We start from the raw sequence: 137,709 nt of genomic DNA on the forward strand, positions 1-137,709 counted from the left end.
TGTTTAGTTCCCAAAATTTTTTTTCAAAAACATCACGTCGAATTTTTGGACATCTAAATAAAACATTAAACATAGATGAACCAAAAAACTAATTGCATAGTTATGAAAGAAATCTTGAGACGAATCTTTTGAGCCTAATTAGCCCATGATTAACCATAAGTGCTACAGTAACCAACATGGGCTAATGATGGATTAATTAGTCTCAAAAGATTCGTCTCGCGGTTTCTAGGCTAGCCGTGAAATTTGTTTTTTCATTCGTATCCGAAAACCCAAATCGACATCCGGTCAATATTCGATGTGATGTTTCTCCCAAAAATTTTCTCCATCTAAACAACACCTAAATTACACCATGACACATATGCAACTTCTAAAAAAATGTTTTCAAGGGGTACCATTGTACCAAGTCAAAAGACCACGAACTGCGTATCACTTTCCAAACGACTGCATTATCAATTCCCATGCTGTAAGTCCACACAGTTAGGGCAGTAGGTAGCTTGGGATTTTTGCCGCATTAGGCAGCGGCGGAGGTGCACCAAGAAAGAAACGGAGGGAAATCGTCAACACAGAAACCCCATTATCTCTGCCAACTCCAGGCAACTCCCATCAGCCACCCACCCACGCACGCACGCACGCAACCAACCGGCGATGGCGTACGTACTGCGCGTAGTGCTACGGGCACCGCCTGTCCAGCTGCGCCGTTGGACTTCAGCCGGCTCGGTGTTGGTTCCGGTTCACATCGCATCGTGGCCACATGGCGCGGGGCCAATAGAAAATAATTTTGTATCATTAAAATCTAATACAGTAAATTTATACAATAGTTAGATATAAATATATACTATATTATACACTATTTTATAGCTTAGCGTAAATCTGTAGTCTTTTCTCTCTCATTCTCTATGTTTCACGTAAGCGTAAATACGACATTACAATTTTGAGAGTTCATTTACATACTCGCGCTAATGTCCTCGTCTTTTTCGCTTTTGATTATATTTTATTTATAAGTTAAGATTTAAATTTTTAATCTTCAATTTAAAGTTGATTTTAAGTTTTTCATAGTTTTGGCTTTTAGATCGCTAAAATATATAAATTTTTTATTTATAATTTATTTTTTTAATAAATATGCCTTTTATATAGCCCTTAAGCTATTTTCTCCACGCGACCGCGCGTCCGCGCGGCTGTGTTCCGATGACACCGCGGGCCAAGCGGGGTGCAGGTAGCGAAAGCGAGAGGCGTAGCCGTAGCGCAGTAGAGGTTGCTTTGGGCTTTTGCTTTGCTCGGCGCGACAGTGGCTGGCCTTTGCGGTGGGGTGCGGTTGCCTGCCGGGTCGGTGAGGGACATGCTACTGCCGCTGCCCTAGCGACGCATCCAATCCAAGCCCCTCTACCCCCCATGGCCCCCACCTGCCAGCGAGCCAGCGTCAGCGTGACTCCACGCGCTCTCACGGCGTCTCGTCACGACGGACGGACGGACGTCGCGGAGGGAGTGGAGTACCGTACGGAACCGGGCGAGGAGGACGACGCGTCGTCGGTAGCCCGTGTCGCCCCGCCCCGCCCGCTCACGGGCCATGTAGAAACAGCAGCAGCATGTACGAGTACTTGCGGTGGGTGCAGCAGCTAGGAGTACGTATGTGCTGGTCCGTACCACGGGCGGCAGCAAAAAGCCGCAAGGAGAGGAGAGGAGGAGGTCAGATCGCCAGAGCGAGCGCCCCCCATGTGGGCGTGGCCAGACGCGGTCGGACGTCGCGCGGCGCAGAAGATCCCCCGACGAGACATGTCGGATCCCGGCAGGGCCATCGGGACGCGACGGTGATAACACCACCGTCTCTCTCTCTCTCTCTCTCTCTCTCTCTCGTACGTGTACCCCCGCCACGGTACAGCGCACGCATCCACGCAGAAAAAAATAGATTCGCGCGGTCGCTCGCCTCGCCTCGCCTTGCGGCGGTACGGCGACGCGCCACCGCCACCGCGCGCGACCCAATCTCCTCCTCCGGTCCTCCCTCGCCGCTCCGACGCGACGAAATTATTACTACTAGGCCAGGAGACGCCGGGCACCAACCAACCAACAAACCAACCAACCGGAGCAATCGGCAAAGCATCCGTCTCTCTCTCTCCCCCTCCCATACCTCCACTGGGCGCTGCCTGCCTCCTCCGCCTCGTGCAGCTCCCCTCCTGCGACCGCGACCGCCGCTCGCTGTCAAAGCCAAGCGACCAGGGGGGCGGCAGGCTTACCTCCTCTTCCTCCTCCTCCTACCAGTGGCAGCCAAAAGCCAAAGCCACCACCACACCCACCAGGCCACCACCACCTCCAGTCCCGCCCGCAAGCTCCTTCCGCCAACCCGCGGCGCCCGGATCCGACCGCGCCTGGGCTATCCCTACCGCAATTCCGTCGTTGTTTGGAGGCGCGGCGGGATACTGGGAGGAGAGCAGCTGCTGCTGCTGCTGCTGCTACGGGGCGTTGTCGGCGGCGGCGGCGACGGGGCAGAGCAGATCCGTGGAGATGGAGCTGAGCTGGGAGAGGAGGAGCCAGCGGCAGTCGTAGATCGTGACTCGTGAGGCGTCCAGGTCCCGTCGGTTTCCCGGTGGTGCTCTTGGGAGGGAGGAGGGCCGGCATGGCCGCCGCGATGGAGATGGCGGCGAATCCTGGTGGCGGCTCAGGTTCGAGTTCGTGCCTCCCGTCGTTGCATTTTTTTTCCCGGTTAAATTCTTTGCCCCCTTCTTTTCCGGTTGCCGCCGAGCTGTCCTGGTTGAAATTTGGTGGTGTTTTTGGCGTGGAAAGTTTTGTTTGGGTTGGGACCGAGACAATAGTTGATTTAAGTGGACTCGAGTAGTTGACTCGCTTGTGTTGAAAAAGTACCGAAATTTCCCTAATTTGAGACGACGTTACCAAACGAGGAGGAACAAATTAGGCAATCCATGCCCATTTTGCTTGAATAGTTCTTGTCACGCTTGCTGATATGGGTAAACTACTCCATGTTCCCACGATTTGCTATGTCTGTATAATCTTAATTTGATTTATCTAGCTCCGCAATCTGATGCTTCTCAATTGTGATCCGTCAAATAAGAAAAAAAAAGCTGGTTGATGCTTTTGTTACCAATTTTGTTTGGTCATTTCAGTTTGTTTGTTAGGAAATGCATTTTTTGTGGCTGGTATAGCTAATGAATTGATCCATCGCTGCTGCTGATAAACGGTAGTAGTATTGGCTTTTGTGGATCTTTGTGCGCTTCTCCAATATGTTTAGGATTTCTCATGATTAAAGATCAAACTTTGGCACTTTATCAATGGCGAAAAAACACACATCGTCTTTCTGATGATTCTTTTTCGAATTAATTGCTTCTGTACAGGAAGCTGCAGCGACGCACTATTCCGGGAGCTATGGCATGCTTGTGCTGGTCCGTTGGTCACGGTCCCTAAGCGAGGCGAGCGCGTCTACTACTTCCCGCAGGGCCATATGGAGCAGGTGCTCGCTGCTCACCGATCGGAGATCTATGAGTTCTTCATGATAAGGGGGTGTTTGGATCCCGAGGGATTTCATTTCTTTTAGTCCCCGTCTGTTTGGACACTAATTATAAGAATTAAATATAGATTATTAACAAAACTCACCTCATACTCTGGACTATTTCACGAGATGAATCTATTGAAACTAATTAGTCCATGATTAGCGAATGTGATGCTACAGTAAACATTTTCTAATCGTGGATTAATTAGGCTTTAAAAATTTGTCTAATAAAATAGCATTTATTTATACGATTAGTTTTGTTATCAGTTTATATTTAATACTCTTAATTAACGTCCAAACATCCGATGTGATAAGGGACTACAAAAAAAGTCCCTGGATCCAAACAGCCACTAAATCTCGTCGGTTAATCATTCTGTTTGATTTTATTTTGTTTTCTCCTCAAACTGATCACGGTTTGTTCTATAGCTCGAGGCGTCTACAAACCAGCAGCTTGACCAGTACCTGCCGATGTTCAATCTACCATCCAAGATCCTATGCAGCGTGGTCAACGTAGAACTCCGGGTCAGTGTTTTTTTAATCTGTCTGGTGTAACCTCCCATGTGAGCATGCTGGAAATCGCTAGCCCGGTTACTGTAGCTAGAAATATTATTCAATGCTTATCGATTCAATTCTGCAATGCAGGCGGAGACTGATTCAGATGAAGTTTATGCTCAAATTATGCTGCATCCAGAAGCTGATGTGAGTATTTCTCTATGACCTCTGCCAATATGCAAGGATAGATGATTTTTGCAAAGCATGCTATTAGCCGATTATAGTACTCCTATCTCCTTGTTGCAGCGACCTTTACTAGTTATAAATCATGTCCTTTTGTCAATCACCTCTTTTGATTTGTATGCTTATATTTGCTTGATCAGCAAAGTGAACTCACCAGTCCAGATCCTGAGCCTCAAGAACTTGAGAAATGCACAGCTCATTCCTTTTGCAAGACATTAACAGCTTCAGATACAAGCACCCATGGAGGTTTCTCTGTTCTTAGGAGGCATGCTGAAGAGTGTCTTCCTCAGCTGGTTAGTATTAAAAGCATATTATGTCTCCACTGGTCTATATTTTGTTTATCTCCCAAGTCAGTTATCTTGTACTACTAAGTAGTACCTGTTTATGACATTATTAAATGGTGTGGTACCTTGGCAGGACATGTCTCAGAATCCACCATGTCAAGAACTGGTTGCCAAAGATCTCCATGGAACTGAGTGGCATTTTCGTCACATTTTTCGTGGTGAGCTTGCTATTCATGTGTGGCCTCATCATTTAGCCTGATTAGTGCTTCTGTTCCAATCTTGCTTTTACTATGTTGTCCTTGTTATTTTGGTGTAACACTTTATTTCACAACTAATAACATGCAATAATTACTAATGTTGTATCTCTTGGATTATTTACTTTTTTTCAGGATTGCAATCTCATATCTATCCATTTCTTTACAGGACAACCTAGGAGGCATCTGCTTACTACTGGTTGGAGTGTCTTTGTCAGCTCAAAAAGATTGGTTGCTGGCGATGCATTTATCTTCCTGAGGTAACTTGAAGGCATTAGGTGCAGTTGCATCTATCTCATGACTATCTGTTGAACCTAGTCTATAGTCATTACTTGTTTCTTGAGCTCAGTATCATTGGATAATTGGCAGGGACGAAAATGGTGAGCTACGGGTCGGAGTAAGGAGACTTATGAGACAAGTAAATAATATGCCATCATCTGTCATATCAAGCCACAGTATGCATCTTGGAGTGCTTGCAACAGCATCTCATGCTATCTCCACTAGAACACTCTTTTCTGTTTTCTACAAACCCAGGTTCAGCAAATTCTCATTCTGGTTGTGCCTTCTGTTTTTAGATATTCGTTTATCGTTCTTCATTGTATTGAGTTATGGTGCCAAATTTGGTACTAGTAATACTTGACGCTTAGTCCTATATCAAGCTGAAAACGAAATTATTGGCATGTTTCTCATTCTTCTCAGTGTTCAGTTTATGATAATTATCTAACAAACTAAACTTGTAGTTCATTATCCTAGTGAGTTTTGTTGTGTGCAAGTTCACATAATCTGCAGACTAAACTTAATGTACATCTTCTATTCTGTTCTCAGAACAAGCCGGTCTGAGTTTGTTGTGAGTGTTAACAAATACCTTGAAGCTAAGAAGCAGAACTTGTCTGTTGGAATGAGGTTCAAGATGAGATTTGAAGGCGATGAAGCTCCTGAAAGAAGGTAAAATCCCGGGTTTCTTTCTTCAAAATGATGCTAGCTTTACTCTTACTGTTCAGGTTGCATATCATAAACATTTCTGCGCTCACAGGTTCAGTGGAACAATTATTGGTATTGGGAGTGTGCCGGCGATGTCAACGTCTCCATGGGCAGATTCTGACTGGAAATCCCTGAAGGTAATTAAGATTTGAGTTTTTGATTTTGAATGTTCAATTGGAGGAGCTAATTTTTTAGGTGTTTGTTGTGGGTTTATGTCTTTATGACTTGGTTGCTCTCCAGATCTGATTCTGTCCTGTAATTGTTCGTAGGTCCAATGGGATGAACCTTCATCCATTGTCCGTCCTGATAGAATTTCACCATGGGAACTGGAACCATTGGATACAACTAATCCGCAACCCCCTCAACCTCCATTGAGGAACAAGCGTGCAAGGCCTCCAGCTTCACCTTCCGTGGTTTCAGAACTTCTTCCGAGTTTTGGTAAGAATGAAATGTTTTAGCAGTTGTGACAATTATGGCTCTGTTTCTTGAAAACAAGCCTGAAGTCATATGGCTGTGCACAGCAATTTTCATATAACTAAAGTGTATGGTCCAGCTTAATATTTCAATGCTGGTATAACTTCATCAGGACTATGGAAATCCCCATCTGAAGCAGCCCAAACTCTCTCATTTTCGGAACCACATCGGACTCGAGAGATATTTCCTTCAATACCTGCATCAATCTTCTCAGCATCATCAAATGCTGAATTCAATTCAAAGAAGGAACCATCCATGCTAAACAATCAGTTCTACTGGTCAGCGAGGGACTCAAGAGCTGACTCCTTTGCTGCTAGCACTAACAAAGTCAGAGTTGAAAGAAAGCAAGAACCAACTACTGTTGGTTGCAGATTATTTGGAATTGAAATAAGCTCAGCTGTAGAACTTCTGCCTGCGGCTACTGTCTCAGGTGTTGGTTATGATCAAACTGTTGTCTCTGGAGATGTGGACTCTGATCAGATCTCACAACCATCTAATGGCAATAAATCTGATGCCCCTGTAACAAGCAGCGAGCATTCTCCTCTTGAGTCACTAAGTCGTCAAGTGAGGAGCTGCACGAAGGTGAAGTCTGTCACATTATTTCCATTTTCGAGTTGCTGAGGTATAGAGAGTGTTTGATTACTCTTCCTCATGCAGGTAATTATGCAAGGAATGGCAGTTGGAAGGGCTGTGGACTTGACAAAACTAGGTAATTATGGTGATCTTCGCCGCAAGTGTGAGGAGATGTTTGATATACAAGGGGAGTTGTGTCCCTCTCTGAAGAGATGGCAAATTGTGTACACCGACGACGAGAATGATATGATGCTTGTTGGGGATGACCCTTGGGAGTAAGAATCCTTACCTCTTCATATATTTGTACAATTGATGTAATTATTTAGTATTGAAGTCTTAATCCGATTGTGATGCATGTTGTTGCAGTGAGTTTTGCAGCATGGTGAAACGGATTTATATTTACTCCTACGAGGAGGCCAATCTGCTGGCTCCAAAGTCTAAGCTGCCAAACATAGGCGACACCATCCAGTTCAGTGGCGTGAATTCATCACCTGAATCTGTTGGCCTGGACAGTCATGCCTCAGTTACTAACAAGGACTGCTAGCCACTGACTTTGACCTAATTCTATATATCGATCATTTGAGGTAATTCCAATGATTCTTCACTACTGCTTCCTGTGCTGAAGGCATGATGTGCTTGTCTTGAATTGTGGTGCTATTTGGACTGCCAGTGCCAGACAAGGTCTTATTCTGGCAAGGACGGCCTGGAGGCATTCTGGCAGTACGTCCCGCTGCCAGTTGTTTTATGTGTTTGGTAGGAGCCTTGGCGTTCTTGTCACTTGTCAGGTACCCAGGTTTAACAAGAACTGCTGAACAACAAGATTAATGACCCTTCGGTACTCTCATTGCTTAGGAGTAAATAGGATTTGCATATGTATATAGTATCATTAGGACACCTGATTGCCTGTTATTGAAATTCCAAGTAATTTGGATGCATTGATGCAATTCAGTAATTGCTATTTTAGCAACCAGCCTGTGAGTGGTGGTGGATGTGTTGATCTTGTAGCATTTTCTACATTTCTCCATTGTGGAAGCCATCCCCATCTGTACATAAACGAACCATGAAATAAGTAATGCCGTGCTTTCCAACCATCCATTGTGGTGTCCCTTTTTGTGGTGATTATTGTTCTATATAAGTTTGGAAGTGTAGAGATATTGAAATTTAGGGTCTGTTTGAAGAGCTAGCTTTAGATTTTAAGAAGTAGCTGCTTGGTAGATTTTGAGAAGCAGCAGCTTGATAGCCAGCTTCTAAGAATATGAAAAAGCTCTTAAAACCTAACTTCTCTAGCTTCTGGATTCTTATTTTATTTTCTAGAATCTGTAAATGACAGATTCTTAGAAGTTGTGGACCGTTTAGAATCACTTCTGACAAAAGCAGTTTTAAAAGCTGCAGCTAAAAAAAGCTCTCCAAACATGCTCTCGTCGGAGCAGCAGCACTCGGGGATGTTAGGAAGGAGAGGTCGGGGACGTCAGGGCCGAGCTCAGAGGTGGGGGGTGACGAGAAAGGCGTGGCGCAGTGGGTGGAGCAGGGAAGGGTGTGGCGACAGAGTTTTCTATTTTTTTTAAAGAAAACCATTTTAGTAAATAGTTTTAATACTAACCCTTTTGGTTAAATATTTTCATCCTATGAATTTTCTGACCATGCCACCCTATCTAGCGCAACAAAACAATGTTAGTCATGTTGATGCGCTTTCTACCACGGCAGTGATGGTGCTGAGACAAAAAAAATGTTTAGATTATGAATTTTTTTTTCAGGAGAGGTTTAGTAATAAAATTATTTATTAAAAAGATCTAAAAGATAAAAAGTAGTTTGGTGATGTAGAGGGAGTTATGTTGACTGGGCAGCGGAAGAGGTTCTAAATTAATCTGATATCATGTAGAGAGATTGAATACACTCATAAGACATGGGATATTTGAAATATAAAGCCAATAATAAGGTAGTTACAACATAGAGGATATACATGGTATATATAGAAGGTTGTACAAAAGAGATGTACTCTAATATTAAGCATTCACGTAAGATGGATTCTAATCGCCTCAAGGGCATGACCGTCTTTGTGCTTTTTTCTCCTATACATGCAGTGCAAAAGGTTATGCAAATTCTTGAGAGTAAATTGCACTTTAGACTTTTTTTTTGCATTAGTTGCATATTCTAGCCTAAAGAACACAGCCACAGTAGTCTCTCTGCAGGACATCAGGTAGGTAGAAGAACAACACTAAGTAAGAGAAATCAGGAGAATTAGAGCACTCGATATTGGTCGAGAAAGACCGTAGCTCGACTATGAAGCGTTCAAGGATTACTATAGATGATATGGATCAGACACCCTCACATAGAAGACCTAATTGGATATGGACAGGTGGTAATTGAGACCAGCAATATATGAGAGAGACTATTTGGGACATATTTTGCCTTGTATCATACGACAGTAAATAAAGTCTCAATAAAATAATACCATATACAGACAAGCAAACCAAAAGTGTATCCGGTTAGATTCCCTATCTCGTATGCCTGTCCTTCGGTATATAAGAGGAGACAAGTGATCTCTCGAGGACATATAAGATCTCATGATGAGATTTACGGTGATTTTAAACACCCCACCCATAAATACGGCTAAACCTTAGCTAACAGGAGTAGAGCATTACTTCGTAGGTCCGAACCTAGATAATCCTCCGTCGTACTTTCGGTCTCATGTACTATCCCCAATATTATTACTAATACAACACTTCACCAATGCAGTACCTAAATTATGTGTTGACGTGAGCACATAAGGTTTTCCACTTGTTTAAGGGATCTCAATCATATTTTCTACATGTTCTCTGTTGATAAATTTAATATTTAAAACTTGAGTGATTAGTCGTATTGTGTTTAATTTTAAATAATATTGGCTCTCTCCTTAAATGTTAGGTATTATAAGTTGTTTTGAAGAAATTAAGCATAGAGTAAAACGACTATCATGTTTCATTAATATAGAGTGGGGAGCGTGCTTCGGGGTAAAATGGGCAGAAATTTGAATAGTGGATGTTATTGACAAGACAAGTAGTAGTATAGGCTATGGTACATTTGGGTCTCATTTTTTTTTCTAATACTTATGTTTATAAGGTAAAATTTAAATTTCAGAACTTGAATATACAATCGATTTTGGGCATTTTTTATCGGAGTTTATTTTTCAACCTAGTCATTAGATCACTAAAAACACACATATAAAAAAATCATCCATAAATTATTCCTTCCTCCGTTTTATAATATAAGATGTTTAACTTTTTTAGTTATAATGCTTGACCATTTGTTTTTTCCAAAAATTATGAAAATATTATTTATTTTGCTTGTGACTTATTTTATTATAAAAAACTTTAAGCACGACTTGTTATTTTTATATTTGTACTAAATTTTTGAATAAGACGAATAGTCAAAAGTTGCAACCAAAAAAATTAAACATCTTACGTTATGAAATGGAGATAGTATTTTTTTTAAATAATCTGTTTCATTTTTTTCAAACAATGAATGCTTGAAATAAAATTCAAACATTAAAATCCCTTATACTTAGGGACGTGGTCACCTGGGAGTACTTTCGTAGTTGCTTAGGATCCGTTCCTAAGTAGGATTGCCCTGGAACCCGTGGGATCATATGTAATACACCGTTTCTAAATGTTCGACGATATTTATTTTTTTATACATGTTTGACTATTCGTTTTATTTAAAATTTTTTTATCAAATATGTAAAGCTATATATATGTGTGCATAAAAGTATATTTAACAATAAATCAAATAATATTAAAATAATTAATAATTATATAATTTTTTAAATAAAACTAATAGTTAAACGTGTATAAAAAATCACCAGCGTCAAATAACGAAGGGAGTATATGACACAGTACGTAGCACCGTTATTATGTCTGGTTAGAATAGTTGGTAGCATACGAATTGGGATCCGACGAAAACACGCTCAAGCAGTCCGAGTCGTTGCCCAGGCGAATCCGAATTCGACGACGGCAAGCAAGGGTAGGTGGTGGAGTACGTATTTTATATACGGCAGTGGCTCGGTGGCTCCCGCTTCCATGTCAAAATTAGCCTGCATGCGCCGCGCGCAGAGGCCCGTCCGGTCCACCGTTGGTACGTACGTAGCGCGCGCGCGCGCATGACGCGTTTGCTTCGCGACACGCAGCCGCCGGCGGCCACAGCAATGGGAGGCGGCATCAACCTTCTCCCCGACGACGTCCTCGCCGAGATCCTCGCGCGCCTCCGCGACCGCCGCTCCATCGCCCGGTGCCGGTCCGTCTGCGGCGAGTGGTGCGCCCTCGTCGACGACCGCGCCCTCCTCCTCCCGCACCCGCTCCTCCGCGCCTTCCCGGGCTTCTTCGCCACGGCGGCCAGCGCCTTCCGCCCTGTCTTCCTGTCGTCCCCGTCCGCCGCCGGCGGCGCCGTCGGCTGGCTCGAGCTCGACTTCCTGAGGGGGCAGGTCGGGCTCGACTGCGCCGCCGCGCTGCAGGACCACTGCAACGGCCTCCTGCTCTGCTTCCGGGTGGACTGCGCGGACCAGTCCGTCGCGGCGTACGTCTGCAACCCGGCGACGAGGCGCTGGGCGTGCCTGCCGCGGCCGGCGGCGCCGTGGCCCCCCGGGCGCGACGGCGCGTTCCTCGCCTTCGACCCGGAGGTCTCGCCGGAGCACAGGGTGTTCCTCCTCCCCGTGGGGCTTCCCCGGCCGAGGGCGTTCGTGGCCACTGATAGCAGCCGCTGCCCCTGGCCGGTGCCGCTGGATTTGTACATGCCGGAGTCGTCGCCCGGAGAAGATGAGCTGGCGCCGCCGGGGAAGAAGGCGTTCCCCGTGCGCGTGTTCTCGTCGGCGGACGGCAAGTGGAGACGCGGGGCTCTCGCGCCGGGGCGGTGCGCGCCGGAGCACCTCTACGACCGGGTGATGGCGCTGTGCAGGCTCCGCACGGAGGTCAAGGACGCGCGGGTGCGGAGGTGGCGGTCGGCCGAGTACTGCCGCGGCGCGCTGTACGCTCACAGCGAGAGCCACGTCCTGGTGGTGCTCCGGTGGGCGGAGGGGACGTACGACATGGTCGAGCTCCCGGACGGCGGCAAGGCCGGGTGGGTGAGATACCCATACATGCACGTCCTGGCCGCTCGTCCGCTGGAGCTCGTCTCCTCGAGCCCCGACGGTGGCGCGGTGCGGTACGCGAAGGTGACCATGTCCGGCCGGGTCAGGATCTGGGCGCTGGAGGAATCGTCATCCGACGACGGCGGCGGCGGCGGCAAGCTCGAGTGGACGCTGACGCACGACAAGGACCTCGCCGAGCACCCGCGCCTTCTCGAGCCACTGGACGACGATACGCTGGACAGCTTACGGATGATGGCGCTCTCTAGGAGTCCAGGCAACGACGACGACAGCGCGTCCGCCGCCGTCACCGCCGCCGACGACGACGAAGAAGAAGACGCCGTCGACGGATGGTCGAAGCGCTGGAGCTGGGACGAGGCCATGGTGAGCATGCCCGAGGTCGACACGGAGCCGAAGGACGAGGCGCAGGCCGCCGGCACGGCAACAGTGCGGCCGTTCCACATGGTGGGGTTCCACCCGAGCAAGGAGGTGCTCTTCCTCGCCGCCGGCGCGTTCCACGTCGTGGCGTACCACCTCGGGAGCGGCAAGGTGCAATACTTGGGCCGCGCGACGTCGAGGACGAAGGTCACGCGCGTCGACGGCATGTTCCCCTACCGCCCGTCCTTCGTCGACGCGCTCCCGTCTCCGCCATGGTCAGCCTAGCTTCTCTCTTCCTCAGCAAAGTGATCACCATACCTGTGCTGCTCATGTGCGAAACGCTACTGCTGCTAATTTTGTTTTATGCTTTTACCTTTTTCAGTTCGTTCCCGAGCTTAAATGCAGCAAAGAGTCGTCGTCGCTACTGATAGCGGTCACCCGAAGATTCATCCTATCGAGTGATATTTCGTTCATCATCAAATCCTTGCTCTGCTCACTATTGTAAATTTGTAATATACTTTATCCTACCTAAACTTATCTATATATATATATATATATATATGTGTGTGTGTGTGTGTGTGTGTTTGTTTGTGTGTATGTATATGTATGTATATATAGATTCATCGGTATTCATACACAGAACATCTTACAATGTATAACTAAGGTAACACTATTTATTAAGAATTACTCCGTATTACGTTTGAATTCTTTGCTTGAACATGGTTTATTAATAGGTTCAAGTTATTTTCAACAAAAAAAAATCTGGATGGTGTCTCATCATTACTCACTCGAAATGTTTGAACTATAAAAATGATGATACACAATTTAATCATACTTTGAACCATTTTCGTTGTGTAGTATGAAACATCAAGTTTTATCTATCGGTGAATAGTTCGATGAAAATAAATAAAATAACTTTATAATTTTCAATACTTTTGGTGATATTCTTTTATACATAGCCTAGCAACCAATCATTCAAAAGTCGATTTAACCCTGAAACCAACTACTGATATACTACTAGCTACTAGTTTTAGACGGCCAAACGGACTGCCCGGAAGAACAACGCGATTAGCAGAATGCTTTAATTATTGAATTACTGTTGTTTGTTGATTAATGTGTGGTTTAAGTTTCCACGTACGGAAGACTTAACACAGTATGAGGTGGTAGCCAGAGGTATCTATATGAATACCATTTTCTTTTTCTGTATAAAATCTACTTAGAGGTAAGATAGAGGCATCCCTGTGGGCAGTGGTTCATTCGTGGCCTGGAACTGAAAGACCAGGCATAATCTGACGCACAAGAGCTTGGTAAAACATAGAGTAAGTATCTAATCTAATGGAGTTTAGAAGTACATGCAATACATTAGTGGTTTCTCCTTATTTTGTTTTATAATTAAACTATGAAAATTGTAATTATGATTTTAAGATGGATTGCAACTTCATATTTGTTAATTCCAAAATTAGAATTGTTCATTTTATTTTGGCAAAACTAAAATTCACGTAGTAAAAACTATAGATTCATTTTATTATAACTTATATTATTTAATATAAATTCTTAAATGTGATCTACTATCGCAATTATGAGCACCACATGGAAAAAAAATCATATCAAACAAGTTACGTAGAAGCCGCATTAATCGAAACTGTTCCCAATACACCAGTTTATACGTTAGAGAATCCGGCCCTACTTGCGAGCCATCTGCCCCCTCCTCTTCCGTGTCTCCATCTCAGCCCAAGCTCCCGCTGCGCGCGAGAGGTCCGGCCTCCGGCTCTCCTCTCTCCGCGCGCGCCTGGCCCTGCCGCCCGCGCGCCGCCTCCCGTCACATCCGCGCCGCGCTCGACTCGTCACTCCATCAGCCTCGCTTTCTTCTCCGGCGGTCAGCTAGCCAACCGCCGCGCTGCTGATAATCCGAACCGTTTCCCCGCAATTTTGCCCACGGCCCACGGGAGAGGGCTCGTCTCGTCTCACATGCCACCGCCGCCCTGTCCGCGGCCGGTTCGACGGGCGATGCTATGCTCCTCCTCGTCCTCCTCCTTGCGAGGCAGCCGGGGCGCTGCTTCTCTCCCCGGATCCAACGCCGTCTCGTCCACGCCGCGGCCCCGCCCCGCGAGGGGAGGCTGCTCCAACCCCGCGTCCGCGCCGCGGCGGGCGACGGTGGTGCGCGCGACGTGTTCGACGACGTGCCTGCCCCGGACGGCGACCACAGGCTGTGCGGCGCGCTGCTCAGGGCGAGCGCGGCAGGCGGGGACCACTATGGGTGCGCCTCCCTCCTCCGGTATATGCTTGGCCGGGGGCTCCGCCCGGACGGCCTCGCGCTCGCCGCGGCCGTCAAGTCGGCGTCCGCGCTCCCCGGCGGCGGCGGAGGGGCGGCGCTCGGGAGGTGCCTCCACGGTCTCGCCGTCAGGACCGGGCACGCGGGTGGCGCCGCGGTGGCGAAGGCGGTCATGGACATGTACGGGAGGATCGGGGCTCTCGCGGACGCCCGCCTGGTGTTTGATGAGATGAGCTGCTCCGATGCGGTATGTTGGAACATCCTGATCACTGGCTCCTCCCGCGCTGGGCTTTTTAACGATGTGTTCCATTTGTTCCGAACGATGCTTGCAAGTGGTGTAGACGAGAGCATGCCAACTGCGGTCACGGTGGCTGTCGTCCTTCCGGTGTGTGCAAAGTTGAGGGTGCTGAGGACTGGACGGAGTATACACGGCTATGTCATCAAGACTGGGTTGAACTTTGACACTCCGTGTGGGAATGCGTTGATATCGATGTACTCAAAATGTGGTGGGAGCAGAGCTATGGACGATGCACATATAGCATTTTCTACAATTTGCTGTAAGGATGTTGTTTCATGGAACTCGATCATTGCGGGATACTCCGAGAATGGGTTGTATGAAGAAGCATTTGCACTGTTTGGTCAGATGATATCAGACGGATGCCTTCCAAACTATTCAACATTGGCTAATGTTCTTCCCTTCTGTTCACTCGTGGAGTACGGGAAGCACTACGGGAAAGAAGTTCATGGTTTTGCGGTCCGACATGGTTTAGAAATGGACATATCTGTTAGAAATGCACTGATGGCACATTATTCCAAGGTTTGTGAAATGAGGGCTGTAGAATCAATATTTAGAAGTTCGAAAACAAGAGATATTGTTACATGGAACACTATAATTGCGGGACATGTAATGAATGGGTATCCCTCAAGGGCGCTGGAACTATTTCGAAAGTTTTTGTTTACCGGAATGACTCCTGATCCTGTTTCTCTTATCAGCCTACTTACTGCTTGTGCCCAAATAGGCAATGTCAAAGTGGGCATGAGGGTTCATGGCTATATTTTTCGACATGTTGAGCTTCTTCAAGAAACATCCTTAATGAATGCTCTTGTCAGCTTTTACAGTCAGTGTGATAGGTTTGATGCTGCTTTTCGAGCTTTTATCACTATTCAAAACAAAGACTCAATATCCTGGAACGCAATTCTCTCTGCTTGTGCAACCAGTGAACAGCATATTGAACAGTTCTTCAGACTGATTGGTGAAATGTGGCATGATGTAACTCAGTGGGACTCTGTCACAATCTTGAATGTTATCCGTGTCAGTACGTTTTGTGGGATTAAGATGGTTCAAGAAGCTCATGGCTATTCCTTGCGAGTTGGTTATACCGGCGAAACTTCAGTTGCAAATGCTATTCTGGATGCATATGCAAAATGTGGCTGCCCACATGATGCAGAAACACTCTTCAGAAACCTTGCAGTGCGGAACATTGTAACAGACAATACAATGATTTCGTGCTACCTAAAAAATAACTGTGTGGAGGATGCTGAGATGACCTTCAGCCAGATGGCTGAGAAAGATGTAACTACATGGAATCTGATGATCCGGTTGTATGCTCAGAACGATATGTGTGATCAAGCTTTTAGCCTGTTCCATCAGTTGCAGTCTGAAGGACTGAACCCTGATACTATAAGCATTACAAATATTCTTCTGGCTTGCATCCACTTGAGTTCAGAACAACTTGTGAAACAATGCCATGGTTACATGCTCAGAGCATCTCTAGAAGACATTCATCTACAAGGAGCACTTCTTGATGCATACTCGAAATGTGGGAACATAACCAGTGCATACAACTTCTTTCAAGTTAGCCTGCATAAGGATCTTGTCATATTCACAGCCATGATAGGAGCTTATGCAATGCATGGAATGGCAGACAAGGCGGTAGAACTGTTCTCCAAAATGCTTACAGTTGGCATTAAGCCAGATCATGTAGTTCTGACCGCTCTACTGTCTGCCTGCAGTCATGCAGGGCTTGTAGATGCTGGAATTAAGATTTTCAAGTCCATAAGAGAAATCTACGGAGTTGAACCAACGGAAGAGCACTGTGCATGCATGGTTGACCTTCTTGCCCGAGGTGGACGTCTCCAAGATGCATACAGTTTTGCGTTGGATATGCCCTCTCATGTAGTCAATGCCAATGCTTGGGGCTCCTTGCTAGGAGCGTGCAAGATCCATGGAGAGGTAAAAATTGGTCAACTTGCAGCCGATCACTTGTTCTCTATGGACACTGAGGACATCGGGAACTATGTGATCATGTCAAACATCTTTGCAGCTGATGATAAATGGGACAATGTTGAGCATGTCAGAAAGCTGATGAAATCCAAGGATTTGAAAAAACCTGCTGGGTGCAGCTGGATTGAGGTTGACAAGTCACGGCATTTGTTCATAGCCGGTGATGTCCAGCACCAAGATAGGTCTTCTATCTACAATGTGTTAGGAAGTTTGTATCAGCAAATCAGAAGTACACAGGGACAAAACATTTAGTTACGACTTATGAGCTGTGACGTAAACCAGTAATTAAATTCCATGGTGCCGGCCTCGTCATTGTTTTGCACACATCTTCCCTGGGGTTGCCAAAGATCCCCATGGAACTGAGTGGCCTTACCATCACATCTTTCGTGGTGAGCTTGCATTCTCATCGTTCCGATTGATTCTCTTTGAACCTTCTTATCACTATGTTGTCCTTGTTTTGTCGTAACACTTTTATTTCAGATGCTTTGCGCAATAATATGGAACTACTGATGTTTCTGTTCTCTGAATATTTATCCAACATATAACTTGCAGCATTGCAATCTTATATCCTTCCATTATTTTTCAGGACAACCTGGGAAGCACCTAGGGGTGGCAATTCACCCGCGGGGGCGGGGGTTAATTTGGCCCCGTGGGGACTCGGGGGCGGGGCCCCAGTTTGGGGCGGGGACAGGGGGATGAGAGTTTATCCCCACGGGGACCGAGGACGTGAATTAGACTATAATTTGAAGGGCACCCTGGTTTCTCTTCCTCTCCCTCTCTCTCCAGTCAACTCTCATCTCTGTCTCTCGAACTCTCACCTCTCTCTCGGTTTCTCACTCTGGCGGCGGCTCGGCGGCGAGGTGGCGAGCTGGACCGGCGAGGCTGCTCAGACGGCAGGGCGGCAGATCTGCGTGTCCGGGGGCGACACACAAGACCGGCATGGCTGCTTGGGCTCGGATCTATCAGACTATTAAATTATGTGTTTTTCTAAAAGATATATAGAAAAGTTGCTTTAAAAAATATATTAATCTACTTTTACTTTTTTGCTAATATATAATTAAACATGCACGCTAATTCATTGTACCTTTTTGTGTGCTGCCAAAAATTTTCCCTCAAAAACATCACATCGAATCTTTCAACACCTAAATAGAGCATTAAACATAGCTGAAATAAAAAAAACTAATTGTACAGTTACGCGAGAAATCATGAGACGAATCTTTCAAGTCTAATTAGTCTATAATTAGTCATAAATGCTACCGTAACCCACATGTGATAATGACGGATTTATTAGGCTCAAAAAATTTGTCTCGCAGTTTCTAGGCGAGTCGTGAAAGGACCTATACGTAAGAAAAAATATTTACAACTAGGTTCTCAGTGACATTGGCGCGGCGGCCCTATCTGTAACAAAAAGTTCTGGAAAAATGATTAAACCTGTAAGAAAAAATTACAAATAAGTTCTCGGTGCCAATGACATTGTCGCCGTCCTTATCCAGAGGACGGCACCAATATCATTGGCGCTGTTCTATTCAACGACAGTGCCGCACTGATGTTGGTGCTGTAAAAAAGGATTTATTCGGTCGATAAGTTTTTTTAAGGTCTAGTTGTAAAATATATTTTTAAAAACAATCAAAATATCAAAAATTGCAGTTCGCAAGACGCACGCGTGGTCCACCAGAATCGGAGTCAGCCACCTGCCAAAGGAAGGCCCATCTCCGTAACCTCCCAACGCTCGGACTATCGGTGGTCGCTATATATCACGACGGCCGGCCCTCCTCCGCCCAGCGAAGCGAAATCCCCCCCGCCCCGCCTCCGCCTCCGCCTCCGCCTACCACGAACCGCGCGCAGAGGAGTCCTCCTTGTTTTTCGCTCGCCGGAATCCGCCGTGAGCAGTTGATGGACTTCAGGGGAACCGCCGTCCTCGCAGCGCAGACCTCCGAAGCTAGCCGCGGGTCCTCCTCCTCCCGCTCCCGCACGTCCGATCTGCCCCCCTCCACGCCGTGGTTCAGGGAGCTCTGGGTCAACGCCGACAGGTAGCAGCCGTCGACGGAGGTACGTAAAATTCGGGAGAGGGAGATTGGACTCCGTGGCCTGTGTGTACGATTGGTGCTTCTGGGGTTAGCTGTCTTCGTCTGAGGCGCCTCCTTGATTGCTGTTGGATTCTGTAGACGGGGGGTGGGTTTGGGGATGAGGGGGTCATACAGTCACGCTAGAAGAGCGAATTCTGTGTATCTTATACTGGGTCATTAATTCTTGTAAGCAAAAATAAAGTTATGTTAGCAATCAGTAGCTGAGCATATTGTTAGAGCACAGGAGTATAATGTTTATTCATTACATTGCTGGAAAAACAAACGTTAGCAGCAGCACCACCACCACCAAAACTAACTTCAAGGCTATATTTTGAACACTACTAAACGGTTGCAAGGAATAGTATCTTCATATGTTAATGATTTTAAGTTTCTTATTATGATACACTTGTATTTAATTAACCGACCTTTTTTTTTCCACATTATAGGACGCATTGGTGTATTTCTCATTTTGCTGATTGAGCCAATTAAAGCAAAGGGAGGGCATCCCTCTAGCAAGAGTTGGGGCCTTATTTATTTTAGGCTGGTGTAATAAAATAAGACCTTTTTAAGAAGGCTGTGCCAGCTGTAAATATGTATAGGCAGAAGACACCCAATTCTGGGTGGGCTGCTTTTGATCGCAAGTGGCGCAGCAAAGATGGAAGGGGAGATGACGCTGATGTCAATTCATTTCCAACTCTGTCAGATTATATAGCCCCAAGTGCTGCTAGTAGCTCAGTTGCAGAAAATAGTAGGCCAAAACCTAAGCCTTTCGCATCAGTACTTCGTCCTTCTCTTGATTTTGCAGCTGATAGTAATGGAAACGGAAACAAGCATTTCACTGTCATGGAGAATGCAAATTGTGGTGTAAAGTCTGCACCTGAAAATAAAATTAAGCTTCTGAGCAGTGCTCATAGTTGGGCGGACAATAATTTAATTGAGGATGTACTGGCCTCTGTGAATAATGATGTTGACCAAGCATCTGCTTTGTTGAAAACTATGGCCTCTCCTTGTTTTCCGAGAATGGATGATGAACTACCTGATCAGCTTTCTTCTGAGATTAATAACACACATGGTTTGTCATCAGCAAATGGTATAGAAGACAATAGTCATGTAAATGGCTCACAGTCCTTGCCTCTGCCAATGAATATGTCATCTGTGCCCATAGAGCCGGAATTGGAAGAGCTCGATGACGATTACTTGAACCACCGGAAAGATGCATTGAAGATGATGAGGTAATACTTGCAATCATTCTTTTTATATTAGGTTCCTGAATTCTCTGATATTATCATAATATTGGCTCAGTTATGTATAGCAGGCGCATACTGTGACTTTCTGTATTCTACATAGGATGCAAATGCCTAATTTCTCTGCATGCACTGTGTTGTGTTATAATGAACATGGTGAAAGTTTAAAACTAGTTTCTTATAGTAAATAGAAACCCAATCTCATACTGCATCAAAAAGTTGTTGGTTGAGCGTGAGCTTTGTGTACATTAAGGTTATATTTTGTTACTTACTATATAATACAAAAGGTTTCTTAGTTGCATGATTCTGATTATTGTTGCTGATGCCAACACACTGCAGTAGAATTTTTGAACCATGAATTACTGCTTACGATTGTACAAACATGTTATGTAAAAGCCATATCAATATTAAAAGATTGGTGTATAAACAAAATGGTCTTTTTTTTAAATAGCTGTTGTTCATGCACCTTATTTTTGTGAGGACAGGTCAGCCAAGTCCTTTCGGGTGAATAAATGAGACATTTTATTTATTTATTTATTTATTTTTCATAGGGCTGCCACAAAGCATTCTCAGGCTGCCAGTAATGCATTCTTGAGAGGTGATCATGCTGCTGCGAAGGAACTTTCTCTTAGAGCTCAAGAAGAGAGATCTGCTGCCGAGAAGCTGAACAAGAAAGCAGCAGAAGAAATATTTCGCCTCAGGAACAGCAATAATAGCATTTGGAAGTTAGACATGCATGGTCTGCATGCATCAGAGGCTGTAGAAGTATTGGAGCACCATCTCCACAGGATAGAATTCCAGCAACCAGGGAATAATGCAGCTTCGACTGGTGGATTAGCTAAGTCCGAACCTGCAATGGCTGGCTCAAGCATTGAGCCTGGCCCAGCGAAAGTGGTGTTTGTTCGCCCTAGACAGGTTGTCTTAGAAGTGATCACAGGTAATATATATCGTTTCTCTATGGGATATGCATAGAGTTTTCTTGTAATCTGTTGTTACTGCCTTTTCTTAAATTGTGAGCTGCCAATTTGGCATTTAGTGGATGTGAACGAATATATAATCTTCATTTCTGTTTGCACATTACAGGGATTGGCAAGCACAGCAAAGGACAGGCTTCGCTACCTGCTGCAATCAGGGGCTTCCTCATTGAAAATGGCTACCGGTTTGATGAGCTGCGGCCTGGTGTCTTCTCTGTTCTTCCTAAATTTCGTCGCAGGTGAACCTGTGAAAGCTGTACAATACTGCCGCGAGAGCAAAGTAACTTGGAGCCTGGCAAAGTTGATACGCGTTGAATGTAACAAATCTGTAAAATATACACGTTATTTATAATTCCAAAATTCATCAAAAACAGAAAAAACCAATTCAATTCTATTAGTATACACGCAATGTGCTGCATGATGCCGCCGTATGCGAAGTGGACGTCGTTAAGCTCGGGGCTAGGGTTAGTTTTGTTTTAGCCCTGATCTTGTATGTGGAAGACATCCAGCATCTCCTGTCCTTTTGTGCTCTTTAGAGAGATTGTGTTGCCCTTCATTCTCTCTTCCTTTATCCCGTGCATTCAAAATTCGTCCCGTGTTGCGCAGTGAAGCCTGTCTTTTGAGTATTGACAGCACGATTTGTGATTGTATATGTGGTGTCACTTGTGCTGCTAAATGCAGGGTAAGCTTTTCAAACTATAAAAGTATAAAACGGTATGTTTTTTTTATAAAAGAATTATTAATCTACTCTTCATATTTCAATAAAGGTTAAAACGAATACATTAATTTTTTGACACACATTTGATCATTTATTATATTTAAAATAATTATATAATTATCATTTATTTTGTTCTTGTATTTAAAACTTAAGTTTTCACATATTTACATAAAATTTTAAAATAAAATAAATGATTAAACAGGTATCAAAAGTTAACCTCGTTACTTATTAAAATACGTATAAAATATCTTTTAAAATTTTAAGGTCATATTTGATAAATCATGCACTATTTAGGGTCGTAGCGCAGTAAAAATCACAAAGGAATCGAGGCGGGCGAAGTCGCGAAGATAAACGAAGCAGCAGCGGGTTCTTCCGTTCTTCGTCGTTGGGGAGCTCGCCACGTGGCCGCGTTCTTTGCGGCATCTCCGGACTTGTGGCTGCCGCCGGCGCGCGCCTCTTTCCGCTTTTGGTCTGGCCTCCGGGGGCCCCAGGTGTCAGTCGCTTGCCCATCCCCGGTCCTCCTCCTCCTCCCGAGGAAAAAGGTGGGTATGCACGCGATGGCCTCGCCGGCGGTGGCGACGCGGCACCCTTCCCCCTCCTTCTTCGGCCCAGATCCTCGCCGCCGGCTCCTCCGCCACCGCGTGAGTGCCCCGTCCCCCCCCCCCCCCCTCACGGGCGTTCTGATAGGTGACCCTCCGCTGCTGTGTGGCCCGATTCGAGGTTGATCTGGCGTGCCGTGTGATTTCAACGTGTTTTTTTTTTTGCGGTTTATTTTCTGTACTAGGGGCGATAGAACTCTCTACGATGATGGTAGAATCGCTGTATTTTGATGGTGGAAACTTCCTACTGTGACGAAACGATCCAGCCACCGTGGGGAATGGGTGCTGCGCCTCGTTCTGAGATTGCTGCAACCCGTGCAAAAGTTAGTGGGTCATAATGGATCTGGAGGTCGTTAGGAAATGGCTTCGATCAGAGAATGCCTGGTGTAGCTTTGCATATAGCAGATGCCTATAATCTGATACATAGTGTTTTTGATTACTGATTCATAGTGTTCTGATACCGGGGCTTTCGTGGAATACGTTTTTCTGTTAAATACTAGAAGAGAAATAATGAATTAGTACACTGCAGTACTACCCGCTGCAATTGCCTTTAGTTTAACTCCCTTATCTGAATTGCTCTAGTGCTTCTTTTTTGAACAGGTTGTGCTCTATAATGATCATATTATATAAAGTTTTTTTTTCCTGTTGATAGTATCATGTTGCGTAGGATAAGATGATCGCAGGAGTTACTCCTATCCTGGCAGTAACTTCCATGTATTCCTATGCTGAATTCTTCTCCAAAACTCATGCTTCATTCCATGTGCGTTTTGCAGGGGAATTCGCCTTCCAAGCTAGGTTTCCGAAGATTGGGATTGCAGTTAAAGGTTACTGCAATTTTTGGGTGGATTAGGGGAGACACAACAACACGTGAATTGAACCCGTCTGCTGAATCATATCCGCTCACAGGGTCAGCCTCAGAGGTGTTTCTTGGGTGAACTCCTTTTTAAGTACACATGCACCTGATTCATGATGTTCCTAACCATTCATTGGTTTCAGGTAGACACCAAGCCACGTGAGGTTTCTGTCAATGTTGTTTCTTCTATTATGGACATTCCTTCAGCAGATTGGGATGCATGTGCAGTTGATTCAGTTGATCCTGACAAGTTTAATCCTTTCCTTACCCACGCATTTCTCTCCAGCTTAGAGGAATCTGGTTCTGCAGTGAAGGTGAGTGCATGAAGCGTCACTTGCTGATTCCTTAATATGAACAAATCCATGGATGTTTTACCATTACTTTATTTTTGTTGGGTACCCATTTGTATACACATAACAAGGGCATCAGTATACATATGTTTATTTGTTTTCAGCATGGTTACTTTTGCTTATTGAATCATATATGCATTTCAGTTTTGCTTACACGCACTTAAGCCCAATTCCAAGTATTAATATGCTTTACAGATTGTTGCTGAGCATTGACAATAAACTTTTCATGGTTAATTTACAACAGCATGTCACTAGATTTATTGTTCAACATGATTAGATTTGATGCTTCAAAACATAAGCATCTTCACAATATGTTCTAACCTTTATATTATCCCAACAGTCATATTGCTACACTTTATTATGTTCTAAACCTCCTAAGAACCTTAATGTCATTGACTTATTTCAGGAAACAGGGTGGTTACCTCTGCATGTTGTTGCACGGGATGAGAATGAAAGTATCGTAGGTGTTGTCCCGCTTTACCTGAAAAGGTCTAACATCATTAACAGACTATCATATCATGTTTTTGTGCTTGGTGTACACTCACCATTTCTTTATTAGCTGAACAACAACGTGAATTTGCAGCCATTCAAGAGGAGAGTTTGTATTTGATCAGTCATGGGCAGAAGCTTACTATAGCTATGGACTTGAGTACTACCCCAAGTTGCAGTCTTGTGTTCCTTTTACTCCAGTAACTGGTCAAAGAATATTAGTTCGTGATACACCATACAAGGATCAAGTTTTTGAAGCTTTAGTAAAAGCTTTGAAGAGTTTGACCACCAAGGTATTAAAATTAGAATTCTTGCAGTTATTGCTTCGAAGTATTGTTTTACTAACTTTCTTGATTGTTGGAGAATTATAATAAAATGCTATTGTTTGTTTAACTCTTTTCTTGATTGTTTGTTGATTCTTAGTGTAACTTGCCTTCTTACTTTCTTGGCATTTACAACAAATATTCTAGTCTTCTAGAAAGAAAGGTTCCTGTCATTGAATTAATAGGACTGTTTAGTTCACTTTGAGCTGGAATATGACCTATCAGGCTAACAGAAACAAACCAATGTGAAATAGAAAATAAAAGGAGAAGATTTAAAGTCGTGGACCTTGTTATACCTTGTGCTTCTTTATGGTCTTTTCTATTACCTCTGTTCACATTATAGGAATTTCAGGCACTCTCTAAATTCATATGGATGCTAATGAATCTGGACACATATATAAAATATATTCATTAGTCCATTGATGAATCTAGATAGAGCCAAAATATCTTATAATATGGAATGTGGGAGTAATAGATATTTTCAAATATGTGATGTTTGTAGTTTATTAAAGTAATCTATTTCTTCTTTGTTTTTAACTCCCTTCTATTATTTTGTGTATAATAAATTCTAAATAGGCCAACTTTTGGATATACTAAACTAAGCCACTCATTTTTCGCTTATATTAATCACAAACAAAATGGCTTAATGATTAAAAAATAATTTATGGATAAAAAATTTTATATATGTGTTCTTAGCAATCTAAAAGCAAAGACTAGAAAATAAAGTACAATAGAAAAACACCAAAATTAATTCCATGTTTAAGTTTAAAATTCAAATTTCGGCTTACAAGCATAAGTGAAAAGATGAGGGGCTTAGTGAGTGTCTTTTGGTTTCTGTTGCATTTCAGCTGAAGGCTTCATCATTACATATAACCTTTCCTTCAGAAGGTGAATTCAGTAAGTTGAAGGACAATGGTTTCATGCAGAGAATCGGAATGCAGTATCACTGGAGAAATCGAAATTACAAAAGGTGTGCTAGCATGCAATTTTTTTACTTCGAGTAGAGATTTTTCAGTGTGGACTTCATGACCGTATTAGATCAAAATCGTAGCCAACTGCTGGACATACCTTGAAACACTAATGTGGCAATACGCTCACAGCTTGGTTCCTAGGCAACTAAAGTTCTCATCACATGCAACACTAAATCCAACCTCGCCGAATAATTGTGAGGAGATCATATACTTGGTTTCATTTTTGCTGTTTGGTAAAATTGTAAGGAACAATATAGTGATATACCGATACCAATCTTTTGTTACTCATTCTTTTTTTTAACCAGAAAAGGGGAAACCCTCAGGTTCTATAATGGAAACCAGTTTGTGAGAACTTATTCTGTTTAATTATTCCTTTCTGGTCGAGCAACTATCTTATAGACTTTACAAGACATTACTCTCAGGTTTTTTATTCAAAAGTTTATAAGCTTGCATGCTTAACTGCCTATAGTACAGCAGTATTTACCAACCTCTTTCTGTTCATTCTTTTTTGCTTTCCAGTTTTGATGAGTTTTTAATGGATTTGAAGCAGCCCAAACGGAAGAATATCAGACAGGAACGCAAAAAGGTTTGCCTTGTTTTGGATTACTTGATATGAATATCAATCATGAATGCAAAAGGAAAAAGGAACCCAAAAATTATAGTTTGCTAAAAAGATGTATGTCTGTAAAGTGACTGTCTTTCCACCATTTCCCAGATTCCTGCACAAAATTTGAAAATGAAGCGACTTCGTGGAGATGAGATAAAGGTGCTTATTTATGATGGATGATTCTTTAGCTGAATTATATTTGTTTACCTTATATCATCGAATACTTCCACTCTTTGCTTTGCATTTTGACAAGTGCTTGCATTAACTTATCATGGTTTTTCATTGCAATGCAGAGCGGTCATTGGGACACCTTCTATAAGTTCTACCGTAACACAACAGATAATCAGTTTCGTCCTATACTGCATTTCCTTTGTGATTTTTTTTAAATGTATTATTCCCTATGTGCAAATTGAATGTTGTCATGTAATGTGGGAATTGTATTAGGCTAAAATGACTTTGCTAAACTAATAATATAGTTTCCCTAAATCCAACACACATGCTACTCAGCAATGAGAAGACAAACTAATTAAAGTGAGAAAATAAAATGTTGAAACATGTGTGTGTTGGATTGGCTGTAATTTCCAGTGTGTTTCTTGTCCTTGAATAGGAAACACAAAGTTTTCTTTTAAGAATTATCCTCGTGTTATCCCTATCTTCCGATAGAGCTTTCTCCTCTCGTTCATCGACGGAAGTGAGTGAGCCAGGTCACTTGACATGGGATTACCTTTTGTGTGTGCTTTCAGCTGGGGTAGGCCATACTTGACGAGGGAATTCTTTCACCGCTTGGGAGAAAAGATGGGTGACAAGGTGATGCTTATTGTTGCTGAACATGATGATAAACTTGTTGCTGGGGCTCTTAACCTTATTGGAGGTGACACGCTGTTTGGTCGCTTATGGGGATGTCTGCCAGATGCTTATTTCCCCAATTTGCATTTTGAAGCTTGCTATTATCAGGTAATTTGTGTAGAGCTTTCAGAATGTTTAACCTTGTACGGAAACTAATAATGTGTTGCAGTAGCACCTCAATTTGTTTTAAAACCATTTCAAATGCAAATAAGTAAATCCATATTTGTTTGATGTTTCTTGATTTACATATGATTTTGAATTTTCCTACCAGTTTAAACTCCAAATACATAGTATCTTGTATATGTAGGTGTACTAATTTTATTTATATGGGTGGTAGTATGAACAATGCGACAATCATATGGCTTACTTATAGAATATACATGCTTCTCAGGCAATTGAAGCAGCTATAGAATTGAACCTGAGTAAGGTGGAGGCAGGTGCTCAAGGAGAGCACAAGATCCAGCGTGGTTACCTCCCAGTGACAACATACAGCTGCCACTACTTCTTAAATCCTGGTTTTGGGACAGCTATAGGAGACTATCTTGCACATGAGACAGCTCAGGTATTTCATTTTAATATTTTCAGTAAGTATATTATGAGCTGTTAGTTCTTATATGCGGACCATCCTTTTATGCTCAGTCCTATGTATGTTGGATAAGGATCTTTTACAATTTATACCATCATAAATACAACACACCACATCCAGTTTTTACTCAACCATCTGAATGCATAGTATCTGCAGTTATTTAATGTACTATTCCAATCCAAAAGCTGAGCTCACTGCAGATTAGTACCAGATCTGGCACGCTTGAATGTGAAATCTTGTCCTGTTTTCTGTTAAATGGTTTCAGTGTGATGGTCTCATATTATGATGGCTGATATGCACCTGCTGTATAGATTTGGATGTTCTCCAGTTTTGCAATATATGCAGCATTCATCACCCTTAAACCCATATACTATTATTTTTTTACCGTCATTTTTTGTATTCTGTCCCTGTTGGCATTGTACAATACTGCTATGAATCCTCAAGAGTCAAGACGACTGATGTATTTGTTGTAGTCATCGTCCTTCATTAGCCTTAATCTTGGAGCTAAATGGTCTCTTTTTTGTTGTAAATGTCAGGTTAAGCACGTTATTAAGGTCCTGCATGATTCCGGCCCATACAAGGAAGACATACTGAACGATTTTTTACTTGAACAAGGCGATGGAGTGTAGAACACAGGAGCTTGCAGCTATGCATATGTTCATGATTCAAGATGATCCAGAAGGACCAGAAGTAGCACATATTATACGGGAGATCACATTCCTCCACAAGGAGATGATACTATGAAGATATAGAACCTTACAGCTGTACATTGCTAGGCGTGTAAATAGCTTTCATTTGGAAATCGAGTCATTAGCTTGAAATGTCACAACTGAAAAACATTCTATGGCGCAGTTTCGCCTGTCTGAATGCAACTACAAGTTTACAGCCGTTGTGGTGAAACCGTACTGTCTATCTGCATTTTTGTTTCATTTCCCAGCAGAAGAACCTGATGTTGCATTAGTCAACTTGTTTAAGTTCTTTTCTCATGGGATCTGAACTACAATACAGGTGACCAGTTGCCATCAGCGAAAGGAAAGGGGCAAGGAAAAAGTTCTCTGAATGTCACATCGGCATATCAGCCAAGATCCCAGCCAAAAAGGACATCAGATACTGCCTCATTATGCTTTTTGTACAAGGATACAAGGGTGGTTCTGCCTCCCTCCTCTGATCAACCAAAGGCAAGGAGAACCAAACTTCAGGTTAGAATCTCAAAGCAAACAATCTACCTAAAACTTCCATCATCATCATCATCATCATCATCATCATCTGTTGTAACATTAACCTCCTCTGCATGCTGCTCCTTCAGTGCATAAGCTATTGCAAAGAAGAGCTTGCCAGCTGCAGCCTTGCAGTCCCCTGCCTTTGCCTTGGACTGCACCAGGTGTCATTTGTCAAGCACACCACAGGTCGAGGAAGCATCCGTTTGACCATCTGTGCAGGAGCTCACCCAGGCACAGGATGGCGTACACCAGCAGGATGAACTTGAATAGGAAAGGGAAGTAATGCGACAGCTCGACGCTCGACGAGTGCAGGACCTGAAAGAGAAAACACAGCAGCAACAATTGAGTTATGGTTTTCTTTCCTTTTAACTCTCCGATGGCAACGGATGGGAAATGCAGGTGGTTGGGCAATGCAGGAGAGTGGGACTTGCCATGGCAACACCGGCGAAGCGCGCTCGTCGCCGGGAGGATGGCGTCGACGCTGCGGCGGCGGCGGAGGCATCGACGACGACGTGGTCCGATGGGAGCAGCAGCTTGCCATCGCTCCCGGCGTTGCAGCACTGCGCGTTCGCGGACGAGCAGTTCCTGAGCCGCTGTACGTCCTTGCTTTGAAGAGGCTTTACGATGAAATCTTCAGCACCAGCATTCAAGCATCTGTGTTTCAGAGAAAAAGGCTTTTAAAAAAATCATCTTATACTGCAGGATTCCGACAGTAGTACAGCACTACAGGATATGAGAGATCACGAGACAGCATTCAATGAACAACAAAAATGTCGTGGGTCTCTGTATCTGATACAGCATCTTCAGAGGTCGACGCCCATTCGGCCAAAGTTGTGTGTGCATCATAATGGGACAGTAAGGTACATGAACAGGCCAAGAAGAGTATTTACTGAAGCACCACTGCTACAAATCTAATGAAGCTTTATAAATGGATAGCCCTACGTATCTACAGCTGCTCAGTTGTACACTTGTACTCATACTGTGCAGCAGGCAGGCAGCCAGGCATTGGGACCAAATTAAGAAGCTCCTTTTTTTTTTCTTTATACTTTTTTTTAACCCCGTATAGCTGCATCAACTTTGCACAGAAATAGATGCTGCAGGAAAAAAAAAAGAAAAAAAGGATGAAAGCCTCCCCCACCTGCTGATCCTCTGGGGCTCGTTTTCCGACGACATGACGATCACCGGGATCGGCTTCAGAGGGCTCAGCGCCTGCAAACACCCAATGATGAAGCCACCACACATCAGGTAATTACTACACCTAAATCACTACTGCTAACTATACTGATTACGGACATCAAAACAGTAGGAGTACTAGCATAACCCTGAATTGCTGCAGTAACAGTGGCATTTATTTACCTTGATGGCTTTGAGAAGCTCATAGCCGGTCATCTCAGGCATGCAGTAGTCGGTGAGTACCATGTCGATGGCCTGCTCCTGCTCCTGCACATGTTAAAGGAGAGTTAGTATTAAGTAATCCAATCACACCCTAGTTAGTAGTACTAATCACTCTCAGTCCCGTGTTGAGCTCACAGGGCACCAAGAACCAAACCATGCCATTAACCAATCAATTAACCCAAAGTTTCCTGTCATCGAGTTGCCAGACAGCACTGTCAGCCGGCTGTAAGACGGCGAGGGTTTCTCTCTCTCTCACCCTATTTTTTTCCGTTTCTTTTTTGCCCTCCGCCTCAGTGCCTCTCACCTCCATGAAAAGCGGCCACCTTTTGCTCCCGAAAGGCGGAGGAGCGGAGGAACAGAAGCCCTCACGCGCGCACGCGGCGCGCAGAGGCCGCCGTACGCCGTACGGCCGGCGCGCCACCGGGCCACCAGCGACAGGCGGCCGCGGGTGGCGAGAACGGTGAGAAGGATTAAAAGAAAAAATGGCGCGTCCATGAGGTGGACGCGTTGGGTTCGTGAATTGACTGGTAGTGCTAAATTTGCTAATTTGATTCTCGTTGCAGGTGCATCGGCCGGTGGCGGATTAAAGGACGGTAATGGCGTGGGTAATTTTTTAGCTGATGAGACTGCTTTGTTTACCTTGCCTTCTTCCTTGAGGCCGAGGAACTCCATGGCCTTCTTCGCGCTGTCGACGGCGATAACTGCACGAAATTGAGCTCTGGTTTTTCAGATTCTGGCGGTAAAGTCTTGAACCGAAGTGATCAGAACGACAGTCTGAGCAGCAGGGTGTATATGTTTGTTGCACACAAAATCAAACACCAAGGGGAAACGGGAAAGAAAAAAAACAGAGACGACGAGTGTGCTTGCAAATATGCATGCTCATTATTAGTGGTAAAAAGAAAGCATCAATCTGTGATGAAAATTACAGCAATGGATGAAGCAAAAGAAAAGAAAAGAAAAGAAAAGAAAAGAAAAGGGAAAGAGCACGCACGCATTGGGACAAGAGGATGAAGGCAGGGCAGCCATGGAAAGAAGAAACAGCCGGTGACTTGAAAGAAGCAGAGGAGAGATTCAGGAAAAGGCGAATGGAAACAGAGAGGATGAGGAAGCAAGCCAAGCAAGAACCGAGACGAGGAATGAGCGAGTGAGTGAGGGGCGTAGAAGGAGGAGGAGGGCGGCGGCGAGCTGACCATGGAAGGAGCCGGCGCAGGCGCTGCTGCTGAGGAGGAGCTGCACCACCCTCCTGTCCACCGGCGAGTCGTCCACCAGAAGCACCCTCGTCACCCCCTCCTCCGCCCTTCCTCCTCCCGCCTCCATCTCAACCACCAGCAGCAGCCAACGCCGACGACGAGGACAGCCAGCCGGCGGCAACGCGAAGCAAAGAGAAGAAGACAGAGCTAGCGGCTGCCACTACGCCTACAAGCTCTACTGGACGACAGGTAGGCAAGGCAAGCAAGGTCACCGGCGACGCTGAGATGGCCCTTATAATAAGCGAGCTGGGTCTGCGCTGCTAGTGCCTCCTCTTCAGGGCAGGGCAGCGCGGTCGTGAGTCGTGGCGACTGCGTGAGCGAGGACGGACCGGCGGACGGCTCGTCGCAGGGAGGAAGAAGAGGAGAGGAGGGGGGGTGCGGGTGGGCCCCAGGGAGGGGGGTTGTGGGGGAGATGGTAGCTCGTGGGGCACGGGGAGGGGGCGAGGGAGGGAGAATGCTTTTCCTCTAGATTTTGCTGTCGGGGAATCTCTCCACAAATACTCACACTCGCACACACAAACACATCACTCTCTCCTCTCCTTTTCTCTCCTTCATTTTTCTTTTTTTCTATAATCTTCTTCTTATTCTTCTAGGAATTATTCAATTGTATGAATAGATGATTTAACTATTGTAAATATAAAAATAGATTAAGACAATGTTCGTATGTATAAAGGTTCACATCAGGTAACATAAGCAATAATCAGTTGTATTCTTAAAAGTGAAGCTAAAGCCAATTTAATTATCCAAAATAAAGGTTTTAGTAAACGAAGTTATTTGACGCGGGGAGAACTAAATTTGGTTCTATTGGTGTCAAATAAATTTGACTGAGCGTTGTATCTCTAGAAAACGACTGTGAAATTGAAGCTGGATTTAAAACAATATTCCCTCTATTTTCTTTTTATTTATGTGACGCCGTTACTTTCTGGATACCATTTGTTTATTTAGAAATTTTATCTAAATATATAAAATTATAAGGTATACTTAAAGTTTATAATAATAAATTAAATTATAACAAAATAATTAATAATTATATAATTTTTTAAACAAGACGAATGATCAAACGTAAACATAAAATTTAATAGCATTATATAAAAAATAGAAGGAGTATAATATTACGAGAAACTTATGTAAAGGAAACTTTACAATAAATATTCGTATGGTTTACGATCTCACAAAAAAGTGTGGTCCGTTAAGCAGGAAAAGAACAAAGGTAGTACACTTTTTTGTCCCGGAGAAAATATTTGGCGACGGCGATGCACTCGTGATCTCGCGTTCGGCCTCATCAAAACCGAATGCTCCACGCGGTTACAGTTTTTAGTTATCGGTGTTAAAATTAACCGCCGGGAGTTTTGGTTGGGCCGGGGAATTAAAAACCGTTTGACCTACGGAGCTGGTATTTAGTGGGCGTCGCGGTTTTTAATCGGCGGGGTCGTGGTGGAGGAATTAAAAAAAACTCTGCACGTGGATTCGGTCCTGATACGTTCTAACTGTCTCGTGGGATTAATCTGGATGGACTTCTGGAGAGGTAGGTCCGTCCCGATGCATGCATGCCATTTGGATTGCATCTCTTCGCAAGTGGACTGCTTAATTTCTATCCCGATGTATTGCCATGGTTTGAGAGCCATTTTGAATTCTTAGACTCTGGTCAATTTTGAATTTTAGGATTTAAGTTTCTTCCGTCGTCTTTGCCGTGTCTTGGATTTTGAAACGCTAGAACATAAATCTAAATGTTGCACTATTAAAATGTATTTGACTTATAATCTGCGTCAGACAAGATGTCTTTAAGCGCGTTGCACAAAATGCCTCTCATCATATTATACCTCAGTTGACTTTTTAAAAAATATATATATATCATGATACCTTTGCCATTTCCTTGTTTAATAAAACTTGAAGGGTGGTATTTCCCGTAAAGATACCCAAGATCACACTAATGGTGTAAAAATCCTCCCTATATTTATTTTTCCTTACATACTTGCATCGATCACATGTCTGACTTACAAGCCGCAATCTACAAAAGAATAATATATGCTTATCTAAGCAGGTCAAATATTTTCTTTGCTTTTTATTAATAGTACAACTCGAGACGTACACGAACGCACCACAATGCACACACACGCGCGTCCAGGTGAGACAAGTGAGTTGATCGAACTAACCAACCGAGCGCCGCTCGGTTCTCAATATTTTCTTTGCATAATAAAACTTAAAGAGCTTGAAGGGTGGTGGTATTTTCCTTCTAAAAAACCTACAACATCACATTGATTGCTGGAGATCATCTTCAGAGCAAGCATACGCTTCAGAAGTACCACGTACGTTTTTTTTTCATAGGATGCGTTTCTCCGTCGCTCCTGTAGCTTATCGGAGTTAGTTAATGAGAGTAAATCTAAACCATTTTGGTATGTGCTTGTTTTTCTTGCTTGTCCTGCAGTTGACAGCTACTGTTGCACCCGGCCGGCCTTTTTGTGGGAGGAGATATAGTGTACTCTGTACACTTGTTCTGTACGTTAAACGAAGATTTGAGATAAGCAGTACATATATACGTACTCTCACATAAAAAAAAAGGCGATGCGTCGTGTCTGTACCTAAAGCTTGATCTCTAGTATCTCAGTACAAATCTCATCAGGGTCGTCATGTCGCTTGAGCTGTGCAAATCTTTCATTAATTTGATAGCTCATGGGCTCATGGCTGTTCCACGAATGAGAATCGGACACAAATTATGTGGGGTTTTTATTTTCCGAAGTGATCGTTCCAACCGCAATTAAGCTTAAGGTAGGTACGACGTTCATTAAAAGACTACCTTTACAGCAAGTTCAATAGTATAGCCAACTATAGACTCCAATTTATCTATAGTCAATCTAATAGTCAACTCATATCATAGCTATCTACAAAACATCAATATATAGTCTTACACGTTATACACATATTTTGTCTTGGAGCTGGCTACAAATTAATAGTCCATATCTCTTCTCTCTCCTCTCTTATCTCTTTAAAATATGCTTATAGCTGGCTTATAGCCTGCTATTATACCTATTCTTATTTGTTTGTTCATACTATAGGCGATATTATCTATATGCATGGACAGGTCTATAGGTGTTCGTTTCATTTATATATTTACGTGCAACTCGTTTTAATTCATAGCAATTTGTTGCCGCATTTCCTTTAGATATATGGTATTTTCTGCTATTGTATATAGGTGTCAGATCTTTCTTTGACATCACTGAACCAATCATATGAGTGTGGTATTCATATGTTTTACACCGATAATTTTCATGTTTTGTTAAAAGTTAATTGTGACGATATGCAGTTACAAGAAGTCGCGTCAAAAAACTACAAATATCACCCAACACGATATTCGGAATGACATTTTTTTCCTTCATCCTCAAAAGAAATGATAAACGTAAAAGAAATTCTTACAAACCCTTTTAAAAAAACCGATGTGGCGTGCTGTGATTGGTATCTTTATTTTTCATCACCACCAATGTTTTTTTTTTTTTGCCTGCACTAGTACTCAAAGGGAAGATGAAGTGATCTCAAAACGTAGGACAGAAATGCAAGACCAACACAAACCAAACGCTCAGTAGAGAGAACATCAGTTCAATTCATCTAGGGCATATTTGAATTCAGGGACTTTTAGTAACTTTTAACCGGCCCTGCACTTTTTCCCAGTAGTCTCCAGGACTTTTTTTTGTAGTCTCCCATGTTTAGAAATAGAGACTAAAAGTGCCTTACTATATGGTATAAATACTATAGTACCCCTAAGAAGAGTGGGGAGAAGAGGGGATGGGTGGGCGGAGGCAGCGCTAGCCGGCGAGCGGACGACAGAGGGGAGAGAAGAGGGGGCGAGGGCGGCCCCGGCTGGCGAGCGAGGCGCGGGCAGCGCCGTCAGGCGGGCAGGCAGGCAGCAGAGAGGAGAAGAGTGGCAACGCGTGAAAAGAGAGAGAAAAAATCTCTAAAAGTCCTTCCGAAGAGATTACTGATTTTTGAGGGACTTCTAGAAAAATGTTTAAGAGAGACTTTTTTTCTTAAAGTCACGGCGATTTTGTTCAGGATAAGCTACAAGCCGCTCGCCCCTCCGTACGCGGGATACTGCCGCCCCTGGCCTGCCCGTCTTTTCGTTTTTTTTCTATACGTTTATAAACCAAATTTTAATTTAGAGTTAATTTAAATTTTTATCGTATTTTACTTTTTACGCTTTTAACTCACTAAGAAAAATATATATATATAATTTTTATTTATAAATTATTTTTAATTTACAATTATATCAATTTGACTTTTGTTCAGAACAAGCCAATCAATCGCCCCCATTTTTGCAGATTTGTCATGGAGATGAGAGATCCACCTGTCGGCCGGCCCACCGCCGCGAGATCATCGAGCGCTGTTGACGCCACCCTGCGTCTGCGTGCGGGCCTACCCGCTGCCGGCGAAAGTGCTCGCCTGTCTACGCTACGCAGCCGCAAGGACTCGGGAGTTTGTGCGACCACTCTTCTCATCACCAACCAACAGAAGTCCAACGTGGATATCTTGGATATCTTGCAGCCTTCGATTATGTTTATATTTGTTTATAAGCTATAATTTAAATTTAGAGTAGATTTTAGAATTCTTTTATCGTAGTTTATTTTTTTGACATTTTTATCAATAAAAACACATATCTAAAAGTTTTGTTTATAAATATGTCATTTTATTTTTTCTAAAAAAGAAAAACAAACAAACAATCACCCCTTTTCTCTCCATGAGTTGGGATAGAGTTCGACCTCCCAGTAAATTGCGTGAGAGGGGCAGGAGCACGGGCAGAAACAAGAATAGGGTAAGAGTATGGCTCAAATAATATAATTTATTGAATCAGTAATTTTTTACAAGCTTTTGAATTAATTTAAAGGGACTAAGAAGACAAACCTATGGCTTAAGCCCTAGTTACCTAGGCTTCCGCCACTGGGCAGGAGAGAGCAATATGCTGTGATTTTAGAGAAGTGGTCAAAGATGCATTATGTTTGATTATTTTTTGTTCAAATTTTTTAAACTTTGGATTTTTTTTTTCAAATATTTGAAACCAGTACTTATTTCAAAGCGTTAAATGCTGTGTGTATATATGTATTTTTTTAAAAAAAGAAAAAAATTTACATTCTCATAAGATTATTGCATTTTATAATTATTTCCAATAAAAGTATAGGTAGAGTTTTACTGTAACATAAGAGTTTTTTTTGTCATTATTGAGAAGTCACTTGAAGGTACCATATTTTATATAATAAAAAACTTGTTAACTACATGTAGGTATACGAAGATTTATCTGATACTTCTAGACAGTTTATAGACAATTATAAAATTTCTCAAAGATAATTATTACCGTGAACAATCGATAGCTTGAAACAAGTCTGAGCTACTGTACTTCAAAAATATGGCTTGTGAAATATCATATTCGAACCGCAAAGTCACGGTGGTATAATCATGGTTGTGATTTATCATACATCTAAGTTTAAATTCTGGTACCCATAACTATTACACACGGATGCACTTTTAAAATTGATGAGATCAAATATTTACCCTGTATTTTTTTCGTCGCGTTGAGGACATGAGGAGGACGCCAGGTGTGCATGAGCCTCTTCCATATAATTTGAGATTTTACATTCTTCAAGGGATATCATTTTCCGTACTTGCGTTATTGCGTATATATGCATTAAACTCATACCATACGGAGGTAAGATACATTAAAAAAGAATTATACACAATCAATAGCTTCTAGACATCTCCTAAAAATAGTAAAAGCTCTCGTTCTTTTCCAAGTTATTTCATTAATCAAACGTGCACGCCCAAGCTTTTCAAGTTGATACTGTATAAGCAGACAAACCATAGGTTGCCGGTGCACAGGTGAATCCGGACGAGCAATAACAAAATAATAATAATAAAAAAACCACGCACTCCCACCGACATTAACACACGAGTCGCGCCGTAGGCTGGCTGACTGGCCGATATAGAGTATCTCGCAACAGTGCTTTCGATTCGTCAACTGCGGCCTCGGTCGCACTGCTGCCACACGCCATAAACCCGCTACAGTGGCGCATCATATCTCTCTGCCTGTGCCTGTAACGGGACAAACTCGCAAGATCGCCTGAATTAAAAGAAACCGCAGCCCGGTAATTAAACGCGCACAGCGAAAAAAATGTACTCCTTTTATTACTATACATCGCGAATCTCGATCGGACCACGCAGAAATCGATCTAAAGGTGATAATAATGGAGGTCGATCGATATCACGCAAGATCACTCACACGTACGTTATGTAGTATTTTCTCCGGTTTTTTTAATGTCGCAATTGATTTTTGGATCATGACCGTTTGTTTTATTAATTTATTATAAATATTAAAATATTAAGTCTGTCTTCAAGTTTATTCACTAATAAATTAAATTAGAATAAAATAATTAATAACAATATAATTTTAAAATAATTTAAATAATCAAATGTGTATTTAAAAGTTAACGACACAAGAGAGAATATAATAAGCTCTTTGGGCGGGGGTGCCTGGGATCCCGGTTCAGAATTTTTTTTGGTAGCATTCATCTATTTTCACCATATTTTAGAGAAAAGTCTCAAGGCTCAGCTTTTCTAAAGCTAGGAGTATTTTCCCTATATATACACCCATTTAATTCAAATTTAAACACATGTAACAATCAAAACTTAATTCAAAACACTAAAACGTAATTAGGTGGCATCCTCTTATATTTCTTTTAGCCCCGCCCCTGGCAATAAGATCGTTGCCCTCCGGGGCAGCGGCGAAGCTGTACAGAAGAAGGGGTTCCTGGGAACCCCTTCTAAAAAATTTTTACCTAAAATTTATAAATTTTCATCATATATTTATTCCTCCGATTTAAATTCAGATACCCGTGACACCTCTCGCCCGTGCTCCGGGGAGATCTTGGGGTGGCAGTGTGGTGGTGGCGTGGCACGCATACGCCGCAGGGAGCGATCGCGTAGTACGTCGTCCCTGCCGCGCGAACTTCAGGAGACGAATTCAATGGATCCGGTTAGCCTCCAGGCGATTCATCAATTCGACAACCGGTGCATGCGTGCCCGGACACACATGCACGCAGCTAGCGCGCCTTGACCGCGCCCCGCCGTGGCCCCGCCTCGATCGATCACACACGGACGGACACGGCGCGCGAGTCGAGGGAGGAGATCGCGAGCGGCGAGTACCGTACGATCGAGATCGCGAGCGACGAGTAAAAAACTGGAGGGGGAGAGGGAGATCGATCAGGTTGGCGACTTGCGCGTGTTGCGTTGCGGGAGGCGGGAATCGCCCCCGGCACGGTTTCGCACAAAATCTCCGCGTCAGCTCATCAGCTGGGAGCGGCAGCGCAACTGCACTCCTGCTCCGTCTATTCCGAAGATTTAGATTGTATACCACAATTTTTAACTATTTCTTTAACGATTCTAATTATTTTAACCGTTCCAACGACTCTAGTGTCAACTAAGTTAAATTTAAAAATTGCTTACTAAAGTGACTAAAGAAATATTTTGATAACCTTTTGTATGTACTAAATAATCAGCATAATCATCTTTATGTTTCTGCTTATACTTATAAGACAAAATTTAAATTTTTAACATTAAGTTCGGAGCTGCTTTTGATTTTTTTTGCCAAAGTTTATTTTCCACCGTTGTCTATTAAATTACTAAAAATACATTTATAATTTTTTTATTAACAAGTTATTTTTTATTTATAAATATATCGTGCACTCTGTAGATGTTTATTTATTCGAATGGAGGTATTACAAGATGGGCGGCGCACCAGACAAAAATCTCTGCCCCTGACGGTTTGCCTTCAATTCGAGAGGTATGAGTATATTATAGCCAGCGAGCAGGAGGAGGAAGATAGCGTCATCCGTGCATGCATATGGCTACCGAGCCCTGCACGTCCTGCCTGCACGCTGATACGATCGCCCAGAGCCGCCGTCCCCATTGATCGATCGCCTTCGATCGGGTGAAAACAGTGAAAATAATATAAGAACGCCATCTTTTTCGGTCGTTTTTATTTATAAAATTAACTTTTATAGTTTCTATTATGATCGTACTAATGTTGTTGCTATATAATCGAATTTATAAATACGATCACAATTATATCAAGACACTTTTAATAAAAATAATATAAAAATAACATCGATAGTTTTTTAACCGTTTTCATTCCTTATAGTCTCTTTTGGAAAACATAAATGGTCTATTTGATGACTTCGAGGAGAATGGAAATTTAGAAGAGGGAAATGTAGGAGGATTGTTGATGGAAGTATTATTTTTATTCTTGTTGTATTGTAGAGATAACAATCAGGGAATCACATAGTAGCGTTTTGGTGGGAGAGTCAGATTTTAAGCGATAATGAATAGCCTAGAGATAAGAATCGATGAATCACATAAGGTATTAGTGGGTCAGATTTTATGTAATAATAAGCGGTCCATATTTTAACTCGTTATGCATCAACAAGGTGGATTTTTTTTTTCTCAAACACTCCATCCCAATCGATCGTAAAACCTTCCACGTCCACAACCGAAACAGAAGACATAATAACCCTACATTTTCTTGTAACTATCCTCCGACCATACACACCAAAAATGTTAAGAGTATTTTACGTTAGTTTTTCCTGTGTTGATTAGGTAAAAACTGCGCAAATATAAAACACTACATATGGACACCATATGCATATATAAATAAGGAGGAAGCTAGGTATTTTATCATCGATGGTAAAATTAATCGTAAAATTTGGGTACCTCCAGTTACTTGATATTTGAGGCATCAGAGTTTTATGTTAGAAAATATGATATTTCGAGATACCCTTTAAAGAATAGTAAAATTTCTCATAAATAAATGAGTTGATCTACACGTACTAAAAAGAAACAAATCTATGATAGTCTAAGTTTGTTTATTTTGGACCAGAGGAAATAGCAAATTTGTACTCGACATACATTCACAAATCTGCAATATTGTGTGCACTAGGATTTAAATTCTTGGTAGATAAATCATGCCACCACTATTTTACCATCGTATTTCTGTAGTGCTTCCCTATATTTATGTAAGTGGTAGTTTAATTTTCAAAATAAATATCTAAATTTCAACATTCTAAAGGTGACCGAACCAAGCACTGAAGCATACTAATCTGAATGTTCAGATGATACACGTTATAAAAAACTTGGAAGATCAGCATGCTCGCTTTTGTGGGGGGGGGGGGGGGGGGGGGGAGCGTCGGAGGTAACTAATGATGCTTGCAAAGGCGAGGAGCTCGCTTTAGACCTTTCCATTGATTCTGTTCCTCAAAAGGTCACTGATGGCACATGTCAAGCCTGCATCAGAGCAGAATAATGAACAGCCAGCCAGCCAGCTGAGAGAGAGAGAGAGGGAACGAACTAGCGAAAAAGCTGAGAAATAATGACACGACCCATGGCAAAGATGCGCCATCAAGCCACGCTTTAAAATCTCTCCTCTTCTCTCACCATTTGACCTAAGCATCACTTTAAAGATCTCCAACTGACCCTTCTTTTTGACCAATATTGATTGTGAATCTATTTGTCACAGTGTGCTATTACACTCAGATTATTATCCTCCCGCTTCTCTCTCTCTCTCATGTGTGTGTTGCTTGCAAATCACCCAAAATCTTGTGGCTTTATTAGAAAGGAAAGGCTACAATGGAGTTGAAAACTGGATACACATCAGTCCATGGCCTACCAAACTCTAATAAAAGGGGGATAAAAACACAGTGGTGGATTTGGAGTTAGGAGAGTGGCCGGCCCTGTCAAGATTTGAGACACCCCACAGGAGGGACACCCCCTCAGATTACACCAAGATTGGTGGTACAGATTCTCCAAACAAAAACGCATCGCCAAAACATGCGTGGCTCCTAGCTTAGCCATTACCTGGCCAATAATCATTTTTATCTGATCATCATCAAACCAGGCAGGGGCCAGGGCCGGCCATTTTCATCAGAAATCCCAAGAAAAATCGAGGAGCATCCAGCCACGCCCAGAAAGATTCTTTCAGTGCGAAAGGAGCACTCCAGAGAGAAGAAAATAAATAGTATATATAGATCAGAAAGATATGTGCATCTTCCCGTAGTACTACAAAGAAAAAATAGTTTATAAATACATTTTTTATGTACAAGTTAATCCAAATGTAAAATCTAAAAAATATATTACGTTAATAAAACTCTAAAACCACCTATAAATTTAAATTTTAAATTTTAACTTATAAGTATAAATAAAATTAAAAAGATACGTGGAAATAGTACTAGTAGCAGCCAGCAGCAATAATTATTCTCAGGACCAGGATCTAGTTGAATTGACCGCAGTATACTTCTTTTCTCTCTTTCGCTGTTCTTCAATTAATTTTTTTTCGGGGGAGGTAGCGCTACACTTGAGAAAATCCACATGAAAATGACATGGCTTGACGGGTGGTTCATCGTCAATCAATTCAATGTTTAATATTCCACGTTACTCCTTGGTTCTTGCTTACAGGTTTATAGTACTGGTTATTATTTTCCTAAGATAACCTAAAAGCATCCACTATGCAGGCTCTTTGGAGAAGTGATTCTAGAGAAAAAGCAAGTGCTACGTAGGATAAAGCCACTCCTCTCATAGAGGTGGATCCCACGAGATTTACTTTCTCTCTTTCCTCTCTCTCACCCATAGACTTTTCACTCAATCTCTCACCTCTCACCTCTCTGTGCTCTCTCTCACCGGCGGCCGCCGGCGGAGTTCGGCCGAGCATGGTCCCGGCGGCGACAAGGAAGGCTGGCGCTGCCGGAGGGAGGTCGGGGGCGCCAGATCGAGTGGGCGCCGCCAGATCGAGCAGGCGCCGTCGGAGGGAGGTCGGGGGCGCCGGATCGAGCAGACGCCGCCGGATCGAGGCCGGGGGGCGCCAGATCGAGCGGGGGGCGTTAGGGCGGCGCCGGAGGCGATGACCGACCTCGACGGCGCGGGCGGCGGCGACGGGGCGACGTCGGCGACCTTGATGGGCGACAGGGGACGTCGGCGGCGCCTGTCATCTTGCGGCGACGCTCGGCAGCGCGGCAGAGGCGGTTCAAGGTCACGGCGGCGTGGCGGAGGCGGCTCGAGGGCACGGCGACGCTCGGCAGCGCGGCGGGGAAGGCGGCCCCGTGGTGGAGCTCGGCGCGCGTTAGGCGCATCCTGGTGGCGGAGGAGCTCGACAGCCATGCACTCTCCCCTCACCTCGCTTCCCGTACTGTTTCTCTGACATAGTGACTGGCTTTTTGCAAAAAGTCTGACGAGGAACTCGTTCTTGCAGAAGAGGCGAGAAGCTCAGCTGGGGCACACCATGTCTGAGCTGAAGAGGAATCTAGGCTGGAGCTCCTTACCATGTCACTGCATTGTGCATGGCCTAAATGCACGATGTCGATCTTGATCCTGTAATGCGATTTCGGTCGCCAAAGCTTAAGCTGACAAGTAACTACTGTTAGCATGCTTCAACAGTAGTTTGACTTCGAGATCGTACGTGGTTGCAATTGTTTATACGCTTAAATTTAAATTTTTTAATTTAATTTTAGACTTGATTGTATGGGTTTTTTATCGTGGTTTGTTTTATTATCTTTTGTTTTTAAGTTGCTATAAATATTTACATAAAAAATATCTGAAAGTTATTTTTTATTTCCAAAATTTCTCTCAAAAAGTGAAACCATATTAACTGTTATATGAAAATAATAACCATACTAAATAAATAAAACCAGCGACAGGTCGTTTTTTTTCACTTTACTACTCCCTCTCTCCACAAAACTTTATTTTTAGCGTACCTCACATATACTATATGAAGTTTTAGTTTTAACCTACCTCACATATAACTATATAAAGCTACAAAGACTAAAATGTTCTTCACTTTTTAAAACTCCAATGCATTTGCTATCTACGTTTTCAAATTCTACTGTATCCATCCATATTTTATCAAACTCTATTATAATAATTGATCAAATAAAGTGTTTACGAGATAAACAAGATGAATTAACGAAGATAAAGTCTTTTTTGACATAGGTAGTATAAAGTTACAAAGACGGAAATATCCTTTAACTTTTTTAAACCCCATGCATTAGTCTCATAATTTTAAAATCATAATACAATTTTCTTCTCCTTTACAAAAGTTTAATAAAATAATTACTTCAAAATAAAGTATTTATACGATAAACAAAGGTTCTGTTTAGTTTCCAAAAATATCACATCGAATTTTTGGATACCTAAATGAAGCATTAAATATACATAAATATTATAACTAATTACACAGTTATGGGAAAATCGTGAGACGAATCTTTTGAACCTAGCACGTGATTAGCCATAGGTGCTACATTGACCTACATGTGCTAATGATGGATTAATTAGGCTCAAAAGATTTGTCTCGCAGTTTCTTGGCGAAATATGTAATTTATTTTGTAATTAGTCTGTATATTCGATGCGATGTTTTTGAAAAAAATTTACAAAATAATTTTGTAAACTGAACCAGGCCTAAGCAAAGACGAATTCTTTTGGGACTGACATAGCAGTTTCCACAAGATCAATGCTAGCTAGATTATCCTTGACAAGACGTATTATCTACGTTACATAATAACCTCATTTTTTATTTTTTTTCCAACGTTTGACTATTCGCCTTATTTGAAAAATTTATACAAGAACTTAAAAAATTAGTCACGCATAAAATAGTATTCATGTTTTATCATCTGGTAAGAATAAAAATATTAATTGTAAAAAAATTTTAAATAAGACGAAGAGCCAAAACATTGTATCAAAAATCTAAAAAATGATTTATTTTAGGGTATTACATCAAATTAGCTGCTTTACAGGTCAGAATCTGGCCCGGGGGGGACAGATTAAATGCTCCTCTGTTGCAACACCTCGCTACCCGGTCGGTTTGATGAGTTTGTAGTGGATCGATCGAGCTGGAAGTTTCAGCAGCGAGGGGCGAGGAGGAGGGGAAGGGGAAGGAGAAGGAAGAGAACAAAACCCAAATCCCTGGAGATGTGGTCATGTGCAGGATCTGCCATTAAGGTGGGGCTAATCTAAACCCTAAGGAGATCTGGGGGGAGATCCTCGGTGGGATCCACATGATCCATCGGAGTAGGAGGCTTGCCGTTTGCGCTGCGCGCTTGTGTGTGCTCAGTGCACGCGTCATGGGTGTCCGGACTTGTTCTCACCAACCAATCTACTGTATATATATGTAGACAGCCAGAGCCAGCTAGGTTGTCTGTCTTTGGGTGTCATGTGATGTGAGTGACAGCGTCAGTTTCAGGCTTAGTGCATGGTTTACAGGGAGAGGATTTGGATAACGTTGCTGTGTTCTTGTGGCTCATTGTAGTAGCAGTATTTTGGTGTGAGCTTATTTTCGTACTACTGTTATTGATACTTGGAGAGACTCTCAATCTTATTTTTTGGATTTTGTTTATACTTATCGATCAAAATTTAAATTTAGAAGCTGATGTTGAGGATTTTTTTAATTTAGTTTATATTCTATATTTAACTTTTAGATCGTTATAAATAACTATATAAAATTTTTATTCACAACATATTTTATGTTCGTAAATATGTCATTTGGTACTAGGGCCGCTTTGTTACTGCAATTCGGAAAGTCCCAACCCGAAAAAATGCGGACTCCTGTGACCTGTGGCCGATCGAGCTAGCGCCTATCGGTGGACGTCACGTATACGCTTAGCTTAAGCTGCCCCCGTGTGCGTCTCCTGCCGTGCGTCCGTCCCGGTCCCGGTCCCGGCGCAGAAGCGACGGCGCGCGCGACCCGGCGCTCTACGTGATCGATCCTCCTACATCCGCCTGCGCCACGCCACGCCCCAGGCTCTACTCGCCGCCGCGCAGCCCGAGCTGCGCCCTGGCCTGGGTGCGCGGATATATCCTCGACCGCTCGCGCGCGCGCGTCGGTGCGCGACTGCTCGCGGGGACAACGACCTGAGATCTGTCTGTCTCCCTCCTGTCACCGCCTTCTCTTCTCGGTGCTGCAGTGCAGCTGCACGGCGCGCGGCGCGTCACGGCAGATGAGCGCGGCGCGCGGGGTACGGCGTACGGGCACGGGGAGGTTTGACCCGCCCGTGCGTACGTGCGCCCCGCGCGGCCGTAGGAGTACTACTACGTACTACGTGCGTCCTGAAGCGATGCAATAGAGGCGCATCCGCCGCGCACGCAGCGACTGAAGCGATGCGACGTGACAGCACGCAGTACGTACGCAGCAGTACGCCCGCCCAGCTTTGTTCTTCCGGCCGGTCCGGTTCCACGGTCCACCGTGTGATCCTTGATTTTTTATATATGTTTAATTATTTATTTTATTTTAAAAATTTACATAATTATTGATTATTTTATATTATTTTATTTATTGATAAATATATATATATAGCTTTATATGTTTAGAAAAATTAAATAATATGAACAGTTAAATCTGTATTTAAAAAATCAGCTACGAGTAAGTCGTAACGTCCCTGCCGAGTTGCCAGAACTTTTTTTCTTCGTTCCCCCGCTCTTGTTCTCTTCCTTTGGAGGATGAGTTGCCGAGTCGCATGATTTGCCTTTTTGAGGATCTCTTGCTGGATCTCGCGGTGGATTTTGTGCTATCAATGGGGTCGACTAGTACATATGCTTGCTTGCTTGCTGACGCGATGGCGGTGCGCTATTGCTGAGGTAGGCCGCGCTGTTACTAGAGGAGTGAATGAACGTGTAATGAATGTGTAATAGCATCCTAACAGCTCATTCATTCCATTCTCCATTCTATTCTATAAATAGAGAATAAAAAGTAAAAGTTGAGCTCTAGTAGAACATGTCTCATCATCCATATTAGGAGAGAAACTCTATATTTAAACTTTGTTTAGATCCTCAAATTTTTTTGCCACAAACATCACATCGAATCTTTTAAAACCTAAATATAACATTAAATATAGATGAAACGAAAAACTAATTGCACAGTTATGAAATAAATCACGAGACGAATCTTTTGAGCCTAATTAAGCCGTCATTACCCATAAGTGCTACAGTAACCTACATGTGCTAATGATGGCTTAATTAGGCTTAAAAGATTCGTCCCGTGATTTATTTCATAACTATGTAATTAGTTTTTCGTTTCATCTATGTTTGATGCGCTATTTAGGTTACTAAAGATTCGATGTGATGTCTGTGGAAAAAAAATTTGAGGACCTAAACAAGGCCTTAGATGTTCTCTCTCCAATCCTTCAAATAGATATAGAATATGTCATATATAGATTATTACAAAGAGATAAGAGATATGAAGGATGAAAGTGTTTTAGATGATCATCCAAATAAAGATACGGATGATCAAATTTAGATGAGTTAAGAATGCTCTAAGGGTATGAACTAGTACCATAGAGAAAACAACCTACGGCAATTAATATATTAAGCAAATTGTGACTAGATAAATATATTTCAGGCTACGTCCAGTACTTTTGTATCCATAAAATTTTTGGAGCTATTATGTCAAAATCAGAAAATAAAAGTAGATTTCAAAACTTTTAGTAACCATGATGGGTAAATAATGCATAAACAGTATGATCTCACGGAATTAATAGTTTTCTTTTCTTTAGTTCTGGCATAATTCGGTATATAATCATGTTGTCTTGTTGAACTCTTATTCCACAATTCCACACCACAATAATCAAGAAACTTCCAACCTGATGGTAATACGGTTCTACAATTTCCTATTTGCTGCCTTAAGAAAGAAAGAGAATATATTTTTTTCTTAACTATCTCGTGTCACGTCATTGCTATGATAGCATCACACTAATATTGCACATGCATATTTAATCATGGTTTACATGCACCATAGTTACTGTACGGAAATAAACATTTTACAATTAGTTGCACTATTTTGTAGCCACTTAACAAGTTTGTGTATCATAAGTGTGGTTTACTTTTACTAGAGATTGGTTTTAGTTGACTAGTCACACCAAAAAATGCTAAATATGATTAATTCGAGTTACTGATTATTTAAAAGTGGGAAAATTGTTTTATTTGATTTTCAAGTAATTTATGTATAAAAAGTTTTTACACAAAATACACGGTCTAACTATTTGTAAAATGTGCTCACGAATATTTAGGAGTAGTTATCTAATGAGTATCTCCAAAAAAAATACTTTACTCCACAAAATCTTGTATTAGATCTATTTTTTTTAATATGGGGCATAAAAATTACACCATCATCCAAATGAACCCAATAGTGAATAATTTGTATGGGAACACATATGTCTATCCTAAACATAAGATACGAGATAACGGATTTTAGTCAGGTGTAAATATTAGAAATAGGCTTAATAATCTGTCAGAGAAATGGTTTCTAGCGTAGTTACCAAAAATCAGTTTTAAATGTCAATTTTAGATTCTTGGATATGCATCTTCAAACCTGCATGAAGATAACCGCATGAGCATCATGTTTGTAGGCCACAATGCTAAACATATAAACGATGTTTATAATAGAAATTTAACTCTAGACACACATTAGAGCAAGATCGATAGAAAAGCTAACTAATAGCTTTAAAATATTTTTATGTTATTAGAAGTTAACATAGAACCAATTTTTATAATAGTTACATATAAATATATACTTTATCATTTATGTATGATCCATATCTCATACACGTAATATCTTAGGGCTCATGTTATATCTCGCTATAAATATATAGCATATTTTTCTTCTCACTTCTTTTCTCCTTTATATAAACATAAATTTAACGTACCCATTTTTAAACCACTCTGGTATCTTTACTGTACTCGCTCTTTGTTGATGGTTTAGCGAGAAACATATATTGTCGAAGTGCTCTCACTGACGCACTGATTTCTTTACGATTTTCATGACCCGTGCCGTATGTCGGTGCGTTTCTTTTACCGCGCAAAATACTCGCCGTAAAGTTTTGTGTGTGTGTGTGGTACGTACGTTGGTGGACCGTGGATATGCAAGTACGTACGAACTGCTTCCGTTTCACAATAACATCTTAGCATGTTTGATTTTTTAGTTTTAACATTTGACCATTCGTCTTATTTAAAAATTTAGTATAAATATAAAAATAATAAGTCATGCTTAAAGTTCTTTTGATAATAAAGTAAGTCACAAGTAAAATAAATGATATTTCTATAATTTTTTAAATAAGACAAATGATCAAATATTATAAATAAAAAAATCAAGCATCATACGTTATGAAACGGAGAGAGCAGTATATATATGCATTGTTGCACGTTTTGCGCTGTCGGTGTTTGGCCCCGTCACCGTAAGTCGCCGCTTGTTAATCCATGTTTTCGTTTATATTTATGTTGATAAACTAAAAATTAAATTTTGTTATAAGTTAATTTTAAGATTTTTTATCAAAGTTTATTTATATTTTTAAATCACTAAAAATTATAAAAAAATTTACACATAAATTATTTTTCACTTTATCACTCTACACGTACGTGCCAATCGAAGTACAATTCGTCCGTCCGTCCGGTCGCTGGCTTCACCGCGCGGCCGGCCGGCCTGTGTGGTGCGCCCGGGCGCGCCAGGGATTTGCCGTGCGCCCGTACGTCGTGCGCGCGCGGCGTGAGGGGACCAGGCTAGCAGCAGTGCCGCTGCCGCGCCGCGGATTACTGACAGAGCGCGCGCAGCAGAGAGAGGATTCTCGGCTCCATTGTTTCGCTTTTTAGTTGAAAAAACGAAAACTTATTTTTGCAACCAAATAGAATCGCTGATAGATGGGGCCTATTGGCTACGAGGCCCACATATCAGTCAAGAGTACCGTAGGTAAAACTTTTATATACGTGTTCATAGCGACTTAAAAGCGAAAGTTATAAAAAACACGATAAAAAAACCATAAATTCAAGCCTAAAATTAAGTTTAAAAATTCAAATTTTATCTTATAAGCAGTGGTAACTACGAAACGATGGGAGCCCTCGTGTGATTTCGCTCGATTGCACGTCGCGCTATCTATATAAGTTATACTATACAATTTTTAATAGAAAAAAGATAAAACTATCTCTTAATCTTAATTAAGAGATAGTCTCTTGCATATATTTTAATATCAAGTGAGAATGAACTGTAGGGTGATTTATACTATGAGCTAGTTACTATTAAAGAAGTTGTCTTTTAAAATGCTTAGAGATAATATGCTATCTTGGTAGAGGTGGCCTGGTAGAGGTGGCCTTAGTTAACTTATCTCCCTCGTTTTTCTACGCGTACGCTTCTCTAACTGCTAAGCGTTGTATTTTTTGCAAAAAATTTCTATACAAGAGTTGTTTTAAAAAATCATATTAATCTATTTTATATTTTTTATAATTAATAATTAATTAATCATACATACATTTACATGTCAGCCCATAAGTTATCTTATACCCAATCAGCTAACGCGGCCTAATTCTCTTCTCTGCGCGGCCCGCGCAGGTGTACGGAACGGTGCCGGGAGGAAAGCGGAACTACGAGCCCCCCCGGGACGAGAGGGGAGAGAGAGGTAAGGTACGTGCAGGCGAGAGGCATCGATCGATGGAGGATGGCAACTGGCAAAGGAACGGAAAAGAGTACGTTACGTACGGTACGTGTGCCCCGGCGTAAATAGATCGAACGAACGTTTCCCAAATTTTTTTATCTGTTGTTGTTAGAGGAACGTTTGCCATTTGATGGATCGCTCAGGATTATCTGTTTTTTTTTTCCGAATAGCTAAAAATGAGTTTTTTTATTATTCTTGAAAAAGTACATCGAGGTGTCATATTTTTCAATGTAAAAATCGAGTATTATATCTTAAGATAGTACTTCTTAAAGATGGTAAAAAAACCTCTAAAAATTGACGAGCGAAAAACTTTCTAGTGCAGGTATATTATAGTTTCTCTAGTTTAATAATTCAAGTCGTTTTTGACAAGACATTGCCTCATAGATCTATGTTTAACTATAATTTTCTATTAAAATTATAAACACGTGTTTATCTTTATTAAATTATCCGTTATGATTATATGTGTGTATGTATATATATGTGTCTTGTCCCAATATGTTTAAACTAAATATTTAAAATTTATTAATACTCAAAATTTTAGAAGTTTGATATTAAAAAATGACAAGAATTATGTAACTGGAGGGAGTTGTTAAATTAGTAGTTTTCAATTCCTAGATCATTAGATATCATCGAGATTTGTGGCAACAAAAGAGAAAAAACCGTGTGACAGTCGACATGTGTTTTTGAATACTTAAGTATAAAGATATATAGAAATTAATTACAACATAGTTACACTATAATTATTCCATAGTTTCATTTGAGAGTTTTTCACCCAAAAAGGCTTGCGGTGGTTTTTAGGTAGACCCTATTTTTTTCTGAAATATGACAAGGTCATAAGAGTAGCTTAAATAATATGATGAATTACAAGCCTATTATTACTAGAAATAAAAACACATGTATCAAAGTAACACAAAGATGCTTCACTTCTTGAAATGTTGCAAGAGATGCAGGTAGATGAGCACAACCAGGACACTGACTAACACCTGAAATTTTGACATTTTGGTATCTTTAAAAACTTATTTTATAAATAGATCTCTGAAAAAACTTAGTGTGTAAATAGACTTTTTTGACCACGCCAACGTCATTGGCGTCGTTGCTGTATAGAACGGGCGTATTCCTCCAAGTGATGATGTTGTGTTCAAGTGGCAGGAGGACGACGTGAATGATATTGGCACCGTCCTATACAACGATGACGCCAATGATATTGGCGTGGTCAAAAAGATCTATTTATACAATAAGTTTTTTTAGAGGTCTATTTTTGAAATAAGTTTTTTAGAAGATAGAAATGTCAAAATTACATGACTAACACTGCTACATAAAAAATGATTAACAAATATCGGCCCATCTTTATTCTTTCAACATAACAACGACTTGACGTCATCGAGCAAGTCCATAAATATCGTAGAAGATAAAACTCTAGACAACCTAATCTCCAAATATTTTGTTGAGAGATCCAAAAACCTTATTGGAGGCAGAAATAGGCCCCTTCCCCCTCATCTCTAACTAGAACACCAGAGACGGTAAAAAAAAAAGGGATGCGAAAGAAGCAACGTGAAGTTTCAAAGACGAAATTGGTGGCGACAGGAGCACAGACATGGTTAGGTACTTTGGTTAATCATCTCTTTGCTCAAGAAGATACTCTTATTGCATCATGGGTGTGTTTAGATGGGTATTAACTAGATTAGGCCCCTTTTGGAATGTGGAGTAGAAAAAATATTTTTCTTACAGTAATACACGCAAGATTTCACTATTAATCAATTGCTTGATATATAGTGAGACCATCAATTATTTTTAGGACTTCTAGTTTGCTTCAAGAGTCTATACGCAAGCTATTCTGTCCCTCCTCCATATCTCCAATCTCGTTAGGCCAGTCTCAATGAAAGTTTCATAGGTAATAAATAGGATATTATTTAGATATTTTTGATGATGTGGCTACGTATTAATAAAGAGATAGATGAAATGAGTTTCATGCAGATGAAATCATATATGCACAGTTACGTAGACAGCTTGTGTCTTGTATGTAATTTAGAAAACAATAATAGATGAAACTATATATTGATAGAATGATGTTTTATCCTAGTTTTAAGTATTTTTTGATGACATGTCACTCTCGGTAACTTACCTTGAAAATGGCCTTACTGTATTCGTGCATGACGCATTGCTACATCCCCTTTACAATCTATACCTTTATCCTAGCAGGGTTGGCAACGGTGATCTCAATCATCTTTCTCCTCCGCCTCTATCACCATTATCTTGTATTCAATGACTTCGTTACTTACTTTTTTGTTACAAAAGTTTTTATGAAATATTTATATGACTCAATGTTATGAATTTAGAACTCAATTTCTTTCTGCCTCCATCCCATATTAAGTTTACTTTTCAGTTTTTTAATATAATATTTTGACTTTTTATCTTATTTAAAATATTATTGTGATTAATATTTTTATTATTACTAGATGGTAAAACATAAATAGTACTTTATACGTGACTAATTTTTTAAAGTTTTTTTTACATATTTTTCAAATAAGACGAATGGTCAAAGTGTTAGACACATAAATCGGAAAATAAAATTATTATGGGACAAATATAGTAGGAATTAAAACCTTGCTTTTTATATGACTTTCCTTCGATCTAAATTATAAACAAATAATGGACCTAAATTAACAAAGAGTGTCACCTCCAAGACAAAAACAGAAAAAAGGCAACGAATCTAGCTATATCGCTTGTTTGCCTTGCTTGTAAGGCAAGGTAAGCAATATTGCCAGCACCCCACATATCGCACCAAAAATCTTTCCTTTTTTTTTTCCCTTCAAACTACACTGTACCTGTACACGTGCTGCCTATGTACTATGTAGTAGTCGTCTTTGTGTTCTCTCCCAACATGATGGCTAGTTCCTTCCGTTGGCTCACATCACACATGGGTTGTTAACCTGATGCAACCAAATAACCAATCCTTCGTCCCACTGACACAAAAGGCAGAAGAACAAACCATTGGCGCCTAGAAAGGCTTGTAAAGACGAAAATCTAATTTATTTAGAGCAAGTTCAATAGTATAATCAACTACTAGCTCCAATTTATCTATAGCCAATCTAATAATTAATTCATACGATAGTTACCTATAAAACATTAGTACATGGTCACACATGTCATACACACACTGTCTTGGAGCCCGTGTGCAGCTGGCTGCAAATTAGTAGCTCACCCTCACCTCTCTTCTCTCTCCCTTCTTATGTATTTAAAATATGTTTATAGCTGACTTATAGCCTGCTATTGTATCTGCTCTTAGTACTGTGCCAACTTTGATGAGGAGTTTGTGCAGAAAGTTGTCCGTCGCAATTGTCATGCATGCCTCACACAGAAAATTGAAAAGGCTACGCTGCCTATGCTTGCAATTTTGGTCCTGACCTGAACTCCTGAAGGTTTCTAGTAGTATGATGATACTTAGATGTTTTTTTTTAATTACTCCATACGTTTTGTTTGAGAGATTGTACTAGGCTACTGCTAGCAGGCGATGACCACATGCTGGAATCTACAGAGGCAGAATCATGGTGTCTTGCCTGTCACTGTTCCCCCCTTTTGCGTTCATGTCTGTGGTGCCCTGTCACTGGTATATGGGCCCACCGGCGCACACGGTTGTTGGATCAGTGTTGTAGATGCCTCGTGCCGACGTCGGAGTCGCTGTAGAAGGATCCTGGCGAATTTTCTATGAATCTTTGCAATAACATCGGCATGTGACAGCAACAAATAGGATGTCTCTCCATCGACATGTGGACGGACAGGCGGTTTGTTTGCAAGCAATGCATTCACTGTCTGTATGCATTATCATCTACTACATTACGTCTAGTTTGCATCTGCTTGTCCAGAAACAATAAAGAGGTTAATCTCGACAAAAGTGTGACCATCGGAGATCCAAGCGAACAACGAGGTCACGAAGGCAAACGAGAACCACGTAGCAAAAGACAGCTGATAGAACAGAACACCCCAAGTGTATATACACCGCAAGATATATACTTTATTATTTTGCACAGAAGCACAAACTACAAAATTCCATTCTGTTGCTGATTGTGTTATTCGATGGATTTTCAAGTATCTCTTATGAATGTATAGACAACAAAAGGGCAAGATTCGATCGGAGCAGCAAATTTTGCACAAAGCCGCTTCCTTTAATACCTGTAGCCACAAGGCGACGGCAAACAAAAATAATTGATCTGTCGAATGCTGGTAATTTGGCCCTTGTTAGTGTGACTTGCTGAGATTTGGGAACAGCCCAAGAATATGCTCCGGCATGAAATCGTGCCTTGTGAGAATCCCAACAATTGGGGGCCTCTGCATTGCAGAGAGAAAAAATCGTTAGCAACGAAACCACAATTACAAATACTCTATGAACTTAAGTTTACGCAGAAAAGTACGAGGGGGCAAGTTTCTTTTTCTTTGAGAGATAGAGGGCCTACCCCTGGGGTCTTTGGCACTACCAGTAGGTGTCTTAATCCTAGTGCCCTGAAGAGCACTGCGGCCTTTGCAAGTGACATTGTTTCAACCACCGTGTAGGGTGAGGTGTTCGTAATTGGATGGAGATCGACATACATTTCGAGTTCCTCATCGGTGAAATCCAGGTCTTCGATCTTGAGACCCTTTCCCGAACCGGGCTTGGCGAAGTCGAAGGCACCAAATCTTCGCAGCACGAAGCTACCGCTGGTTTTCGCCTGTTCTTTCATGAATGTCTTGCCTTTCAGTAGAACCAGCAGATGGGACCTAAGCACCAACCCAACCAGCTCTGGAGCTTCTGATACAGGTGGCTCATCAACCACTGGGAACCCATTGTGGCCCGTGATTCTCAGCGCATGAACAATGTTCCCCACCTTCTCAACGCCAGAAAAGGAGATAAGTGGCCCCGACACAACGTCACCAGCAACCAAGTGCTTCATGTACGGTTCAGCATGTGCCTCCATGAATGGCAAACCTTTCATCACTACAATCTGATCATAGACCCCTTTGTTGAAGCAATCGGCTATGGTCTTCGATATCAAGAGGACGAGCATGACCAAAGGGAGCATATGGAGGTCATTTGTGAGCTCCAGAAGGATCACACACACTGATACGGTCATTCTCATTGTTCCACCGAGGAAAGAAGCCGCACCAAGTAGTGCAAAGAGGCCAGGGTCAAGATCAGATATGGGACCAAGAAGTGTCCCCACTATGCGGCCATACGCAGCCCCAGCAAGTATAACTGGGATGAAAAGACCAGATGGAACGGCGATACCATAAGTCACGAGGCCAAGGCAGTAGATAGCAATGAAGAAAACAAAAAGAGTGGACATGTGGAACTCTTTCTCAGTGCCACTGCTGAACAGATTGCGGATAGCATCATCGTTTGTGTTGAAGAAGAGTGATGCAAGACCATTGTAATGACCCGGCAGGCACTGAAAGTTCTTAAAATTTCCAGAGCGGCCAATGGTGGGGCATTCCTCTACAGCATCAACAGGACACGGCGTGCACGGAGCAAGCCATGGGAGCCCATAGGAGCATGCTGAGGTAATAATTGATATTGTCATGGTGAGAAGAATCTTGAATGGAGGACCTCTCCTGCGGGCAAGCATGGGAATGTAAATGAGATTAATATCGAAATAATAGATAAAACTGCCAGTGTAAGAAATCAGTGTATAATATTGGTCCGTACTCATTAATAAAACTGTAGGCGCGGAGAATCCTATCCAGGAGAAAATTGAAAAGGCCTCCAAAGACACCACCAATTATTCCAAGGACAACTATTGCCACAACATCTTGGGCAGTGTATGTCGGGATAGTTGAGCTTAGATCAAACATAATCAACCCTCCTTTCCCAAAGAGACCACATTTTCCACTACGACAGAACTCAATCAGAGCCCTCAACACAACAGCAACAACAGCAGTTGTAAAGAATGTTCTCCATAGAAGAGCACTTCGCCACCTGAAAAATCATATACAGAACCTCATGGGAACAGCTGAAAGCAGATGAAGTAAAATGCATACCATAGGAATGCAAAGATAGATATGTACACATTATTAAACTATCGTACTCCCTCCGGTAAAAGGTATTTGTAATTTAGGATAAGATCTGGTCAAACTTACAGAATTCCGACGAGCAATCTTTTGTTATAATAAATTTATAGTCTAATAATTTTATGATATCTATCTATCATAGTACTTTTTGAGGAGAATCTGTGTGTATAATTTGTTTTGTATTTAAACTAGAATTTAGGAAATTATTAATGGTCAAAATTTTAAAAGTTTGACCAAATCTTGTCCTAAGCAACAAATATTTTTGACCGGAGGGAGTATTCATTAGGAGATGATTTTAGAATTCCATCCAGTTAATTACTTCTCTCCCACTCAAATTAGCAATAAAAAAGGGTTTAGGTATTTCCATCTGAAATGTTGTTTTCTCTGAATGTTCACAAATTTATATATGATAAAGCAATACATGTATTTTTGTTGCCTCATCTCTGATAGTGGATATTTTTATTATTTTGACTTTTTTGAGTGAAATTGATATTTCATTAGGTTAACTAGAGTTCTACGATGATTAATTCTGCTGAATATGAGGGGACCAAGGTTGTACATATCTAACCAAACTGTATGCGTATGAATTCAACCATGGATATGATCATATGATTACTGTGACCACTACATGGTTGCTCTGCTCTTTCAAGTTTCAACCCTATGCCCAGTTATACACCTACTACACTTGCCATGAAATCTGCTCATTTCATTTTGTTAAGAGTGGTAATAGGCAGCGCAGTAATTTTAAAGCAATGGCAAGATCATCATATAATATATGAAGAAAAAAAAATGCTTGAGAAGGGAAAGAAGTGATACCATGATGCTGCTTCCTCAAGAGCAAAGAGCACGCCACCAACTGGTGCACGGAATGCTGCTGCCACTCCAGCTGCTGATCCACAAGTAATCAAATCTCGCCTATCCCTGTCGTTCTTAAAATATCTCAGCCAATTCCATGTAAGATGGTATTTGCGTGAACCCCCCTGACCAAGCAAGTTCGCTATGCATGCTCCTGTATGTACCATGGGGCCTTCCTTTCCAAGTACAAATCCAGCTGAGACTCCAAGTATAGATCCAAATATCTGCAAAGCACAAAGAAAACATTTCAGAACATGGTGATTCTGCTCTTACCAACAATCAGCAAAATTTGTCTGTCTCTGAGTTTATATGTGAACAACAAACAAGCTTGTCAATAATAGCATTGTGAAGTTATTAACCATATACAGTGTAAGATAAGTTTTCACAACTGATAAGTTTTCCAAAGTACGATGTTGCCCTTGGCATCACCAATCTGAAAAATATATAATAATGGCACTCTTTCTCAATACCGATTCCTGAAAAATATAAAAAGAGATGACTATCCTAATGTAACAGATGTATTTTTTTAGAAAGCAAAATAGATCCCACCAAAAGTTGACTCCATTCCTGTTTCTAAAAGTACTGTTCAAACAACCATTAGGCTTCCTTCACTTCTATTGTTGCTAAAAGATTCTACAACCCAAACTAGGCAGTTTAGCATCTGGCCAAACTGATTTAGATTGATCCTTGCTTACCAAGTTCGTTTCCATCTATATCAATTAGATTAATTTCTTGTTAGCCATATTTTATAATAGTTCAGTTATTGTAGATTGCAATCAACAGTTCGGGCAAATCACCATGGCTGGAAAGAAAACAGCAGTGGGGGTTAGGCCTTGAAATTTTTAGGAGGCTCTGTAACAAATACCAAGAGAATTTCATAACACAGAAGCAGATGTTGGAAATGTTCTAATAAATTCAACAATACAAGCTGGTGGAAAAAAACCGAATACAATGTAAATATATTTGAAACATAATAAACCTTACTCCACTATATATGTATGCTATTCTAAGTTAAACCTTACCTTCACAAATAATGTACTGGGAGCTAATATAGAATAAGCATCAACTCCATTAAGATATGCTTTAACTTCAGGAATACCAGATCCAGCAGCAGCGGGTGCTATGTAAGCACAGATTGCTGAGGCAGTAGCTGCCAAGACTAGATTACAACCGCCATATGCCAAAAATGCTGTGAAGTACCTGCACTGGAAGCAGCACACCATCAATAAATTTAAATTACTCCATCAAATTAAATCAAAACACGATATGGAGAATCAGGAGGAGGCATTAGTCTGCAACTTATGGAAGAATAGCAAAAGCACCAGAGTGAAGCTTTACCTCTGCTTGAGCATGAGATCACTCGTGAGCAATAGTTTGAGTCCTGCAATATTTTCGACTGCAAGGTTGTTAAAGAAGCCAACAATTCCAGTCGACATGCCAATAAGCAGAACTAAGGCCCATTTAAGAACAATATACTGAAATATCTGCTTCTTCTTTCTCGATCGCCAATCTTGCTTGAAAAGGTCATTTTCCACAATTCTGAAACACACGGTATAAAAGTTAAAGCGTGTGACTGATTAAATGGGCATAGTGAACAAACTGATGTATTTTTTCTCTTCAGAATTCAATCCCCAACTTCCTTACAAATCCATTGCAAGAGCTTTGCAGTTGGCTTATTCTCAGTTTGTCGATTCTTATATATATTGCTTTTGTATGTATCAGTCCATTACAGAAACGTCTTAATTCATCTAAAATTTTCGCAATAAAAATCAAAACACCGTAATTCATAAATATTTATGTTGTTCATTCGCACTAAAAGACGTGATTGACAAATTGCCAGAAGGGAGCCCAAAATTGTCCTGTTTCCTTTTCAATACCGACATCTTACAATCCATTACATAGTTATTATTTTACAGCAAGTGTTCGTTAAGAATTATATTATCTGATTCTTTACGAAGTCATTTCTCCTTTTATTTAAAATATCATAAAGACCATGTTTTCATATTTTAGATGCAGGTCAAGATCCTAACCTTCTTGTGCCCAAGTCAAACAACAAACTAGTAATAAGGATCACCCGTTAACAATCAAGATCGTTGCGGCCAAATAATAAAGATCAAAAATTTCCTCAACCGAGGAATTATCTGAATGGAGAGGTCACAGGCATTGGGGGACTTACTCGTAGTCGAGGCTTTCGATAGGGCAGACGTTGGCGCCGACTATAGCGATCTGGGAAGTGGTGTTGATGGTTCGCTTCCGCAGCAGCGGCTGGCGCGGGCCGCCGTCGCCCTCGTCGTCGTACTGTAGCAGCGCCTCCGACGACCCGTTCCGCCCAGTCGCGACTCCCCGCCACGCACTGCCGCCGCCGTCCATGCTCTCGATGTCGTAGCCGAAGCTGCCGTCCCGCTCCGCCGGAGGGAGCTGGTGATGGGAACGCGGCGAGGGGTGGCCGTCCATTTTTGTCGCTCGCGTGGGGTGGCCTCGCCGATCCTTTTCTTCGTCTGCCTGCACTTTATGTGGCGTGAGGAAGGAGAAATTACGACAAAGGAAATGGACAAAAAAAAATGGAACTTAAACCCGACATACAGTCATTTCCTTGGAATGACATGCAAATCTTTTACGTATTCGCCAAACTACTTTCAGCAGTATAGTTATAACATACAAATAAATAAACATGTTGCTTACACTCCTCCATTATTTTGAGTTTATCTTAAGTTAAATATATTTGAGTTTGATCAATTTTATAGAAAAATATAACAATATTCACAACACCAAATTAATTTTGTTAAACCCATTGTTAAAAGTATTTTTTATAATATATTATTTTGTGGTGGAAATGTTAATAGTTTTTATATAAATTTGGTCAATCCTAAAAGACCTTTAACTTGTATCAAAACTAAAGTACCTTATAATACGGAACGAAACGAAGATATCGTTGATCAAACTTTTGAGATATCATACTTTTTCCAATATTTTTTTAAAAAAATTAACATCTATTATTATACATGTTGATTGGCTATAAATTATTGTTAGAAAAATTATTTTTATAGAAAATCTGACTATTACTTGCTATAGGTTTGCTTACTTCTGCACAATCTAATAAAACAAACATTTCTTTTGGAAAAAGAAAAACAGAATGCCGAGCAATCGTCAAAATGGACGGGCTCCAAATCCAATGCTCCATCCATACATGATCTGCGGCGCAGCATGAGCGGTTCCCCCCGGCCTACTTGTCACTGCAACCAGCCTGGAATTTTGCTTCCAATACTCGCAAGAAGAAAATCCCAAGCCTCTTCACATGCTCCACATGATTTTTTAACAAATTTTGCAGCCTGTCTGTCCCTATCCCTCTAACTACTCACCACGATCACATTCTTCAGGTGCTCCACAGAAAAAGAAACAGTACTGTAGAGTTAATACCCTCGACAGATCAGTTTAAACTGCATTGGCACCATCTTTCCTCCAGTTTCGGAACAAGGATATGCAAGGAATTTAAGCAGGATATGCTTGAATCTGGTTGGGGGTTAGCGAGTCATGAACGTCACCTGTCCACATAGTAGAGCAGATGCGAGCGAGTCGACTGTGTCAGAGTAAGACAGACTGAAGAAACTTTAGATCACACCAGCAGAATCGTGGACCATGAAACTCGATATCATCGTTTGAAATCACGCATGCCCTGCAATTGAAGTTTTGCGTTGCCACGATTGCAGTAATTCCTATGAAGAATTCCAGATGGGATTCTCTTGATTTCCCTTTTGAAATGTTCTAGAGACGAGGAAACAGAAATTCATTCATTTGTTCATGCTCTTCTCCTAAGAAGAGGTACAATAGCAGGCTATAAGCCAGCTATAAATATATTTTAAAGAGATAAGGGAGAGAGAAGAGCAATGAACTACTAATTTATAACTAGCTCCACACAGATTTATGTGAATGACATGTAAGATCATGTACTAATGTTTTATAGATAACTATTTATATGAATTGATTATTAAATTGACTATAAATGAATTAGAGCTAGTAGTTGACTATACTATTGAACTTGCTCTAAAGTATCTCTAAGAAAAGAAAAAGGGTTCAACCGTTCAAACCAAGCAAGGGATAGATATCTGTCCTTCTTGAAGAGAAAAAGATCACCGCACTGACAAGTGGATAAAAACGGGTTATTGCACAAAGCATCACAGCTTCTTTTGATGCTGTAGCCCATGGATCACAAAATAAATGAGATGTTGCGAGTAACTCCGAGCAAAATTTGTAACCATTCCCTCCGGAAAAGACCACTACCACAAGAAATCGCCACGTGTAAAGGGTGGAGATGCCCGCTCCGACGGGGACAAAATTCCAGGTCAAATTGATCCTCCACATGGCGCAACAGCAGCATCACGGACAGCTAAAGCTTGCCATTCCCCCCACGTCTCATCATTGTTAACCTGATCCCTAATTAGCTTTCCCCACTAATTTAATCCATTAGTTTATTCATCAGTTCTCTCCTTCCCACAAGTGGACTAGAGGACAAGGAGTTGGTAGAACAAAAGTGGGGATCTCCCGGAGTGTTTGCAGTTAACACCAACCGGATTAGTCAGTTCTGGGAGTAGAATCTACTGGAAATAACTTGTTTGTTCCATTCTTCACATAATTTTATTTGCTACTGCCTACTGGTTGGATAGAACGGAAGTGACCTCTTGAACATGCAAATCATGGCGATCTCAATAGTTTCGAAAAGCTAAAAGGTATGGCACTAAACAGAAGTTAATCCACAATTTTAACTCATTTCCTTTTCCGTGTGATTCAACATCACATCACCTCAAAAAGGAAAAGGGCTTAGTGCTACAATCAGATCATGCTAGCGAAAAATTTCCGCATGCAGTTTTGCTAGTATTCCATTAGGTAGGCAATAATTGAGTTGAACTAGAGAGAGAGGAAGGGAACGGGGGCCACTTCACGGCTGCCAATAGGCTGTGGGCGTTGGATCCAGCTTGGCGTTTCTGGACTCTGCTCAGGTGACCCAATTCGCTAGAAGACTAGCAAGTGGTAACTGGTAAGAACACATTGTGAATGAACCAAAAGTCGCAGACCAATAACCGCCATGGATCATTCGTGGAGATCACACGACACACGCAGGAACGAGGAGGAATGCACGTACACGAACAACAGAGCAGCAAACAAACAATCGAAGCGGACGAGGACAAGGCAGGACGATCGAAGAGAGCCGCGCGGGGCCGCAGGGAGCTGCGGGAGGGGGAGAGAGAGGGACGCATACCTATCAATCCCGACGTGATCAGCGGCGGCGGGCCGACCCGCGCAAGAGCATAGAGGCCACCGCTCTCCCGCCGTCGATCGGGGAGGGGGGAGAGAGACCGCTGGTCCTTCGCCGATCGACCGACCCGCTGGACGCGACGCCCACCCACCTCCCTGCCGCTCGCTGGATGATCGCGAGACGAGGCCCGCGAGGCACGGGGGAGCGGGGTGCGTGGGGGGAGGAAGCTTGTGGAGGAAGCAGGGCGGGGCCGGCCGCGGGGGGACGAGGAGACGTAAGGAAGGGGACGAGATGCAGATGGATTTCAATCGATGGAAAGGTTTATATCCACGGGGGGCAAATGCCTTCCGTTGGGTGCACTCGATCGACGACGACCTCGACTCGTCTCTGCCCGCCCGTACTTTTTCCCTTTCCCATCATGACGCGGATAAATGTGGATCATGCTGCGTACGGCTCCAACAGTCCAAATTAATCCCGGAATAAAGCACATATCCTTAAACTTGTGAAGCAGTACCACTTAGATCCATAAACTTAGAAAGTGTATGTTTAGATCCATGAATTCGTTTTAATGTATAATATCATGGACCTGGATGGTACATTTAAAACAAGTTCATGGATCTAGATGGTACATTAAACAACATGGACCTAAACGTGTATTTTCTAAGTTCATGACCTAAGTGGTACTACGCCACAAGTTTAAAAACCGGTCATGTACTTTACTCTTAATCCTGCATAATAAGAGGTCTGTTTAGTCCACGAAAAGAAAATTTTTGAGTGTCACAGTAAATGTTTGATGTCGGAGAGGGATTTTCGGTTACGAAATTTCATATCTTGACTGAAAACCGCGAGATGAATCTTTATAGCTTAATTAATCGGTTATTACCACATGTGGGTTATGTAGCACTTCTAAGTAATTATGAACTAATTAGGCTCAAAAGATTCACCTTATGATTTCTCCCCTAACTGTGTAATTAGTTTTTTGTTTCATCTATGTTTAATGCTCTATTTAGGTGTATAAAGATTTGATGTGATATTTCTACGACTAAACAGGGCCAACAGTTAAGTTTTTCGCAATTTTGGTTGTGTTCCTTTACTGGATGAAGACAAAAGATAAAAAAAAAAATCTGATTTTCTAGTATATATTTTATGATATAAACAATAAGATTAATTGCTACAATGTTAAAAGGTTAATAGATATATTTTTAAAATAAATACATTATTTAGCGGTTAGAAAGCATGCGGGTTCAAACCAAGAAAAACACTGACAATAATATGAGAAGAAGAAGGCAGCCTTTATATGACACACTTTGTTAGCATAAATGACTAACCTAACGTAGGTGCTTTGCTAATGGTAAAAGAAAATATATTGCTCTATACATTTTAATAGCTGACGTAGTTCATTTTTATCAAACAGTTAACTATTTGTCTTATTCAAAGTTTTTGTGTAAATATACGAAAATATAAATTATAATTAAAATACAACTAGTAATAAATAATAACCATAAAATAAATGATAACTACATAAGTATTTTTTTAATAAGATGAATAGTAAATATGTGTAAAAAGTAAAGATGTTGTATATTATTAGAATACAGATTAAATATAATATTACCTGCCACAAATAAAAATATACCCCCTTATTCCATTTTTTTTTGTCATGTCTACGTCCATCCACACATTAATGAATATGATTCAATAGTATTAATATGAATTTAGGGATGATGGAAGTATTTTATTATATGAAACAAATATAATACTAATACATTTTATGAAATGTGGTACGAACTTTTTGTGTATACATGGAATATCTACCTAGATTTGGTTATTTCTTTATATTAAGACGTTTTTGGCGTTTCTTTTTGGCAAAAATAGGGAGCGAAAACAACAATTGTAATGTTGGTAGAGCATATCACCTCATGGCCTTGGGGTGGACATCTGGGCTTGCAGTATATGTGCGTCCCACCATTTGGTGTTCACCAACAAAATCCTTTTAGGGCACTTACAAAAGTTATTTATCGTCACGTAATCAAATATAATGATATGATATAGATGAGACCTAAGAGAGGAAAATGAAAGTCGTTACCATACAAATAATGGCTCGAAGTCAAATCTTAGCATTTATCGATAGGAATTCTATTTGCACGGGATGGATAAAAAGAAAATGACGATAAAAATATTTTAATGTATTAATTAAGAGACAATGTCCATAAAGAATTATTGAACCAAGGTAATCAGTGGCCTAGTATGGATTCACGACTGGCTAATTAAATAGAAACAAATAACCACACATTTATCTTTCAGATTTGAAGTATAAGCAAATTGTTACAACCTTACTCCCGTCTTAAATTTGGAGATGTATTATATATTTATACTTATAAGCCAAATTTTAATTTTTCATCTTAAATTTGGAGTTGATTTTGAGGTTTTTATTATCGTAGTTTATTTTTTCAGCTTTTACTTTTAGATCACTGAGCACACGTATATAAAAATTTTATTCGTAAATTATTTTTTATTTATAAATATGTGACAATCATCTCCTTAAAGTACGGGTTTATTACCAAATTTTCTTCACTATAGCAAGATTTCTTTTTTAACTGTTTGCGTTTTCCTTGTGAATTTTTTTGAACTATTTTTTTTCTTATGGATCTTATCTGTTGTTTTCCATAACATTATTTTCCAACTTTTGATCGAGAATAATTCTTTAGTTGGGTGTGGCTGGAATGGATCGGTGGGCTCCTGTGCTTGCCAACCGCTCGAGGCATCATGCTACGTGCATCATGTGATCCCGATGGTTGCATCGATCACGGGGAGGCCTCGTTATCTATCTCATAAAGCTTTGACAGGGATGGGCTATGAAATTAAAGCAAAAGAAACGATATATTTGCGGGTATATCGAATAATAATGCAAGGCAGCTAGGCAAGAAGAGGGGGTCCACCAGAATGATGCATGTTTGCCTCTGTTCCGAGGTAATCGTAAATACAACAATTATGATGGTAGCGATTATTGTCAGGTTTGATTAGATATTTTATTTGTGGATAGTTGGGATGGAATGTGTTCAAATGCTACGGTGTGAGCTTGAGCGTTATAGAAAAGAGTGATGATATTACGTAGTGAATATGTCATCACCCTGACTATTTTTTTAAAAGAAAAAATGACTGTAATATTCACATATCAATCATTATCATTAGTGATATAATTGTCAGATATATACAATAATTATAATTATAAGATAGTATACATAAAAAATAATATTAATAGCGTATTGGTAATAATTTTTAATAGATATCCATCGCAGCGCTAATGTCATGAAAATCAGCCGCTGTCGAACGAAACGAATCAGAGAGAGCCCAATGCAAAATGCACATGTGCATAGGTCGGTCTGCGGACGAGAGAGAGCTCTTGTTGGTGGGTCCCAATGCCATTCCCGCATGTGCATTGTCGCCCGCCAGGTGGGCAGGGCCCCCTCCATCGGCGCGCGCACATGGAGTCGTCGTGGAGGCTACCTCACCGCACATGTGGCAACGGGACGTACAGGCGGTTATTGCAACAAGCAACCGATGACAAGTGATCCCCACTTGTTGTGTTTCTCGGGTCACCGGGCCGGCTAGGTCAGCGAGCATCTGCAGTGCACTTATCGATCGCTGCCTCGCTGGGTTCATATTGTTATATGGGTTTTAAATGGTTAATAGTGTATTTTAATATATATATATACACACCTTAGTTTTTTATCTTTATATAGTAATACACACGATTAGTTTTCTAGTTTAACCAAAATGCAGTGATGTAAATGGATTACATGTAGAAATGCCCAATTTGACTCGCTCTAATGGAAAATCCAAACATGGGTAGGGAGGGGAGTGGTTACCTCTTTCTCTATCCCCTCTTCTCTCTCCTCTTTCTTCGGCTACCATGGTGTCACCTGGTCTACTCCACCACCGAGCCATGCCTTGTCAAGCTCGGCTCACAGTTGGAACAAGAGGAAAAAAAGAGGGGAGGACAGAGTGAGAAAGAACGAAGTAGAGGTGAATGGTATCTAAATGCAAGTGGCTCTACAATTTTGTGTGTGTGAATGACATTTGAATCCCATGTATTTTATGTATTTTTATTTTTATCATATTAGTGTCACGTCAGATGAAGACTATGTCCAATATGTCACATCAGAGAGTCGTTCTGCATGGTTTTAAAAGCTAGAGAAGGCGCTATAACTAGTTTTATGGTCGAGAGATGTGACTCAGATCCAACATATATACTCCTCCCGTTTCATAATGTAAGATGTTTGATCTTTTTGTTTGCAATGTTTGATCATTTGTCTTATTCAAAAAATTATGGAAATATCATTTATTTTGCTTGTGACTTATTTTATTATCAAAAGAACTTTAAGTACAACTTGCTATTTTTATATTTGTACTAAATTTTTAATAAAATAAATGTCAAACGTTGCAACTAAGAAAATTAAACATCTTATATTATAAAACTGAGGCAGCAGTATATAGAAGAGGGAGTCAAAATGGATTTACTCTCACAACATATACTTGTGGTTCGAGTGAGGAAATAATCAGCACGTACGTGGGCAACAACCATTTACAGATTGAACGGGTTACGGGACTACGTGGGCTCCAAATTGAAGAAGCAACAAATACTATGGAAACTGCACTTTTGACAAAAGCTCTTTTAAACAACATATAACTTTTAAGAATATGTAGTTCTATAATACTAAAAATAAAATAGAAGCTACGTGCTAGAAAAACAAAATTATCAGATTTTGAGGAGTTGGCTTCTCCTTAGTCGTTTCTACTCCCTCCATCTATAAACGTTTGACCTTTTATACATGTTTAACTATTTGTCTTATTTAAAAAATTTAAATAATTATTAATTATTCTATACTATTTTATTTATTATTAAATATATTCTTATATATATAATTTTACATATTTTTAAAAAATTAAATAATACGAATAGCTCCTGGCGGGCTAGGAGTTAGATGGAACTAGTGGGCCGGAAACGAGAGCCCACCCTACAGTTCTGCCCATGCTTTAGAAGTTTAGAACTCTCGATTCACACTAATCTCAATCGCCGGAACCCCACCGGCGACTCGCCGAGTCCTTCTCCGGCTACTACGGCGGCCGCCGGCGGTACGGCCCGTCAAGTTCATCCTCTCTCGCTTGCTCGTTCTCACTTTGGTCCTCGTCAAATCCTGAGTTGCCTCTTGTCGTTCGTCGGTGTGGCGGTGTCGCAGCCCAGAAAATCCAGATGCCAGGATGATGCCCGAGGAATCGCCATCGCTTCTCCTGGAGTGTTACGGCGTGGACCGTCTGGACCAGCGGCTGCCCTCCATGGAGGGTCTCAGCAGCGGGGAGGAAGGTGAGGAGGAGGAGGAGGAGGAAGGGGGCTCCGGATTCCACGACGACGGGACGGGGCTCTCGCCGGAGACGGCGGATGACCCCGTGCCGTACGTCGGGCAGAGGTTCCCGACGCACGACGCGGCGTACGAGTTCTACAGCGGGTTCGCGAAGCGGTGCGGGTTCTCGATCCGGCGGCACCGGACGGAGGGGAAGGACGGCGTGGGCAAGGGGCTGACCAGGAGGTACTTCGTGTGCCACCGCGCGGGGAACTCGCCGGCGAAGCCCTTCGCCGCCGACGCCGACGCCAGGCCGCAACGGAACCGGAGGTCCTCCCGCTGCGGGTGCCAGGCGTACATGCGCATCGGCCGGAGCGTCGTCGCCGCGGGGGACCCGGAGTGGCGGGTCACGGGGTTCTCCAACCACCACAACCACCAGCTCCTGGGCCAGGACCAGGTGCGGTTCCTCCCGGCGTACCGCGTCGTCTCCGGCGCCGACAGGGACCGGATCCTGACGTTTGCGAAGTCGGGGATCTCCGTGCAGCAGATGATGAGGATAATGGAGCTGGAGAAGCGCGTCGAGCCGGGCAATCTCCCCTTCACCGAGAAGGATGTGAGGAACCTCATCCAGTCGTTCAGGAAGTTTGATCAGGAAGAGAACGTCGATCTGATCAAAATGTGCAGAAAATTTAAGGAGAAGGATCCCGATTTCAAGTATGAATTCACCAAAGATGCGAACAACCGTCTTGAGAACATTGCCTGGTCGTTTGCATCGTCTGTTCAGTCCTATGAGATGTATGGTGATGCTGTTGTATTTGACACAACTCATCGGTTGACTGCTCTGGACATGCTGCTCGGGATTTGGGTTGGATTGAACAATTATGGGATGCCATGCTTCTTTGGTTGTGCCCTTCTAAGGGAGGAAAATGTGCAATCCTTTGTATGGGCATTGAAGGTACAACCCATTCAGGGTGAAAACTCACTATCTTGTTTTTAATGTTTCTCTTAGCTAATATTTCTTTTTGACAGGTATTTCTCAACTTCATGAACAGAAAAGCTCCACAAACAATACTGACAGATGAAAATATGTATCTCAACGAAGCAATTGAAAAGGTGCTTCCAGGCACAAAGCATGCCCTCTGCATATGGCTTATTTCAGCCAGGTTTCCATCTTGGTTTGATGCAGTTCTCGGTGAGCTTTACAATGACTGGAAAAATGAGTTCTATAGGCTGTATAAAATGGAAAGCACAATGGAGTTTGATCTTGGGTGGAATGACATGGCAAACTGCTATGGATTAAATGGAAATAGGCACATTGCTAGTCTGTTTGCATCACGAACTCGTTGGGCATTGCCATACTTGAGAGGGCAGTTTTCCGCAGGACTGCTTGCTTCTGGAGTAACCTCAAAGTCAATAAATGCCTTCATTCAGCGATTCTTGAGTGCTCAGACACGCCTAGCCCATTTTATTGAGCAGGTGAGCTCCTTAGCTTAACAAATGACATTTTTCTTTAATGTGTTTGACTTTGATCTTAGAATGTTCAAATACCTTTTTATTTACAATTCCGTCAACTTCCCCAAGTCAGTTCACCTATACTTGATGGTAGCATAAACCCCTTGTTTGTGCTTTCTTATTGTTACTTTGTATAAAGTAAAAGGAGTTTGCATTACATTGCTCATGTTTTTGCATAGGTCGCAGTATATGTTGAACATAACGACCAGTCTGAGGAGCAACAAATGATGCAACAAAATTTGCAAAGCATACCCTGCAAAGCATCAGCTCCAATGGAAGCGCATGCGGCTGCAGTGCTCACTTCCCATGCGTTCTCTAAGCTACAAGATGAGCTTGCTGCGGCTTCTCAGTATGCATCATTCCACTTGGAAGGGAATATCTTTCTTGTTCGTCATCATACCAAGACAGATGGTGGGTGCAGTGTGAGATGGAGCCAAAGAGAGGAGCTAATCTCTTGCAGCTGCCAGATGTTTGAGTCTGCTGGGATCCTCTGCCGGCATGCCCTCCGTGTGATCTCGACTTTAAACTACTTTCAGATCCCGGATCACTACCTCCCAGTGCGATGGCGCAGAACCCAGCCATCTCCTTCCAAGTCCTTGAATGGTCCTCACTGTGGCGAGTCACCTGAGAGAGTGAGAGCATTGCAGTCCATGTTGTCAGCTCTGGTGACCGAAGCTTCCAAATCCAATGAGCGGATGGACATCGCGACGCAGGAGGTCTCGGGCCTATTGTCGCGGATAAGGCAGCAACCTGTCGTCGTGCACGTTTCAGGTGATGGCGTCCACAAGCAGAGGTAGCTAAACCGTTCACTCCATGAGTGAGTGATAACTGACAACTTGAAACCTGTGTGAGGCTCGTGCAACATGTACATTTGGTAGATTTTTTAGGGCAACCATTTTCTTTAGCTGAGAACGCAATTCTGCTGGGCTTTGCAGTGACCATTTTTTTTTCTTTTTTTCACCTGCATTCTTTTGCTGTGCACACATGGCTATGCGCGCATTTTGACTGCATGCTAGTCACCGCAGTTGTGAAGCTGATTTCATGTCATTGGAAGTTGGAAGTGACTGTAGGCTGTTATTGAATTATATGGTTAAACTTTTGTGTCAGCTGTGACAGCCGTCTTAGCTCAGCCGGTAGAGCGCATGGCTTTTAACCATGTGGTCGTGGGTTCGATTCCCACAGACGGCGTTGTCTCTTTTTACTTTTTTCCTTAGTTGGTGAAATTGTTTTCTTTACGTTTTTTTTCCTTAGTTGGTGAAATTCTCTTATCAGAGTGTTCGTTTGGTTATCGGCTAAGCTTTGAACAGAGTATTCTTTTGGTTATCGGTTAAGCTTAGTTGGTGAAAATCTCTTATCAGTGTTCTTTTGGTTATCGGTTAAGCTTTGAACAGAGTATTCTTCTTTTGGTTATAGGTTAGGCTAGAACTGTAAAGTATCATCACATCATTCAAAAGGAACAAAGTTTGCAAAATTCCAAATCAGGGCTAGCATGACCCATCTTCCCTGGCACAGTGAAAAAAAAAGGATGTAGCCAACACTGGTTTAGTCTGTAAATCGTATGTGTAATCCTTATAAACAAGTGTTCTCCGCCAAAGCAACACATCAAGCCTGTCCTAGCAAATCGCAACGAACTAAAGTGCTCCAGAAAGAAATCGAGGCTAATCAAGAATCGGTTGCCGTCGCCGCTGCCGCACCGGCGATGCACCGGGGGCTGGACTTGAACCCGACGGCCGGGAACGACTTCTTGAGCGGGCCGATGCGGACGGTCACCTCCCCGCCGGCCGCCTCGACGCCGGTGACGGGCACCCAGGCGAACAGCACGCGGACGCGGACGCCCTCGAGCCCCGTGACCCGCCCGGGCGCCACCGCGCCGGAGAGCTTGATCCCGTAGCCGATGCGGTAGCCGCCGGCCTCGACCACGCAGCCGCCGCCGTCGAGGAAGAGCTGGAAGGAGCCGTCGTCGTGGAGGAGGTACCGCCGGACGGTGTCCGGGAGCAGCGCGCGCGGGAGGCCGAACCTGTCCATGAGCTCCGGCACGGTCGGCGGGTCGTAGGGGTCGGCGGCGGAGGCGGTAGGGACGGCGAGGCCGGCGACGAAGAGGAGGAAGGTGGAGGCGGCCGCCGCCGCGGCCGCGGCCGCGCTGACCATTGGGATTGGTGGTTGCTTTTGCTGGTTGGCTTGTTTTGGGCGTTGGTTCTTCTTTTTATTTGGGCTGGGTTTCACGGATTCGGATCGAAGGTGGAGGAATCTTGAGATATTCTGTTTTGGCGGAGTGCATAGTCCAAAAATGCATGAAATGAAAAAGGAAATTAAACCCCCGTTCCTGGTTCTAAACCAAAATTTAAATTTAAAATTTAAAATAGAGGTTGATTTTGGTTTTTTTATCGTAGTTTATTTTTAGGCATTTGATTTTAGATTGTAATTACATTTATATCAAAATTTTGTCTATAAGTTATTTTTTAGTAGCTAATATAATAAACAGTTTTACTGTGCTTATTAAAAATGAAACAATAAAATCGAAAATGGAGCAAAGAATAAGAAATGCCATATGAGCAAGGTTACTTAAAAATTTCTTATAAAATCCTTACAGACAAAGCTAACTGTTTAATTTAACTATATTAGTAAATTTCTAACTTTACTCACATCATATAACAACAGCGTTTATTAAAAAAATTGTACAAAAGATTGTATATAAGCCAGATGAATCATACCGACCAATTTCTCAATGCAGCCATGTGCGATCTTAGAAGTGATTGCTGCTTGGCATGCTGTAGAACTTTTAACCTGTTTTTATTTTTCCATTTCAATACACATATTAACTCAAACAGAGGACATCTCCACCGAGAACGTGACCACGTCAAGTTCACAAACTGAATCAGTGTTATAAGAAACAATAACACGTGCCTAGCCTCAGGGGCGGATTTGACATGGGGGCGACGGGGGCTCGAGCCCCCGCTACTCCCGTTTAAACCATTAGAGCCCCCACGAAGCTTCCCCTAAAATTTATGGTAGAGATCAATAGCAAGAGGAGACTGAAACTCTATCTAACTTGTTCAGACCCCCCTAATATCGCTGGCTAGATCCGTCACTGCCTAGCCTATCAACTTAATTACCAAGTGAATATGTTCTTAGAATTTTATAAGCATGATTGACTGATTGGGATACTACTAAATGCTTGTGATATTATTGTGCTTAAGAACAAAAGACAAGATGAAAAAATATTGTCTTTGCCTCCACCTCCTACATAACGGTGGATTCAAAGGAGGATAGTCGTTGGTCCAGAAGTCTATTTGGAGCGTATAGTCTTGATGGAAAGGTCTTAAAGTCTAATTCAAATGGATGCAGCATCATCTCTAGATTCCTCTCCAGTCGGCTGTAGCTGCCAAAACAGTACCGGGATATCAAAATCAACCGATGTTGTGCCACCGGTTTTTGGGCCGTAGCCCCATGTATCAAGTTGAGTTTGTTAGGGACACATCTTAGGGTTAGAGTACGACCCCAAATCATCCTCTCACCTATAAATTTCTCTTAGCCGCCATATCAGCTTAGGTTTTTTTAAGATGAAAGTTATGTAATCTTGTGATCGATTAGATCGCCAATCTGCTTGATCCAGAACCCTACCTTTTGATACTATTGATGTTTAATCCTATATCATTATTCCGCAATTTGAGTTGCTTGTTATCTTGTTGTTGCTAGTTTTTAATTGCTTGTAGAAATAAACACCCTTGTGGTTGGGCTGACCATGCATCCATTTAGATCATGTATGCCTCTAGAGTCAATATAATGATGGCTAAGACGAGACTTTCTGGATAATTATAATCGGATCACCAACGTTGCTCTATCACTCTAAAACTTCTCTAACCTTTGATACCCTTGTACATGTATTGTGGTAGATACCAATCCAACTAAGGTCACGCGCGTTTCGTAGTTGGTTAGAAACAACGCAGAAAAAGTAGTAATAGATTAATATAATATTAATTAATTAATATTTATTAAAAAAAGAAAAATAGATTAATACGATTTTTTAAAACAACTTCACTTATATAAAAATTTTAAAAAACACATCGTATTATCGTTTAGAAAATATGCGCGTAGAAAACGAGTGAATCTAGATATCCCACGTAAAAGTAGCCGATTTTGTGGAACACAACCGCAGAGTTCAGAACGTGCTGATCCCTTTGGTTGGTTGTTGAACATGACTAGTGTTCACCGTTGTTTCCTGAAACCACAGCAGATATTTACCGATCATTGATCAGGAGTTTATACACTTGTCATGATCCTATTTGCTTTATTTGCTAAACTTCCATATCCAAATTGACGCGCGAAATGAACAGCAATTCAGACGGATTTGCCACCTACTATTGCTTCCATTTCCTTCCAAGTGATTCTCTCAGCTCGACAGGTTCGAATGCTTGGTGCTACAACATCGATCGAAGTGTGTCGGATCACCAAGATCCTGAACAATCTAGTGGTAATTAAGATGAAAAATAAATTGCTACTGAGTTCTTCAGCTTCTAGAGCAGTAGGAATGCAGTAAGATACACCGATCATCGTTGTCGTCAGTGGATGATGGATAGTTGGAAATGGATGGCGTCAGCTCTTGTAGCTCTCGGCGAAGTAGGCGAGGCAGCCGACGAGGGCGGCGTTGGTGTACGTCGTCGGCTCCGACCGGTCGTAGTCGCCGCGTTCGTCCGGGAACGCGTCGTTCTTGTCCGGCCCGCCGATGACTGCGCCGGTGTGGACGTTGGGGTTGGCGCCGGCGGCGTTGAAGTAGCTGCTGAACCCCTCCTGGCATCCGATGCGCGCCGGGTGCGCCGCCACCGACGGCATGGACGCCGCCCTGTGGTGTATCCTCTGCGGGAACCGCGCGCCGTAGCCCACCATGTACGACATCCCCTGCGGGTTCGCGCCCAGTATGTAGTCCACCTGAGGAAAGACGGCCGGCGCCCGGCGGCGAGGCGAGCAAGTTCGTCATCGATTGGACGAGCCGCGGGAGGGAGGGAGGGAGGAAGAAGACGACGGCGTCGGTAGAGGCGGTAGGGTACCTGTTTCTTGGCGAGAGCTCGAAGGGTCTTGGCGGTGACCGGGAGGCTCAGGCAGGAGAAGGTGTGGTTGGAGACGGCCATGTACTTGGCGAAGGTGGCGAGGAGGAAGCTGGCGGAGGTGACGTACTGCAGGTTGGCGTGGCCGGACTTGTACATCAGCCCGCCGGGCGTGTACTGCGTCGTCGACGACGGCGACCCCGGCAGGATCCTGCAGAGGAAGTCCTCCGCCTGCCGCCGGAACGAGTCCAGCCTCCGGTCGCCGCTCACCAGAGCCCTCTGCTTGTGTACGTCCATGCATGCATGCATGCATATGCACGAACAGATCAGAGACAAAGATTCGCATGGAGGAGGAGGTGATCGATGCGAGCTTGCGCGTTACCCGTGACAGGAGGACGCGCGCTCCGGCGAGCTTGTTGTCCCAGCTGAACATGTCGACGCCGTCGTTGTCGCCGAGGGAGGTAAGGTAGTCGAGGTAGGAGGCGTCCTTCGTCGCCCAGAGAAGCCACGCCGATCCCCACAGGAGCTCGTCCTGGTAGCCGGAGTAGGAGGCGTAGTAGGCGCCCACGTCGCCGCCGACGTGGTCGCTGTACTTCCCCTGGTACCGCACGGCGAACGCCATCGTGTCCTTGGCCGCGGCGACCAGCCTCCTGGAGTAGGCCGGGTCGGCGGCCTTGAACGCCAGCGACGCGGCGGCGAGCGCCGCCGCGGTCTCCGCGGCGACGTCCGACCCGGGGCTCGACGCCGACACCGAGTACACGGTCCGCGGCGTGTCCATGTCCTCCGGCCGCTCCCAGCACCGGTGGTCGGCGTCGGGGTCGCCCACGCCGACGTAGAGCACCCCCGGGGTCGCCGTGGCCGCCCTGAGGAGGTAGTCCGTCGCCCACCGCACCGCGGCGCGCGCGTCGCGGACGCGCCCCTGCATCCGCCCGCCGTACTCCACGATTCCCCAAGACAGCATGGTCGCCGTGAACGCCATCGGGAAGCCGAACTTGACGTTGTCGCCGCCGTCGTAGTACCCGCCGGTGAGGTCGACCTGCCATGCCACCACCACCACGTTACGTCTGATTCCCCCCAAAGTCAAACCGCAGGTCAGCCCGTTGACCGAAGTCAACACACGGTCACACGCGATACTACAAACGCAGGGCTCACGTACGTTCGCCGCCGAGCCGTCGGAGAGGCCGGAGTTGGACCTCCACGCGACGGCCTGGTCCGGCGGCAGGCGGCCGGACCGCTGCCCCTGGAAGAAGAGTATCGACTTCGCGAGCGCGTCGGCGTAGTCAGGGTGTCCTGCTACTGCGGCGGCGGCGACATGGCCGGAGTAGGAGACGAGGTACGACAAGACGGCGGCGACAAGCACGAGAGCCTGCGATGACGACGACGGCGAGATTGTCGTCCTCGACCAGCTCAACATCATCATCTTCTTCCTCCTGCTGCTACGTACTACTACGATCGAGCTACATCCCCGGAGCAAAACGCAACGCATGCACGATGATTTATACCGCGGCGATCGATCGACGAGCCGATGCAATATGCATGTGGCGGTTTAGTTTATGCCATCTCTCTCTCGATCTTGCACCGAAAACCGCGACAGGTCAGAGATATCGATCATGGGTTGAAAGAAGCTTCGACAAGATCCAAGATTGCTCGCCAATTCGCCATATATAATGAGTGATCTTATCTTGATAGTTTAGCACCTGGGTTAGTACTGCTGCTCCGAATTAGCTAATCACACTGCAAGTGTTCTTGGTTGCTTCTGTTTCTTTAATTTGATCTGAAACTGAAAGAGTGCTACGAATTGGGATCTTAATTGAAGAATGGCGACGATTGTATCTCGTGCGCCCTCTCGGTTTGCGGTTCTTGAGAGATCGGGATATGATGCTGCCTCGGAGTGTGCGATTTTTCTGGAGGCTAGCTGGTGACTTGAGGGCCACTTAAAGCTAGAGTAGGCCATGGCGATCCATGGGGAAAAATAATGCAGGCTATTTCGAGGCCTCAAGCTTGGGGCAGCAGAATACCACCAGTGTGGCAGTGTTGCTTTTACTTCGCTCAGCTAGGAGAAATACATAGAAACACAGCCTACCAAGAGTGCTCACTCCGGTTTAATTTTTTTTCTCATTTTAGATGAAGATACACTTGCGATTTCTATTAAAAATATACAAAAAATGTAAAAAGACATTTACTTTTATTAAAGTGCTCTTTGTGATTTATCTGTATATGTTGTCCTATTGTTTACAAACTAAATATTTTAAAAATTATTAATAGTTAAAGTTTAAAGGTTTGATCATATACTTATCCAAAACAAAATCATATACTTATCCAAAACGACAAGGATATCAAACTTGCCCCCTTTATACTTACTAATGATTTTGGTCAGCCTTCTGCCCGACCCGGCAAAAAAGGATATCAAACTTGAGGATAAATTCACAACCGAAACAACACATACGTGTTGGGCCGGAACGGGAATTTTTGGATGCCGTTACTAGTTGGGCCACAATGGGGATTGGGACTATGTGAACCCCATGCTATTTATTTATATAGTATATCTTAAAAATATTTATAAAACTATATTTTCAGTTTTTGTAGAATATTTATAAAAGTATATATTTTAAAGTTTTGTAGATCTATACCCCAAACTCCATCGGCCTCCCATAGGACATTCTATGTGATGTGTTGCATATCACATATGGCCGTTGGGTCTGGGTGACTGAGGAAGAACAACGAGGTGATCATTTTGGAGGGTCTTTGCCCCTCTTACATAGAGCGAGCGTAGTATTTAGGTAGGCAAGTGGTGTTTGTAAAAAATACGATATATAGTTAGTACATCAATTATATTCTGCCACTAGAAAAAAATATTTCTTTTGTAGACAAAGAACACGCTTATGAAGGGCAGCAAGGGAATTGTGTGGTGGCAAGGGGACCGCCTAAATTAAAATTGTGCTGTCATTCTTTCATTCCTGTGGCCCAACTGCCATATGCCATGTCACACAGAACACCCTCTGTGATGGTGTTTTTAGGCATAGTATATGTTTGAATAGAAAAAAACAGAACCAGTCATCTTGACGGCTCGATTCCGATTAAAGATCATCCTTATAATCAAACTAGTAACAACTTGGTGAACTGAACGTTTTTTTAGGTGAACCAGTGACATTTTCGTAGAATTGATCCGGTTTTTAATTTGTCTTAAGGCATTATCATATTATGAATTTATTATATTACTGTATGATATTTATTTTTATGTTGTGATGACAATGTAATAATACATATACTGGATTATTTATGCATATTCTCACTAATTTATGATGAGTATATATTAAAATAATATAAATTAAATATAATATTAATAAATAAAAACCATGATTCGACCAGTGAACTGTTGAATCAACGAACGGAGCAGGTCAACCCTAGGTCCAAATGTTTTTAGGGCGTTAAGGGTACATATATATATAAAAAGCTTAAAAATATACTTTTGAAAATATTTAAACAAAAATATTTTGAAAATATATAAAAATAAAAAGATCATGAACCCCATTCATGTTAGGCCTAATACTGAGCTTTTGGCTATTTAGGTCACGAAACTAGTTGGTTTCGCTAAAATGGGCATATAACCGTGAGCTAAAATAATGTTGTAACTGGTGACACACATTTATAATAACCATGCTGGTTACAGTGGACTATTTTCTTTTCCTTTTTCATGTAAAAATATTGGAAAAGGACCAAACTAACATCACTCTCTCAAAATGTTATTTTCCTGCGGTCATAGAGCCTAGGCTCCCAATGCAATGCACCCGCTTCACTACAAGGGGTTGGGTTGCTTAGATCGAGAAAAATTTTTGGAGAAGTATCACGTCAAATATTTGACCGGATGTCAGAAGTGGTTTTCGGACACGAATGAAAAAACGAATTTCACGGCTAGCCTAGAAACCGCGAGACGAATCTTTTGAGCCTAATTAATCCGATATTAGTCCATGTTGGTTACTGCAGCACTTATAGTTAATTATGGACTAATTAGGCTCAAAAGATTTATCTCAAGATTTCTTCCGTAACTGTGCAATTAGTTTTTTGGTTCATCTATATTTAATACTTTATTTAGGTGTCCAAAAAATCGATGTGATGTTTTTGAAAAAAAAATTTAGAAACTAAACAAGGTCTAAAACAACACTGACACAAGTTAATGTGTAGTACAAACTATATTCAGAGCACAACAGGACACAAGTAATTATTTTTCTTCGTGAAGCGAGTCCGTTTGAGTGCCCTGGGAGATTTTTCAAGACAACATTGACACAAGTAAATATTCGGTAGATAAAATAGCAATAGAAACAACATACAAACTATATTGGGAGCCGAGTATAGTTTGTATATATGGGCCAGTTTAGTTCTAATATTTTTCAAAAAAACATCTTATCGAATGTTTAGACACATAAATGAAGTATTAAACATAGATAAAAATAAACTAATTGCATAGTTATGGAGAAAATTGTGAGACAAATCATTTAAACCTAGTTAGTCCATGATTAATCGTAAATGTTATAATAACCCACATGTGCTAATAATGGATTATTTAGGCTCAAAAGATCCATCTGGCGATTTCTAGACGAGCTATGAATTTTGTTTTTTATTCATGTCTAAAAATTCATTCCAACTTCTAATCGAACGTCTGATGTGTCATCCAATTTTTTTTCTACCCAACCAAACACCATCCTATGTACAATCATTTGTTACGCACGGAGCGTATATGGCACAAAAAATAAAAGCAAAGGAATAGGAAGGGCTTTACAAATGTCCCGTACACACAGGGTATGTTCCGTCCGTAGCAGACGGTCGAGTGAAAGTACGTATTCTCTCGAGGAAGACGTATGGCCGCTACACTACAAGCCGAAGCCGTCTTCGCCTCTTCTCCATTCCCATTCTCCTCACCACCTCCCTCGAGAAGTCGTCAAGTCGAGAGCTCGAGATCCTTCTCCCAAACACTTCCACGGTTCCACCGCCCGACCGCCGCGCGCCACCCTCCATGGAGCCCGCGCCCCTTGCGTCGCTGCAGGAGGAGGGCGAGGGGGAGCCCGACGAGTCGCCGTCCTCCTCCGCCTTCTCCGCCGACGCCGTGCCGCCCCGCCCCGCCACGCAGTAAGCCCGTCCACCCCCTCCCTTCGCGACTCCCCAGTCGCCCACCGCCATCCCCTGCGCGGCGGAACCCTAGTTTGATTCTGTGCTGTTGTCGGTGACCCCCCCTCCCCTACCCCGCAGCCACTCGCTCCACAAGTACGCGCCGCTGGACTGGTCAGCCTACTTCGACGAGGAGCGCCGCGTCGCCGTCCCCGACACCGAAGACGTACGTGCCTGCGTCCCAGCTGGGAGCATAAACTGCTTTTGATTTTATTTTCTCCGGATCAGTCCTGTTGGTGCGCTCTTGATATAGTGTTCCTTTATTTATTTATTTATTTTTGCGTGTGTAGGTTTTCAATGTGTACACTGCCGGATCCGAGGGGCCTGTCGTGTTCTGCCTGCATGGAGGCGGCTACTCCGGGTGCGTCTGTGCCACGATTTACATACAGAATTACCTGTTTCGCTGGTGAAATTGAGTAGATGTCCATGGCATTTCTGTTAACACTTGCTGGAAAGGAGTAGCATGACACCAAAATGATTCATTGTGTTGAGCACACCTACCTTGTTTATATGGGAATGTGTTTAGTGAGGATGGTCCAGTTGGCCATAGAAACCTGGAGATATAGGGAAGAATCAGAGCTTAATACACTGGCTGGGCTGTGCTGCAATGACACATTTTTGAGAATTAAATATCTGCGGTGCAAACTTTGGAGGTGAATTCTAATAAGGCCTTCTAGAGCTTTGCTTCGCACATATGGAAAATATACCAACCCAACAAGTGTACAACTGACAACGTTTTGGTGAATTTTAGTTTTGATAACTGATTGACAAATAAGGGAGGAACTTGACATGTTGAAAGCCTAGTTTTATCGTGAAAACTGAAAAGCGAGAGCATTGCTGTTTAATCTTGATTCTGTTTTGCGTTAAGGAGTATACGGATCTATCATTTCCGAAATTCAAAATAATCATATGTGGAAATTACTTGAATTAATTTGATTAGTCCATATGAAATGCTGCAATAAGTCTTATTCAATATGTGTGATTACATTGTGTTAATTATTTCTCATTCTGCCTTAGGCTTTCCTTTGCTCTAGCAGCAAGTCGAATGAAGGAAAAGGCCCGTGTTGTTTCTATGGATCTTCGAGGGCATGGAAAATCAACCACAAGTGATGATTCGGATTTGTCCATTGAAGTATGTCGTCCAGTTTGTACATAATTTATTTTTCTTGATAAACGTTTGCTCTTCCGTGTATAATAACATATAGTATTAATGCCACACTTCAATAACTTATTAACTTTTACTGAAGACATGAGTACAGTATTATACTATTTCCCTCTTTGCAACTGCAGACTCTTAGCGGTGATGTCATAGCTGTTTTACACACATTGTATGGAGACTCCCCACCAGCCATTATGCTTGTTGGGCATAGGTGAGTTGGCACCATGGACTTTGGCCACCACTGTGCTTGCACTCTTTATCTGAATTTTGGAATAAGCTATCAAGATTGAATGAAAATTGTACTTCCTTATGCAATTGCTCTCCAAATGATAATATGATGGAAAAAATCCTTTGGATGGTGTACAGATACCATAATCTGGAAATGGACCATCTAAATAACCCTTGGAGAATTAATTACAATACTTTTTAGAACAACCTCTGAAAAAGCATGCCACTGATCCGTTGACTTTTAGTTTCATTTTTGTTGTTACCTTGGTGGTTTATAGCTTATACAATGCTATCTTTTCTTTTACAGATTCAACCGATTTTTTTTTAACTACTAGCATTGTCGATAGCTTCTAGTCGTCGGAATTTGATTAAACAATTATTGGTCCTTTTTTTAGCATGGGCGGTTCTGTGGCTGTACATGTGGCCGCGAGGAAAGTTATTTGCAATCTTCACGGTCTTGTTGTTGTTGATGTAGTTGAGGTTAGTTTATTCCTTACTTAACCACTATATTACACTTATAGAATTTTGATAGCTGATTTCAAATGCCTTTTTCCAAAACAGGGAACGGCAATGGCTTCATTGGTTCATATGCAGAAGATCTTAACAAATCGAGCACAACACTTCCCTAGTATTGAAAAAGCAGTATGTTGATGTACTCCTACTCCTACATGACAATTTGAATATTGCAGCAGTCATCATTATTTAGTAAACAAATCTGGTGTAGCTTATTAGTCATAACTTATTTGAGGTATATTCCCACAAAGAAAAAAAACTGATGGAAAAATGGTAGCATTTGATGCTTTGGCTTGTAATAGGTGGAAATCATACAAACATGCAAATATTGTCAAGATCTTAATTTTTTAAAAATAGGCATGCTGGTGAAGTTGACTTATTGTGGTCATGCTTACTATTGCAGCAGTAAACCTTATTCCAATAATATACTTCCATCTAATTTTTGTTATTGAAACTATGCAGATTGAATGGAGTGTCAAAGGTGGGCCACTCAGGAACATTGATTCTGCTCGTGTTTCGATCCCATCTACCTTGAAATATGATGAATCAAGGAACTGGTAAACACTAACTTCCATAGTGCATGCTTGTATTTTGCAGTTCAGTATGCATATATATATAACTGCGCAACAAAACTTTACTCATCCTTTGAAAACCTAAATGAACTTTTTTACTCTGTTTCAGCTATACATATCGCACTCCTCTTGAGGAAACAGAAAAATACTGGAAAGGATGGTACACTTTCAATTTAATGATGTCCTTGATGTTATTTTTTTACCACTTTTATTTAAGCTCTGCTAGTTTTGAATGCCTTTTTTGTGATTATTACAATTGACAAGCATGTTAATTACATACAGTGTTTTGTTTGATTATATGTCCTATAGAAGTTTCAGTCACTTTTTAGTTACAAGGATTGACATCTTCATTTCCTCTTTAACAATATTGATTACTGTATTATCTTATTCCTTTCATGATTTGATTTAACAAGGATCTACCTTTTCAGTTCCTATACACAACAATATTGATTCTACTGTATTCTCTTATGTGTCTGGAAGTATGAGTACCTTGAATTGACCAAACAAAACAAAAAATAGGGTCAACGAGTTGTTTCAGAAGTAAACATAGGGTAACTAGGCCAGACTTCAATTTCAAACAACATTTTATTTTAGGAATACTTGAGTTATTTGCTTTTCTCCTTTTTGGTTGATACTGAAGTGCGAAATGCTTCTGTTTAAGGTATGAAGGTCTTTCCGAAAAGTTCTTGTCTTGTCCAGTGCAAAAGATCCTATTATTAGCTGGCACCGATAGGTTGGACAGGTTTGTTATGTATCCTTCTAGTGCAATAAGTTATCAATTTTCTCATTCATGATTATCGCCTTGTCAGCCTGTGAGCCTGGCCCTCTATTGTTCTTAACTTAATTTAATTTGTGCCGAATTTTGATTACAATTTTTTTTGCCTCCTGTTAGAAGCAGCAACATGCTTTCTCTCTCTCTCTCTCTCTCTCTCTCTATATATATATATATATATATCCTTGAGTTTTCTAAGGCTTAAGTTTTGATTCATCTGCTGTTACACCAAATTGCACTAGTGATCAGGCTATCAAAGTTTGAGCATTTTTCCTATCCTTGAGGATATATCATGATGTATCACTGTTTTTTATGTAAAATTTAATACCTTCTAGTATCTAAGGTACCAAAAGATATTAAATTTTACGTAGAAAATAATGGTACCTCCTGGTACCTTCTCAAGGATGGTAAAATTGCTCTCAAAGTTTAGTGAATTTTGTGCCAACCTAGTTGAACTGCAAACTCAAATTGATTAGACTTCATCCGTCCCTAATACCTGTCTTTCTAGGTTGTTTAGCATATGCTCCTTCCATTCCAAAATAAACAAACTAGTACTATGAATCTGGAGGATAGAGGGAGTATTAAGGTTTGGGAAGAAATTACTATAGTACCCCTTATTAAATATTTTATTGTTGAGAGTGAGTGGGTGGTTGGTGGTATAATAGGGAGAAATTTGAATGGGAGGTGATTGGATGGGACAACTAGTACTTTATTGCGATAACTATTTTGGACCAAATTTTGATTTTCTGGTAAGACAAGTATTTTGGGGCAGGTGTAGTCTATTGTTTTCAAGGAACATCTGAGTATGTAATCAACCAGCTGGTGCATCCTTAGATTGACGCCACAAGATGTGCTCCAACAAAACAGAGAACATGCTTTACTTTCTCAACCTATGTATAGGTCCTGCCATAACAGAACTACTTAGGTCACACTTAGGGGCTGTTTAGTTCCAAAAAATTTCACCCAAAAACATCACATCGAAACTTTGGACACCTAAATAGAGTATTAAATATAGATAAAACGAAAAACTAATTGCACAGTTATGTGAGAAATCGTGAGACAAATCTTTTGAGCCTAATTAGTACGTGATTAGCCATAAGTGCTACAGTAACCCATATGCGCTAATGACGGACTAATTAGGCTCAAAAGATTCGTCTCGCGGTTTCCACGCCAGCCGTGAAATTCATTTTTTCATTCGTGTCTAAAAACCCCTTCTGACATCCGGTCAAACGTCTGATGTGACATGCAAAAATTTTCATTTCATCGACTAAACACCCCCTTAACCAAGTTACCCATAAGGAGGCTACCCCAAGGCTACAATCTACCTTTAAACCATATCTATGCTATTCGATTAGATCAGGAAATGAGAAATGACTCAAATGCTACTTCTATTTAAGCCATTCATCTTATTAGAACTCTTTGTGTAACACATATTTTCTTATCAGCTTATTGCTCTTTCTTAGTGTTTAGAACTTTTGATATGTGAAAATTGCATCACATTTTAACACTTTTACGAACCATTATTGAGGACATATTGTAATGCATTGTTAATATGTTTTGCAGAGCTTTAACAATTGGTCAAATGCAAGGGAAGTTTCAAATGGTGGTGGTTCGACACACTGGACATGCCATACAGGTTAGCTGCTCGCTTCCTACAGTTCTACCATACTGCTTTCAGCCTTGTTATTATTGTAATGATATTGAGGGACCTTTTTCTCTCTCTCTATCAGCATTCTGATTTCTGAGTAGAGTGATAAGTATGTTGCTTCTCTTCTGCTACTAGGGCACCCTGCCTAGCAGCTTTAGGGCTTACGTTAAAAGGTCAGAAGAACCAATAATATGTAGAAGAGCACAGGAATGAACAGCCAATTTACTGAGTGTTGTTAGTTATGTTCTGGAAGCATAATTGCTAACAAAATGAACTGATGAATTGTTTTTTAACCATCTGTTAACATACTATCACAATTTCTCCTGAAAATTTTTTCTTTCAGGAAGATGTACCTGAAGAATTTGCATCGTACATACTGAATTTCATAGCTCGCAACAAAATAGGTCCAAATGGTGTTGAGGTCAGTAATCAGCTTAGCCTTAGCATTACACTTCGCTAATATTTGCTCTTTCACTCATTTGCTTATCAACCTAATGCCTGCTCATTTTCTTTTCTCAGATTCCGGGACTGATTAAAAAATGGCAGCATTAGACAGAACGTACCCTGCGTTCCATTGTAGACAGCTTTTAGAAAAAAAAAGACGAGGCTTCTATCTCTACCGTATTACCATATTTTTCCACGAGAAAAGAACTTCTTCAGAAAGGTTCAGGATGTCATAGGCACGAGCGATCTTAGGCTTTAGCACTTTGTTGCCACTCGCCTTGATGCATGGCATGATTGATTTTTTTGTGACATGGTTTGCGAGTTCCTTCTATGGCAGGTTGTTCTGTGAATAAAATCGAGTCATTGGGTGCTTTCAAATGCTTGTAGAAGTGTTGGATTGTGAATGTGATGAATATACTCCATATTACTACAAGGAAGATGAGGGCGTCCCAGTCGAATGCCAGGAGGCACGGGTTTATAATTTTCTCCTTTCCCGTGGAGCATCGGTTATTTTCATGCTATTTATTTCGTAAGGTTGTGAGGCAAAATCAATCAAGTGCCAAGTGCATACTCCCTTCAGGGCTCCTTTGAATCACATGAATGAATTTTGAATCACATGAATGAAAAAAATGGAGGAATAAGAAAAACGAATGAACTTTGAATCACACGAATGAAAAAAATGGAGGAATAAGAAAAACATAGGATTTTGACAAAAATAGAGGAATAAGAAAAACATAGGATTTTGACAGAAATGTAAGTGTAAAATAGATGATTGCAAAACACATGAAAAACGTAGGAATAACCGTTTGATTGGATAAAAAAAACATAGGAATTCACAAAGAATTTTTTCAAGAGGTTCTACCTCTTGCTAAATTTCCTCCAAAACTTATATAAGAAGAGGTATTCCATACGATTTCATAAGATTTATTCCTTTGATTTAAAAGGCTTTGTAGAAAAAATTTCTATAGGAATGAAATCCTCTAAAATTTCTATAAATTTTCCTTTAAATCAAAGGGGCCTCAAAGATTGAACCAAGCTACACGAGCTATACCAGAATTCAATGTGCAATGCTATTTGTCAACCACTAGAGCACGGATTAGAGATGACAACAGGAATTCACCGTTGTGGATCATCACCACGTCCACGTCCCCCTCCCCGTGGTGAAAAAAATTTCCCGTCCCCACCCTTGCGAACCACAACCACCCCTGTGAACCGCGACGGGGCTTACATCGTACCCATCCCCGATCACCACGGTGATTTTTCTCGCCCTTTTAATCAATGAGTCTATTGTTGTTCGTCACAGGCGGGTGCAGGAGGTGGCGTGCCGATGGTCAGCAACCCGATGCAGGGGCGTGGCGTCGGCGGCACGCCGCAGGGGACACCCCTGCACCCCGTCGACGTGAAGGCGGAGAGGGGCGACGCTCCGACTTAAAGGTAGGCAAAAGGCGACGTGCAGACGGCTATCGAGCGGAGGAGGGGGTACCGCCGCCATGGAGGACGGCGCGCCGACGGGAGGGAGGGTCAAGCGGAGCCACGGAGAGGGGGTGGCGCCGCGGCGGTGGGAGGCCGACGTGTCAGGAGTGGGGACGGGGGACGACGCTCGGGCGGAGGTCGGAGAGACCATGGGCGACCGATGCGGTGGGGGAAGGGGGCGTCAGGGGAGCAGTCGTTGGGCGGAGAGGCAACGTGCTGCCGGCACGGCGAGGCTGGAGGGGGCGGCCGTCGGTCTTGGGCAGATCTGACGGGGAGAGAATGATGTACCGGTGTGTTGATTTTGTTGAGCAACATTGACTAGGGTTAGGGACTTAGTGTTGAACTTATATACATGTCTTGTCCTTTTGGGCCAAACCATATCTAAAGTCTATATTAGGTCTCAATAGTATAAACGGGTCACTGTGGAGAACGGGGACGAGGAGTGGTGCACCATCCCCATCCCCGTCCCCGCCATTCCTGACGGGGATAAAGTTAATACCATTTGCATCCCCATAAATAGTGTATCTCAATCATCCCCGTTCCCTAATAGGTGAATTCATCGTGGGGAATCGGGTATCGGGTTCCCGTTGCCATCTCTAGCACGGATAGTATTAGGATTCAGCGGATCTGCTACCAAAAAAAAATTGTAAGCAACGCACCATTTCACCTTGTTCAAATGTAGCTCATTTTCTGAGACAAACTTAAAATGAATGTAAAACAATGAATGACGAATAAACATATCAATCCACGACGTATACAAGCTTGAAACCAAGCTAGGTAAATTATGTGATGTTTTGTAACCGACGACATGCCAAGTATACTTAACAAGGAGTTCATTCGAAAAATGACATATTAGCAAACGAAAAATAATTTATAAATAAAATTTATATATGTGTTTTTAGTGATCTAAAGACAAAGGCTAAAAAACAAATTATGATGAAAAAGTCTAAATTTGAGTTTAAAGCTTAACTTTTGGCTTTAAAATATAAGCATAAGCGAAAAGATAAAACCGGCTCTCGTTATTATGGTGGATTATGATGAACTCGTTTGATGCAATTGTCTTTAGACATTTCAGAGTTTGACATATTGCTTTACTTGATGTTGTAAACGTTGTATTAACCAATTTACTGGGAGAGATGTGATACTTGTACAACATTGTTCGTCTAATCTTTTTTTTCCTTAACAAGGAACTTTCATTTTCATGATGGCTTAAAAGATAATCGCATCACAACCACCACAAACTATGCCATAAAGTTTTTCCTCGATGTACAACACATAAAAGGTAAGATTTGCTTCATCATTTCACTAACCTATAGAAACTACTATCCTATGGAAACTACTATACAGGGTATACTTGTCTTCATGGCAACACGCTGACATGCATGAAGAAAAAAGAGGCAAAAAAAGACAGAGAAATATACCTAATCTAAGTTTGTTCTATGTTTACAAAATTGGGGAGAACTCTCAACAGCCACATGAATAAATATGAAGCCATCAAAGCATCTCCCAACAGTTTGCCCTTTGACATATATATGTCAGATCACAATGCTAACAGTCGTCAAACGGCATTGGGTGACTTGTTTGCAGCTCAACATGCTCTTGGTCTCTTACTTCAAAGGTTTCCGCAACTGGGAAATACACCAGAATAACAATACCAAGCATAGCAGCAAGCATCAGCACAAGGAAGGAGATAAATACGAGAGATTCATGGACTATTTCGCCTGGCCATGGAAGAACCGAGAATCCAAGAAACATAGCTCGAGGAAGTAATATTCCGGTGGCAAAAATTAGCATGTATATCCTCCGACGAAGCCCCTTGTTGATCGCTAAAGATAATATCTGACCACCAACAAATATGACATAAATGGTTAACACGGTGTAGAACGCCCCAAGAAATATGCTGCTCAACAACGGGTATGTGCACGCAACATCGCCATTGTGGACTGTAGAGGCTGAATACCAGTATTTTGAAGCCTTTGTCTGGCTATCATCTGAAGCAACATGAGGACCAATAAAAACTACACAAGCTTCCCATATGAGTGAGGGCGAGCAGAGCATAAACACTGCACATATAGTCTTCTGGTTCCATTTACGATTTAAGGCACCAAATTCTTGATTTTGCAAAGCTGCGCTTAGCAGGAAAGCTAGCAACAGGAACAATCCTGGTTCTGCAAACCCCAAATTTGAGACGATGTAAAACTTGCATACATTGGCTTGCCATGTCTGATCAGAAATGAACCTCCCCTCTCCATTAACAAATGTGAGCCGCAACACCTCTCCAACACCCCACCATAATGCAACCAGTATTAATGTTATGCGAGTCAGCCATGGACCATTGAAGTAGCTAAGCTGCTCGTTGTTTGCTCGATAGTAATTTCTCCTTCGCCGTTTGATCAACAGTTGGAAGTTCACCGAGTGGCACAGGCAGATAATGCCCAAGATGGAGACTATGGAGATTAGAACAATAGTCACCACACCAATGATATTGGTGAAAAATGTTAATGGGTGCATCACATAAAGCACACCAACTGGAGAATTCCAGGCATCCTCACTTCTATCAAAACAAAGGCTTCTCCAACTCCCTGCAAGCAAGATAAACATTAAGAGAGCATTACTACAAGGAGAGAAGAGGCACAAATTATTTGCAGATGGAGAATCTGTATAGGGTAATGGGCCAACAAACATTAACCAATGAAGAATTTGATTCATCAACTGTAGGATTTAAATGCTTGATAGATGAAGATTCAAATCTATTCACATGTATAAGTTGGGGGTTTCAATTCAATTTTCCAGGCTATATATATACATACGGATGAGCTAGGGCTAAGGCAGGGGGAGGACTGAGGTTTGGGCAGGCCCCTTGGTGGCCCACGGTGTATTGGGTCAATTAGAAAAAAATGGTAATAATACATTGGTTTTACTAAATCTTTGTCTACAAATTTATTGTTGGAAATAACTTGATTTTTCCACCATCCAAATGTGCACGAGATCTGTGCTCATTCCAAGGGGAAAAAAGTGTGTTCACGGGACATGAATTGATCCCATGACCCTTTCCTACCACGTGTTGACGTGCAGCGCTTTCAGGGTAATCGTTTGACATTGACCTGGAAAAGGGCAAATGGCATATTTACAAACAAAAAATAATTTGCCAATAAAACTTTTATATACATGGTCTTGGTGATCTAACAGAGTCGGAAAATAAACTAAAATGAAACCCCCCAAAATCAACTCTAAATTTAAGGTCAAAAATTTAAATTTTAGCTTATAAGTATAAACAAAAGCGAAAAGATAAGACCCTTTGCCAACTGAGCAAGGAGGAGGCATTGGTTGCATAGGCAAAATAATATTTACATTGTAGTTATACTGTAATCTTTAGTACACATGTTTGCAATTATACAATACATGGGAGTGTTAATAATGTGATTAAAAAATCTGTTATGCAATATATGGGAGCGAGTTAAAAATTATGGCACATGATGCAACACCAATAGGTCCCTCTATCGGTTTATCCTTTGTGTTGGTTCCTCCCATCTGAGAGCTGAAAATTTAAGTGATTCCTGTATGTTTGTTCTCTCATATGAGTGCTGAAAATTCGAGTGATTCATGTGTATTGGTTCTTTCATCTGAGGGCTGAAAATTCGAGTGATCCGGGTTAAAAAAATCTGTCAGGTATGGTTAGGTAATCCAAAAAATACATGCCTCTAGAATGTCATTGATACCTAGGCCTTGCAACTGTTATAATTTTAAATTTTAATTTAATATTGAAAAATAAAAAAAACATGGCGAAATAGTTTCCTATTGGGTTGTTTTAGGGGTGGGGTGGAGGGAGGGGGTCAGAAATTTCATTTCCGAAATTTTGGACCCTGGGTCAGAAATTTCATTTCTGAAGTTCGGCTCCGGTGTGTGTTAGTATTCTCTAGGAAAAAATACAATGAATACAGGGCTCGAACATACATATGCCACTCTATTGCTCTATTGTTGAGCAAAACTACAAAGAGGGAATTGATCATACAACCCCTTTAGATTAAAAATTGAGGATTTAACCATACGTGCTACTGACACGGGGGATCATTTCAAGTTTATTAACAGGTGGGCCAGAATGATATATAAATTCTTAATTTCAATCTAGGTTATGATTGAATTTCAATCACAATTCGGAAATTCATACGCACAAAAAGGAAAACAGAGCGAACGAGCCTAAAAACCAACAATCCTACGCACAGACGTACATCAACTACACCAATACCTAAAATCAAGAAAAAAACCGTTTACTCTAATCGAACAGATTGAATGACTATTAGATGATGAATAGATTCAGAAACAGCGCAACCCCAGGTCCTCACCTACCTCACGCCTGCGCCGCTGTGCCCCCCAGGGCGGGGGCCGGCCAGCCGGAGCCCCAGAGGCGCCGCTGCACGTACGCCCCCGCTCCACTGCCCGCGCGATCGCCCGCCCCCCCGAAACCGAGCTGGTCAGCCCACCCACCCGGAGACCGGCACGCACGTCAGATGATGAGTCGGCGCGCGCCGTCGCCCCCCCCCTCCCCCCCTCGTCCAGGGCCGGAGGAGCACGGTCTGGCGCGGCGCACCGTCGCCCACTCACTCCTCCGCCGCGCGTGATCACCGTATCGCCGGCTCCGTCCGCCCGACGCGCAACGCCCCCGGCCGCTCCGCTCGTCGCGCGTGAGAACGTGAGAGAGAGGAGAGAGAGAGAGAGAGGACGATGGTTGGGAGAGGACGGTTGCTTACAGCTGTATTTTTAAAACTTTTTTCTCTCTTTGGATTTTCTTCCTACTTTTATCGTCTTCGCGTATTTAGAACTGCTTTACACACACAATTTATTTCTGAAAGCGAAAAATACACATAAAGTGATTCCTGGTTTGTGTTGGGAGGACAACAGTAACGGGGGCAGAGAGTTCAAGGAAACTCCAGTGCCTTAAAAGTGATGTCCGCTCTATTCTTGGGTGCGATTTAAAAAAATAGCAAATGATATATTTATATGCGTGTTGTTAGCGATTTAAAAAACTAAGGAAAATAAATTATGATTAAAAATTCTAAATTTAATTTAAAATTTAAGACAAATGGAAAGGAGGTCAAGGAATATGACATGATTGCTAGGTGGCTATTTAATGTTGAGGGGATTACAGTAGCAACGTGTATAATTCATGTGTAGGATTAGCAGAGCAACCCAGATTGATATGTGGCTTTGGGAGAGGAACCCAAATCAGAGAGGTGGCCAAGGGATGATCAGAACTGTTTGTTTAACGTAGATAATATGGGACACCGGTTTTCGATGAAAGATGATGAGTAAAATAAGTTGGTATTTGCAATGCGTTGGAGATCCAAACTACAATATCGGTACTGTATTGTGCTCTCATTAATTAATCAGCATAATTAGCCTAACATAGGTGGATGATACAATTGAAAACCCCCAAGCCAAGCATGATTCAAAAGGAAACAAAGCCACACAAGTGACAGCTGATTAATAATAAGCCCCAAAGCTATATATATAGGAGCAGTTAGCAGGCATCCCACAAGGACCCGTGGGACCAGCAGTGCGGGGCCTCCATCTCGCTGACATCCATGGCCCACACGGGTGGGTCCAGGAGCATGGCCTCCGCCATCTCGGCCCACAGCCTGGGCGAATCCACGTCGAACTCCTCGTCGCTCCCGCCCCCGCGGAGCTGCTCGACCTCGACGGCGCCCCCGCACCCGCCGCGGGGCTGCGCCGCGGCCCCGGAGGCGGCCCACCGCGCCGGGTCGACGCGCGCCGCCAGCGCCGGCTCGCGGCGCACCCTGTCCGCGGCCTCCGCGGCGGCGGCGCGGATGTCGCCCGGGCGCGAGCTGGCCGGGCGCGGCAGCCGGTCCACCGAGCCCGGGAAGTTGAGCCGCGCGTCGCGGCCGCGCAGGCGCAGCGCCGCGACGTCGTGCGCCACCGCCGCCATCTCCGCCGACTCGAAGCTCCCCAGCCAGATGCGCGTCTTGGTCCCGGGCTGCCTGATCTCCGACACCCACTTGCCCCATTTCCTCCTCCTCACGCCCCTGTACTGGCACCCCGCCGCCGCCATCGTCGGCGACGACGACGACGACCTCCCCATCCCCATGGCCGCCATTTCCTCCATCCGTTCTGCCGCGTCGCGATGGACAGAGCCAAGAACGATCCAAGAACAAATCGAGAGCGCGTACGTGCGTGCGAGACGAGATCGATATGATTCAGATGTAATCTTGGCGAGCGAGCGAGCTTTTTTATAGGCGACGCACTCGTACGTACTGCTTGCAGCACGGCACGGCGCGCGCGAGATAGATGTCCACTTCGTCGTGTGCTAGTTACTATGTTAAGCTAATGATTTGGTTCATGATTGGACGCAGCAATAATGGGTGCATGCATGCATGCCGTCCTAGCGATAGTGTACTACAGACGCGTCGTTGGCACGGACACTGTCACGGTCACGGCTGTTGGTTCATTTCTTTTTCTTCTTCTTCTTCTTCTCCTTGGCATTGCACTGTTGCAAGACCAGGGCAGCAAAGGACACGGAAAGTTAGTGGCATCTACAAGTAGGCTAGTCTTGTCAACCGGAATAATAATGCAAAAAAAGCATGGACTGATCGGTGCACACTCGAATTGGCGACTACAGCGACAGATTAAAGGTATAACGGGCCAGATTAATTAGTCTTTTTAAGATGGTCTCGATAATAGTGAGTCGGATTTGGACTGACCTTTTAACCCACTATAGTCCGTACTCGATTCTATTACAAAATATAGCTAACTAGGAGTATTACTGAATTAAATACCATTTAATATTATGAGTCTGAACACGGTTTAAAATATACAACCTAGGATCTTATCTTCGAGATTTTCACGGAGAAAACCAAACAATATATTTGTAGACAAAAAATAATTTGTAAATAAAATTTTTATATACATGTTCTTAAAGATCAAAAAGCAAATGTTGAAAAATAAAATATAATAAAAAACTCTCAAATCAACTCAAAAATTAAGGTTGAAAATTTAAATTTTGGCTTATAAGTATAAGCAAAACTGAATTGTGAGGCTGCTAGTACTAGATAGATTAGACGCCGTTTGGTACTACAAATATAGACATGGTACAAAATATAATAACCTAGTACTGCATTAGATACTAACTATTACTATGAATCTACTAGTCATATATTTTGGAATAAATGGAGTATAATTTCATTTGCATCCAAATATCACAACTACACATATTCAAAATATTTCACCAGTTAATTAACATGATCAGATGGTGTAAATCAATAAATAGGCCGACCCAAATCCATCCCAAGTTTGTCCAAATTGCACTTACGGAAGACTACAGGTATATGGATCGATTTGCTATTTGCACAAATCTTGAAGTGATCCAATAGATATTGGAGAGGAGGGGTTTATTTCCGAAGTGGATTTTTATTCCTCGAGTGGACATCCCATCGTTTCATACATGTTAACTAAATACTAATAACAAATCTAAAAACAATTAACAAGATGTATTGACATGGAAGATATCACTCCATAAACATGTAAGTTCAAATTTAACTGCTACAAGATGTAAAAAAAAAGCTGAAATTAGCACAGCCACAATGACAGTTTATTTTTTTAATGCTATAACTTGCAAAAGTCGAATTTAAACTTTATATATTTATGGAGTGACACATCTCATATTAATCTATTTTATTAATTTTTAAACATTCTTTAATAAATATATAGGTAGCATACAAGAAACACTTTCCTGTTCCTCCAAATAAACAATAGTCTGTCCCATATACTGATATACATATGCCCATCAAGGTGCAAAAAGACCAGCGCCCCCTCTCTGGATTCCTCTCATGGCGAGGTCCGCTAGCTTGTCACTCAGCCACAGTCACACATGCATTCGAGCTTGACCTAGTCATCACGCTGATCGATCCTCCATGGATTTCATTTTCAAGTTTGGTTAAAAGCTGCTCTCTTCCCCAGACTAAAAGTGTGAGTGCAGGAAGGGCTTTGGTTTGGTCGATCCAGTGACCAGTACTCTGGCATGCAGTACATGGGGCCTATATATATACACAACAGCCTGGATTTGGACTGTTCCCTTGACTCCTGAGAGAGACACATGAGCACTGGCCAATTAACGAGAGCATTGATCAGACGAAGCACACGCGGTTGGAGCAGCAGCACATAAATTAGGCTACATGGCTAGGGCCGCGCTAGTCGCTCTCTCTCGGTTAACTTATCCTTCTGGTTTTATACGTGCACGTTTTCTGTACTGCTAAATCTGTATTTTTTCTAGAAATTTTCTTGAAAAAATTATTTTAAAAATAACATTAATGTATTTTATATTTTTTAATAATTAATTAATCATATGTAAAATCTATTAATATATTTTCTACCTTAGGATAGAACCCTTCCAGCGAACGCGGCGCAGATGGATGGATCGCTTGGCCAGCAATGGCCTCCGAGTCCGAATCGGGGAAGGGGGCGTGCACATGCACCCCGTGTGGGGCCCCAGTCAGAGGCGAGGGCCACGTGTCCGATCCTGGCCGTACGGAGGATCCCGTTTGGTACCGTACCTCCAATCATGCATGGTACGGGTGAACTCATCATCATCGTTGGGGGGAAATTAAAAATCTGTATCTAATAATGTTAATCCAATTAACCTGAACGGTACGGTGTAGCTACATGCATGCATGCATGAGATCGACCAACAGTATGTGTGATCGATCGATCGATCGATCGATCTCAGGGGAGATGAATACGTACAAGAACGTAATGGACCATGCGTCCCCATGCCTTGCTAGATAGCCTTGTCCGGAGTCAATTGGCATTACATGTGCACGGGCACAAATGATCAGGTAATCATTTGCGTGGTAGAGTAGGAACAGTAGCCCGGGCCCTGGGGGTGTATTATAGTTAGCTGCAGCAATATATATTGCAGCAAGCATGCGTATGGTTGGTGGAAATATCTGGACTAGGGGATCGAGCTAGCTACATAGCTAGCCAGCTCCAAGTCTCCAACTGTGTACGTACCCTGCTCGATCGTTTAAGGAGGAAAAAGTGTTGGTGGTCAAGCCAATTAAGCCCCTCATCTCACTTGATCGATCTCTCATCCACTTAGAGCGTGGAGTGTACATATGAATTGACTTGCGTTGCCAGTGCGTGACGCCATCCTGTGGAGACACCGACGACCGGGGGCCGTACGTACGTTATTTCGCCGCAAAGGCCGACCAAACGATCCGTGCGTGCGCCGCCGCTTGTACATATGTATGTCGGCCAAACGAGAGCCACAAGTTAACGGGGCAGAATCAAGTTAACACGGGTGCTAGAGCTTGTGGCGGAGCACGGCCGGGCCGCGTGAGCGGCCCCTCTCGACCGACCGATCGATCGATCCGATTTGACACCAGGAAGAAACTGGTACTCGATCGAGCAAGCAGTTACTAGTTCCAGTGTTCCACGTACCGCGCGGTCTGATGATCACGGCGCATGAAACCTCGCTATATATATACATGTGTGATGTGTGTGTCCGCAGGGCCGGGGAGAACGTCACGTCCGCGACCGCACGCACGTACTCGATCGCACGGAAGCATGCATACATATGTGGAGAGAGCTGGCCGGCCGGCATGAGAGATCGAGGTACGTACGTACGCGCGCGCGCGGTGGCCGCTCCGTGCAATCAGAGATAGAGCTAGTTACTGCATGCTACGTGCTCCAGATGATCGAGCTGTTGCCTGTTGGGCCAATCAGTCGCTATGGGGTTGCCGCACGGCACGACGTGGACGGCCGGCCGATCGATCGATCGCCCCTGGAGGCTGGAGCCCCGGGTCCGGGACGGACGGCCGGCCGGACCGGTCAAAGAAAGGGACCCGTCCGCCTCGCTTCGCCACTCGATTCCTCGTGCCGTTTGATAGGGTCACGTACGACTCACGACTCGCACGCGCGCGCGTGTTTCCGCCGGCCGGGGCGCCCCGCGATCCCCCGAGGCTGGTGACAGTAGCGCGCGCACGTACTGCTGTTCGTCAGGCGCAGGCGCACCGGAGCCCGCCGCGCGATCACCCCCTGTAGGCTGTGCGGCTAATTAACGTAAAGCATGTGTGCCATATGGCTTTTGCGATCGCGTACGTCGTCGTCGACAGCGGCGACACCGCAAGTCCGTACGTGGGCGAGCTAGTAGCAGCGCCGGGCGCCTGCAGGCTACCAGGGGATCCCCAATGCGTGATCCTAGCTAGAGATCGTACGTGATTTCAGCTGCTAATTAACCAGGTTCAGATGCCAAGGTGAGGACCGTGCGGTTTAGGAATGGCCTTAGAGGGTGTTAGAGTGGTTGTCTCAAGCCACGCGCGCCTAGCCCCGAGAGAAGGCAGAGATATATATAGTGTAGAGTGCAGCGGCCCCCGCGCGGCAGTGACGGCATGGGGGCGAATGGAGACAGACGTGACAATGTAACCGCTCCAGGCACACCCGGCGAACCACAGGATGAGAAGCCACCAGGAGGCTTGACCACGCCGCATCTAGCGAGCACCGGGGGAGCTGTCGCCGCTAAGGACTTGACCACGCTGGATTTGACTAGTTCTTAGGGGGAGTTGCCGCTGCCCAGTGGCGGATGCAGGCATAAGCTGTGAGGTCAGCCAACCCCATTGCTTTTTCTTTTAAAAAAATTACCATGTAAATCATGATTTTTCATGTATAGATCTAAAAAAAATAGAAAAATCACACATCACTTAAATACAAAAACAAGAGTAATTTGCCACATGGTTGAATTCATGGCTTTATCAGTGTCGCTGCCATGGACCTAGCCGCGTTGGATCTAACAAGAATATGGCCAGATAGCTCAACCACCAGCCCTCTTTTAGACTTAACTGTTTTAGATCTACAACACTGTGAGGTTTGACAGCTAGATCCACCACCTTGGAGCAGCGCGAGGCTATCCTAGCTGAGACGAAGAGGTCGAAAGAGTGTAGAGGTGTTGACGCTCGGAGATGGTTGAGGCAAGGGTGAGGAGCTGGTGGTGATGAGTTGGGGCATCATGTAAAAATATTAATAGAGGATGGACAAGCAGAGACAGAGACATAGATGGGACAAACAGTAGTGACGAGCTATGATGGTTGGTGGCGGTGAAGGGCTATATGATCGGTGGCGATAACTCGAGGAGGGTGGTGGATGACATAATGAGAATAGAAAAATGAAGAGGGAGGAAGTGTTTTGTAGTTATTTATAGTTTTCCTTCATTGATAGGCTAGCTAAGTAATTTTGGACCTATGTGTAGATAAAAAACCTGATAGGCCGAACTACAAATAAACATATTTTTTTATTCGTGTACCCATCTAGGCCACCCATGCATTTACGAGGAGAGTGGTTTTAACATGGTTTTAGCTGTTTTGCCCACATGGAGGTAGACCACTGGATAAGACGACACCATGCATTATTCATAGTCATAGGGTCAATGTGAATCAAAGAATTCGTGTAGAATTCATATTTTATAGAATTTTTTCTATATAACCAAGAGCGAAACTAGGAATTTTCCAATTCTAGAGCTCAATAATAGAGCATAAATTTTTTGGATAAATTTTAACTAAAACATAGCACTTTTCTAATGTAATTTTTCGGCCAGCGCATGGGGCTCAAGCTCAAACTATCCTAGGCTTGGCTCCGCCTATGTATATATCCATTTGAAACAAAAGATTATAGATCCCAAATCCTACAAAATTACTAAGGGAATGCCAAAATTTGAAAGAAAGTTAGCAATAGCTCTAATCTCCCAGAAAAGTTCATTTATGCCTCACATTTTCCCTTCAATGTAACGATCAATATTGTATTCCTCGAGTGTCTTGCAATTTCTATCAAAATCCCGTGTATTTTTCTATCACCTCGTCCCCCCCCCCCCTCCCCCCGAATCGTGCGTTTTAAGTAGCCCTTGTGCCCGGCCGCATCAGGTCCCTCAGCAAGATCCCTGATCTGTAGCTGTGTGTACACGCATGCTTTCGACCGAGAGCAACTGGCGCATATGCATGCGAGCAACAAGCAGCTGTGCTCGCCCGATGGTTCTTCCATCCCATCACGGGCTCACGGCGCCACCACCACAGCATGGCAGCTGGCTGGCCGTGGCGCCGATCGGAGCTCCTTTTTACTGCTGTGCTGCTGTTTTGCCGACAGTCGCCATCAGTCCCCCCGTCGTAAGCACGCCCGATCGAGAGATCGACGACCATGGTATGGTCGTAGAGCTAGCTAGAGGTCGGTCGATAAATTAATCAGAGTTAACAGCGATATAATCCGGCCATGGTCGCAATGGCAGTGACAGCTACTCCCTCTCTCTCATATTATATGAGATTTTGACTTTCTGTTTATAATGTTTGATCACTCGTTTTATTTAAAAAATTTTAAAAATTTTAATTTTTGTTTATTATTAAAAGTAGTTTAAGTATTACTTATAAATTTTTATATTTACGAATAAGATGAATGGTTAAAAATTACAAGTGAAGTGAGAATCTCATATAACGTGGGACTAAGGGAGTAGCTAGCAAGCACATGTCTTTTCGATTTTGCATATGTTTATAAGCTAAATTTTAAACTTAAACTTAAACTTTATTTTAGGATTTTTTTATCCTGGTTTATTTTTAGCCTTAACTTTTGGATCACTAAAAACATATAGAAAAAATTATTCATAAATTACTTTTTATTTACAAATATACCAGATGATCCTAGAGCGTGATCACGAACCGTGCGTATACACATATGTTTACTGCACGCCGCGTACAGCGAACCGGGGGGCTGCAGTTGAACTGAGCGCGATTGATGCGCACGTATCGTTGTCGATGATTAGATGGTCCCATGCATAATGGCATATATAATCTCTATCTCCATATATGCATGACAGTACGGACGATGGATAATAATGCAGGGATTGATGCGGCTGTTCATCCGGCGATTTGAAAGAGCTAGCTAGCTAGCTCAGCGGGCCGCCCGCCCCTGGATATGATATCGATTGACGAAGAAAGCAGCCACGAACCTACGCATTGTGTATGTACGATCTGTCAATGGATGCGTGTCAGTTTTTTTTTGTTGAAAAGGGATGCGTGTCAGGTTGATAGTTTTTTTTTTAACTGAAGTTTATTTTTCAGTCTTCGGTTTTTCTATTATTAAGAACACACATATAAAAAAATTTATTAGTAAATAATTATTTATTTATAGATATATTGTTTGACTTTTTTAATTAAAAAACAAACAATTACCCCTGATCTCCCTCAATCGAGATGCATGTCCTGTTTAGATGGAGTCCGACCGTATACGGTGAACTTAGTACATCTGTCTTAATTGGGAGCGGGTCGACAGCTAGCATGGCCGGAATTGCATCCCGCTACAATGTGATCGAAGTTTCATTAAATGCAATTAACGTTCACTTGTTATCAGACAAACCACGACATACATGAGGAAGAAAAACGGGGCTAGCGGTTGTTTTTTTTAAAAAAAACGTTGACTCCCAACAAAATCCAATTAAATTTTATCAAAAATTTAAAACTCTTCCAAATTCATTGCACTTGATAGTAAAAATGTGGGGTTTGTATTCTCAATATTGTTCGGAAAGGCGGTTGAGCTTGCCTATGACTGCATTGGTAGTATTTTCCTAGAGCGTGGGTGGGACTTCAACTAGGAGAATAAACTAGTCATTGATGGTGGCTTAAATGCTAAACTCCGTGTGCCAATATCCTCCTTGACGAAACACGAGAGCTATTCTTCTGTCTTGCTTTGGTTTTGGAAAATGTGGCAATTTCATTCTAGCTAAATGTTCCATGGGACGGGACAGTGAGATAATAGCCGTCTATACATATATATCCACGTCAGATTAATCATCCTACGTGACATCATCAACTCAAGAAAAACTTAGAAGTTGTCTCTTTGTTCGTCTACTGCTTGGACACGTGCTCCGAAGCTACATGCAATTCTTTTAGGAAAAAAAAAACTTCATACATTGGTTGCATGCAATAAATATAAACCTAGAAAATGATGTATTAAATTTATATAGACAGCTAAGTAGAGAACCTATTATACAAGTTATCTGTTTCCTTGTCTATATATAACTTATAGTAAACAACAATTGTTACACTATTGTATATGCCCTGTGAAGCATTGATATTATCTTGACTTAAACTTTTGGGGGATTCATTGGTATTCCTTTGCCATCAGTCCTATAGAGCACAATTGTTTGGCAGAGGTTGAGCGGGCGCTAACCAAGAAGAGAGTAAGTTCCACATGTTCTAGGTGAAGGGACATTCTTTGAACATGTGGTTTCAAGCCTCAGAAGCTTAATTCAGTGCAAAGACTGAATCTAGTTGCATGGCTAGTGCCTCACTAGAAGATTTTCCGCCGTTAGAGTAAGTTGCTGAAGGATTAGCCATCCTAAGATGATGTGTTTTGGTTTGACATTTGGCTTCCATTGTGCTTTGAATTCCGGTACAACATATGAGCCATTGAATTATACTAGATAAACACTTCTTGTCGCGTGTTCACCCGTTGATAGACCAAACCCAAATTATATCATCTTTTGAGTTTGACATTGCCACCTATTGCAACATTTGCCTAAGAATTAGGAACTCATTTATTTCCTCTATGTTTGTCATCGTTCTAAAATAATTTTCCAATTATTTTTGTTAGTTATTCTCGGACTGATCTTTCTTTCTGGCTCGCTAAACAGTAAAACCGTGGTGCTATATCCTTGGGGCACCTCTTCTCCAGCCAGAAACTCGACATTTCACCGTTTTCAATGAGAATTTATGTTGCTTCCTAGAATAGAGACTTGTCTCCTGAATCATATGGCATATTCGGGACTTGTCTCCTGAATCACATGGCATATCCATGTCCACCCATGGACAGCCATCTTGTTTCCACCTTAGCCATAACCATCTTAATATCAAGGCTCTTCGAAATCTTTGTAGGTCTTGAATGCCAAATCTTCCCATGTCTTTTGGTCGGTAAATAGTTTGCCAGTTGTCCAAACTGCTCCCGGCGTTTATCTTTTCAACATTTTCGCATTTTATAGGAAAGTCCTACAAATTTTATCTATCTGTTGAAACCCCATCCAGTGCTTGCAAGGCCATGCTCGGGCTTAAGCATTTTCCTACTAGGCGAAAGGGGCCGCCTTTAAAATAGTCAAGCCCCTCCAACCCTCCATCTCACCCAATTTGTACATTTATAGACGGGCTCCTGCTAGGGGATAAAACACCCAGCTATAGGGTGACAAAAGGGGCTGACTATAAAGGTGTCACTCTCCGTCCAATGTTCGTTGCCCCTCCCTCCCTAGTAGCTGTTTGTCACATCAGATTTCACGCCCCACTACTGGCCGCTAGGGTATATATTTGTTATTTTTAAAAATCTATTTTTAAATTTTTTAATAAAAGATAAAAAAAATTCGCTTGCCCGGTGCCCCCGCCAGGCCGCCACGACGACGAGCCCACGATGATCGGTGAATCGTGCACGCGCGCGACCGCCTGATCGCATCGCCAAAGCAAGCCCATCTCGCGTCCGTCCCCGCGTCGCCCCCGGCCCAACGCGCGCCGAGCGGAGCCCGTCCTCTTCGCTTCCATTTCCCCGCGACGAGACGAGACGAGCCAACGCCCCACCACCACACGCCACGCCGGCGACGTTTCCCTCCCTCCTCCTCCTCAGGCCACCGGAGCTCCCCCACCCATCTCCAGCTACCGCGGCCCGGCCACGGCATGCTGCCCGTCACGCGCCCTGCCCACCACCATCCCCGCCTCCTCTGCACTACCGCCCCTGCGGCCCCAGCTCCGCAGGGGCGCTCTCGTCCTCCTCGTGCCCGAGCCCGCCCCCGGACGGTAAGCCTCGTTGGCCGGGCGCGCCGCCCTCCAAGCAGCGCCGGAGCGGGAGAAACGGAAACGGAAGCGGCCGCGGACGCTACGAGCTCCACCGCCAGCGGCAACGTCCTGTCCTTCCTGTGCCCGCTCCTCAAGTTCCTCGGGGTAATTGGTTGTTGCCGGATTTGCTGCCAATTCGCCAAGCTTTGGGCTTGTTTGCTCACGGAGTGTGAATGTCTAAACAGGGAGGTGACCCTTCGCAGGAGAGGAATGACATCGTGGAGGTAATATCTGGGCTAGTTTGGCCCCGGGATGGATTAGCAGGCGCAGATATCCTAAACCAACCTTGTTTTAGATGAAAAATCCTAAGCCAGCTTGAATTTTCAATGTAGAGTTTAGTGAAAATTTCGATATTATTGGTTGGATATCCTTTGAAGCGAATTTCTCTGGGCTGAAGGAAACTTTTGATGTATATAATTGATTGCTGGTGATAGTGTAATGCGAGCTTTGTCGTTTATTATCTAAAAAAGGAAAGTGTGATTTGAGCAAAATCTCATCGTGATGCTAAAATTTCTGAGTATTTACTGCGAATGTCATGGTAGAAAGATTAAATGCAAATGCAATCATTTCTGTTTGTTTACCTTTTTCTTGACCCTTCATGATTTGTTACATTTATTTTCAGGTTGCTACATCTTCACTCTCAAGTTTAGCTAGACTACCATGGGGTTCAAGTGTATCTACTAGCAGTGAGAATGATGTTATCCCAACAAGTACTCCGACTCTGCAATTGTATGAGTTTGGTAAAAATATTGGTTCATTGGTTCGGATTTATTGGCATGCAAATTTTAGTTTTTTTCAGAATGTACTGAACAATTCCTTCCCAATAGAGGCATGCCCCTTCTGTAGGAGAGTTCGGGAGGCCATGACTGAGCTTGACCTTTCTGCAGAGGTGTGCTTACAGTGCATCCCCAAATACAGCAATTATGAGATAATGCAGCGATGATTAGGAATATGTTGCATTCAACATAGCTTTGCTCAATATTGTTTCCTTATAGAATTTCAATATAGCTAGCTGTGAAGCAATGTACATCAAGGAACTACATATAGTCTTATAACATATTCCAATTAGCTAACAACTTCCTCTCCAAATATGAACAAACTACAGGTATATCCTTGCCCAAAAGGGTCACTAAGACATAGAGACGTGGTCAAGAAAATTGGAGGGAAAGAACAGTATGTCTTTGTTAATTATGCATTTCCTTATTATAGCTGCAGTAATGCTTCAGTTGAACAGAAACACAGATACCTGAACCTGAACTTTCATTAAACTGGTATTGTTCTTATACACAGGTTTCCACTTCTTGTTGATGCAAGTAATGGTGTCACCATGTATGAAAGTGGTAATGTCCAACTAAACCTTATATATATATATTTTTATAAGTTTCCACACATGGAATTTTTTAATACTATTTTGTTCTTGGCATAAAAAAAAATCAGATTCCATAAGAATATTTAAGATGAGTAGCTTACTATTTGGATAGCAAATAAACCACAAAATGGATATGGATACTAATGTGTCTTGAATGTGCAGGTGATATTGTAAAATACCTGTTCGGACAGTATGGACAAGGAAAGAATCCTTCAATTGGACTCCTTGAGAGGTCTCGTTTGGGTGTTTTGATAATCTTATATGCGTTGTACCTTTTGTAGGCTAGAGATAATACACATGTCTATGATGTAGATCCGAAATACTTTCCAAGAAACTACTCTGATGCTAGACGGGTTTCCTGTAATCTTTTGGTTGTTCTCAGGTCATATCTGTATCTTTTTGCAGTACAATTCTTACAGGATGGGTGCCTACTCTTCTTCGAGCTGGAAGAGGAATGACATTGTGGAACAAAGCTGGTGTGGTACCTGAAGATAAACTAGAACTCTTTTCATTTGAGAACAATACTGTAAGAACACTGCCTATATTTTCTATCATTGTGTAGAAGTTGGCTCTATTTTATTCTCATATGTGGTGGTTTTTAGAAGTTAATCCATTTTATTTCTCATGTATGATTGGTGATTCAGTATGCAAGGATTGTCCGTGAGGCTCTCTGTGAATTGGAGGTTCCTTATATCCTCCAGAATTGTGGAGAGGGGTCCTCAAAGATAGATTTGCTTCAAAGGATAGCAGGTTCCAAGCAGGTAAAGCGTGCCATATGATGCATTGTGAATAGTATTAAGTCAGAAGGAACAACAATTAAATTATTTGAGAAATTTGACGATAGACTCTGATGCTCATGTTACCTCATAATTCATTTATATTGCCGGAATGCCAGTGTTTTTGGTTACCCATAGTTGACTTGCAGTATTAGCATCTTACATTGAAGATAATTTTTTAGTACTTGTTACCTTTTGTGTTACAGGTGCCATATCTGATTGATCCTAATACCGGGTTCCAATCGGGCGACCATAAGAAGATACTGTCCTACTTATTTCAACAATACTCGACTAGTGGGTAGCTTCTTTCTGAAGGTCAGAAAATCACACACATCCTCTGAAAGACTTGCCTTCTCCAGTAGAAAGCAGACATGAGAAACGTATGTATAGCTTCAGTGTCCATTTTGCACAGAGAAACCAGTAGCTTTTCATGGCTCTCGCCTGGTAGATTATGCCAATCTTATGTAATATACACATGCTCTATGTACAAAGTACCGCAGCTTTTGGTCGCACAAGCAAACAAGAGGAGTAGCACATGAAACTGCCGGCAGCTGTCCAATGTATCTTGGATTCTGCTACAATTTTCTGTGCTATCTTCATGGCGTCTCCATCCCAAAGTAATATTTCTTTGTACTTTTAGACTATTCAGTATGCACAGGGAGAGGTACGCGACAGGATCGTGTATCATCGGGCAAGGCATGCGACGCACCCGTGAATCTTGTCATGAATTTTTTACACCAGTCTTATTGTTTATTGTTTATGTAAATATAAGTTAAAATTTAAATTTTCAACTTTTAATTTGAAGTTGATTTTGTTTTTTTTTCTAAACTTTATTTTTTTAGCCTTGGATTTAGATCACTAAGAATATACATATAAAATTCTATTTTTAAATTATTTTTTATTTATAAATAGGTCGTTTGATTTTCCATGAAACAACAAAGGAACCTGCCTGCAGGGAGAGGGAACACTCCAACGTCGTGATGCTGCAAAGTTTGATATATAAAAAAAAATGATGCACAGGCTGATGAATTGTTTAGTTTATAGTACTACTCTCGTGAGACGTCGAGCTGGGTTTGGAAATCGGAGTCGAGGTTGCCGGTTTCAGCTAGGTCGTCGTCTCCCATATTCTCACCACCTTCTTGTTCCTGGAGCCTCCTCCTCACCAGCTCTGTCCAAGCGTTGATCCTGTGCAGAAGCAGCTGCAGGTGCAGCCGCGAAGAGCTATGGGCAACGAATTGTAATCCTCTTTCCTTTTCCAATCTCGCATTCTTCTTTTCTTCGTTTTTGCAGAATTACATGCAGCTACTGTGGTTTCTGTTCGTTCGTTCGTTCGTTCTTGATTTCCGCGTACTGAAAATGCTGCGTTGCTGCTTGCTCCTGATGAGATGCTGCCAGCGACTACCTGTTCAAGCTGCTCCTGATCGGCGACTCCTCCGTCGGCAAGTCCTGCTTCCTCCTCCGATTCGCGGTGCGTTCTTGCTCTTGAGCCCCCCAGCCCCCTCGCAACATGGCGATGCTTTGTTCTTCCCAAGATCGAGAGATTCATATATATATATATATATATATCGTTGATGCATTGGATTTTGATGCGCTCGTGTCGTGTTCGTCCAGGACGACTCCTATGTCGACAGCTACATCAGCACGATCGGCGTCGACTTCGTGAGTCCCCCCCTCCCTCCTCTTTGTCGCTCGCCGTCGCCGCGTTGTGTTCTTGGGCTGTTCCTGACTTACGATTTCGCCCGTATCCGCAGAAGATTCGCACGATCGAGATGGACGGGAAGACCATCAAGCTGCAGATTGTAAGTGGCTCGCCTCGCCCGCCGATCCCTCCCTGCACCTCCTCCTCCGCGATTTAGCTATCGGAACGGCAGGCGAGAGAGAGAGAGCGGTGAAACGGCGACGTCGATTCGAGACGTCGCCGCCGGTAAGCCCGCGATGGCTGGCTGGATGGCCAGCAGCTCGTCGCGCGCGTGGCGCCGCCGTATCTTTCGCGGACTCCGGCCTGCGACATCGGCGTGGAGGTGAAATCCTCGCTGCACCGATTTTGGGGCTTGATCTAGTCGCCCCCCTTCCCTGCCGATTTTTAAGGAACTTGGGGCTGGCTCGAATTGTTGGATCCGTCCTCTGGTGATTTGGCCAATTCGATCTCCGTTTGGTTATAATGGCGACTTGGGATTGCAGTTTCTGAATCTCAATGTGCCAGTTCTAATTCCTGTGATTGATTTTCTTTTTTGCTTGGATATATAAATCGGGCGGCTTGTATAAAGAGATTTGATCCGGTCCAATAAAAAATATCTTAAAGTATCGGTATCTTATGGCATTACATCGGTAATCTCTAGTATAAATTAGAGTTAGTGTGATTTGAGCTTGTGCGATCACACTTGGAGGTATTGTTGCTTGGAGTTGTGCTACCAAGTACATTTTTTTAATTTAATATCGTCGACTTTAATCATTTGTTTTATTAAAAAATAATTATTATTTATTTTGTTATAATTTGATTTATTACTAAAATAACTTTAAGTATGATTTGTAATTTTGCATATTTGCATAAACAATTTGAGAAAAGTCAACGGTGTTAAATAAAAAAATGAAGGTGGGTATATGATCTAATTTGAAGGGACTAAGTCTGCGATATTTTCCACTAGAAGATTTTTAATTTAAGATAGTTAATTTCATCGTTTAGACTATTAAATAGCTATAAAAATCCTAAAAACTACCTTTTTTAGTTCTCAGACAAAAACAAATTATATATTTATTCAGCATCTGATTGTTTGTAGCAACAAAGGATCTCTGGTGATTCCTATATAATCATCAGATCGAACTATAGAATGGAATAGGTTGCAAAAATAAGATGTAAGGGGTGGAACCAGACCTAGGACAGTTGGGCTCAAGTCCTAGTCTTAGGATCCAAACTCTATTTAAATTCTGTATAAATACCAGTAAAAATTTAAATTTGTAAATAGTTAGGACAATATAACAGATTTGAGCCCTAGGCACAGCTCTTTGCTGGTTCCGCTCTTGGCGCTGCAAGCCCCAAATGTTGTCTGACATTGGTACTTGCATTGCAAACAGTGGGACACAGCAGGACAGGAGAGATTCAGAACCATCACCAGCAGCTACTACCGGGGAGCTCATGGGATAATTGTAAGTTTTTCAACCTGTGAACAAAGTTTTGCCATTTACAAGTGTGTTTTCAGTATAAAATTTGTTTCCGTTGAACGCATCCAGATCGTCTATGACATTACGGATATGGAGAGCTTCAACAATGTGAAGGAGTGGATGAGCGAGATCGACAAGTATGCCAATGACAGCGTATGCAAGCTTCTTGTTGGTAACAAGTGTGATCTGGCAGAGAGCAGGGTTGTTGAAACTGCAGTAGCACAGGTCGCATTGCAAACTACTACCACCTTATTACACACATTATGGATGACTTATCGATTCAAAAACAAAGTTCTACTTTTTTAAGCTCAACGAAAAGGTACAAATCACTGCAGGCTTATGCTGATGAGATGGGCATTCCGTTCCTCGAAACAAGTGCTAAGGACTCGATCAATGTTGAAGAGGCTTTCTTAGCAATGTGTGCCGCAATCAAGAAGCAGTAGGATAATGAATTAAGTTTCAGAGTTTCTTGTAAACAAGTTGTGCTGCTGCTGAAACTTTTGTGTCTAATCTGCAGAAAATCTGGGAGCCAGGCAGGCCTGGAGAGAAAGGCATCCAATCTAGTTCAGATGAAAGGCCAGCCAATTCAGCAGCAGCAGCAGATGCAGAAGAGCAGCTGCTGTTCATCATGATGGTGCAATGATCTGGGGGGATCTTCCACGACTTGGGATGAACATGGCATATTTGCTAAATGTGTGCCTCTGCCTTCTTAGATTTGTAACACTTCAGTTACTGTCTTGCAACGTCTGTTGAAATGGAGTCAAGAACCTAATTTCCTAGTTTGGATGATCCTCTAATCAAACACTGCATCTGGAAAGTTGTACCATATTAAACAGATACATGTAATGTAGTAAGATTTCAGTCTGAGAGGTTGATTTACATATTCAGAATAATCCAGACTCAAATTCAAGACATTCTTTTTTTCTACAACATGAACATGCACAAAGCTTATAAGAGGTCCTTTCACTGTAGCCTTGTGCAACTCAAAACAGAACTGGTGAGATAACTTGGCAGGCAGTTCAGCCTTCCACGCTAGAAATAGTAGTTACTTTCCGTGGTTAGCTGGAATGGCACTTGTGGTATCATTATGTTGCCGCCCACATCCAGAATACTAGTCTGCTCGATTATCTGTAGACACAAGATCAAGAAAGTAAGAAAGGTGCTAATGTAAAACCGAAACATGATAGTGTTCTGCTCGATTTTCTGTACACAAAAGATCAAAAAGGTAAGAAGATGCTAATCTGTAACTGAAACATGATAGTACTCTGCTCGATCATCTGTAGACACAAGATAGTAAGAAAGGCACTAATCTAAAACTGAAACATGATGGGCCAAGAATGAATTTAAGAGATGATACAAGATACAATGTTATTCTCCATTAATTGCAGAATAGCAGAGATATTTGATGTTGCAAGATTATAGGCTCCCATCGTTTTGCCTTTGGGGAAATGGCTTATTTGCAAATGAAAAGTAATTTACAGGTAAAACTTTAATGTACACATCCATAGGAATTCAAAAGCAAATATTGTAAAATAAATCACAATGAAAAAACACAAAATTAACTTTTAAAATTTAAATATTAGCTTATAAGCACTAACAACAGCAAAATGATGGGAGCCTATCAGCTTACCTGTTTTATAAACCTTGTTTTGTTAGATTAATTCCTAGGCTGTTGTATTTGATTATTCTGAGTTCCTTAGAAAATTAATAGCACAAACATTCTTGTATAGGAGCTTCCTAAATGTATATGTCGACACCAGAATATATAGGAGTCGCCTTATTACGAACAAAAATATATGTGCTTCTACAGAAAAATGGATGGCAAATAATACCTCTTTTAATCAACTGTAGCCTATTTTAAAATTCTAATTCTAATCCTGAACAAATTCCTACAAGAGCAAAATAAGATTTTGAACAGTGCTGTTTCTCTGAAAAAATTAATTGCCAGAAGTATCCTTTCTTGAAGTATGACATTGGCAGCCTTCAGTATGCCTTCCTGCAATTGAAACACATAAAACTATGTGGTGAAGAGTATTCTACTTGCATCTCTTCTATATGTGAGGCAAGCTCAAATATTAAGTTGGTTAGAGGAATGAAATGAAGCAGGCTGATCTAACCTTGTTCTTGAGCATCTCGATCTCCTTGGACATGATCTGCATCTGTTCAACAGAAGAAAAAAAAAAAAGCAATAACATTATTCAAGTACCAACGTTTTGGAAGTCCTCCTTACTGCACAGTGATGAATGGCCTACCTTTGTAGTGCGAATGTTATGCACCCATGCTTCAAGTTTACTTTCGAGGGATTGCAGCTCACCAAGATTCATTTGGTTTATATATTTATCACCGTACATGTACCTGCAGTACGTGCTTAGTTGCTTATCTTTTTTGAGCTTTTTTACTATCCTTAAAAAAATACCTCTAAAAAATGTAGTATCTTGAGATACATTATGTCTTGAGGTATCAAAAATTTGTACTAAAATTCTTATTACCTTGAGATACTTTTTAAGGATGATAAAAAAAACCTATCTTTTTTCCATTAGTTTCGATATCAGTATTAGGCTCTAGTTTCCTACATACTTGAAAAGTGTTTTTCATGATCTTTTGAAACTTCTTATGGATTCGCTGTGGCCTTAGCCCACTATTGCATATCATTAGCTTGTTGCACTTTCCCTTTCCCTTTCCTTTTTCATTTCTTATATTCTAATTTAATACTCTCCTGAATACATTATTTAAAGAAATATCATGAATAGAGTTTTGTGATGTTCATAGAATTACCATGTTCCCTGTCCTTCATGTTGCACCTTTTACACATTATTGCTTGCAAGATACAAAAAATGCAAAATAATTTAGAGTATCAACTGAACTACTAGGGTCATTTTCTCATAAAATGAAATAAATGCTGTCTCATTGTATACAAGTAATGCCAGTGATTACCTCAAACTGTTCTGAAGCAGGTCAACTTCTTGCCTTAGAAATAGTACCTCTTGTTGCACCACCTGCAATAGCACAATACTTAATTCTAGAGGCACTACTGTCCAAAACAATAAATTTCTGATCTTATGTACACAGAAATATTCATGCATTGTGCCATTTTTTTTCAGCATCACCGATGAGCAAATGCAAAGCACAAGCTGAAGTTCCCTCATCAGTCGTCTTAAAAGATTTCCATAAGACAAATGTCATTTCTATGCATACATAGTTCTTTGTTATCTTATGCATATACAGTTTTGTAATGCTACCTGCGAAATATCTTGTGATCTATCAGTGTGGATGCTGACCTGAGACACCTGAGATATGTTCTGCTCGCTACTTTCAATTTGTGCTTCTTGGAGGTTACTCTTGTACCTCTCAATCAAGCCTGCCATGTTCCTGTCATCACCAACCATGCATACATAGAACACATCAACAACTTTCCTAAGATGAAAGAAAGAGAAAAAAGAGAAAGATGTTCTCAGTCTTCTAGACAGATGCTTTTGGACCACTAATGAAGATAAATCCTTTTGGACCACAAGTGAGCAATGAAGAGAAGCACACATTGACACACATATATATATATATAGTTTACCCATTGGTGGCTAGCTCGTAGATCTTGCCATGAGGGGAGAAGACAATGACACCAATATCAGCATCACACAGGACAGAGAGCTCCTTGGCCTTCTTGAGCAACCCCATCCTCCTCTTGCAGAAGGTGACCTGCCTGTGCACCGGGTTCTCTATCCTCCTCATCTGAACCTTCCCACGAGCCATCACCACACCGGTCGATGATTCTTCAGTGCTCCTGTGTTTTCCTCTCTCTCTCTCTTTCTTTCTTTCTTTCTGCACACAAGCCCTCCACTAGTTTGAACTAGCTTCTGAGGCAGTGGCAGTGGCAGTGGCAGCGGCAGCGGCAGCGGCAGCTAGGCCTTGGATCTTTGAGGCTAATGGCGGCTTGGTTTTGCCGCAGAAGTGGGGCATTTTTATTGTGGCCTTGGGGAGGGACAAGGAATAATTTGGTAGGCCAGCCATTGCACATCACAGAAGGTGCAGTATGTGCATTGCCTGAATGTCTCTTACATTTGGTCATGTTTACTGAATGCTGATGTTTCTGGGTCCCCTGCATAGCCTTCATGGTGCTCACTTCTGTAGTTCCTGCTACTGCTAGTCTGCTTCTGCTAGACCTGAATCGTATATCTCCAGCCTGTACACATACTGCACCTAGCCAAAAATGTGTGCTGTTACCTAAAAAAAAAAGGTTCAATGGAACATGCAATTTTCATCTCCAAGGCCCAAAGATCCTGTGTAGCTGATGATGGAACATGCAATTTCTCATGTCAGCCACTGCCTGCAACATGGTCAGTTAATCCATCCTCCATGGGGATTGAAGGGGATCACTTACAACCCCAAGGCAACATGGTAAACGGGTGCAAGTTACTTTATAAGTGTATAAAAGTTGTTCCAATGAGTTAAATTCATATTGTCTCGTGCTAGCTCATCCTAGATAGTCAAGTGGTCCATGAATAATGAATATTTAGTGAGGAATATGTCTCATACAAAGTCATTTGCACTTTACATTGTTAAGAATTTGTTCTACTTTGAAAGGTCAGATTAACATTATATAATCTACCATTCCTTTCTCCTAATTCATCTTCTCATTGCCGCCATAATATGCCTAACAATTGTATAAAATAGGATTGCCACAATATATATTCCACAAATCCTTCTGAAGAGTTAAACAAAGGGGGAATGAACAATACTTAGAGATCAAGCCACCACTAGAATGCTACTCCCTCTATTTCAGTGGTGGATTTAGCCAACGAGATTAGGGAATGCTACTCCCTCTGTTTCAGTGGCGGATCTAGCCAACGAGATTAGGGAGGTCTGAACAAATTAGATAGAGTTTCAGCCCCTGTTTATTTTTGCCATAAAATTTTAGGAGGGTAATCATGGGAGCTCCAATAAATTTGACGGGGTAGTGGGGGCTCGAGACCCGCCGTCCCATGTTGGATCCGCCACTGCTCTGTTTTACGATGCAGTACTTTTTAGCCATGTCTAGATTTATCTTTGATCGATGTATATATTTTAAAAGTCTTAATAGTGAAATGGGTGTAGTATTTGGTTTTCAGGCCAACACCTTTATACAATCTAGTTTTTTCAACGAACAAAAGAAAATGGTGCTCCATTGGCACCATCCATAGTTATTGTCAAGCTTCATTCGGAATAATCAAAGAAGAAACACGATTGTGAAGAAAAAATGTATCTGCTGATCAGCATATCTCAGCCCAGTGATTAGTACCATAGTTTATTTAAAGCGAGTTGCACTAAAAACTAATTCATCCAATAGACCAAAACCTCCCATGCCCTCGTTCCGGAATTGGCAAGTACCAGAAGAATAAAGCTTGCACTGGTGTGGAATATTACAGGTGGTCATCTTTCGTCGGTTCGGAGGAAAAGCGAAATGATATATTTATAAATAAAAAAATTATATATATATGTTATTAGTGATTTAAAAGCAAAGGCTGGAAAATAAACTCTGATAAAAAATCTCAAAATCGACTACAAATTTAAGGCTAAAATATTAAATTTTGGTTTATAAGCATAAACAAAATTAAAAAGATGGGACTGTATAAATACACACAAATCAAGCGGTTAATTAATTACTCACAGGAGTCCAGGACCACTCTTCGTGCCTATTTTTCAATAATAAGCTTGTGTAAGCATACACTTTAGCTCTTAATCAATTTGTGCATGAATATCTGACTAAGACTAAGAAAAATGCAGGCATAATTCAAGAATCTTAACTGATCACAACCAAAGAAAAACAGTATGCCATATGGGCCCATGATTGAAGCTTACCAGGACCACCCCTTTAATGATCCCTTTGCTTTAGACCTAGATTCCAAACAAGTTGTTTCCAAGTTTAATTAATTATTATGGAAGCAATCACATTACAGGGGTACATCAGTGCAATCATCTCAGTCATTAATCAAATCTTGGGACCGCCAATGAAACCTTAGAATCAACGAATCTAGTTAACATAGGACATGCATTTATGTAAGATTTTAAAATAACACAATTGTTCCTCTATTATCAACTCTTTTGTTGATAGGAATCCATCCTTTGTGCACCACCACCCTTATATGTGAATGCCTTGCTTGCCTTTTGTATTCGTATAGTTCTACAACTTCCTAAGTTTCAAAGCATGCTATTTTTCCTTTTCTTTTTAGATAAAAGATTGTTCTTAATAACCTGTTGCAACACAAGTATATTTAGTGCGCGCGTGTGTATACACACACACACACAGTTGGTCACTACAGAGCAGCAGAAAGAATTCCCAAAAATATTTTTTCAATTCAATAAAGATGCACCACTTAAGCATAAACATAACTATGATAAAAACTTCAAAATAAACTCCAAATTTAAGATTAAAAATTTAAATCTTTCTTATAAATTTAAGCAAAAACGAAAAGATAAGGGTGTATATCTCCTTTAAGCTACAGGAGAATGGTGTGACAGCATGTTGTATTCTTCTAAGTCATAATTATCTCATTATAGTAATTATTGCTGGTTGGTGCCCGTTGTTTTTTTATCGGCAAGGGTTTCCAAGTAAAACCCCATGTCTCCACCTTACGTCTATTTTCCTAAAAAAGGGTGACTCTGCTTATTCATCGTAATAATGCCTTACCTAACAAAGGGTGACTCTGTTTATTCATCATAATAATGCCTTAGCATTGCTCTAGTGAGTTGGACCAAAAACAAACAAAGATAATAATAATGGACAATAGAAAAAACTCTAAGTAATTTCTTTTGTCTCCCTTTTCTAACCCTATCCAATGATGCTATAAGTTCACTTAAGAAGACTAGCCTATGTTGCCTGATATCAGGGGGAAAATCAAATGACATATTTACAAATAAAAAATAATTTATGAATAAAATTTTTAAATACGTGTTTTTAGCGATCTTAAAGCCAATATAAAAAAACTACGATAAAACCCCAAAGTCTACTCATAACTTAAGGTTATAAGTTTAAATTTTAGCTTATAAGCATAAACAGAAACCAAAAGACAAGGCCACAGGTAAAAGAAACAACAAAGGCTACCAACCAACCACTATCCTTCATGTTGAAGTACCGACCACCGAGGAAAAATGTCAGCAGGCTCACCAATATTAATTCAACATAATAAGAAAAGTATTTTTATAATCTTTGAGTAGGTATAGGGAGATACCAAAATTTTAATGTAAAATTTGGTATCTTAGAAAAAATTTTGGTATATCTTGGTGCCTTCTCAAGGGCTATAAAATTGCTCTAATAAGAATTTCAAGTAAGCACAGAATGCCAACCAATTACTATCTTTCCTCTTGAGGTACCAAGGAAGAACTGTGGCTACCAATAGTAAGTCATCTTTTGAAACATGCGGATTTTTGCTGATTCCTGGTAGCATTGAACTAGTTTACCTATAACGAAAAGTTCCTATGAAGTTCTTACATTCCAGAGAAACTTTACAGGCTTACTCATTAAATACAATAACTAAAAAGGAACAGGGATGGATATATAAGGGTATTGTGACTTGTGAGAAGAACGTGCTAAGTCTGCTATGAAATATGAAACACACCCTGCATTTGTGAACAAGATCATTAAAAAAAATTATTCCTAACCTATTCATGCTTCCTGAAATCTATGTAAAGCACATTCTGTCTGAAAATCATTATTTACTTATTCTAAATAGCAGGCTAAGGTGTTTAGTGATTGATCTGCTCAAATAGCTAATAGTGCGCTAAATGAAGCTATAGTGGCTAAATTATACTCCCTCCATCTCTAAATATTTGATGCCGTTGACTTTTTTTATATAGGTTTGACTATGTCTTATTCAAAAAATTTACATAATTATTAATTATTTTTATATCATTTTATTTATTGTTAAATATACTTTTATACATATATATAGTTTTACATATTTTTTTAAAATTCTTAAATAAGACGAATAGTTAAATATATATAAAAAAGTAAACGGCGTAAACCTTTAGAGACGGAGGGAGTATATGATAGCAAATAGCTACAACCTTTTTAAAAAGCTACAGCCAGAGATAGTGGCAGCTAGAGCCCGAGATTTAAAACCCTAATCTCTACTGAACGAGATTAAGGGCTGATGAGCACACCACGAGTACGAATTTATCCCCATTCACCGAAAGACGGGGGCACTCCCGCTCTATCAACAGCTACGCATAGTACCAAAATTATTTCCATTTCTGGAAGCAGAAAATTTGTTTAGCCTCGCCAAAATCATTCTGGTTACCCTGCGATAGTACGCCAGTTTTCACCGTTCTGGAAATTTAGCATACTGCAGTATCTTTTATTCTTCATACAGTTAAATCCAGAACTAGACACTAGAAAATTTCAGAAATCACGACTAACGTGCCAAACAAATTCTTTCAAGGGCTTTGCCCAACCATAATTAAGCAAACAGAGGCAGACATGACAGTTTGTTGGTTCATTGAATGATCCCATGTTTTAGTTACACTAAAAATTCCATGTATGCAGATGCTGTAGGAGAATAATTGTTGGAAAACTGCAGGTATGTGAAAGAATATATTAACATAAAGCAGATTTTCGATGAGATACATATCTTTGTTGACCAGTAAACAAGCGGCCAAGACGACAGTGTGATTGTAGCTGTGCAGTGTGGATTCATTATGATACAAACGGTCACTGTATATCTTCCTTGAAAATGGTACTTTGTCAACAAAAGAAAAAGCAGAGAAAGAGAGAGGAATGTGACAGCTATTGTGCTATAAAATTACATAATACTCTCCATGTTCCATATTATAAGACTTTTTTAGATGTATCTAGATTCATCTATATATCAGGATATATGTTTTGTATATGTGTCTAGATTCATTAGCACATAAATAAATCTAGATAAGACTAAAAAGTGGGAACGGTTAGGAAAACTAAGACAAACAACACTTTAAATTCCAAAGTAAGCTCTCTAACACCTCCAAGATGCTAAAGGCACCACATGCATTGCTTAGTAGCTTTCATTTTTATATTAGGACCTGTAATGCTTCTCATTTACTTTATCCTGGCACCCTCCCAGTGGTGATATCTACGAAACCACTATTAAAGCTAAGCATGATATTCTCTTAATCCACAAACCTGGCTTCTACCAGCAACAAGTTCTAATAACTTACTTACTAGATGGCTCTATCGAGTAGTACAGGGAATTATGGTTCAAAACATGCTTAAGCTATTACTTTCATGATAAGATCGAGTGTCTAGTGGATGATGAATCATTTCGTAAAGGACTGAAAATTAGGCCTTTGAGATTTTCATAACACAACAAAAGTTTGTGGGCAGTATGACCCGCCAATCAGTAACTATCAGGAAAGCAGTTCAGAATTTCAGGACAAAAGGAATTCTGAAACATGAAACATGCTAAGCTAGTAATGGCAGTCTGCTTACATGCAACCAACATGTTCCACTTGTTATTTCAACCATACTATCATATCCCAGTCAGTGAAATATATTTCACGATACTCAAAAAAGTTTTGCAGTCACTGACAAATTTTATCACCCACAGTTAACCATCTGAATAACTGTGAGAACACATTTGGGAGCAAAAGGAGACAGGCAAGCCCCAAGAGATTATATGGCTCACTATAGTTGCATGTAAACTAAATTGAATTCTCAACAGATGAACAACTGCTTCACTTATCTTTATTTTTCCCTTTTATTCACACGCAGTGCTGAAATTGCTGTAGTGACATTATTTTATCAATGCTTTGCCACTACACATGATAGCTAAGCATCCAGATCAATGGCCGTATTCCTTTCATCCTACCAATACAGTACCGAAAGGCACATTCAGACATCTGATGGAAGAAAAGGATAGTCAGTGTACCCAATAACTGGATCAGAGATGTAGAAAGTCTCTCTGTTGTACTTGTTGAGAGGAGCATCTATCTCAAACCTCCGAGGCAAATCAGGATTGGACAAAAACAAGCGCCCGTAAGCAACCAAATCTGCATAGCCAGTGGACACTGCTTTATTTCCATCCTCCTGAGTGTATCCACCAGCGGCTATGAATGTTCCCTTGAAAGCATTCCTGATCGGACCAAGACTGTAGGGGGTTTCAAACTTTTCACCAAGTTTTGCCATCCGAGGCTCCACCATGTGACAGTAGAGAATTCCTAACTTGTTTAGTGCATTTGCCATGTACAGACCTAGAGCTTCTGGATTTGAGTCTGATGCCTCTGAATAGCTGGCAAAGGGTGACAGCCTTATCCCAACCTTGTCAGCTCCAATTTCATCAACTACGGCTTGCGCCACTTCTAGCGCAAACCGGCAGCGATTTTCTAAGCTTCCACCGTATTTGTCAATGCGATCATTGACCTGATCTTTTAGAAACTGATCGATCAAATAACCATGAGCTCCATGGATTTCAACACCATCAAATCCTGCACACCACATGAAACATGAAGGTTAGATTGCCCTTTTCCTCAGGAGTCAAAACTAAGGATCTTGGTTTAAAGTTTAAACTACTAGATATTCATCAAATATTTAATGCAACAACTAAGATAATTTAAAATGATCCTAATCTAGATATGCAGTGTGCAACACATACTAGGAAGGTGCTTACCAGCGTCAATTGCATTTCTAGCTGCGACCCTGAAATCATTGACGATGGAAGGGATCTCATCAGTCTCTAATTGCCTAGGAGTTGAGAAAGTAGCCACATCTATGCCATTGGCTCTTACTGCAGGTTTCATTGACTTATTGGTGCTCGAAATTGGAGCCTGCCCATTAGGCTGAAAAGCTGCATAGTGATGTTGAACATATATTCGTAGGTTACATGGTTGGATACCATATAAAAAGGTGTACAGAAAATGAGCAAGCATTTGTCTACACAACTTCATTTAAAACAAATATGGCATAATTTACTCTGCAATGAGGGATCAGTGAAATGTGAATAATTATACAGTGTTTTACAAAGCATAGTCTCAAAATTTGGAAATCCAATTTAAAGGCTTTCCTGCTTGCAATTGCAATACCACAGTCAATTATATAGCTAGAGAACATGCTTATATCAGATGTAGTAGACGTACTGTTATTAGAGACTCTTCCTACGTGCCAAATCTGACAGAAAAATATTCCCCCTTTGGCATGAACACCATCTACGATTGGCTTCCATGCTTCAACTTGCTCCTTTGTCCAAATGCCAGGAGTATCTTTGTACCTTGAATGCATACGGCAACGTTCGATCTTTAAAGATTTCTGAATTTTCAAAAAGATAATTGAGCATGGCTTCTGGGATTTCAAGAAGCCATGGCCTAACAACCTAGGATAATCACCCTTGAGCAGTGTCGGAAATTCCAGTGGCTTCAGCAATTAAAAGGCCTCCTTTGGTTGTTCTCTGTTGATAGTAGAGAATGGCATGAGGCTGGGGAACATTACCATAGGATCGCTGCCTTGTCAGTGGTGCAAGAACTACCCTAGACAGACAAGTAACACTTTAGTAAAATATGAATGATTGCATAAACAAGAGCGACAGGTTTCTAGTTAGAGTGCAGGATTGCTGGATACACATCTTACCATTTTTTTGGAAAAAAAAACTCAAACGGAAGGTTTAAGATGGCCCAAGGCATTCGATTAAGGCAGCATCCTTTTGTTAGATGAAAATGAAAGATAAAAGATTATCTGATTTTTATGGTAGCTATTTCGTGGTATAAACAATAGAATTAATTACTAGAAGTTGAAAATCTACTTTAGAAATATGAGATAATCAACTTCTATATAAATAACTATTTCGTGGTATAAACAATATAATTAATTACTAAAAAGTTAAAAAATCTACTTTAAAAATATGAGATGGTCAACTTCTATATAGAAACTTTTTTCTAAAAAGTACATCATTTAGCAGTTTGGGAAACACGTATAACTTCTACTAGAATCTGCGAGGAGGGATTTTTTTTTGGTGGGAACCCAGGTCAGTGTCCCCTATAAGTGGGAGAATTTAGATTAGGCTCTACAACTGTGCTACAAGCGCGTTTGCTCATCTTACCATATGTTTTGAGAGAAATCATTGAATTTGTTGGGACTTAGTAGGGGGCATAAACCGACTATAAGAGAACTTGCAATTCTTCAGAAAACATCACATTTGTAATTTCCATTATTTGAGTCACCCATAATCGAGCCTTTCTGCTCAAAACCCGACCGATTACGTCATCGTTTCAGTACATATGTCTGTTCTTTTCACAGTAGAATAAGATACAAAATACGAATTCCAACTTGCCAAGAGCCAAAAGTGAAAAAGGTGAGGAAAAAAAATGAACGGGGGAGAATCTAGTGTCCTATGAACAACTATACAACAGTAGTGCTAATAACACAACATTCAGTAAACAAACACGACGAAACCACGATCCATCGTCCATGGATTTCCTCTCCCCTAAATGGTAAAAGGCAAGCTTACTATATTCTCTCCTCTCCAGAACGAGAATCAGCACCCGAACCCTGATGCCGCAGAGATGGATTTCAGACCTAACGAATCGACGCCAGTTGCAAATTTTTCATGTACTTATCATCTAACACAGGCTGGTCGGCAAATTGGGGATTGGAAAATTGGGGAAGAGAGGGAGAGAGAGAGAGGCTGAACCTGTGGGAAAGATCAAATCTTCCCATCTTGTAGGGGGTGAGGAGTGGTGCTGCGCTACCGCCGCCGCTGCTCATCTTCCTCCTCCCTCCTTGACCTGGCCCCCTCTCCCTCCCTCCCTCTCTCCCTTGTCTCCCCCCTTTGCAGGGCACCGGCACCTCTCTTTATGCTCTGCCAAGTTGAAAGATTAGAAATTTAGAGCTGTAAACTAATCTACAGCAGCAGCAGCAGGAGCTAGGTTCAAATTCAATGAACCTGGCGCCCGGCTTGTTCTTCTTCGTCCTCCGTCGCCTCGCTCGCCAGCGCCAGAAAAAAAGGAGGGAATAAATCCAGCAGCCCAGTTGAGTGAGATATACTACTAAACTAAAAAAGTTAGAACCCTGATGAACAAGCAGAGGATGCAGAGAGCGATTGGTGGAGGCTGTGGGTTCGTTCAATGAACCTGGTGGCCGCCTCGCGCTCGCGAAGTCGCGGGGGAGGACGAAAAGCTTTCGGAGTTGTCGTAGTTCTCGCTTAATGGTGACAGCGATGGTGAAGAACCAGAACCGTTTAATCCATGTCACCCACTTGTGAAAGACAAGTGATAAATCTATTCACACTCATACGTAAAAGTGACGAATAGTTATTTTTTTCCCCTCAGCTTCATCGTTACTCCATTTCTCTCGTATTACAGATCGATTTAAATTTATGGCATACTCTCTCCTTTCTTTTTTCGTTTGAATGATTATCCTTTTGCATCTACGTCAAACCATTTATTTTATTCAAATATATATAATTATTAGTTAGTTTGTTATGACTTGATTTACTGCTAGCTTTTATCCAAAATCAGGGCATCAAATAAAAAATAAAATATATATGGTTTTTTATATGGGTTAATTGGGAAAAAATATATTCGGGTCAGGCGATGGTTACCGGCGGGTAAAAATTAAAACCCGACCGCCACTATTAGGTAGTCGGGTAGCGGCCGGGTATGCCTACGGGTAAAATTTACGCCCACGCCCCTACCCATGGAGAAATTTAACTTTTTGCCACTCTTACGAGTGGTCAAAACAGATTTGTCAGTCGTTGTCTATGACACATGGGCTTTTCTGAGTCTACGACATGTGGATCCAGTGACAAATCTGTTATAAATATTGTAACAGTGACAAAAAGTTAAATGCCCCTACACCCATACCCATTAGGTCGGGTATCCGTGGGTAACCATACCCAGATGTAAAATTGTCATCCCTAACGACGACGACGGTCGAGGGGTGGTGGCCGGCTAGGGAGGCCGAGCTAGTTGGATTAGAGCGAGGGAGGTGAGGGGTGATGTGGGAGTGGAGGGAAGGGGGCAGGGTACCAGCTAGTTGGATTAGAGCGAGGGAGGTGAGGGGTGATGTGGGAGTGGAGGGAAGGGGGCAGGGTACCGACCTAACAGTGGTGGCCCACAGATTCATCATTGTAAACTTTTATAGGAGTAAAGATATTTTTTTATGATATGGGAGATGAGCAACTTATAAAAAGGATAATAGTGAAAAATATTACACGTAGCATAGGAAAGGTGATTTACATAATAATGGCAACACATAAATATTCGGGTATTTGCGTTTTGACCCTGTTTTGTAGCATAACTTCCAATTTGACCCTGTTTTGCCAACTTTTTGTTTATTTGACCCTATTCCGGAAGCACAAGCAATGGTGTTACCGTAAGTCAAAAAGTCACTTTTGTCCTTGCTAATTTGACCCAACTTTTAAAAGGTTTTTGTTAGTTTAGCCTAACGTTCATGGAAAATTAGTTTAATTTGTATATGGTTTGAAACATTTGCAACAAATTTGACTTAATTTATTTGGTTTGTAACAAATTTGATTTTGATTTGATAAATTTTCTAGAACAAAGACGAATTTGAAATATGAGCAAAATTTCAAAAATATTTAAATTCGTCAAATTTAAAAATTGTCCTAAAAATGGAATAAATTTGAAATTTTAAAAAAAATTGTCAACTTTGAAATAGCTCTAAAAGGCTCATTCTTTTTAAAATTCATTAAAGTTTTATCAAATTTGTCAAATTTCTGAAAAATGAAATAAAATTGTCAAATTTGAAGTATCATTCCATTTTGACTGAACTTTTAAGAATTTGATTTTTCAATAAACTTTATAAAAGTATTTCAAATAAAATATTTTTAGTAAGTTTATATTTCAAATTCATCAAAGTTTTGTCAAATTTGTCCAAAGAAATAAATTAAATCAATTTGACACAAATCTGTCAGACCATACACAAAGTGCACTAATCTATCATGAACATGGAGCCAATGGAGCAAAAGCTTTTAGATAGTAGGTCAAATAAGCAAGAGCAGAATAGTCATTTTTTTACACGAGTTAAAAGGCATGCCCCTCTTCATTGTAACACAAGAAATGAAAAACACATGAACCAAATGCTATGATATCCTATAAGTATTAAAAACTTAGAATTTGTCAAATTGGTTATTTAAATATTCCACAAAAGACTAATATAAATGTTAGACAGAAAAATACCATTAGGCCGTGGGATTAAAAATGTGAGAGATCGATCAAGAAAGGGTGCCTTGAACTTATCGAAGAAATTCAAAAGCTGCAAGCCACGTCGGCGGGTCACGTATAGAAAATAACAAATACTACTTAAATGAGGTTATCACTTTGGCCATACAAGTACAACACGTTACGGCAGTTCTAAAAGGGTCATTAATTCAGAGTAGCCAAATCTTATAGTGGCAATAGTTAAATTCCACTCCGCTGGAACACTGGAGAAAAAACGAAATAGAAGAAAACACAGCAACTAAATGTCGTGCCATATGAAATACTAGAGGAAATAAAAAATGCAAGAATTTATATATCTAACTGGTCATTTAAATACTCTACAGAAAATTCATGGGATTTTAGAGGAAAAATACCATTAAAATCAGGGTTAAGAGGTGAATACATATATGGTGAAAATACTAGGATATATTATTAGTAATTTTACTATCATTTGAAAAGTATCATGATGTACGATATTTTCTAGCGTAAAATTTAATAACTCCGTCTCAAGATCTCAATGTATCAAAATTTTAAGCGTAAATTTTGCATTCAGAGATATTGTTTAAAAATGATAAAATTGCATGATAAACTCTGGCTCAAAAGTTTTGTAAAGCGGGTTTCTGGACACTCCCTTAATTATGTCTATTTAGCTCCGCCCGTGCCCGTGGCGATCTTAATTTCATATGGGCCGTGACAGGTGCGTTCTGCCGCTGCCAGCAGTGCATGCTGCTAAACCTCGATGGGTCGCTGCCTCCATCGTTGGCGCAGCCGTGGTGTGATGCACATGGAGAATCGGAGCTTCGTCCAGCGTAGCAGATGCATGCGTGACATGTGTGGCTGCAGATATATGCACGTACAGCTAGCGTGAGTGAGTAGTACGTGTACCGCGCTGGCGTACGTGTGGCTGCTGCTACCTCACGTACGATCGAGTCACGACCACTGGCTCCGTCGTCATGACTCGTGCTCCATCTGTATGCATCATCGTCTTGAGCGGTCAGGTTGCTTTCAGATCGGAGTAGAGATCACGCTACACCATTGTTTGATCATCGATCACACTCTCGTCTCGTACATGCTACCATGTTAGGGATAAAATGGGTACACGATTCTCTCTCGTAGTGTTGCTGTCAGAACAAGGACGAGCAACCTGTTAGTATCTCTATTGTTACTCTCATTGGTGAGAGGATGACACTCAAACTTGGGGCAATTTTCTGTTTACTTATCACCAAATGTCATGAACTTCCCGGGGAGGGTTGGATACATATTTATAGCTGCCTACTAGTCTAAAAGATGCTGTCCTAGAGCATCTCAACAACTTGTCCTAGAGCATCCTAACCACCTGTCCTAGAGCATCCTAACAACTTGTCCTAGATGCTGTCCTAGCAACTAAAAGCTGAAAAATAAGGGTAGGACACCACAAGACCAAGACCAAACAGCCCAAGACTTATTCCTTCATTCTCCCCCTAAGTCTTGTGCGTCGTCTTGTGAGAAAGTTGAGCCATCCCGATCCGAGAGCAAAGCTCAAGGAACTTGATCCTACCAAGGGGCTTGGTAAGCAGATCCGCAAGCTGGTCCTTGGTGTTGATGTAGCTTGCCTTGATGCTCCCTTCCTCCAAGCAGTCGCGAATGAAGTGGTACCTCACCCGGATGTGCTTGCTCCGTTCATGAAAAACAGGATTCCTTGCCAGAGCCAGAGCGGACTTGCTGTCCACCCTAAGCTCCACCACTCCAGTGTCTCGGCCAAGGAGATCACCGAGCAGTCGAGCAAGCCAGAGTGCCTGGGTCGAAGCAGTGGAAGCCGCTATGTACTCGGCCTCGCAGCTGGATAGGGCCACCACCTGCTGCTTGATCGACTGCCAGCTAACGAGGCACTTGCCGAGGAAGAAGAGAATCCCGCTCGTGCTCTTGCTAGTGTCGATATCGCCGGCGTGGTCGCTGTCGGTGTACCCAATGAACTGTGCCTTTCCAGGGCACCTCGGGTAGTAGAGGCCGTGGTCGAGAGTCCTCGCAACGTAGCGGATGATCCTCTTCACAGCCTGCTGGTGCTCCGTCGTCGGTCGCTGCATGAACCGACTAACGTAGCCGACGGAGAATGCCAAGTCCGGCCGTGTGTGGGTGAGATAGCGAAGACTCCCCACAAGACGCCGGTACTGCGTAGCGTCCACCTCCTCCGCCGTGCTGGCCCGGCTCAGCTTCAGCCTCTCCTCCATCGGGGTGAGGGCTGGGTTGCAATCGTTGAGCCCAGCGAGCCCAACTACGCGCTTGGCGTAGGCAGTCTGGCGAAGTGTGATCCCGGAGTCATCTTGGTGCACCTCGATCCCCAGATAGAAGGAGAGGGGCCCCAAGTCACTCATCTGGAAAGTGGCCTTCATGTCTTCCTTGAACGCTGCCACCTCCGTATCCTTGGTGCCGGTGATCACCAAGTCATCAACATAAACACCCACCAGCAGGGTATTTCCTCCATTTCCCCGCCGGTAGATAGCAGCCTCGTGCGGGCTTGGCTCGAAGCCCATCCTCTTGAGCGTGGAATCCAACTTGGCATTCCACGCCCTCGGTGCCTGTCGCAGGCCGTACAAGGCCTTGTGCAGACGTAGCACCTTGCCCTCCTTGCCGGGGATCGCAAAACCCGGCGGCTGGTGCACGTAAACCTCCTCCTTCAAGTCGCCGTTGAGGAACGCCGACTTGATGTCCATGTGATGGATGCGTCAGCCTTCCTGAGCTGCCAGCGCAAGAAGGAGTCGCACGGATTCCATCCGTGCCACTGGGGCGAAGGCATCGTCGAAGTCGATCCCCTCCTGCTGCACGAAACCACGTGCCACCAAGCGAGCCTTGTGCTTGACGATGACTCCGGCTTCATCCCTCTTCAGCTTGAACACCCACTTAAGAGAGATCGCACGATGACCATGAGGGAGGTCAGCAAGCTCCCAGGTGCGGTTCTCCGTAACCGCGTCCAATTCCGCCTTCATCGCGGCGCGCCATGCCGCGTGTCTCTCGGCCTCTGCGAAGGACCGAGGCTCGCCGTCGTCGCACGCAAGGTGCAACTGTTCCTCCAGGTCATGAGGCACCAGTCCCGGCACTGGCTGGTCGCCGAGGAGGTCCTCCATCGTACGGTACCGCAGGGGCTCTCCATCATGGTAGGCGTCGATGCGCTCCTCATCGTGTGAGAGCGGAGTAGCGAACTGCACCGGGCTGCGCTCGACGTGAGCTGGTGTTGGTGTGGACGTGCCCGGAGGGGTGGCTGGTGGTGTCGGAGTGCGTGGGGTCGCCAACTGTGGTGGTGTCAGCGTAGAGCGCGGCGCAGCCAAAGTCATGGCTCGAGAGCGTGGCGCTGCCGAAGTGGTGGGTGCTGGAGTTGGTGGAGAATCGGAGACTGGGGTAGGCACGCTCGGTGAAGGGGAGCTGCCCACTCCCCCAGCTTCCCTGAAGTGGATGTACTTGACAGTGAAGTCGTCATACGTCGGAGTAGAGCCGTTGTCCACCGTCTTGTCCCATGTCCATCCGCGCCCTTCGTCAAACACCACGTCGCGCGCCGTGCGCACACGCTGTGTCGCCGGGTCGAGGATGCGGTAGGCCTTCGAGCCTTCCGTGTAGCCGATGAACACCCCTGGGATGCTCCTGTCGTTGAGCTTGCCGATGTGGCCAAGCTCCTTGGTGAACGCGAGGCAGCCAAAGACTCGCAGGTGGGAGACCGATGGCTTGCGCCCATGCCAAGCCTCGTACGGCGTCTTGCCATCGAGAGCCTTGGTAGGTGAGCGGTTGAGGATGTAGACGGCCGTTACCACCGCCTCCCCCCAGAAGAGAGCCGGCATTCCTCTCTGCTTGAGGAGGGCTCGAGCCATCCCCACAACCGTCTGGTTGCGCCGCTCAACGACGCCGTTCTGCTGTGGGCTGTACGGCGCGGAGTAGTGGCGATGAATACCTTCATCGGCACAGTACGACGCGAATTCAGCCGCCGTGAATTCGCCGCCGTTGTCGGTGCGCAGGATGCGCAACTTGCGGCCGCACTCCGCCTCCGCAGCAGCCTGCGTGCGCCTAATGGCGTCCGCAGCCTCTCCCTTGCTACCGAGGACCGTCACCCACATGTAGCGAGAGAGGTCGTCGACGAGCAGCAAGAAGAAGCGTCGTCCTCCTGGTGTGGCCGGAGTCACCGGGCCACACAAATCCCCGTGCACGAGCTCGAGCCGCTCCTTGGCTCGGAAGCTCATCTGATGGGGAAAGGGGAGCCGCCTCTGCTTCGTCAACACACAGACGTCGCAGAACTGCTCCACGTGGTCAAGGCATGGCATGCCTCGCACCATCTCCTTGGTACTGAGCCGCTTCAGGGCCTCGAAGTGGAGATGGCCGAAGCGCTCGTGCCACTGCCACGCCTCGTCGTCCCGGCGGGCGACGAGGCACACGGGTTGTGCTACCTGCACGTTGAGGATGTAGAGTCGGTTGTTGCCTCTGGTTACCTTGACAAGGAGGCGACCACGGCGCTCCCCGATCTTGCGCCGATCCCAAATCCTCATGACTCCGTTCTTGATCACCACGCATGAGCCTTTCTCTTCTTCCAACTGTCCAATACTGATGATGGAGTTCCTCAGCGCGGGGATGTAGTAGACTCCGGTGAGCAGCCTGTGCTCGCCGGACTTGGTGGTGAAGATGACGGAGCCGGTGCCCTTGATATCCACGCCAGAGGCATCCCCAAACTTGACGAAGCCTCGGACGCTGGGATCAAGCTCGGTGAAGAACTCCCGTCGACCGGTCATGTGATGGGTGGCCCCGGTGTCGAGGACCCATCCATCAGTCTTGTCGTTGGAGTCGTCGCCAAGAAGGGCTCGTGCCTTTGGCTCTTCTAGGTGGAGGAAAGCCGATGCGGCCGGTGCCGCTGGAGATAGCTCGATGCTTGCGTGTGCCAGGAGCAGGGCTGGTTCTTCCTCCACTTGTGCGGCGTTGGCTTGGCCTTGTCGTGGTTGTCGGCAGTCCTTGGCCCAGTGGCCAGACTTGCCACAGTTGCGGCAGGCGTCGTCTCGCGTCGGCCTGCGGTTGCCGGTGGTGCCGCCCTGGACGCCTCCGCGGGCTCCACCCCGGATGCGTCCTCGCAACCTGACCCGGACGCCTCCGCGCCCCTTGTGCAGATTGCCGCGCTTGCGACCGCCTACCGAGGAGGACTCCCCCTTTTTCCCATCACCCTGGCAGGCCTCCCACTGCTCCCGAGTGAGATGGAGCTTCCCGCCAATGGTGATGGGCCCGGAGAGGGGCTGTGGCTCATCGCCGTCGACGACCTTGAGGCGACCAATCGCCTCCTCGATCGTCATCGTGGAGAGGTCCAGCAGAGACTCGATGGAGCGGGCAATCTGCTTATACTTCTCTGGGATGCAGCGGAAGAGCTTCTCGACAGCTCTCTCCTCATTGTAGGTGTCGTCGCCGTACTGCACCATCTTCTGCAACAGAGTGTTGAGACGGAGGGCAAAATCATCGATGTCCTCACCTGGCTTGAAGGCCAGGTTCTCTCACTCCTTGCGGAGTGCTTGCAGCGTGCTCTTGCGGGCGCGATCGCTGCCGATGCGTGCCGCAGCGATGGCATCCCAGGCCTCCTTGGCAGTCCGCTTTTGCGAAAGGGAAAACTGCATCTCGGATGGAACTGCAGCGATGAGGGCATCTAGCGCCCGTCGGTCTTCATCGTAGTCGACGTCGCCATACCGAACTGCCTCCCACATGTGCCGCACCTGGAGCCTCACCCTCATCACCGCGGCCCACTCGATGTAGTTGGTCTTGGTGAGGGTAGGCCACCCACCACCGGGACCAAAGTCCCTGACCACCGCTTGGATGCCGTGGTAGCCATGGCGCCGGTCAGGGGAGGGAGAGTCGCGCTGCCTGTGAGGGCCGCGCTCTCCGTAGATCCGACCGCCATCACCGGGAGGGTAGCCGCTGCGGCGTGTGTTCTCTGGGTTGCCGCCGGCATGCCTGCGCCCATCTGGGCTACCGTTGCCGCACGCGCCCTCGCTTGGGGCGCCGTCGGCGGATGCGTGGTCCCCTGGACTGCCGCCGCCATGGGGGTGGGCTGCTGCCCACCATATTGTCCGCTCCCGCACCCTTCCTCTCGCCAGCTCCTCAAGGTCCCTGTCGGCGGTGATGTCGCCGACGATGGAGCCGTTGATGCTGCTACGCAAGGTCTCAACCTCAGCCTCCGCCGCACGTGCTGCATCTTCCGCCTCCTCTGCTTCTGCCTCCGCCCTGATCGCCGCCAACTCCGCTGCTGCCAGCCTTGCTGCCCTTGCTGCTGCTGCTGCGGTCTGTGCCGCTGCTCGCCTGCGCTCTTGCGCTGCAGCGAGCTCGGCGTCCTGCTGACGTCGTGTGCTCGAGGCGCCCGAACGCCGAGACTGTCCGTCGGACATGGCGCGCCTCCGGGGGGCTGCTACATGGAGAAGGGAAGGGGAAAGGGGAAGGAGGAGCAGCCGGTGGTGCTGCTGTTGATGGTGGCTGAGTGCTCACTCGAGCTTGGGAAGGGGAGGAGCAAGAGATGTTCAACCTACAGGAAAGTGTGGCTCTGATACCAGATGTTAGTATCTCTATTGTTACTCTCATTGGTGAGAGGATGACACTCAAACTTGGGGCAATTTTCTGTTTACTTATCACCAAATGTCATGAACTTCCCGGGGAGGGTTGGATACATATTTATAGCTGCCTACTAGTCTAAAAGATGCTGTCCTAGAGCATCTCAACAACTTGTCCTAGAGCATCCTAACCACCTGTCCTAGAGCATCCTAACAACTTGTCCTAGATGCTGTCCTAGCAACTAAAAGCTGAAAAATAAGGGTAGGACACCACAAGACCAAGACCAAACAGCCCAAGACTTATTCCTTCACAACCGTAGCACCAAGGGATATGAACTTCTTATTTTTGCAAAATCGCGCGTTGAGGGTTTAAATCGTTATGGTAAAATTATCATTAAAAAATTATAAATGCTATGAACTTATTTTTGCAAAATTATCAAGGGTTTAAACTGTTATGGTAAAATTACCACTAAAAATTATAAATGCTACCAAAATGATTATCCAAATAACGTTGTTGTGATATAGAAAAATAAAAGTAGTAAATTTGCAAATGCTCCAGAAAAAAAAACCACCTTGCATCACGGTGGCATACGCAGCAGACAGAATCCACGCTGAATCAACGAAGAACACCCAAGTCTCAATTGTCAACATTATTAATTAAGCAGCAAAACAAGCTAAAAATTATTCTGGTGCAGTGCAGGGCCTCGTACACGGATCGAGGCGATCGATGGTTGATGTCTCCGAGCGAGCTAAATGCCGTCGTCGCTGTCGCCGTCGCCGTCGAGGAACGGGTAGTCGGTGTAGCCGACGACGGGGTCGGCGGTGTAGAACGTCGCCCTGTCGTACCCGTTGAGCGGCGCGCCGAGCCGGAACCTCCTGGGGAGGTCCGGGTTGGCGAGGAACAGGCGGCCGTAGACGACGAGGTCGGCGTAGCCGTCGGCGACGGCCCAGTCGCCCTCCGCCCTGTCGTACCCTCCGCCGACCATCAGCGTGCCGTCGAACGCCTCCCGCACGCCGCGCAGCCGGTGCGGGACCCGCGTCCCCGCGCCGCCGCCGTTCGCCGCCGCCGCCGCCAACTCGGGCTCCACCACGTTGCAGTAGAGGACGTCGCGCGCGTTCAGCTCGCGCGCCATGTGGACGGCCAGCGCGTCCGGGTCGGAGTCGGCGCAGTCGAGGCAGCGGGAGAACGGGGAGAGGCGGACGCCGGTGTGGTCCGGCCCGACCTCGGCCACCACGGCGTCGACCACCTCCAGCGCGAAGCGGCAGCGGTTCTCCAGGCTGCCGCCGTACTCGTCGGCGCGGCCGTTGACGCCGTCCTTCATGAACTGGTCCAGGAGGAAGCCATTTGCAGCGTGGACCTCAACCCCATCAAAACCTGAACAAAAAAAAAAAATCATGGCGACTCAGCCGAGTTTAAGCTGAATTCAAATAAAATTGTGAATAAACTCAAAAGAATCAAGAAATTTAACGAGCTGTTTAATTTCTGTTCCTTATTGGAAAAGTCTATTTACTACGCAAGTATATGTACACCTATAACCATGATGTTGATTACTCTCGAGATTTGTCCGTATAACACAAATTTTAATAAAACACAGCACTGCACAATATGGCTCTCAAATCTCAATAAATCTTCCTGTATAGAAGATGAAAAAACAGTTTGCATTCCGAAGGATATAATGTCACTTTTATTTCCTCCGTCGTAAAATATAGCCACACAGTATGGGATATGATACATTTTATGATTACAAATCTAGATATATAGGGGTCACTTTTTAAAGAAAAAAACTCAACGACATATTTACAAATATAAAATAAAATTTACGAATAAAACTTTTATGTACGTGTTCATTGCGATATAAAAGTAAAAGCTGCAAAATATACTACGATGAGAAATATCAAAATTAACCCCAAATTCAAAAATTTAACTTTTAGTTTATAAGATTAATCAAAAGCCAAAAGATATAGATGATATATGTTTAGATAGATTCGAATTCTTAGAATATATCCAATCTTATATTAGGTATGTATATTTCAGGACTAACTATTTGACTCTCGCTCCAACTTAAATGCAGTGAACTTACCTGCATCCAATGCATTTTTGGCAGCAAGTGTGAAATGCTTGATGACATCAGGGATCTCTTCAACAGGTAAGCTCCTTGGGTTGGAGAAATCCAGGAAGTAGTTCTCCGCAGTCTTCTCAATAGGGTTATATGTGCTTGAGATGGGCCGTTCCTCTAGCAACATGTAGAGGAGATGTGCATTAGTTTAAAATTCTCTTTGCTCAAAAAACATACCGACATTGATGTTCGTCCTGATCTTCAGTACTCAAGTAAATAATGAATGGAACAAATCTACAATTAACATAGATAACTAATTTTTCATCCGGTGTTGTAAGTAACCGCGGCCGCGTTCGGCTAGCTATCATCTAACAACATATTCTCTCGTTTTTCATGTACATGCTCTTCGAATGGCTAAACGGTGTATATTTTATAATATATATATATAAGTTATTTTAAAAAATAATATTAATCTATTTTATATTTTTATAATTAATAATTAATTAATTATGTAGTAATCTATTGCTATATTTTTCGCGCGGGATAACTAAATGTGGCCTGCTTCGGTGTGTTTCTACTTAAGGCCTCTTTGGTTTGAAAGACTTTTAAAGAAAATTAGATGAATTGAACAGTTTTCTCGGAAAATCATATAAAATTGTTGTGTTCCAAAGAGACCCTTATCAAACTTAAATGTTTAAAATTAAAAGGTACAGTATCCTTCAGGAAGCACTGAATCCCAAAAACTCTAGCTATATGTCATCACCTCCGTCTATCATCTTGTCATATTAGAGAAAAAAAACAAATAGTATCTTTGTGTCTCTGTATCTGCTATTTTCTCCATTACAAAATATAAGTATTTTTAATATTTAAATCTTGCATCAAATATAAGTATTTAAGACTATTTATAGTACTATTTGCTCTATGAATCACTTCTCAACCATATACCCTTTCATTGTTATCAATTCCTAGCTCGTTAATTAAAAGATATCATAGTTTCTTTTTCTTTTTAATCTTAATCATTGCTAAATAATCTAGAAATACGTATATTTTAAGACAGACGTAGTAGTATACTATATGGTTGAAAGGCCACGAGGTGACAGGAAGCCAACATCACTTTGAAGAACCAGAAATTAAAATTGATTCAACTGCATGTTTGAAAAGCAACTCTATTCTAGCACTAGGCCCCTAGCAATGGTACCATAGATTCAACTAAATCCTCATTTTTTTTTTAAGATGGGGCGCAAATATAGATAAGAGAAGCTCTCTAGTTCCACATCTTCACTGAGAGGTTAGTTTAATCACTATTATTATTTCACAGTAACATTTTACTATGGAAATAACACAAATCAGTTTTGAAGAACGAACTTACCCATGTCAGATGCTCTTCCAACATGCCAGATTTGACAAAAGAATATGCCACCTTTGGCATGCACTGCATCTACAATAGGTTTCCAAGCCTCCACTTGTTCCTTGGTCCATATCCCTGGGGTGTGAGGGATTACACTCATCCCTTGTGCATCAGATGACACACCTGTGGCTTCTGCAATCAAAAGGCCTCCCTTGGTTGCCCTTTGTGAGTAGTACTCCATCGCATGCGGTTGTGGGAGATTACCATATGACCTAGATCTTGTTAATGGTGCTAACACAATTCTGTAAGAAAAAACTTTATGTAGTTTGTTCTAGTACAATTGAAAATCAGTATGTTCATACAACACAAAAACATTATAGGGGTACATATGTACCATAAAAATCTAAAAATCAAGTGTTTTCTCATACATACCTGTGTGACAAATTGAACTTTCCCATATCATAAGGACTCAGGAGTGATATAGGCTCCATATTTGGGCTTTCTCCTTTCTGAACCTCTTCTCTTTGAAAGGCGCCCATGAGTAGCTTCAGATACTCTCACCTTACTATGTTGAAGGGTGCTACATATAGAATGAGTTGTAAGGGCAAATTTGACAAGTGTTGTGGTGCATGTATTTAAGTCTAAGATTTTTGACAATTGTCAAGATAGGTGTCAAATCAATGCTTACAGCGGTTTGCATCTTTGTATTACGTGTGAATGTATCTTCTAGCCTTGGGATATGAGCATAGCATTGAATATTGCATCTCATATTTATTGGGTGCATTCTATAGCATATAACAAGCATGTGCATTAAAGATATTTTAAGTGCTAGATATTTGACTTTGATATGTGATCTTATAGTATTAAAATCCTGACTAATATGGCTAGTATCGTGGTTAAATGATTTGTTGCCATCTTTATAATAACCTGCTAAGCTGGCATGTATGTTATACATGGAACATGGTAAATTGCATTTAAGGTTGCTTGGACTATTGGTTTTATGTGGCAAGTTGCATGCATTTGATACAAAGTTCTTGGCCATTAATATTGTGAGGCCAGTTACCAAAAACTTTGTTCTTCATACTATGGGGCTGACTATGTTGACTTCTTGAGTTGAATAGTTGAATGGGTAGATGTGATATCTACTGTTGCATGTTTCATAGATTTTAAAGAATATGTCTATCATAAAGTGAGGAACCAAAAATAGTCATGAGTTAACTGCATTTAAAAATATGTCTACTAGCATTTGACACCTAAATGGTGTATGTGGAAAAGGTGAAAATCTTTTTTTGGAAGGCAAAAAGGTGAACCTAGATGTTCTTAGAGTAGATACAATAACATGCTATAAACCAGCTATAAACATATTTTAAAGAGATAAGAGAGAAGACGCAATGTATATATGACAGGTGGAACATGTATTAATAGGTACTATATGTTTTATAAGTAACTATTGTATGAATTGACTATTAAGTTGGTTAGAGATAAATTGTTGCTAATAGTTTGCTATACTATTGAACTTGCTCTGAAGGAAGGTCTAGACATTAACACCCTTTTATTTTGCATGGCAAAAGGGTCATGGTGATTAATTTAATAATAATGAGGTAAGATCTTTAGATTTCAGTACAAGACATAACAAGGATTTGGACTATAAAATACCCTGCCTTGTTGTGGGATTTATTAATTTATGATTATAATAGTTGAAGTTTAAAATTATAAGATGAAAATGAAGATATAAAATTAATAATGTTTCTTCACCGTTTTTTTACAAAGCATCATTTACAGAAAATTTCATGGGGTATCAATATGTAGTATAATGAAATATAAACATTTATGTGCTTGTTGTACCTTGATATTGTGATTAGATTGTGTGCCCATCTCCCATTCTGTTCATATATATATTTCTCATGAGAAGGTACTAATGGTATATGTACATAATTATTGTTATCTAATTAAATGTCCGAGAGAAGGTGAAAATATGACTAATCAATGTGGATAAGTAACTCTTGACCGAACCGTTGATTATATGAAAAAGGAGCATTTAATAATTTGCCACCCGCTACCATACCCTAATTAATGATTTGTAACTCTTTGTGTCTATATTACGTGAACCCTAAACTCACTTGTCATATGCATATAAATTAAGTATTACTTCTAACAGCGACAAATCCTTAAATATCACATCACGGGGGAAAATGACATTACTTTGTGTGTGGGCTTTAAGGAACAACTATAAAATATAGACGACATTTTAGAAATTAAACACCATCGTTTATTTAATTATGGAAATGCTCAGTATTCTCGGAGTCCGCCATAAGGCCCACAAGCAATAAATTATTTAGAGAAAATTCACCAAGATATTGAAAAACAACTGAATGGCTCAAAAAATCACCAAGATTCTTACAAGTCTATATGTGTTACGCCATACACAATAGAACAAGAGATATTTGACAATTGATTCTAAGAATGTAACACCATTGCATGCAATGCCATGATCCTTCTGTGATAACATCATATAGCAATATTAGAATTTGGAGCTAGCCAGAAAACATGAAAACAACTTGCATAGGGTTAGAGAATTTATTGTTATCAAATAGTATATCATTTTGATAACACCAAATTGACTAACATAGTGCACTAACACCAAATAAAACCAGCTTTTAGTGGGTCTAGGTACTCCCCTAAGGCAATCACCAAAATACTTATAATGTGAAAATTCACAAACTTGCAATGCATCTTGTTCTCCCACCCAAACACAGAGGTTTAGAGAGCATTATTTCACCGTTTGTTAAACAGCAGCAGCAACAGCAGCAATACGCCGTAAGCATCAGTCCATCACTCAGCCCGTGTGACACTCACCGCCTCACAATCATCATCATCACCATCACCATCAAGAAAAGGGTAGTCCGTGTACCCGACGACAGGGTCGCCGGTGTAGAACGTCGCCCGGTCATACTTGTTGAGAGGAGGATCGTCCAGCCGGAACCTCCTGGGGAGGTCAGGGTTCGCCAGGAACAGGCGACCGAAGGCCACCATGTCCGCGTACCCATCGGCCACGGCTCTGTTCCCTTCCTCCCTGTCGTACCCTCCGGCAACGATGAACGTCCCGCCGAAGGCCTTCCTCATGCCGTGCAGCCTCCTCGGGACCCTCGGCGCCGGCGAGGCTGTCATCTCGGGCTCCACCACGCTGCAGTACACGATGCGGCGTCTGTCCAGCTCCTGCGCCATGTACATGCCCAGCGCGTCCGGGTCGGAGCCACGGCAGCCGAAGTAGCTGAGGTAAGGGGTAAGGGGAGAGGCGGAGCCCGACGCGGTCGGGCCCAACCTCGGCGGCCACGGCCTCGACGACCTCGAGGGCGAAGCGGCAGCGGTTCTCCAGGCTGCCCCCTTACTCGTCGGTGCGGTCGTTGACGCCGTCTTTCATGAACTGCTCGAGGAGGAAGCGTGCGCACCGTTAATTTCAACCCCATCAAACCCTGTACATGAGACACAAGTGAATTCAAGTGATACTACAAAAGCTTATAATATCTGGCTAAAAGCCAAGGCCGAAAAATAAACTACGATGAAAAAAACCTAAATCTGTTTTAAATTTAAGTTTAAAAATTTAAATTTTGGCTTATAAACATAAACAAAAGCGAAAAGGCATGGCTGATAATATCTAGCTACTTGTGAATAAGCAGGTCAATAACATTGCTAATCGAGTAAGCTACATCTTGAATTCCTTCATGTTTTTTTTTGCAGTAGCTAGTAATCAACGAAAGGAACTTTGCATGGCATTAGCATTATAAATGTGAGGCTGAGCAATTGCTCCTTTTCTTGATACATTTGCTTCATATTCTTTAACTAAGGTTAGCTTATTATGCTTATCATCTTACCAGCATCTATAGCATTTCTTGCAGCTTTTCTGAAATGATCGACGATATGAGGAATTTCGTCAACAGTTAACCGTCTTGGGACAGGAAAATCCATATTGGTAAATTCATTCTTTTCCACCGGCTTGTCCGTGCTCGAGATGGGTTCTTGCTCTGGGAACAAAAAAGAGGGTTATCACTCAGAGTCATCATTGCCTCAATATACTTGACCTTGTAAGAATAAAGTTTTTATCCAGAAGCAATGTGGTACTGCTGAAGCACAGATAATGCTGTTGAGTGTTGGACTAGAAAGAGGGTAGGTGAGGCTCTAGTGGTTGCACCAAACCGGAAGATGAGATTCCTTGTGCAGAAGATACAAACAATAGCTTCTATAAAGCTCTATAGTGTAAATATCACATAATCAAGTAAAATTTAATTATGTCTTGCAGGTGGAAGGTAGAGTCAAGGATGGTATGAACGTGAAATTCTGCAAACACCTTTACATATAAAATGGTGGTTACAGTAAAGAACTGTGAGGTCTATTTCAGAAAAATTACCTAAGTCAGATGCTCTTCCTACATGCCAAATCTGACAGAAGAATACTCCACCCTTTGCATGCACAGCATCCACAACAGGCTTCCAGGCCTCTACTTGTTCCTTAGTCCAGATCCCTGGGTTGTTAATGCCTTGAGCATCAGACGATACCCCTGTAGCTTCTGCAATCAGAAGCCCCCCATTTGTAGCCCGTTGCGAGTAGTACAGTATGGCATGTGATTGTGGGAGATTACCATATGATCTTGATCTTGTTAATGGTGCCAGCACAATTCTGCAGAAATAAAGTGAATAGAACAATGGTAGGTAGCTCTATGGTTTGCTCTTTACTGTGTCAAATGTATTGCAGTTGCAAGTAACCAGAAGTCTACAGTATGGTGTTGTATGTGGAAGATGCTGCTCTATTCTACTTTAACTGGTGAAATGCTCACAGAGAACAAGTACTTTTCATGCCTACATTGTCTCCGCAATTTCTGTCATATACCGATCATGCCAAAACAATAAAAAGTGAAGTGAATAATGCTAGGAATTCCAAACCAGCATTTAAAATGCAATTTTCAAGTAATGTTGGATGTTTACTAAGTTCATCCCACTCCTGGGGCATATTACCATCCACCAAACAGCACTAATTTCAATCTGCAGTGAACATGCAGCAGAGAGGAAGAAATAATTACGAATAAATTTACATTCTATTGCCATACATGATATGCACATATGGGTATGGCTAACATTATGCAAATCAACTATTTGTTCCAATGCAAATGAAAATTCAGATGGGATAGTACTTTCAATTCCAATAAAAATAACAAACTAGTTTCTGCAAACTGAAGTAACCTTTTTGGGGAATGAGAACTGAGAAGGTAAGTAAACTTCAATTTATCGCAAGAACAGATGTAATGAAGTTGCAGGTCAACACACATAATTGATGCATAAAAAGTTTAAAGAACAGAAAGAAGCAACGAAATATGACAAACTACAAATGAAGCCTCCAAACTATTGAGACTACAGGTCTTCCCCGACTGACCTGTGTGATAAAGTGTACCTTCCCATTTCATAAGGACTCAAAAGAGGAACATGCTCCATCTTTGCCCTCTCACTTGCTCCTCTGCTACTATCAAACAAACCTGAGAGGATCTTGCAATTTAATTTCTACTTTCCTCATCAATATAAAGTGATGCTGATATGGAGGAAGCACATTTAAATAGAAAATGTATCCCAATGGTTGTGGTGGTTAAGGTCATG

At 42.4% G+C, this 137,709-nt stretch overlaps 19 protein-coding genes, 1 long non-coding RNA gene and 1 other non-coding gene across 26 annotated transcripts in view; 11 read left to right on the top strand and 10 right to left on the bottom strand.

Moving 5' to 3' along the window:
• Window positions 1-2,038: 2,038 nt before the first annotated feature.
• Window positions 2,039-7,890, top strand: LOC102705067 (auxin response factor 9). Of its 2 annotated transcripts, XM_015836763.2 has the most exons (15): window positions 2,039-2,654; window positions 3,342-3,457; window positions 3,923-4,018; window positions 4,139-4,195; window positions 4,372-4,524; window positions 4,649-4,733; window positions 4,939-5,029; window positions 5,139-5,303; window positions 5,595-5,714; window positions 5,803-5,887; window positions 6,020-6,188; window positions 6,337-6,806; window positions 6,882-7,072; window positions 7,164-7,381; window positions 7,468-7,890. In XM_015836763.2, exons 1-14 carry the CDS (start codon window positions 2,609-2,611, stop codon window positions 7,339-7,341), a joined length of 2,022 nt encoding a protein of 673 aa, XP_015692249.1. In that variant the 5' UTR covers window positions 2,039-2,608; the 3' UTR covers window positions 7,342-7,381; window positions 7,468-7,890. The 2 variants fall into 2 exon arrangements, with proteins under 2 accessions (XP_015692249.1, XP_006653437.1); XM_006653374.3 differs by having other exon boundaries at window positions 7,164-7,890.
• A 3,042-nt stretch (window positions 7,891-10,932) lies between these two features.
• LOC121054195 lies at window positions 10,933-12,793 on the top strand. Its single transcript, XM_040523208.1, has 2 exons — window positions 10,933-12,545; window positions 12,653-12,793. The coding sequence occupies exons 1-2, from the start codon at window positions 10,933-10,935 to the stop codon at window positions 12,696-12,698; spliced, it is 1,659 nt and encodes a 552-aa protein (XP_040379142.1). The 3' UTR covers window positions 12,699-12,793.
• Window positions 12,794-14,282: 1,489 nt separating this feature from the next.
• On the top strand, window positions 14,283-17,373 carry LOC102705338 (putative pentatricopeptide repeat-containing protein At5g08490). The gene is given in 2 exon segments (XM_040523209.1): window positions 14,283-17,058; window positions 17,061-17,373. Coding segments are annotated over 2 exon segments (2,814 nt in total). The 3' UTR covers window positions 17,099-17,373.
• A 1,407-nt stretch (window positions 17,374-18,780) lies between these two features.
• Window positions 18,781-21,494, top strand: LOC102718074. Its single transcript, XM_006652254.2, has 4 exons — window positions 18,781-18,875; window positions 19,339-20,124; window positions 20,688-21,073; window positions 21,220-21,494. Exons 2-4 carry the CDS (start codon window positions 19,484-19,486, stop codon window positions 21,351-21,353), a joined length of 1,161 nt encoding a protein of 386 aa, XP_006652317.1. The 5' UTR covers window positions 18,781-18,875; window positions 19,339-19,483; the 3' UTR covers window positions 21,354-21,494.
• An 814-nt stretch (window positions 21,495-22,308) lies between these two features.
• Window positions 22,309-28,337, top strand: LOC102718642. 2 transcript variants are annotated; one of them, XM_006652256.3, is made up of 12 exons: window positions 22,309-22,469; window positions 23,201-23,347; window positions 23,424-23,594; window positions 24,037-24,119; window positions 24,214-24,412; window positions 25,291-25,412; window positions 25,933-25,999; window positions 26,129-26,179; window positions 26,314-26,366; window positions 26,764-26,974; window positions 27,258-27,428; window positions 27,989-28,337. In XM_006652256.3, the coding sequence occupies exons 1-12, from the start codon at window positions 22,377-22,379 to the stop codon at window positions 28,079-28,081; spliced, it is 1,461 nt and encodes a 486-aa protein (XP_006652319.2). In that variant the 5' UTR covers window positions 22,309-22,376; the 3' UTR covers window positions 28,082-28,337. The 2 variants fall into 2 exon arrangements, with proteins under 2 accessions (XP_006652319.2, XP_015692128.1); XM_015836642.1 differs by lacking the exon at window positions 22,309-22,469 and having other exon boundaries at window positions 23,256-23,347; window positions 23,428-23,594.
• Window positions 28,159-31,404, bottom strand: LOC102718355 (two-component response regulator ORR1). Its single transcript, XM_015836644.2, has 6 exons — window positions 31,258-31,404; window positions 30,707-30,768; window positions 30,029-30,112; window positions 29,811-29,881; window positions 29,104-29,326; window positions 28,159-28,987 (listed from the first exon to the last, which is right to left on the bottom strand). The coding sequence occupies exons 1-6, from the start codon at window positions 31,382-31,384 to the stop codon at window positions 28,844-28,846; spliced, it is 711 nt and encodes a 236-aa protein (XP_015692130.1). The 5' UTR covers window positions 31,385-31,404; the 3' UTR covers window positions 28,159-28,843.
• Window positions 29,177-31,293, top strand: LOC121054143. Its single transcript, XR_005811565.1, has 4 exons — window positions 29,177-29,267; window positions 29,375-29,917; window positions 30,362-30,527; window positions 30,631-31,293. It is a non-coding gene; the product is annotated as an uncharacterized LOC121054143 (long non-coding RNA).
• Window positions 31,405-53,794: 22,390 nt separating the features above from the next.
• LOC102718920 (chloride channel protein CLC-c-like) lies at window positions 53,795-62,198 on the bottom strand. Of its 2 annotated transcripts, XM_040523309.1 has the most exons (8): window positions 61,951-62,198; window positions 58,873-59,198; window positions 58,035-58,235; window positions 57,719-57,896; window positions 56,658-56,920; window positions 55,480-55,749; window positions 54,254-55,385; window positions 53,827-54,128 (listed from the first exon to the last, which is right to left on the bottom strand). In XM_040523309.1, the coding sequence occupies exons 2-8, from the start codon at window positions 59,148-59,150 to the stop codon at window positions 54,039-54,041; spliced, it is 2,412 nt and encodes an 803-aa protein (XP_040379243.1). In that variant the 5' UTR covers window positions 59,151-59,198; window positions 61,951-62,198; the 3' UTR covers window positions 53,827-54,038. The 2 variants fall into 2 exon arrangements, with proteins under 2 accessions (XP_006652320.1, XP_040379243.1); XM_006652257.3 differs by lacking the exon at window positions 61,951-62,198 and having other exon boundaries at window positions 53,795-54,128; window positions 58,873-59,248.
• Window positions 62,199-66,920: 4,722 nt separating this feature from the next.
• On the top strand, window positions 66,921-69,954 carry LOC102705620 (protein FAR1-RELATED SEQUENCE 11). The gene is made up of 3 exons (XM_006653376.3): window positions 66,921-68,241; window positions 68,316-68,762; window positions 68,978-69,954. Exons 1-3 carry the CDS (start codon window positions 67,207-67,209, stop codon window positions 69,593-69,595), a joined length of 2,100 nt encoding a protein of 699 aa, XP_006653439.1. The 5' UTR covers window positions 66,921-67,206; the 3' UTR covers window positions 69,596-69,954.
• TRNAK-UUU lies at window positions 69,914-69,986 on the top strand. The gene has a single exon. It is a non-coding gene; the product is annotated as a tRNA-Lys (tRNA).
• A 274-nt stretch (window positions 69,987-70,260) lies between these two features.
• Window positions 70,261-70,984, bottom strand: LOC102705904. The gene has a single exon (XM_006653377.3). It carries the CDS (start codon window positions 70,944-70,946, stop codon window positions 70,461-70,463), a length of 486 nt encoding a protein of 161 aa, XP_006653440.2. The 5' UTR covers window positions 70,947-70,984; the 3' UTR covers window positions 70,261-70,460.
• Window positions 70,985-73,391: 2,407 nt separating this feature from the next.
• LOC102706188 (endoglucanase 11) lies at window positions 73,392-75,257 on the bottom strand. The gene is made up of 4 exons (XM_040523745.1): window positions 74,997-75,257; window positions 74,223-74,876; window positions 73,844-74,119; window positions 73,392-73,724 (listed from the first exon to the last, which is right to left on the bottom strand). The coding sequence occupies exons 1-4, from the start codon at window positions 75,255-75,257 to the stop codon at window positions 73,392-73,394; spliced, it is 1,524 nt and encodes a 507-aa protein (XP_040379679.1).
• Window positions 75,258-78,741: 3,484 nt separating this feature from the next.
• LOC102706468 (protein phosphatase methylesterase 1) lies at window positions 78,742-84,717 on the top strand. The gene is made up of 13 exons (XM_040522905.1): window positions 78,742-78,964; window positions 79,085-79,169; window positions 79,294-79,364; window positions 80,021-80,135; window positions 80,294-80,373; window positions 80,786-80,870; window positions 80,952-81,032; window positions 81,366-81,460; window positions 81,585-81,635; window positions 82,137-82,217; window positions 83,811-83,883; window positions 84,239-84,316; window positions 84,415-84,717. Exons 1-13 carry the CDS (start codon window positions 78,852-78,854, stop codon window positions 84,445-84,447), a joined length of 1,041 nt encoding a protein of 346 aa, XP_040378839.1. The 5' UTR covers window positions 78,742-78,851; the 3' UTR covers window positions 84,448-84,717.
• Window positions 84,718-86,975: 2,258 nt separating this feature from the next.
• Window positions 86,976-90,546, bottom strand: LOC102719198. Its single transcript, XM_006652258.3, has 2 exons — window positions 90,160-90,546; window positions 86,976-88,394 (listed from the first exon to the last, which is right to left on the bottom strand). The coding sequence occupies exon 2, from the start codon at window positions 88,321-88,323 to the stop codon at window positions 87,361-87,363; it is 963 nt and encodes a 320-aa protein (XP_006652321.1). The 5' UTR covers window positions 88,324-88,394; window positions 90,160-90,546; the 3' UTR covers window positions 86,976-87,360.
• A 784-nt stretch (window positions 90,547-91,330) lies between these two features.
• On the bottom strand, window positions 91,331-92,014 carry LOC102706747 (ethylene-responsive transcription factor ERF024). Its single transcript, XM_040523210.1, has one exon. It carries the CDS (start codon window positions 91,931-91,933, stop codon window positions 91,331-91,333), a length of 603 nt encoding a protein of 200 aa, XP_040379144.1. The 5' UTR covers window positions 91,934-92,014.
• Window positions 92,015-101,402: 9,388 nt separating this feature from the next.
• On the top strand, window positions 101,403-104,547 carry LOC102707026. Its single transcript, XM_006653381.3, has 10 exons — window positions 101,403-101,774; window positions 101,855-101,893; window positions 102,292-102,409; window positions 102,497-102,558; window positions 102,775-102,842; window positions 102,960-103,009; window positions 103,201-103,270; window positions 103,444-103,564; window positions 103,683-103,799; window positions 104,021-104,547. The coding sequence occupies exons 1-10, from the start codon at window positions 101,511-101,513 to the stop codon at window positions 104,114-104,116; spliced, it is 1,005 nt and encodes a 334-aa protein (XP_006653444.1). The 5' UTR covers window positions 101,403-101,510; the 3' UTR covers window positions 104,117-104,547.
• A 170-nt stretch (window positions 104,548-104,717) lies between these two features.
• Window positions 104,718-107,949, top strand: LOC102719482 (GTP-binding protein YPTM1). The gene is made up of 8 exons (XM_006652259.3): window positions 104,718-105,051; window positions 105,210-105,282; window positions 105,426-105,473; window positions 105,566-105,613; window positions 106,887-106,958; window positions 107,043-107,198; window positions 107,309-107,412; window positions 107,491-107,949. Exons 1-8 carry the CDS (start codon window positions 105,038-105,040, stop codon window positions 107,603-107,605), a joined length of 630 nt encoding a protein of 209 aa, XP_006652322.1. The 5' UTR covers window positions 104,718-105,037; the 3' UTR covers window positions 107,606-107,949.
• On the bottom strand, window positions 107,898-110,884 carry LOC102707306 (MADS-box transcription factor 26-like). The gene is made up of 7 exons (XM_040523338.1): window positions 110,539-110,884; window positions 110,252-110,342; window positions 109,908-109,969; window positions 109,226-109,328; window positions 109,091-109,132; window positions 108,946-108,969; window positions 107,898-108,101 (listed from the first exon to the last, which is right to left on the bottom strand). Exons 1-7 carry the CDS (start codon window positions 110,718-110,720, stop codon window positions 108,006-108,008), a joined length of 600 nt encoding a protein of 199 aa, XP_040379272.1. The 5' UTR covers window positions 110,721-110,884; the 3' UTR covers window positions 107,898-108,005.
• A 5,479-nt stretch (window positions 110,885-116,363) lies between these two features.
• Window positions 116,364-120,073, bottom strand: LOC102719761 (putative 12-oxophytodienoate reductase 11). Of its 3 annotated transcripts, XM_015836676.1 has the most exons (6): window positions 119,852-120,073; window positions 119,600-119,767; window positions 118,299-118,439; window positions 118,053-118,183; window positions 117,587-117,763; window positions 116,364-117,404 (listed from the first exon to the last, which is right to left on the bottom strand). In XM_015836676.1, the coding sequence occupies exons 2-6, from the start codon at window positions 119,671-119,673 to the stop codon at window positions 116,812-116,814; spliced, it is 1,116 nt and encodes a 371-aa protein (XP_015692162.1). In that variant the 5' UTR covers window positions 119,674-119,767; window positions 119,852-120,073; the 3' UTR covers window positions 116,364-116,811. The 3 variants fall into 3 exon arrangements, with proteins under 3 accessions (XP_015692162.1, XP_015692164.1, XP_015692165.1); XM_015836678.1 differs by lacking the exon at window positions 119,852-120,073 and having other exon boundaries at window positions 118,053-118,434; window positions 119,600-119,685; XM_015836679.2 differs by lacking the exon at window positions 119,852-120,073 and having other exon boundaries at window positions 118,053-118,360; window positions 119,600-119,679.
• A 9,054-nt stretch (window positions 120,074-129,127) lies between these two features.
• Window positions 129,128-132,614, bottom strand: LOC102707582 (putative 12-oxophytodienoate reductase 12). Its single transcript, XM_006653383.3, has 4 exons — window positions 132,500-132,614; window positions 132,089-132,369; window positions 130,744-130,896; window positions 129,128-130,037 (listed from the first exon to the last, which is right to left on the bottom strand). The coding sequence occupies exons 1-4, from the start codon at window positions 132,604-132,606 to the stop codon at window positions 129,412-129,414; spliced, it is 1,167 nt and encodes a 388-aa protein (XP_006653446.2). The 5' UTR covers window positions 132,607-132,614; the 3' UTR covers window positions 129,128-129,411.
• Window positions 132,615-134,429: 1,815 nt separating this feature from the next.
• LOC102720040 (putative 12-oxophytodienoate reductase 13) overlaps window positions 134,430-137,709 on the bottom strand; it is a 4,271-nt gene continuing 991 nt past the window's right edge. The window contains 7 exon segments of the mRNA XM_040523162.1: window positions 134,430-135,349; window positions 135,351-135,508; window positions 135,511-135,540; window positions 135,940-136,089; window positions 136,473-136,631; window positions 136,704-136,741; window positions 137,492-137,591. Coding sequence (XP_040379096.1) covers window positions 134,900-135,349; window positions 135,351-135,508; window positions 135,511-135,540; window positions 135,940-136,089; window positions 136,473-136,631; window positions 136,704-136,741; window positions 137,492-137,550 — 1,044 coding nt within the window. The 5' untranslated portion in view covers window positions 137,551-137,591 and the 3' untranslated portion in view covers window positions 134,430-134,899.

Source organism: Oryza brachyantha, chromosome 4 (genome assembly GCF_000231095.2).
Source record: "Oryza brachyantha chromosome 4, ObraRS2, whole genome shotgun sequence".
Classification (NCBI taxonomy): Eukaryota; Viridiplantae; Streptophyta; class Magnoliopsida; order Poales; family Poaceae; genus Oryza; species Oryza brachyantha.

Coding starts and splice junctions, on each gene's coding strand:
- LOC102705067 (XM_006653374.3), top strand. CDS start 2,609: ATGGCCGCCGCGATGGAGATGGCGGCGAATCCTGGTGGCGGCTCAG. Junction 4,196..4,371: donor TGCTGCATCCAGAAGCTGAT/GTGAGTATTTCT, acceptor TTGCTTGATCAG/CAAAGTGAACTCACCAGTCC. Junction 6,807..6,881: donor AAGTGAGGAGCTGCACGAAG/GTGAAGTCTGTC, acceptor TTCCTCATGCAG/GTAATTATGCAAGGAATGGC.
- LOC121054195 (XM_040523208.1), top strand. CDS start 10,933: ATGACGCGTTTGCTTCGCGACACGCAGCCGCCGGCGGCCACAGCAATG. Junction 12,546..12,652: donor GCGCTCCCGTCTCCGCCATG/GTCAGCCTAGCT, acceptor TACCTTTTTCAG/TTCGTTCCCGAGCTTAAATG.
- LOC102718074 (XM_006652254.2), top strand. CDS start 19,484: ATGTATAGGCAGAAGACACCCAATTCTGGGTGGGCTGCTTTTGATCGC. Junction 20,125..20,687: donor GATGCATTGAAGATGATGAG/GTAATACTTGCA, acceptor TATTTTTCATAG/GGCTGCCACAAAGCATTCTC. Junction 21,074..21,219: donor TGTCTTAGAAGTGATCACAG/GTAATATATATC, acceptor TGCACATTACAG/GGATTGGCAAGCACAGCAAA.
- LOC102718642 (XM_006652256.3), top strand. CDS start 22,377: ATGCACGCGATGGCCTCGCCGGCGGTGGCGACGCGGCACCCTTCCCCC. Junction 22,470..23,200: donor GCCGGCTCCTCCGCCACCGC/GTGAGTGCCCCG, acceptor TGCGTTTTGCAG/GGGAATTCGCCTTCCAAGCT. Junction 26,367..26,763: donor CGTAACACAACAGATAATCA/GTTTCGTCCTAT, acceptor GTGTGCTTTCAG/CTGGGGTAGGCCATACTTGA.
- LOC102718355 (XM_015836644.2), bottom strand. CDS start 31,384: ATGGAGGCGGGAGGAGGAAGGGCGGAGGAGGGGGTGACGAGGGTGCTT. Junction 30,769..31,257: donor CTGCGCCGGCTCCTTCCATG/GTCAGCTCGCCG, acceptor AATTTCGTGCAG/TTATCGCCGTCGACAGCGCG. Junction 28,988..29,103: donor GCTTCGCCGGTGTTGCCATG/GCAAGTCCCACT, acceptor TTTCTCTTTCAG/GTCCTGCACTCGTCGAGCGT.
- LOC102718920 (XM_006652257.3), bottom strand. CDS start 59,150: ATGGACGGCCACCCCTCGCCGCGTTCCCATCACCAGCTCCCTCCGGCG. Junction 58,236..58,872: donor ATCGAAAGCCTCGACTACGA/GTAAGTCCCCCA, acceptor CGTGTGTTTCAG/AATTGTGGAAAATGACCTTT. Junction 54,129..54,253: donor TAGTGCCAAAGACCCCAGGG/GTAGGCCCTCTA, acceptor TCTGCAATGCAG/AGGCCCCCAATTGTTGGGAT.
- LOC102705620 (XM_006653376.3), top strand. CDS start 67,207: ATGATGCCCGAGGAATCGCCATCGCTTCTCCTGGAGTGTTACGGCGTG. Junction 68,242..68,315: donor CCTTTGTATGGGCATTGAAG/GTACAACCCATT, acceptor TCTTTTTGACAG/GTATTTCTCAACTTCATGAA. Junction 68,763..68,977: donor TAGCCCATTTTATTGAGCAG/GTGAGCTCCTTA, acceptor GTTTTTGCATAG/GTCGCAGTATATGTTGAACA.
- LOC102705904 (XM_006653377.3), bottom strand. CDS start 70,946: ATGGTCAGCGCGGCCGCGGCCGCGGCGGCGGCCGCCTCCACCTTCCTC.
- LOC102706188 (XM_040523745.1), bottom strand. CDS start 75,257: ATGATGTTGAGCTGGTCGAGGACGACAATCTCGCCGTCGTCGTCATCG. Junction 74,120..74,222: donor CGCGCGTCCTCCTGTCACGG/GTAACGCGCAAG, acceptor GTACACAAGCAG/AGGGCTCTGGTGAGCGGCGA. Junction 73,725..73,843: donor GAGCTCTCGCCAAGAAACAG/GTACCCTACCGC, acceptor GTCTTTCCTCAG/GTGGACTACATACTGGGCGC.
- LOC102706468 (XM_040522905.1), top strand. CDS start 78,852: ATGGAGCCCGCGCCCCTTGCGTCGCTGCAGGAGGAGGGCGAGGGGGAG. Junction 80,136..80,293: donor ATTCGGATTTGTCCATTGAA/GTATGTCGTCCA, acceptor TTGCAACTGCAG/ACTCTTAGCGGTGATGTCAT. Junction 83,884..84,238: donor ACACTGGACATGCCATACAG/GTTAGCTGCTCG, acceptor TTTTTCTTTCAG/GAAGATGTACCTGAAGAATT.
- LOC102719198 (XM_006652258.3), bottom strand. CDS start 88,323: ATGCACCCATTAACATTTTTCACCAATATCATTGGTGTGGTGACTATT.
- LOC102706747 (XM_040523210.1), bottom strand. CDS start 91,933: ATGGAGGAAATGGCGGCCATGGGGATGGGGAGGTCGTCGTCGTCGTCG.
- LOC102707026 (XM_006653381.3), top strand. CDS start 101,511: ATGCTGCCCGTCACGCGCCCTGCCCACCACCATCCCCGCCTCCTCTGC. Junction 102,843..102,959: donor AAAATTGGAGGGAAAGAACA/GTATGTCTTTGT, acceptor TCTTATACACAG/GTTTCCACTTCTTGTTGATG. Junction 103,565..103,682: donor TTTCATTTGAGAACAATACT/GTAAGAACACTG, acceptor TTGGTGATTCAG/TATGCAAGGATTGTCCGTGA.
- LOC102719482 (XM_006652259.3), top strand. Junction 105,474..105,565: donor GCACGATCGGCGTCGACTTC/GTGAGTCCCCCC, acceptor CCGTATCCGCAG/AAGATTCGCACGATCGAGAT. Junction 107,199..107,308: donor TTGAAACTGCAGTAGCACAG/GTCGCATTGCAA, acceptor AAATCACTGCAG/GCTTATGCTGATGAGATGGG.
- LOC102707306 (XM_040523338.1), bottom strand. CDS start 110,720: ATGGCTCGTGGGAAGGTTCAGATGAGGAGGATAGAGAACCCGGTGCAC. Junction 109,133..109,225: donor ATAACATTCGCACTACAAAG/GTAGGCCATTCA, acceptor TCTGTTGAACAG/ATGCAGATCATGTCCAAGGA. Junction 108,970..109,090: donor TCGAGATGCTCAAGAACAAG/GTTAGATCAGCC, acceptor TTTCAATTGCAG/GAAGGCATACTGAAGGCTGC.
- LOC102719761 (XM_015836676.1), bottom strand. CDS start 119,673: ATGAGCAGCGGCGGCGGTAGCGCAGCACCACTCCTCACCCCCTACAAG. Junction 118,440..119,599: donor AGATTTGATCTTTCCCACAG/GTTCAGCCTCTC, acceptor TTGTCTGTCTAG/GGTAGTTCTTGCACCACTGA. Junction 118,184..118,298: donor ATTTCCGACACTGCTCAAGG/GTGATTATCCTA, acceptor TATGCATTCAAG/GTACAAAGATACTCCTGGCA.
- LOC102707582 (XM_006653383.3), bottom strand. CDS start 132,606: ATGGGCGCCTTTCAAAGAGAAGAGGTTCAGAAAGGAGAAAGCCCAAAT. Junction 132,370..132,499: donor AAGTTCAATTTGTCACACAG/GTATGTATGAGA, acceptor TTTTTCTTACAG/AATTGTGTTAGCACCATTAA. Junction 130,038..130,743: donor CAAAAATGCATTGGATGCAG/GTAAGTTCACTG, acceptor TTTTTTGTTCAG/GTTTTGATGGGGTTGAGGTC.